General features: G+C 36.4%; 9 protein-coding genes and 6 pseudogenes across 9 annotated transcripts in view; 8 read left to right on the forward strand and 7 right to left on the reverse strand.

Moving 5' to 3' along the window:
* Positions 1-7,896, reverse strand: part of LOC129076412 (olfactory receptor 52R1-like) — a 15,899-nt gene extending 8,003 nt beyond the window's left edge. Inside the window, exon 1 of the mRNA XM_054580596.1 lies at positions 7,812-7,896. Coding sequence (XP_054436571.1) covers positions 7,812-7,896 — 85 coding nt within the window. The remainder of the gene's footprint in view (positions 1-7,811) is intronic.
* A 2,202-nt stretch (positions 7,897-10,098) lies between these two features.
* LOC129076413 (maspardin-like) lies at positions 10,099-11,055 on the forward strand (annotated as a pseudogene).
* A 1,483-nt stretch (positions 11,056-12,538) lies between these two features.
* LOC129076461 (olfactory receptor 51A7-like) lies at positions 12,539-13,477 on the forward strand (annotated as a pseudogene).
* A 9,083-nt stretch (positions 13,478-22,560) lies between these two features.
* LOC129076462 (olfactory receptor 51G2) lies at positions 22,561-23,499 on the reverse strand. Its single transcript, XM_054580623.1, has one exon. It carries the CDS (start codon positions 23,497-23,499, stop codon positions 22,561-22,563), a length of 939 nt encoding a protein of 312 aa, XP_054436598.1.
* A 5,062-nt stretch (positions 23,500-28,561) lies between these two features.
* On the reverse strand, positions 28,562-29,521 carry LOC129076463 (olfactory receptor 51G1). Its single transcript, XM_054580624.1, has one exon. It carries the CDS (start codon positions 29,519-29,521, stop codon positions 28,562-28,564), a length of 960 nt encoding a protein of 319 aa, XP_054436599.1.
* Positions 29,522-39,256: 9,735 nt separating this feature from the next.
* Positions 39,257-40,198, reverse strand: LOC129076464 (olfactory receptor 51A4-like). The gene has a single exon (XM_054580626.1). It carries the CDS (start codon positions 40,196-40,198, stop codon positions 39,257-39,259), a length of 942 nt encoding a protein of 313 aa, XP_054436601.1.
* A 10,433-nt stretch (positions 40,199-50,631) lies between these two features.
* Positions 50,632-52,547, reverse strand: LOC129076465 (olfactory receptor 51A4-like; annotated as a pseudogene).
* A 10,133-nt stretch (positions 52,548-62,680) lies between these two features.
* On the reverse strand, positions 62,681-63,619 carry LOC129076414 (olfactory receptor 51A7-like; annotated as a pseudogene).
* Positions 63,620-72,226: 8,607 nt separating this feature from the next.
* Positions 72,227-73,168, reverse strand: LOC129076415 (olfactory receptor 51A7-like). Its single transcript, XM_054580597.1, has one exon. It carries the CDS (start codon positions 73,166-73,168, stop codon positions 72,227-72,229), a length of 942 nt encoding a protein of 313 aa, XP_054436572.1.
* A 14,682-nt stretch (positions 73,169-87,850) lies between these two features.
* On the forward strand, positions 87,851-92,340 carry MMP26 (matrix metallopeptidase 26). The gene is given in 6 exon segments (XM_054580598.1): positions 87,851-87,946; positions 89,292-89,473; positions 90,720-90,864; positions 91,500-91,621; positions 92,061-92,233; positions 92,312-92,340. Coding segments are annotated over 6 exon segments (747 nt in total).
* Positions 92,341-96,447: 4,107 nt separating this feature from the next.
* LOC129076466 (olfactory receptor 51L1) lies at positions 96,448-97,407 on the forward strand. Its single transcript, XM_054580627.1, has one exon. It carries the CDS (start codon positions 96,460-96,462, stop codon positions 97,405-97,407), a length of 948 nt encoding a protein of 315 aa, XP_054436602.1. The 5' UTR covers positions 96,448-96,459.
* Positions 97,408-108,221: 10,814 nt separating this feature from the next.
* LOC129076467 (olfactory receptor 51G2-like) lies at positions 108,222-109,169 on the forward strand. The gene has a single exon (XM_054580628.1). The coding sequence runs from the start codon at positions 108,231-108,233 to the stop codon at positions 109,167-109,169; it is 939 nt and encodes a 312-aa protein (XP_054436603.1). The 5' UTR covers positions 108,222-108,230.
* A 1,836-nt stretch (positions 109,170-111,005) lies between these two features.
* On the forward strand, positions 111,006-112,512 carry LOC129076418 (olfactory receptor 51A7-like; annotated as a pseudogene).
* An 18,762-nt stretch (positions 112,513-131,274) lies between these two features.
* Positions 131,275-132,225, forward strand: LOC129076419 (olfactory receptor 51A7-like). Its single transcript, XM_054580599.1, has one exon. The coding sequence runs from the start codon at positions 131,275-131,277 to the stop codon at positions 132,223-132,225; it is 951 nt and encodes a 316-aa protein (XP_054436574.1).
* An 8,278-nt stretch (positions 132,226-140,503) lies between these two features.
* LOC129076420 (olfactory receptor 51A7-like) lies at positions 140,504-141,443 on the forward strand (annotated as a pseudogene).
* The last annotated feature ends 2,736 nt before the right edge of the window (positions 141,444-144,179 follow it).

Consider the following 144,179-nt stretch of genomic DNA (forward strand, 5'->3'; position numbering starts at 1 on the left):
TAAAAGCAGCAAGGGAGAAACAAGAACTAACATACAAGAGAGCTCCAATAAGGCTAGCAGCTGATTTCTCAACAGAAACACTACAAGCCAGAAGGGAATGGTAAGAAATATTGCAAGTAACTAAAAGCAAAGGCCTGCAACCAAGACTGCTCGGCCCAGCAAGGATCTCAGTTAAAATGGAAGGTGAAATAAATAGTTTCCCAGACAAAAGAAGGCTAAAAGAACACACGTCCACCAAACCAACATTGCAACACATGCTGAAGGGTCTGCTTTAAGAAGATGGAGAAAAGAGTGAGAGAGAGAGAGAGAGAGAGAGGAAAACACAGGTACAAAGAGGAAAAATGGCAATGAAGAAGTACCTATTAATAATAACCTTCAGTGTTAATGGATTAAATGATACCATCAAAAGACACAGGTTAGCTTAATGGATAAGAAAACATGACCTGCACATATGCTTCATTGAAGTGACTCACCTGAGAACAAAAGACCTACACAGACTGAAAGTGAATGGTTGGAAGAAAATATTCCAAGCAAACGGAAAGGAAAAAAAGCTGGGGTAGCAATACTTATATCATACAAAACAGATTTCAATACAATGGCCATAAAAAGAGGCAGAGAAGGACACTTCATAATACTCAAGGATAGAATCCATCAAGACATAAACATTGTAAACATATATGCATCCAACATAGGAGCACCCAAATATATAAGGAAAATATTGGAGGACTCTGAGGAAGATATAAACAGCAACATAAACATACTTATAGTAGCAGATTTTAACACCTCACTGTCAACAATGGATAGACCTTTGTGAGAATTACAAAGAACTACAGGGAAACTACAAGGATATTGTGGCACTGAATGATGTACTGGATTGAAAGGCCTTAACTGATATATACAGAACTCTTCACCAAAGAAGCAAAACAAATATTCTTTTCAAATGAACATAGGGCATTTTCAAAGATAAAACACAAAACAAGCCTCAACAAATTCAAGAAAATGGAAATCATGTCAAGCATTTTCTTGGACCACAAGGACTTGAAACTAGAAACCAACCTCAAGGGAAAAAACTCAAAAACAGTCAAAATCACAGAGGCTGAATAACATGTCATTAAACAATGAAAGGGTTAACAATGAGATCAAAGAAAAATAGAAAATTTTCTGGAAACAAATGAAAATGAACACACAACAGTCCAAAATTTATAGGACACAGCAAAGGGAGTCTTGAGATGGAAGTTCATAACAACATAGGCCTATCTAAAAAAGAAAAAAATTTTCAAATAAAAAACCTAACCCTATATTTACAAAAACTGGAGGAACAACAGCAAATACCTAGGGCAAATAGAAATAAGAAAATAATCAAGACAGACCAAAATTAAATGACATAGAGACTAAAAGGACAATTCAAAGCATCAAAAAATCCAGGAGCTAGTTCTTTTAAGAGATAAACAAAATTGACAAGCCTTTAACAAGACTTATCAAGAAAAAAAGAGGACCCAAATATTTAACATTAGAAAAAAAAGAGGAAAAATTACAATGATACCACAGAAATACAAAGGATTAGAAGAAATTACTATGAACAACTATATGTCAAGAAATTTGAAAACCTGGGTGAAATGGACAAATTTCTAGAACATATAATTTTCCAAACTGAATCAAGAAGAAGTAGAAAGCCTGAACAGACCCATAACAGCTGGTGAAATTGAAGCAGTAATCAAAACACTCCTGACATACAAAAGCCCTGGACTGGATGGTTACACAGGAGAATTTTACAGACATTTAAGGAAGACCTAACCTCTATTCCAAACTATTCCAAAAAATCCAACAAGAGGGAAAACTTCCCATCTCTTTTTATGAGGCCAGCATCATCCTGATCCCAAAACCAGATAAAGACACAACAAAGAAAACTACAGGCCAATATCAGTGATGAACATACATGCTAAGATCTTCAAAAAAACATTGGCAAGCTGCATCCAGCCATACATTAAAAAGATCATGCACCATGATCAAGTGGGATTCATCACAGGGATGCAAGGATGGTACAATATTAGCAAATCAATAAATGTAACATCACATAATTAAAAGGAAAAGACAAAAAACACATAATCATACCAATAGATATGGAAAAAGCATTTGATCAAGTACAGCACCCATTTATGATAAAAAACACTCAGCAAAGTGGGAGTAGAGGGAGCATACCTCAACATAATAAAGGCCATATATGAGAAACCTACAGCAAAAATCATATTCAGCAGTCAAAAACTAAAAGTTTTCCCACTAAGACCAGGAATATGACAAGGGTGTCTGCTTTCACCACTTCCATTCAACATAGTTTGGTAGTTCTAGCCACAGGAATCAGACAAGAAAAAAAATAGGCATCCAGATTGGAAAGGACGAAGTAAAACTGTCATTGTTTGCAGATGACATGATAGTGTACATAGAAAACCCTATAGACTCCACCAAAAAACTTAACATAGTAAGTGAATTTAGCAAAACAGTGGAATACAAAATTAATGTTTAGAAATTGAAGGCACATTCATATATCAACAATGAAATATCAGAAACAGAAATTAGGAGAAAGATCCCATTTAATATAGCAACAAGAAAAATAAAGTACTTAGGAATAAACTTAACCAAGGAGGTAGAAGACCTGTGCTCAGAAGACCACACAACAGAGAAGAAAGAAGTTAAGGAAGACACAAGTAAATGGAAGCATATACCATGTTCATGGGTTGAAAAAATTAACATCATCAAAATGTCCATACTACCCAAAGCAATCTATGGATTCAACACAATCCCTATTAAAATACCAATCAAATATTTCACGGATATAAAACACACATTTCAAAAATCCATACAGAATGATAAATGGTCCAGAATACCCTCAGCAATTTTGAGAAAGAAGAACAAAGAAGGATGGATCATAATACTTGATATCAAACTATATTACCAGGCCACTGTAATCAAAACAGTCTGATACTGGCATACAAGCAGACACATAGATCAATGGCAGAATAGATAGCTCAGAAATAAACCCATGTCTCTATGGTCAACTGATATTTGACAATGGGGCAAGAGCATGAAATGAAATAAAAATAGCCTCTTCAACAAGTTCTGTTAGGAGGTCTGGACAGGTATTTGCAAAAAAATGAAACTAGAACACCAACTTATGCCATACACAAAAATAAACTCAAGATGGATAAAAGACTTAAATATAAGTCATGAGAACATAAAATTACTAAGGGAGAACATAGGCAGGAAAATTTCAGGTATCCCACGCAGCAATATTTTCACCAATATGTCCCCTAGAGCAAGGGATATAAACAAAAGACAAAGCAAATGGACTACATCAAGTTAAAAAGCACTGCACAGCCAAAGAAAACATCAGCAAAACGTAAAGGCAACCAATTGTATGGAAAAACATATTGGCCAATGATACCTCGGACAAGATTTGATCTCCAAGATACATAAACAACTCATGTCTTCACACCAGGAAGATAATCCAATTAACAAATGGGCAAAGACCTGAACAGACTCTACAGGGCAAAGGGCAGAGGACCCATAAACATAATGAAAGGATGTTTAATATCACTAGCCATCAGAGAGGTGCAAATTAAAATCACAATGAGATACCACTTCACACTGGTTAGAATGGCTGTCATAAACTAATCAACAAACAACAATTCTGGTGAGGCTGTGGAGAAAAGGGAACCCTAGTACACTTTTGGTGGGAATGAAGACTGGTGCAGCCACTGTGGAAAACAGTATAGAATTTCCTCAAAAAGCTAAAAATGAAACTGCTTTATGACCCAGCAATTCCACTGCTGGAATTATACCCTAAGAATCGCCAAACACCGATTCAAAAGAGTCTAGGCATCCCAATATTCACAGCAGCGTTGTTTATAATAGCTTAGTGCTGGAAATAGCGTAAGTGCCCATCAGTAAGAGAGTATATGAAAAAACTGTGGTACATTTACACCATGGTATACTATGCAACAGAAAGAAAGAAGGTACTCCTACCCTTCAAGACAGCATTGATGGAACTGCAGAACTAGAGAGTGTTATGCTAAGTGAAATAAGCCAGGATGTTAAAGACAAGTACCATACAATCTCACCTATAAATGGAACTTAATCAAGAAAACAAACAAGCAAGCAGAATAGAACCAGAGACATGGAAATAAAGAACATACTATTAGTGACTAGAGTGGAAGGGGAGGGAGATAATGGGGGAAGAAAGGGGTAGGGTCAAGTCAAGGAACGTATATAAAGGACCAATGGACAAGCATAATGGGCAGGGCATAGAATGTGGGAAAGGATAGGGTGGGCACAGCAGGGGAGAGCAATGGGGCAGTAATGGGTACAACTGTAACTGAACAATAATAAAAGAAATTTAAAAAATTAAAATTGCTTCTTTAAGATAGGAAAAAAATTAACTTTGATATCATCAGACCCAATTCTAGTTACTTGAACCCTTGTGACTATTTATTTCCAGTATTTCATATATTGAACATAGCTGGTGCTTTCATATCATACCGATATTTTTCAGAAAATGGATCAACTACTTTCTTCTTGGTTCAGTTTTGATGCCTCTTTAAGTGTACTTATTCTTGTCCATTACCATGGCACTTCTCAGAGAACCTCCCACATTTTTTTATATTTGCCTATCAATTGCCTTGAGTTATTTCATGTTTTTAGTTACTATGCATAAATTTGTTATAAATGTTCATGTTGAAGTAATTGTGTACACAATAATTGTATTCTTCTGAGTCAACACCTAGGAGTCTAAATGCTGTGTGACATGATAAGTTGATATTTAACTTGAATTTGGTTTACATAACAATGAAAATAGATTATTTTTGAGATTATTTCTCTATTTTTACTTTTACTGCTATCTATTGTCATTATTTGTCAGTTATTGTGTACCTTGTGTTAAATTTTCTTTGTATGATATTAAGATGATTGGTTTCTTCTTTACTTTTATATTTGTGCCATAATCATTATTTTCCTTTCTTTTTAGATACTTCTAATGTGCTTTTGAAAACTGCATATTATATATTTTTATTTTGTTTTTAGTTCAGTGCCTATCTCTCTGTTTTAAGGGGAAAGTTTAGTGCATTTAAATTTCCTATGGTTATTTCTTTATTTAGAATCCTTTCTGCCATTTTATTTCATAGCCTTTCTTTTATATATCATGTTTTAAAAAATTTCCCCTCTTTTCTTGCTTTCACTTGAGTACATCAAATCCTACTCAAAATTGTTTATTTTTACTTTTAAGGACCCTTTCTTAAATTCAGATCCAAATTTGTTTATTTTTCCTATTGATTTATTATTAGTATTGAAATTTTCCATAAAAAGTGGTATAAGTTGCCAATTCAGAATTAGGTTTTGTCATTTTGGTTCAGCGTTACTTCTTGGTGCTCTTGTTGAGTTTATTGTCACAAAGCTACACAATAGCCATCTTGGGCTTTGTTCAAAGCAGGAAAATAATCTGTTTATTTCATTCACCAGTTAAGATCGATGGCTTCTGTAAGCAATATTGATCACTCACTTTTCAGCCACCTTTTATGAAGTGAGTGCATATAATTGTGAATCCTCTGGAAAAAAGAGACTCTGAAAAGAATATGAGAACAAGTTGAATTGTTAGCCTTTAATCTCGAGAAATCAGGGCATGGTAGAGAGTTATAAAGCAAAAGAAAAGTAGCCAATAACTGATAGGTTATGAAGCAAGTTAACTGCTGAGTCTTACTCCTGGGTAACTTCCAGAGCAATTTCAGAACATGTGCTTCAAAGTCATCTTGCCTAAGGGATAAAAAAAGCTGGGATATTTATAAATTTACATGTATGTGTTAGTGGTTTAGAACTGTTGCAGATGGACTTCTGCTCTCAAGCACTTTGCAAAGCTTTATATAAGATAGAGTCTACTCATAAAGGCTGTAACGTAAAGAGAAGCAGATATTGGCAGCTGGAAGTCCAGCTGCCCTGTAATAAAATGTTAAGTCATAAGAGGAGAGGATGGTCAAAAAAAAATCCTCTAGAATGGCCATTCTGATTTTTAGCAAGACAGTTTGGTTCAGATGTCATCGTCTCACATGGAGAATGCTTAATTTCATTTGTCAGATGATAGTTCATTGTCCAGAAACGAAATCAAGCAAAGAGTAGGCTTATCCTTCCTCATTATTTTTGAATATGCCTTATTGACACAGATGCCTACCTTGTATGTAAGCCTTGTTATGTCTTTTTAAATTATACTTTTGATGTTTATCAAATACCATTCACATTGTTATTAAAGTATAACCTGACTGCATTGTTCAGACAAAACTTTTTCTTAAGTAAGGAATATATACATTTTATATACCTAAAACAAATATAAATCTGTGTGATGATAATTTTACCTAAATTATCATCAAAATTTCATACTTCATAATATTCAGAAAATATTATTTAATTTAGGTATTGAACCACTATATGACTTGTATAAAAATTATAAATTTGTAAATGAAGCAGAAAAGATCACCTTTAAGTAGCTTCTAGTGAATGAAATACATAATGTAAAATGCATGTAATTTGGGATACCTGGTTGGAAATCCAACAGCAAATGGCAGGACATGTCGATTTCAATGCTTATCTAATGAGATTTGCCAAACATGGATCAAAGGAATAAGTATGTTAAATAGTAAGTCATTTTGTAGTTTGTCAAGTGCTTGCATAAATATTTGGTATTTGTGGATTACGTTCTCTGTTTTGTAGGTAATTTAACTGAGGTGAAATAAAGTGTGTGACTCCAAGTTAAAACTAAAGTATTTTGATTACTAATAACCTGGTCTTTTAACTGTGTTGCCTAATCTCTATGAATGCTACATGTCCTGCTTCATCTATCAATGTGATTTCTAGCATTTACCTCAAAATTGAACAGTTTTCCAATTGTTTTGCCTTACAACTATCTTAAGCTCTAGCTGGGGATCCCAGGTACCAAATACTTATCATTTTAGGCCCAACCTTTTCCCTATAAATTCCCTGTGATATCCTAGGAAGTAGGCTGTTTTTCTGTTCCTCCCAAGGGTCTACACCCTCGAGAGAAATAGGAGTATGTACATCTATATAAAGTCAAAATATAAAGGTCTTGCTCCTATTTTTCAGGGATATATTGAACATCAGTTTTGGTAAGTTCAAGTAGCTGAAAATCCCTTTGAAAAACAAAACCTTGGGCTTTGTTAGACAATTTAAATCCAAATAAATTGACTATTGAGGGAAGAAGAAATGCTGTGTGTTGGGTGTGTGTGTGTGTGTGTGTGTATGTTTGTGTGTGTGTGTGTATGTATGAGTGGAGGTGGGATTGCATAACCTAAAATTTAAAATAGAGTTTATTAACCCTGATATCAACAGGGTCCCATTTACTTGATAGTATTACAATAAAAGTGACTCTCACTGTTATTTTAAAAAAGAAAAATCCCTCTGCACCCAATCTAGGACTTCTCATGGCAAAGGAATGTTCAGAGAGTTTTTGTTGAAGTAATAATTAACACAGGTATTCACTAATTATCTTCATTATGCTAAAGACTATATCATAGCTTCTAAAATAACTATTTTAGATAGATCCTTTTTTTAAATAACATTTAACAGAAGAGCAAACATCTGCTGGAAGGCCTAAGCAGCTTACCCGAACTCAGTTTCCAAGCTGAGATTTTTACCCAGATGTTTTTGCATCAGACTTGAGGGCTGATTTTTTTACCTTGAGGAATGGAAATTCTAAGTGGTCAGGGCAATGCTTGATCTGATGAGTATCCTCCTTGAAGCACTCTCTTCTTTATTACCTGCTCCATCCTCTCTCCTAGGTCTACTCCCAGATTGCTGGATCTTCTTGTGCAAGATGCTCTCAACAATCTTGCTGCTCCTCATGGTTCTATATGAAACTTAAATTTTGTACTTTGTACATTTTTCCTGAGTGATCTGATCTTCTTTCATGACCTCGGGTACCAACTATCATGCCAACATTTCTGAATTGTCAGCTCTGTTGGGTTATTTCTCCTGAAGTTCAGAGTTCATGTCCAAAAGCATACTCAGTAATAGATGAAGTTTACCATTGAAAATGTTGATGAGTGGAGTGACTATAAATATCTCTTGGTTAATATTACAGAAGAAAGGGAGAAGGCACTGAGAAATGATTCAATGTCTTACAGTTTTTACCATTGACATTCATTCTTTGAACATTTGCTGAGAGTTTTTCATGTTCCAGAAACTATGTGGATGACAGAGATATGATCATAAATAAAACCCGTCTATGCTTTTCAGTATTTAGCACTCAGTGTATATAGAGGTGCTGGGGTTGTATTGGGTAGGGATGCAATACATCATAAAAGAGTGTAGAAACTACCATAATAAAAGATGCACAACAGCAATGTTTCCTGAAAAATCTAAATCAGTACCCATCTGCCAAAGAGGAAAACAAAAGGGAGTAAGTGTTAACTTTTTGAAAATGAGAAATTTCATTATGACTCTTGGGAAGAAAGGGTTAGAATGAAATTTGCTACGTAGTCATTTTGACACATTACATACAGAATGATTTTCATGGCACTTGAAATCCCGGTTCTATCCAAAATGTATTTTCCCTGGGCTTGGCATTTGGGTTGCTGACTTGGTGGGAGATAAGAAAGGCATGAAATACTGCATAGGAGCTGCTAGGCTAGTAGATATAGCTCCATTTACCAGCAAACAAAACAGATCCGTATGGATAGTACTCTCAAGATATCAAATATATTGGTCCAGTTCTACTTGTTTAATGTTTTTCTTGGTTATTTTCTAAAAAAAATTACAAAATACCATATAATTTCACAATCAAGCTTTAATTAGTTTAGAGGATGCTGATAATTTTTATTGTGCATATACTTTCCATTGAAGACTGATGATTTTTCTTCTATTACAATTTAAACATTAAACTATTCTGGAATGAGATTACTATCTAGTATGAGCTCTTTGCTTCCTTTCTCCCTTTATTTTTTGCATCTTTGTCTCTTATATTTTCAATTTAAATTATTAATTTAATAACTTTTATTTATTCATGTATATATTCCTTGGGCTCACTAGATAAAAGGGGATGTATGATGGTCAACTTAGGTATGTGTTTTTACAGTGAATTACAGTGAGTATTTAACCTTGGTTATCCTGAGCTGCAAAAATTGATAAGTTGCAAGATTGTACATTTTTCCTTTGATAATATAATATTAACTCCTTAGTAGAGACCTTGAGGATAAAATCAGGGTTTAATTTAATATATAGATAGATTTAAAAATTTTACTTTACAAAAAAATGGATTGATTTGGAATTTTTTCACCTAGAATTTCCTTTACTAATTTTCTCAGATAAAATATAGTTTGATGAAGAGAGATAAGATTAACAAGCCCATGAAGTTACCGTATGACTTCAACACTTTACTTTGAGAGAATAAAATGATAGCCTGAAGTGTGGCCCACAGGTGCTTGAGCTAGGAACTATTCATTTCATGCAGGAGTACAAACATGAGACAATAAGGATACATAACTCCCTACAGTTTGTTTATGCTCCATTTCTCCCACTTCTTTTGGAAATCATTGCATATCAATATTAATATTTTTATATTCTTGTGATTTATTGAGCTTAGATTGGTGTTTATACTCATACAAAGGTGGGTAATAAGTATTGGGTTGGCCAAAAAGTTCGTTTGGTTTTTTTCCTGTTAGGTGGCTTTTGTGCTTAGTTGCCTTTAACTTCATTCAAAATAACTTTGTTAGATTGCATTGTGACAGCTGTCATATCAATGTGCATTAAAAAATCAACAACAAAAAACCCTTATCAAGTTGCTTCCATGAGCTGATGTCCTGGGAGGAGGATGCAGGCTGGCCCAGGTTCGCTAGGCCCTGCACCCAGCCTCTCCAAAGACGACCCACCAGTGTGCCACTACTGTTTGCTTCGTCTTTGGATCCTGACCCATCCAGCTGCTGGCTCCTATAAAGTCCCAGCACCTCCCTGGCTCACCCCCAGATGAGAGAGGAACTGCCTTGAGAAGGAGGGTAAGGGATATGGGGGCAGCCACAGCTGGGTTAACCTTTACCATGTCAGCTAATCATGGGAGAGATTAAAGTCTCTCCTGATTATATATATAACTGGTTTGGAAGTGCAATTCCTCTTGAAAAGTTTATCGTGGATGATGACAACAGTAAGATATGATCACTCAATAATGCAGGTCCCAGAAATATCAGGTGTCCTCTCATATTTATTCCCTAGTTAACAGTACTGCACATGTATTTTTCCAGCAGATTTTGGCTTTGACTGGTTGGGGTTACTGGGTAATAGTTTTGCAATATCCAGTTTATTGGGAACATCTTAAATTCTGTGATGGATTCAGAAAACTTTTAGACCATTTATAATTAGATAAAGTTCATCTTTTTGGAGCTTCTTTGAGAGGCTTTTTGGCCCAGAAATTTGCTGAATATACTCACAAATCTCCCAGAGTCCATTCCCTCATCCTCTGCAAGTCCTTCAGTGACACCTCCATCTTTAATCAAACTTGGACTGCAGTTTTTGACTGATATCATTTATGCTCAAAAAAAAAAAGTTCTTGGAAACTTTACATCTGGCCCAGTGGACCCTGTGATGGCTGATGCCATTGATTTCATGGTGGGCAGGCTGCAAAGTTTAGGTCAGAGTGAACTGGCTTTGAGACATCCTGAATTGTGAAATTTCTCACGTGGAACCCCATAATATTCAGGACATCTCTATAATCATTACTGATATATTTGACCAGACTCACTTTCAAGTGAGGGTAAAAAAGAAAGGTACATACTGTAACCTAGTGCCTGGAAGGCTCACCTTAAAACAGGAGGCAATTCTCCATATTTGTGCAGAAGTGCAGGAGTGAATCTGTATGTACAGATACATTTGCTGCAATTCCATGGAACCAAATACGCAGCCATTAACCTGCCCATGGTCAGTGCCAAGGAACTTGAGGTGCAGAAAGGCAACCTTGGCATCAGTGAGGAGGAGAAATACCTGGCGCTTTGGCTGATGGTGACGAGTGATTAACATATTATTGTACAATCAATGACATTGGTGCCTACCAGTCAGATTCTGTCAGGCTCACCAGTATCACTGTTTGGAAGTAGGACTGATTGTTATGTTGGTGATAGACAGCAGCTCTTCTAAGCCAGAGTAACTGTTCCCTCTTCAGTGTTTTTAGCTTTTGAACTTGAAGAAGTACTTTTGAAGACCCCCTTTTTAATAATTGTGAAAATTTTGCTACCCAAAGTCTTCACCCTCATGTTCTTATGTGAATGTTAATTTCTGAGGTTTGGGGTTTTTTTCTTCATCATTTTTCTTTCCTTTCCTTCCTTACTTTCCTTCTTTTTATGTTATTTTCTGTGAATACTGCACATCCAGATTGTGTATCAGAAGAATATTGGTTATTTTTATGGATTTTTGGTTATAACCATTACGAGAGTGCCAAGGCTGCCATCACACCATTTGTTCTCTTGCAAATCAAGTATTTCTGATTTCCAGTTATGCAAATTGTTCTGAGTTTTAACTGTATTTCTAGCCATTACAATCACTTGAAAGAAAAATTCAATTTCAGTGAAAAAAAATCTTATCAAAATTTGTGAATACTTGTTTAACCATTTTAATATTGAAGATGGAAGAAAATGTGCAACATTTTTGGGATATTATGCTTTACTATTTCAAGAAGGGTAAAAACACAACTGAAACACACACAAAAAAGATTTTTGCAACGTATGGAGAAGGAGCTGTGGCTGACAGAATGTGTCAAAAGTGGTTTGCGAAGTTTCATGCTGCAGATTCCTTGCGGGATGATGCTTCACTGCCGAGTAGACCAGTTGAAGTTGAGAGCAATCAAATTGAGAACAATCAATTTGTACCCTGTGCAAGATAGCTAACATACTCAAAATATCCAAACCAATAAAGTTATTGGTGAAAATGAAAAATGTGTCTTTTATTTTAAGGAAAAAACTAAGCAGACTTTTTGGCCAACCCAATACCAACCTCATAATTTTATGAATTAAATTATTCTATAAATTTACTTACTGGCATTTAATATTTATTTACCATAGTATAGATATTTTCAAGGATCTCTGATTATTTTCTTAGATGATTATTTTTAAACTTTCTTCCAAGAAGTCAGGAGTTTTCTGATGAAACCAAAAAGAGGATTACTGGAGATCATGTATAGAAACAGAGAGATTCTGAATGCCTGCCACTGACTCAAAGCAGTCTTATTTTGGTATGATTTTCATATTTAGACAAAAATATGGGAAAACTACTACCTTAGAATAAATTGTTATAAGTGAGATTACCATGCTGGAGAACATAAACAAGTTTAAAAATTTTTAATAAATGTTGAAAATTGCATTTTATTAATAGTATGCCAAATATGCTTCTGAGTACAGTATATAAAGGAACTGCTTATACCTACCACACTGAATTTTATCCAAAGGTGTGACTTCTTTTTGCTTATGTGATTTCAGATCTGGAAAAAGAGCTCATATTTCCCTGCATGTCTATTTTCAATAACTCTGAGGTCCAACTTTTTCTTCGGATTGGAATCCCAGGAATGGAACATGTCCACATCTGGTTCTCCATCCCCATTTGCCTCATGTACCTGGCTGCCATCATGGGCAACAGCACCATTCTCTTTATCATAAAGACAGAGCCCTCACTTCATGAGCCCATGTATTATTTCCTTCTCTGACCTGGCCATCTCTGACCTGGGCCTCTCCTTTTCCTCCCTTCCTACCATGCTGAGAGTCTGCTTGCTTAATGCCATGGCAATTGCACCCAATGCCTGCTTTGCCCAAGAATTCTTCATCAGTGGATTCACTGTCATGGAATCCTCAGTACTTCTAGTCATGTCTTTGGATCACTTTCTTGCCATTCACAATCCGCTGAGATATAGTTCTTTCCTCACTATCAACAGAGTTGCTAAAGTGGGACTGATCTCAGCCATCAGGAGCATTTTCTTAGTGCTTCCATTCCCCTTCACTCTAAGGAGACTAAAATACTGTTGAAAGACTCTCTAGTCTCACTCATACTGCTTGCATCAGGATATCATGAAGCTGGCCTGCTCTGACAACAAAATCAATGTTATCTATGGCTTCTGTGTTGCTCTCAGTACTATGCTGGACTTGGCATTAATTGTTGTGTCCTACATGCTGATCTTGAAACTGTGCTCAGCATTGCATCTGTGGCAGAGAGACTGAAGGCCCTGAATACCTGTGTTTCCCATATCTGTACTGTGCTTATTTTCTATGTACCCATCATCACCCTGGCTGCCATGCACCGCTTTGCAAAGCACAAAAGTCCCCTCATTGTAGTTCTTATTGTGGATATATTCTTGCTGTTGCCACCCCTGATGAACCCCATTGTGTATTGTGTCAAGACACGACCGATCTGGAAGAAGGTCTTGGAGAAGTTGCTGACCATAAGCAGGAGATAAGAACTTGAATATTGAGGTAATAAATTATTAAACAGTAACTATTTATTGTCATCTACTGTGTGTTCAGTACCATGACGATCACTATTTCATGGAAAACTAAAGTGAAATGTGCAAAGTTGTGCTGCATAGAATTTAAAATAAAGTCCAGAATATGATTTTAAACAGAAAAGATGAAATAATCAGCTGATATATGATATTGTAATGGGGCACAGCCAGGGCCCTGAAAGGATATTTGTAATGGGGTCCAGAGATTGGAGTGTCCATGAAAAATATATTCTCACCCCAAGATAGGCCTCCATGGGGGATGGAAGACCTGGAGTAGGGCCATTGAGAATTACTTTGCATGTCAATAATATCTGGATAGCTTCATTCCTCATACACAAAGATGGTTATTTTGCATCTCAAGTCTAACCCAGAAGGTTTGAAAGACTTAATACAGAATGTAACTGAGAAAGGAAGGAGGAGAGACAAGGCCTGGGGAGAGACAGGGCCTGGAGAGAGACAAAGGGACACAGACTCTGGGGAACAATGTGAAGACCATGCAGGAAAAGAAGGGGAAAAAGGACTCTTGCTAGTGGGCCATGAGAAGGTGTCACATGGTTTTGGATTAAGAACTGGAGATTGTGGCGATGCAGTGGATGGTGCTGGGAACCGCGAGAGGCCTTTCTAGTTGAGCCCCGGACTTCTGTTTTTTTTTTTGTTTGTTTGTTTGTTTTTCTGAAGGACAGTACCCCTGACTGGTCTGACTGGCCTAACTGGGCAAAGTGGGGAAGGCAGGACTGTGTGTGTTGGTGGGTGTTTTAAATGGTGGGTGTTTTGAAGGGATTTTGAGATTTAAGAGAGACATCAATCAAACCTGTATAATTTTTGAATAAATAGTACCTTTCCTTTTCACCAAACTCTGTCATTGAGAGCCATAATTCCAAGGGTGGAGGGCAAAGGACCCACAACTGAGGGACCACAGGGTAGGGGGCAGGGGGTGTTGTTTTGGTATTGGCATCTGGGCACCCGTCCCCCACCACAGGTCCATTGTTTGGTAACAATATGATTCACAGAGGTTTAATTTTAAGAGTAGTTGAAACATAACACTATGTAGTAGAGCAGGTGGGTTTGAGTCAGCCCTTAAAGAAGGGATAAAATTTGGACAGATTGAGATTATTTTTTAAGTAACATCTATTAAATTTATATGTATGTAATGCACAGTCACTATACTATGGAAGAGAAGCAGACTAGCTGGAACACAGCAGTTATGAAGGATGTTAGTCTGGCTGGAATAGAGAGTATAATTTGGCAAATAATGGGAAATAATTTTGCATGATATGGATGAAGCAGACTTTGGTGAACCTACCCAGAAAAGCCTTGAAGTGTCTAAATTTAGGGGGTCCAGAAGAGACCTTTTCATCTCTACAACAAACAACCAAGATGAAAAATCAAATAAAAAAATGGCATGTCTGCAAGCATGAGTAGTATGGATTGATTTGAGAGAGATGAAGAAGGCAGATCAACAGGAGACTGTTGTAATAGTTCTGCTAAAGTTGTGATTCTGGGAATAGGCAGAGAGAGAGAGAATAAAATCATTTAGGGTTTTTGTTGCTGTTGTTTTGCTTCCATAGTCAGGTGTCTCTCTGACCACAGTAAGGAAACATTCTCTGCTCTTAAGAATTCATGTAATCATGTTGGATCACCTGGATAATCCAGGATAATCTCCCTATCTCAAAAATCTTTAATCTTAAATGCATATGCAAAAAGTATCCTTTGTCATGTAAGGTAATATATTCACAAATTTTAGTGATTAAGACATTGAAATCTTTTGGTGGGAGGTATAAGGGAGAATTTAATAGGTCTTAGAGAAAAGCATTTCCTAAATTGCTCTTTCTCCCATTTAGCTATTTAGCAGGATCTGGTTTAAATATACTATTATTACTTTGTTAACATCTGCCTGCTTCAAATATAATAATTTTATATCTCAATTTTATTTCCTTTCACTATGTACTGATTTCTACAACATAATTTAAACAATTGTTAACCTTTAATTGTTTAAACATTGTTTGCCTTTGCCATAAATCATAAATCCCATGACATGAATGTCTTACTTTTTGTATTGCTTAACACATACTTGGGCAAAGAAGGATTCTATTAATATCTGTTAGCCATTTTGTGAATTCACAAGTGACCATCATTGAATAAAAGTACTGCTCATTTTCTAAGCTCAAAATTTTGGGCATCCGTGTGGACTGAGGCCTGAAATTATACTGTCAATCATCTCAGATTAGAGCACATGATCACTCCCTTAGGCAGCTCCTTTCTTGCTGCTAAAATCATGCCAAAACTAAAGCAAAAGCTGTATTGTCTGCCAAATTTTGCTGTTTGTTTTGCTAAAGGCCAGGAAATGTACCTCTCTTACTACTCCTCTCAACCCAAATTTATTCTTACATTTGTGTTTACTATCTGACCTTATTTTCCATATCCAAACTGACACAATTCGTATACAAGTTTTTCTCTCAAGAATTTATCATTTTTCCTGTTCTTTTTATCCATTCTATAAGAATCCTCATCTCCAATCATCATCCTCCCATGCAAGACCTTTTTATGACCTTCTAATTTGACCCCTTGCATCAATTCACCCTCCAATTTGTTCTCCACCTTGCAGCCAGTTATCTTTAGTAAAACTAAAACAGGTTATATCATTCACTCACTTAACGCACTCTTATTCTCTCCTACTACAATTGGGGGAAAAAACAAAGACCATGCATGGACTCACCCCAAAATACTCATAATCTGGCAACTGCTGCCTTATCTCAAGTCAAGAGTCTGAAAACACCTTGACTTCTTTCATTGCAGGCATTATAAAAACTCGGGCTGCAACAGACAATAGCCAGAGAATAAAGACTCTTACAAGAAGGGAGGAGCCATAGAATTCATAGATGACAAGCCCATGATTCTCAAACTAAGAAACCAGATCACAGAGAAAAGCAGTCACTTGCTTAAGCCCGTACAACAAATAGTAACAAAGAATGGAGCTCAGAAAGTTTCCATACATTCATATATTTGACTCTTAACATCAATGTATGAAAGAAGATACTATTATAAGCCCTGATAGAGTCTGAGACAAAAATACAATATGTAAAAGACAGGGAGAAATTGGATGAAAGGGAAAGAACTTTTTCTGTTTCAGAGAAAGTGTCAGACATACACTTCATTTCTAGGACTTTCCAAGTGTAGGGACCTGTAGGTTTGGCCCTAGGTATAGTAGCTGGAAGAACTGAAATTATGAACAATGAGATAAGAGACATGTAGGGATTTTATCCTCTGTGTGTGTGTGTGTGTGTGTGTGAAGACTGGTAGGAGGAAGAATAATCTTGGATGGATAAACTTATTGCTCTGGAGAGAAAAGGCCATGGAACTGAAACACAAATTTACTGCACACAGTTAATTAATATTGTAATATTTATTTCATACTTTACCAAATATGGTATGTATAGTATTTCATTTAATACTTACAAAAGTGATCTGAAGTAAATAATACTCTCATCTAAAATTTACAGCTCAGAGAAATTGAGCAATTACTAAAATTGCAGACCTGATGGCTAGACTCAGGTCCTTTTGGGGCCACAGCATTTATTCTAAAGTCTTATGCCTCATTGTCTTTTATGATATAAAGAGGGGAAAAAAATCAATGATAGAAACTGATTGGGTGATACTGATAGGCCAGAAGTGCAAACTAATGATCCACGGGACAAAGCTTGCTGGATAACTCTTTATTTGATCAATATAACTGTGAAGTGTTTAAATAATTACATTTTCCACCTACTGTAACAACTATTCTTGGTGTCAGATGGCTACTAGACTTAGTGATATGGGAACTAGAGTTAAAGATTTTAGCTTCAAGCATAGTTTTTAGGCTTAAGTGATTAATGCTTGTGGAAAGCTATTACTCCAGAAACTGGAAAGCATGACCATGTGACTCTAGGAGGTTGACAAACAATTCAACCTTTGTGCCTCAGGGTGTCTACATGGAGATGGTATCTGAGCCATTGTGTTCCAGGGATGGACCTCCCATGATGCAAATAAAGAATTGTTGATCAACAGATAAAAGAAGTACTAAGAAAATCTCTGGGACTACAACTATTATCCAATTAACTTCTCTTCCCAAACTCCTTACTTACTCTTCCTTTTCATAAAAGGGTTGACTTGAGATGTTAAGATGGTTTTTTTTAGGGTACATAACCTGCCATCCTCTCAGATTGCAGGCATCTGAATAAAATACCTGTAAAGATTCAATTCCATCTTTGTCTTTACTTATTGGTTCTGGTAGTGTCAACTCAAATTGAAAAATTTTAAAAAATGAAAAAAAATCAGTGCATTTAGTAATATCAATCCCACAATCTGGAGCTGAGTAGCCATGTCCCTTATGTTAGAATTTGCCACAGATCACAGCCCAGCTCTTGTTATTTGTCTCCCACCATTTTACTTCACTCATTGACCCGACTGCATAGCCTCTGAAGGATTTGTTTTTATCACTCTAGTTTTAGGCTTTCAGTGAGACAGAGAAAGTCTCAGTGGTCTTGCCTTCCTATTGATTTAATATCACAGGTCATGAATGCATTCTTAAACCATCGCCTTCTCTTTCAAGCTGTAGGTTCATAGAATACAAATGTCTTATTGACTCCACTTTTTAATAAGAATAGTAATAATCATTTCTCATAGTTACTGTCCATTTATTAAGTACTGCATTTTGCACCAAAGTCTTTATACAATATGTGGTGCATTACCACATTTATTCCTCTATTAACCTATTAGGAAAGTACTATTATCTATCCCCATTTGACAGATGAAGAAATGGAAGTTTACAGAGGTAAAAAAATGTTTTCCAGGACACATAGCTAGTAAGTGATGGAATCTGGATCCTAGGAGATCCTGTTAGTTGATCCTATTGCAGAGCCTGAGTTCCTAACCACTCTACATTCTCCATGGTACACAGCCATCTGGTGCTCAATATCTTCAAAATGCAATTAATTCCTTCCCTGAAACCTGTTCCTTATAAAGTATTCTTTAACTTACTAAGTAGTACTCTCATACACTTAATTCTTCAAAACTGAAACCAGGAAATAATCTTCACTTATTCCTTCCTCTTATTCAGTCCACACATCCAAGAAACAGCCAAGTCATGAAAAAAATTTTTTCTCCTAAATATCTAATGATACTGTTCACTTTCCCCCCCCAGTCATTCTACCACAGTGTTTGTTATAACAATTTCTTGCTTGGATGGCTGTCACATTTTCCCATTCTCTTCCTTATCAGTTCTTCTTACCTCTAATCAACTCTCTATATTATAAAGTGAATATTGCTCTGGGGAGACACACATGGGGCACTCCTGGATCTGAGGGTTACTGTCCAGAGCCAGCTGAGGAGGGAGCAGGGCTCTGAATCCTGCAGAGTCCATCCCAGGGTTGTCATGGATGGGGGGAATAAACATGAGTTGTCGCAAACACTTCTCTCTTCTCTCTAGTGGAGAAGGCCCTGAACTCATGTCCAAAGGCTTTTATTGAGAACCATATGCACAGGGATATGGAGGCAAGGCTCATTAATCAATGTCAAAAGGCTATGTTTACAGAAAACAAATAGAGATCATAGATAACAATTGGAGGAATACAAGAGATCTGCCTCAGGTCAGGGTCTATGAATAATGTAAATCTCCTTCCCAATATGAGCCAGTTATTACAGCTTTTGAGGGAAGAACAAAGCATACTTAGAGGAACTTACTTGTAGGCCTGATTGTCCCCGGGAACCATCTGATCCAGTTTAGGGCTGTACCTGCCTTTAGTATTGTTTCAAACCTGAGCCAGGTGGGCGGGGCAGAGCCACCAAAGGATAAGGAGAATGAGAACTCTGGCCATGTCCAAGCCAAACCGAGGGGTGCAGGGCTTTTTTCCCTTTCTCCGTGTCCCCCAAGTCTTTGTCCTACTGCCCATACTGGCGATGCCTATCTTACGTCATCTCTCCTCACAAGAGAACTTACCTATCATCAACAACCAACCATCATAGGGCCAAGCAGGGTGATGTGAGGGAGGCAGGGGCTGTGCCCTTGCCAGGGGGACAGGTTTTGTCTCCTCAGTGGCCTCTTTTCCCAAGGCCTCCTTGATTATTTCCAGCCATGGGCCCCTCTTGCCTGTAGGTGAGGCTACAGTCCCTGAAACCAGGCAGGGTATTTCCCAACAGAATACCTTAAAATGTAAATGTGACTATTTTACTTTCCTAGCTAAATACTTCATTGGCTTCCCATTACCATGAAGGTATAGTTCCTATTCTTTGATTTAGCTCATACATCTTATCAACATTTTGCCTCACTCGTGGTCTAGTCTTCTGCCGCACTCTTTATCCTTTCCACTATTACTATCTAGGATGTATCTCAATTGTCTAAATTTGTACATTCTTTATCCTTCTATTCATTCCAGCCATTCTTCCATTTCTTCTTTGGAGTAGAAAGGGAGGGAAATGTAATGATGCAAGAACATCTGGTAAATAAGAAAAGGCAAAGTCTATTGGCTCTGTAAAACACCTTTAATTTTTAAAAATAACAACAGAAGGCTATTGAGTTTATAAGTAGAATGACAAAGTACATTTGTATTTTCTAATGTATTGGGAAGCCCTGGCCAAGTAGCTTAGTTGGTTAGAGTGTCATCTTGTTATGCCAAGGTTGTGGGTTCCATCTCCAGTCAGGGCACATAGAAGAATCAACCAGTACCTGCATAACTAAGTGGAAAAACAAATCTCTCTCTCTCTTCTCTCTCTCTCTCTCACTGTCTCTCAAATTAAAAAAAGAAATTAAAAACATGGTGAGAAGAGCAAGAGAGAACCAAAAGAAAGAGGCAAAAAGCTATTGCATTGATTTTGGTGAATATGGCAGGTAATGGAGAGAGTCAGAAATTAACAACTAGGTGGATAACAGTGCCATGCACTTGAGGTAGAAAATAATAATTCACCTTTAATTCTATTGGATTGAAATGTCTAATTGCTTTGTTTGAAGGTCTCTGAATTTGTTTTTCTCTCTGTCTAGAAGTTCTTGCCACTAAATCTGTACTATCTACACAGGAGAAAATGAACAGGGCCTATTCCTTGTATAGAACAATACCTAGGACAGAAAGTATGCATTCAGTATGTGCTATAAGAAGAAATAAATAAATGAAATAATGTATGTGGTTACTGTTGGTGTCTGGAAAAGTATCTATGGGTCTCCTTAACCTCAGGCCTGTGTCAGGGCTTCTTCTTTTACTAATCACACATTCTTGATGATATGTTTTACTCTGTGTAATTAGATTTTATTTTAGGAATAAAAGTAATTAAATTTATTGTGAGATGAAAAACATGCTAAGATTTTTCTTTGCAATGTTCATATATATCATATATTATTTTTTTAAATATGTGTATTGATTTTAGAGAGAGAAGAAGGGAGAGAGAGGGAAACATTAATGTAAGAAACATCAATTGATTGACTCCCATTTGCACCCTGATGGAAGACTGAACCCCCAACCTCTGACCAGGAATCAAAACCCTAACCTTTTGGTGTATGGCATGATGCCCCAACCAAGCAAGCCACCTGGCCAGGGCAATATATCATATACTTAACTTGTGTACAGAGTCTTGTAGGATAGACATTGATAGGTTTCTTTTAAAAGAAAATAGAGCTTATATAAGGAAAATAATTTTCCTAAGCCACAGAATTAGAAAGTAGAACTTTCTAAACCTGACACCAAGTATAGTATACTTTTAGTGTATCACAATAATTCATTAATTCATTATAAGATATAAGAACATGACTTCCATATGGGGACAAAAATTGCAAGTACACAGTCTAGATATAGATTCCAGCTGTAAAGTTTTATGCACAACTATGTGGTTGCTTTATGGTTTTTCTGATGTTTTGTGTGTCCACAGACACACAAGACATAAAGCACCCATGGCATTCACATATATATTCCATTTTATTCTGTTTTCTCTGTACAAGTAATCTAGGATCTTCTACATAATGACACCCAAGGGTTACATGTACCCATCAGTGTAGAAACAGATAGGATGAAGCACTGGGGAGGGGGTGAGCTGTGTATATGACCTGTCAAGAGTTAAATATCAACTGTGCTAGATAGCATGGGAAGATACCAATTTCTTGTGAGGCCTGGCTCCACATAAACCTCATAGAGGAAGATTCTGTCTTTGGCCCTCTATAACTCACTTTCTTGATCCTGCACTAAAACTGTAGATTTTTTCAAGCTTTTCTTATTTACTTATTTAGTTTTATTCATTGATTTTAGAAAGACGAGAAGGAGGGAGAGAGAGAGAGACAGGCAGACAGAGACAGAGAGATCAATTTGTGTTCCACTTACACATTCATTAGTTGATTTTTGTATGTTCCCTGACTGGGAATTGAAACTGCAACCTTGGCCTGTAGGGACTATGTTTCAACAAACTGAGCTACCTGGCCAGGGCCTGAAGCTTTTCTTGACAGCATCTTACCTAGGTCTGCTTTCCTCACAGATACCTTTTTATCTGGGGCAATGTGGAGGTACAATTTAAAACAAAGTTAAATGGGTATAAGAAAGTATCTCTTCTTGGTTCATTGATGCATGACCTTTCTAATATGGGTAGTGTCTCATCCTATTCCCACTTTGTCCCCCACCCTCAACCCATGTTCTCTGTTCTTTCCTGCAAGAGATCAACAATGACAACAAAAAACAACTTCAGATATTTATCTGAATGTATTTCCTCTCTCACACTTCTGCCTCAGCTTTGTACATGCTGTGCCTTTAGGCTGTACCATAATTCCTTTGACTTCCTAACTCTTATATGTCCCTTAAGGCTGTCAAGTCAGGGAAACCTTTCTTGACACTCTCTTCCCCCTTTTAGAGGACAGTATCTCTCGTTTAGCTCCTACAGCAACTATTTACTATGACCAATACAAATTCCTGTATATATTTGTTGAATACATAAGTAGCAACCTCCTTAATTTTATGCACATTTGATATTATAAAAATAGAGGAGTAAAGGTACATTTAAGGAGGTAGTGCCTCCAAGGCTAGACCCAGCTATTAACAAAGGACATGGATCACACGATCTCGGATCTGTTTGGTCTTCACACTATAGATGATGGGGTTCATTAGGGGAGGGACTAGAAGATACACAAAGCCCATGATCACTTGGACCAGATGAGGTGCTTGCTTTCCAAAGCGGTGGATAATGGACAAACCAATCATGGGAGAGTAGAAAAGGAGCACGGCACAGATGTGGGAAACACAGGTGTTAAGAGCTTTGAATCTCTCCACCCTGGATGCAATGGACAGCACGGTACGCAGAATCAGGGCATACGAGAAGAGAATGAGCAGTGAATCTATACCCACTGTGGAAACAATGACAAACATGCCATAGATGCTGTTGGCTTTGATATCTGCACAGGCCAATTTCATCACCTCTTGATGGAGACAATAGGGATGTGAGAGGACTGGGGAGCCACAATAAGGGAATCTCCTGAGCATAAAAGGCAATGGGAAAATGAGTGCTACACTGCGCCCCAGAGAAGCCAGGCCAATTCTGCCAATGACTGTATTGGTGAGAATGGAAGCATAGTGCAAGGGGTGACAGATAGCCACAAAGCGGTCAAAGGCCATAGACAGCAGTACAGAGGACTCCAGGAAGGACAAACAATGAATGAAAAAGAGTTGGGCAAAACAAGCATTGTGACCAATATCTCGTGCCCCAATCCAAAAGATGCCCAGCACTGTAGGAAGTGTGCAAAGAGACAGACCCAGGTCAGTCAGAGCCAGCATGGACAGAAAGAGGTACATGGGCTCATGGAGTGAGGGCTCCGTTTTAATGATAAAAACAATTGTGCAGTTGCCCAGGATGGAAACCAGGTATATGAAACTTAATGGGATGGAGATCCAGATGTGCATGTGCTCCAGCTGGGGAATGCCACTCAGCAAGAAGGTAGAGACAATGCTACTGCTGTTTTCCAGGGATCCCAAAGTCATTATGTATGAAGGAAAGGATGTGTGGAATCTCCTCCAAATTCTTGAAGTAAATGAATTGTAAAAGCTAGTGATTGCCCCTGGAAAGAAAGTTTTTAAAAAATGATTAGAACTGTATAGCTCCTCTAAAGATCATTTCCTTTTGAATCCTGGTTCCCTCTTATCATTTTTTTTTTAAGAAAAATTACTTTAATTTTTTTCTCCTTGCTCCTTCAGACTAAGAGCCTTGAGCATCTTTACTATTCCTGTTGGTTATACTTAACTTTGCCTACCCCTTATGAGAAGACCTTTAATTAATTTCTCCTCACATGTATCTTTTCGGCAAGGACTCTCACTAGTATTTCGAACTTTCTTTTACCTTCTCTTCCTTTCTCTTCTCTTACCTTACTTCCTTTGCTATTCTTCTTTCCTTTTTTTCCTTTTTTTTCTTTTTCTTTCTTCTTTCTCAACCACATATAATTGTTAACCTGAAACACTGACAAATTCTTCACCCACCTTTTTTCCAGTCTCCTTGCTATCGAAGTCTAGCTTAATCCAGATAGAGCACAAATGCTACTCAGCTCACAGAATTCCAAAGAGAACTGGAGACCATGTGAATGGCTGTCTCTAAATTTATTCTTGATGGCTCGAGTAAGAAGTCAAAGCTCTGATTTTTACATCAATCAGTAACTGTCATTCCCTAGAAGTTTAGGAATCAACTGATGTGAATGTGTGGGAAGAAAGACTGAAGTCCCATCAAAAATGGGTGCAATGCTAATCATAAAGCATAGTCCATGAGAGTCCACAGAACAAAAGGCAATGATGCTGGTAAGGCTCATTCTTCTTCAGATGAAGAAAAAAGGCTCAGGAGGGGACAGTCACAAGGTGGAGGCCACATGTTGATTTAAACCTCCTGACTTCTAGAGCAGTGATCATCCAACTACCAACTAATATTCCCACTAGAGTATGAGCTCAAAGTGAGCAGGGGATTTGCTTTGTTTACTTCTATAAAGACAGTGTTTTAGAATGTGTGCTGGTATACAGTATGTGCTCAGCAATATTTTAAAATGCATGAATAAGAGTTAAGTTTTATTTAGTTAGCTGTTGCTAACTTGGTCCATCTTTTACTTAAAATAATTCTTTGAATAAAGTTCTATTAATACTATGATATTTTAGATAAGGAAACAGAGGCTTAGAGAAAATTAACATTTCTTAGATGACAGGCAGATCAAATGGGATTTGAACTCAGATCTAATTTTTCTTTAGATTCCAGATGCTAAAAAACAATTACACTTTCTTTTCATCTTGATGACAATTCACTGTCAACTAGCAGTAGCGAGCATAAAATCAAGGGCTTAGTAGGGGTAGCCAAACTACCCAGTGGTTAATAATAGAACTCATAAATACTAAGGCAGAAAATATTTTTGACCTGAAAATGAAGTAGGGTAGTGAGAACTATAATATCTAATGAACATTCACTATTTATCATGCACGATACCTGGAACATTGCAAAAGAAATAGCATGAGACCTTAGAAAAGCTTTGCAAGTTAATATTCTTACCCTACTTTGCAAATGAGGAGAGGCTTAGAAAATTTGATGGCATGCCTAATGTCATGCAGCCATCAGGGACAGAGTTGGAATTCAAAGGCACATTCTGAAAATTTGAGAACATTTAGGTTAACACATCTAAGCAGTGAACAGATATGAGAAAGCTGTTGTCTCCTTTCTCAGCCAGTGTGAAAACCAGACCTGGACTCCCATGAAGTCAGCTCTTTCTGACCACAGCAGTCTCCACTTTGGGCAGGCAACCCCTACAGGCTTTCTTGTGCTTCAAACTTCTTTTGCTTTTCTCTCTCTCTCCAGATCTCTGGCTGAACCTTCTGAGATCTCTTCTTAGTTCCACAGCTCAGCACCAAATACTTGCCAACTATACTGACTCTTCAAACACCATGACAGGGTCCGGAGGCTGCAGGTCTTACATGGGGAAGAAGGAAGGCTAAAACTAGATACTTTGGCCTTGGGGTTATAAAGAAAACAGAGGCTGAATGCTTAATTCCCTGATTTTTATGCAGCTGCCTGAGGTCCCTATTGAGAACCTGTTAAGGATCTTTAATCAATTCCCCACTCTGACCATCTCCCTTAACTTCATTATCTCAGACCTTGGGAACAGGGGAAAGGAGAAGAGAGTGATCTAGTGAAATGTTTAGAAGGGGAACACAGAGGATGTTACACACTTGTAGCTACAGCTGAAAGAGCCGGAAAAAGTTTTTAACAACCTTCACCACTTCAGAAAAGCAGAGTGGATGATGTTAATAGTAGTTTATGTGTAGTTTATCATAACTGTATAGTTTATGCACATTGGATATGACAGTATACATGTATATATAATCATATGCAACATTTAAAAGGGCTTTTTAATTAATGGCTTTCCTATCACCAAAGAGGAAGCAAGAAGTCAGGCCAAGTTCTTGGAAATATTGTGATAGTGTGGATGCTTATTCTTGGTACCCTGTGTAACACTATGTGCTCTTGACCCCTGCCTATATTTAGGGGCTCCATCTCCTCTTCCTGTCTCTTATCTACTCAGAACTTAACCCTCTCTTTCTAGAATCAAGGGGCAAATTAGAGAAACTAATCCATTCTCTTAACTTGGGAGCAACATAAGCCCCAGCAAAGCGCAGTTAAATCCAAAACGGAGTTTTATATGTTAATACAGAGATATGAAGAGTTAATAATCTATTTTTGGACTCTGAAACCTGATGGAGAAGAAATGTTAGAGAGACATAAGGACCATTTCAGTGTTCTCATTACCCAGGTAATGAGTATCTAGTTTATTGGATTCCTTTTAGAAATATAAAGGTATAAGTAGTAAGGAATGCCCTAGAACAGGGATCCCCAACCTCTTGGCCACAAACCAGTACCAGCCTGGGCCTGTTAGGAACTGGTCCCCACAGCAGGTGAACTTGAATGTAATGTGCTTGACTCATCCTCAAACCATATCCCCCGACTCCATCTGTAGAAAAATTGTCTTCCATGAAACTGGTCCCTGGTGCCAAAAAGGTTGGGAACTACTGCCCTAGAATCCGCACTCCAATCATAAGAGATTATTCCAATTCATTGGCTTGACTAGACCCTTTGGAATATGGTGGGCATCCTCTTGTGACCACATTTCATTAATCTCTGGTTGAGCATGTATGCACATTTGAGTATTTGAAGCAGTATTTTTCAAATCGTAGTCTCCAGATAATTAGGATCAGAATCACCTGGGATGCTTATTAACATGCAGATCTGTGGGCCTCATCCTTACAGAATCAAAACTGGCATTTGTAATAAGCACAAAGGTTTAGGAATTTTCATATATCCATTTTTTACGATTTATTTTCAACTCTGATTTCAGAATTTTCTATTTTCTCTATGATTAAAAAAGCATCTTCACATTTAGCCAAGAATTTATTACAAAATATAAAATTTCTTGTATGACATTTCTAGAGCTGCGGTAACAAAATACCACAGGCTGGGTGGCTTTAACAATAGAAATTTATTTTCTCACAATTCTATAGCTGGAAGTCCAAGATCAATATGTCCGCAGGTTTGGTTTCTTCTGAGTCCTTTATCCTTTGCTTGAAGGTGGCCACCTATTCACTGTGTCCTTATATGGCCTTTCTTCTGTGTATCAGTATCATCATTGTCCCTTTTTTAAATAAGGACATCCACTGTATTGGATTTGGGTCCACCCTGACAGCCTCATTCTAACCTCATTCATTTTAACTTAATCATCCTTTTAAAGACCTTACCTCCAAATACATTTTGTGTACTGAGGGTTGGAACTTCAACCCTTTGGGGGGGGGGGGCATAATTGAACTCATAATATGTTTATCTATACTGTCTATAATTTTTTCTTCAATTTAACAAATATTTTATAATATAAATAATCTCCTTCTACTCACGAGTAATATTTATTTACAACCTCTGAGTCCAAGCACTGAAAAGAGACAGGTAATGTTAGATATATTTTGGCAGAAAACAGGTTTGAATCTCAGATGTTATGGAGAGAAAGAAAGAGAGGTAGAGATGAAACAGAGAGGGAGAGAGACTGGATTAATCTTTTAACAGCTTTGATTAGAAGGGCCATAGAGTTTGATCCTTTTACAGGGAAGACCATACCATCTGCTTTAAATTTTAGTTATGAAGCTTCTTAAGGGAACAGTGGTGTATGATGTGTGGAGAGATTAAAACAAAAGCCCATGTCTTCTAGTTAAGTAAAGAGTGGAGAAAAGAAGTAAGGTTGAGAGAGAAAAGTCAGAGAGAGAGAGAGAGAGAGAGAGATGTAAGGGAATATCTCATAAAAAGATGATTCCTTGAGGAGACAAAGAACTAGGGAAGAATGAAAATGATCTGTAGGGAATATTATTGGATTGGACTGAGAGAACTGAAGCTCAAATGAATGTTTTTTAAAATTTCAGTATTATTTTTATTAGTTACTGCATTTTTTCATGATCATTAATTGGGAGAAGATTATGAAGAAGATGATTTAGATAGAAAATAATTAACATTCCCCCCTGCCCCCGCACATACTAGTTGTAGTGTGAATAAAGTTCTTCCCATCTATATTTTCCTGGTACCTATATTTGCCTGTATAGTTCTCACAAACATTCCATGTTATTTTTCACATCTCTTTGCTCTTTATTTCTATTACTGCAATAAACATGCCTCAGTAATCCCAAATATTAGTATATGGGGTAAATTAAACTAGAGTTCAGAAATACTAAACAGCAGAAAGTCTAAATATTTGTTGAGAATTGATATGTGTTAGGCATTGTTAAAGATTTGCATGAATTATCTCATTTAACCTTCATAACATCCTTGCATGAAAGGTATTGTAATTTCCATACTCATTCTTCATTTGAGGAAACCAAAGAACACAGAGATAGGCAATTTTCTTAAAATCATACATGCAATATGTTGTATTGTTAATTTACTTTATTATTGATAATTTGAGTTTGTAATTTTTCCACAGCATAGTTGAAACAAAAAATACCTATGAGCTTTATACCACAAACTTCCTCCCTCTATCCTAACCTAACCCTATTGAAAACACCCAAATGATTTAATAAACTCAAACTTCTTAGTGATGCATTGGCGGATTTGCTTGGTCTTGATGCTGTAGACAATGGGGTTCATGAGAGGTGGTACCAGCAGATACACATAAGACATGAGGAGGTGAACAATGTGGGGCAGATGTTCACCGAAGCGGTGCACAAGAGACAAACCAATCATGGGGATGTAGAAGAGTAGAACTGCACACATATGAGAAACACAGGTATTGAGGGCCCGAAGTCTCTCCTGGCGGGAGGCAATGCTTAGTACTGTACGGAGGATAAGGGCATAGGAGAGGAAGATAAGCAGCGAGTCCATACCCACGGTGCAGGCTACAACAAAGAGCCCATAAATGTGATTGACAATGATGCTAGAACAGGCCAGCTTCATGATCTCCAGGTGCAGACAATAGGCATGGGCCAGCACATGGGAGCGGCAGTACTGGAAGCGCTTCAGGAGGAATGGCAGGGGGAGAATGAGCAGGGCACTTCTAAGCACTGAGCTTAGCCCCATCTTGACAATAAGTGCAGGTGTCAAGACTGTGGAGTAACGCAAGGGGTTGCAGATTGCTACATAGCGATCAATAGACATAGACAATAGAACTGAAGATTCCACTAGAGACAAGGTATGGATGAAGAAGAGCTGAGTAAAGCAGGCAGGAATACCAATCTCTCTGGCGTCAAACCATAAAATGCCCAGCACAGTGGGCAGTGTAGAAAGACAAAGCCCTAAATCTGTGAGGGCCAGCATGGCCAAAAAATAGTACATGGGTTCATGGAGGGTAGCATCAGTACGGATGACATGGAGAATAGTAAGGTTTCCTATAATAATTGTCAAGTAGATGGAGCAGAAGGGAATAGAAATCCAGCCATGGAAATCCTCAAGGCCTTGGAAGCCAGTCAAGAAGAAAGTGGCTTTTTGGAGGCTGCTATTATAAAGAATTGTCATGGCTTCACAGTCTTGGATTCATAAACTTTCAATATAGAATGAGATTCCTGAAGAGTGACAGATCACTCACCTAAGTATCCTGGGCCCAGAGAGTCAGGATGGGTCTGCAAATGAAATGGGAAAGAATTGGGGAACCTGATATATTAGCTTTTTCTAGGTAGGGGACTTTAAAGGGAATTTTTATTTATTTATTTGTTTGTTTGTTTATTTTTAAATATGTATTTATTAGAACTGTTTTATGTCCACAAAAAAAAAAATTGAGAAATAATACAGTGAGTTCCCTGAACCCAGTCTCTTTATTTATTAATATCTACACTTGTATGGTATATTTGTTACAATCATTGAACCAATATTGTTATTAACTAAAGTCCCTACTTTATTCAGATTTCCAGAGGTGATTTCTATAGCTCATGGATGCCATATGATTTACCCTTATGGTAGTATGTCCACCGGTGTTGGACTCAGTGGTTCAGTGAGGTCATCTCAGATGGAGCCTTTTCCATGGTTCCTCCCTGAAAAAAAAATCTAATTCAATGAGTGAAGCATACAGAATCTGTATCACGTATATTGGGAATTGGTACTACACTTTATTTTTCATAATTGTCTACTAGGATCAGGTGCATATCATGTGCCTTCAGATGTATTTATAATTTAGCTGGGGATGGTGTTTCATTCCACAATGCCTAGCCTGCAGGGGAATGCAAAAAAAGCACTCAGTAAATATTTGTTGAACCCCTTGAACTTGTAACTTGTAATTTGTGACCAGAGTAGTGCCTTTCCTGAATCTACATAAAATCTTTTGGTGGCTGAGGAGGCAAATGGTGGTATGCAAATCTGAAGTCTGGAACTGAGAAATGCCTGAGAAGAAGCAGGATCTCTGGAAAACAAATAATTATAGGAAAAGGAAGCTTTGAGGCTTAGTTTTGGTAGATATCAGGAGATACATATGTAGTGTATCCAATACGAAAATTGTTAAACTGGGACTAGACGTAGACATGGGGATGGTATGCACCAGATCTGAAACACAAATAACAAAAAGAAACCTGAAATGGCCAGGAAAGACTCTAATCTTTAGTTTATAATGAAGAAATGAAATCTTGAGGTTCTGAGTGAACTATGCCTCTGAGGCTTGGATCAATATGACACACAAGTATTGGTCGGTCTCTATAATAACTGATCTGCAATTTCTTTTACTTCTGCCCTTGGAACTTTTATTCAACTACAGTTCTTGCCAAGTCACACTATAATAAGTCTATGTATATTAATATGGTGAAACAAGTATATTTTTATCACATGCATAAAGAGCTTAAAATAGTTAATAGTTATTTAATATGTTTCTCTTTACCAAATGCCTAATGTGTATTATGTCTTTCTACTCTCACAACACTCTGAGATGAGTTCTATTCTAAGGAGTACAGTACAGGTGATAAAATGGCACAAAAACGGTGAAGTAGCCTGGGTGTAGTTACAGAGCAAGTAAGTGTTGAGGGTGAAATTCAACCCTATATACTGCTAAGTTTGTACTATTGTCCTACATCACATTTACTCATCTAACTAAAAGTCAAATGATTCATAAATTAATTTTGAAAAAGCCAAACTGTAATTTTTATATGTTGGTGTATCTCGATAGGCATCTCCATTCTATCCATAACATTACATGGACCAAAATGGATAACAGTAGAGAGGAAACATATTTTTGGGACTGAGTTTAGTTTGGAATGTTCTGAATGTAAGCTTAGAAAGGAATTCTTAGAAAGAGTATCTAGAGGATAATATATGTAATGATCTTTGGTTTAAGTGAGGGTTTAGATACAGGGCATCTCCCATGAATCTGGAGACAATTGCTAGTGGATGCGGTGTAGAAAGGAAAGACAAGGGCTTGGTTCATAACACTGGAAGCTATTGTAAATGTTTTATTGTAAATAAAACTTGAACTAGAAAACAGAGAATGGAGAATCAGAGAAATAGGATGAGAAAGTTGGCTATAGTATCACTAAAGTCAAGTCACCACTTCTGATTACAGAAAAGAGGTGATGTAGATAGAGGTTTTTAAGAAGACATTCCACTTAAATGATTATGAGGTCATTGTTGATTTTTCAGAAGATATTTTAATATATTGCAGAAAGATTCTAAAGGCTCAAATTACCAGTGGGTAGGGAGGAGTAAGCAAAAGTTGTATATGACTTGTAATTTTCCTCTAAGAGAAAACCTATAAGATAGGTGAAGACGTCAGGATATTTTAAGAAAAGAGATAGGAAGTTGAAAGTACTCCTTCAAAAGACTTCCTTTTTTTTTTTTTTTTTTTTTATCATTAAAGTAGAGCAGCATTGAAGGGCTGAGGATTAAGAAAAAGAGGAAAAGTCCATACCAGCTTTTGCCATTCACACTTCAAATCAATACAAATAAAAATAATGTAATAATATAGTAATAAAACCCTTCTTGCTTTATGATTCCAAAGGAGAAACAAGAAACAAATATACAGAAAGACATCTAGGAAAGAGAACAAATGAAGGAGAGAAGTGGAGACTTGGAAAGAGTCCACTTGGCTGTGGAGGAAAAGGAAATCTTTAAGGATTTGGAGAGCATGCTGATAGTGGTATAGACAACAATGCAATCTTGCTCTAATATTGAAAGAAAATATGGCAAACCTTTTTGAAAAGAATGATAATAAAGAAGGAAAAAATTTCCACCAATTAAGGGGAGATGCAAAAAAGAGTTCAAATATATATGTGGCTTTTCAGCCATCAAGCTTATAGTAAAGCTGGTTTCCGCCCATCACACACTAAGCCATTTCAGAGAGTTTGTGAAGTAGGAGAAACATGTAGCAGTCATTTATTTCATTCAGACAGGAAAGGATGATGCCTGTTTAGTTAAGAATTTCATCCATAGTGTACTATGTCAGTTATTATCTTTCTTCCAAATATATTCCTTACATATTATATTTTGGGTCTGAGTAAGAGCCCAAGTATGCCAGGTAGGGGGTTGAAGAAAAAGATCAAAGGAAGTCAACTAGCACTGGAGAGATGGAATTACTGTATTATTCGATTCTTGCAACTCACACACAGATTTGAAACCTAATGCAGTTTGCTGAGTAAATGCATGAATGAATGGGTAAAAAAAGAGATGAGATGTAGTAAGGATTAAATAGAACAACTTTTAGTGCAGTGGCTCTACATTTTCTTTTCTAAGGCACTCACCTCCAGATTAATGGATCAGAATAAGTGTCATCTGATTTCACCACTAGAAGATATCATACACCCTTGATTCTCCCTGGAGCTCCAATTTATTAAGGTAAAGGGATGTCACCCTAGGGTTTTTGGCAGAAACAGAGGAGCGATAGGCTGAGCAATGATGTTGATAACAATCTGACTCTCTCTGACTCATATAATTGCAAACAAAACTATTTAATGTCATCAGCATCTGTGTTGATGATGGTTTGCAAAATTACTCTCAAATACAATCATAGCCTTATATGAGTATAAAGTTTGATTGTTAAATAACACTGCCTAATCCATTTTAATATTTAATTATCTTAATACAGTTTAAGGTAAGGAAGATAGACATTGCAATTTCAGTTTTAAAGATAAAGGAACTATTGCTCCAAATCATGAGAAAAAGGATGAGAGGCAGCAAAGATTAAACTAAATAATTAAAAAGACTTTTTAAAAATTGAATTTATTGGGGTGACATTGGTTAACAAAAAATTATATAGGTTTAAGGGGTACAATTCTATAATACATCATCTGTATATTGTATTGTGTATCCACTACCTCAAGTCAAGCCTTCTTACAACATCACATATAGGGACAAAGTAGGACTAAACCAGCAGGTCTCCTATCTCCAGTTTATTTGCCACTCAAAACTCTCTTTAATAATTTGCTGTGGGGATTTAGCCAAGTACCTAAACTGAGAGCTCAGTGTATGATTCTGGCTGTATGTATCCCACTCGTCTCTGTGTTCCTGGCTATTCTCTGTGATTCTTCCTATACATACCTGAGCACCAGCAGCTGGAGAGAAAGGGGGTGGAGTGCATACTTCCCCTCGGTCAGAACTCAGGATGGGTGGTAAATCAGCTACACAAATATTCCCTAGTTAAAACACAGGATCTTTTTGAAGAGCCCAGCAGTTTCTCCTCAGGGGCCTTTGTTTTGGCTGAATTCCCTGAAAAGATCTCAAGACTCTTAGCTGAGGATAGAAGTCATGAGGGGCTGAGAAATCCCGTATGTTACCTTCAAGATGTTGGAATGTTTCTACTTACAGATTTCAGTTTCTGAAACTGGATAAGAAAGATTTAGCTAACTAAGCCTAGAGAGCAGTGTTATGAGGGAAGGGGGAGACAGGGGAGAGAGGTTTTCAATTCAGATAAAAGATAAAGCTGATTCCAGCCTTATCTCTGATACTTTCTAATCATGTGACAATGTAATCTAGGACATGTTAGTTTAATCTTTTACAGTATTTCCTTATATCTTAAAAAGGGAGCATCTTCCCTCTTTTTTCCACACAGACCTTGGTACTATCAGGCACTCTCATATGTTTTAGAGTCACCTGTTAATGTAATTTCGTTTGCATTTAGGGAGAATGATGGCTTTTAGTCTTAAGTACAGATTTCTTAATTACTACTGACCATTCATTCTTTGTGTTTTCTCCCTAGTATACATGTGGTCGGGGTCATAATTCAGAAACAATCCAAAATGCCAGTTTAATATCTTCAAATGGTTCATCAACCCATTTTAACTACCAGCATCTATACCAAGAGTTCTTCCAGAATTAATTTAAATAATTGGAGGAAATGCCTGAACAGGATAGCTGATAATGGGTTCTCAGTAAACACCATTATTAAAATAATTAGGAGAGTGTTCATGATTCTAGTTTGCTAAGAATGGGCCTAATTCACACTTACTGTGTTGATTCCCCAACAGTTTGGAACCTGTCCTATATTTTTCATTTTACCACGTGCTATATATAACTATATTAAAACCGGCCAGGATGGGCTGCTAGATTTTCCCATTGTGCTTTAAGTTTCTGTTGCAGTTTCATTTAATGGTCTGTAAGATATATGTGCAGTGAGCATGGTTCCTACTTTAACATGTTTCTAAATATCATAAATGACTGGTGTTTTCTCATCTCTCTTTCCTTGACCATTTCCAATAAAATATTAGTAAGGCTGCAAAAGCAGCAAGCAGAGTCATTGATGATAAAATAAAATTCAATGGTATATAAGCAGGTAGATACAGCTAACTCCTCCCACATTCTGTTGGTGGTGGGAGATGTATTTGACAATGCTACCCCTTCCAGATACTGTTTCTTAAACCAACTACTCATGATACTTCTTATGACAAAGCATGTAGAATGAATGAAGCCAGTAGTCTTGGGTTAATAGAAAATAATTTTATTGTATGAACAAAAAAATGCTCAGAGAAAATACTCTCTTCAAAAAATTAAAGTATATAATACATTACTGTTAACTACTGTATAATCACAACATTGTGTATTAGATCCCCAGAAATGATTGCTCTTCTAACTGGAAGTTTCTACCTTTTGGCCAACAACCCCTGGTAACTACCATTCTACATTCTACTCTTTTTTCACAAGTTGAGCTTTTTTTTTTTTTTGACTCCACATATAAGTGATGTCTTTCTGTATCTGACTTACTTCACTTAGCATAATACCCTCAGCGTCCATTCATGTTGTCACAAGTGGCCGGACTTCCTTCTGTATCATGGCTGAATAATATTCTATTGTTCACATATATATCACATTCTTTATCCATTTATCTATTAAGAGACATTTAGGTTTTTTTTTCATATCTTAGCTATTGTGAATAATACTGCAATAAATACTGAAGTACAGATGTCTCTTTGATATCTTGTTTTTAATTCTTTTAGATATACACCCAGAAGTGGAATCACTGGGACATATGGTAGTTCTATTTTTAATTTTTTGAGAAACCTCTATGCTGGTTTCCATAGTGGTTCCATCAATTTATATTCCCACCAACAATAGTGCACAAGGGTTCCCTTTTCCCCAAATCTTGTTGCACCTATTTTATCTTCCTGATGACAGTCATTCTCATTGTTTTTGATCTGTATGTCCTTCATGATTGGTGATATTGAACATCTTTTCAGGTACCCTAATGGCCTTTTGTATACCTTCTTGGAAAAATGTTATTCAATTCCTCTGCCTATTTTTAAAATCAGGTCCTTTGGTTTTTGTTAGAGTTGTACGCATTTTAGATATTAGCCTTTTATCAGTTATATAGTTTGCAAATATTTTCACCCATTAGGTAGGTTGCCTTTTCATTATGTTACTTGTTTCTTTTGTTGTGCAGGAGACTTTTGGCTTGATGTAGTCTCAATTCTTGATTTTTTGTTGTTGTTGTTGTCAGTTGAGGAATTTGCATGTGATGTTTTCCTGTTGACTCATGGGAGGACTTCCTGATGAAATTCACAGTGCAGTCACACAATGTCCTTTAATGATTTCTGAAAATTTAATCTTCTCTTTCCTGGTCTCTTCCTTCTCTGCAGTCAGGGAGATTCTGACTCAGTACTCTGGATGCAATAAGAAAAATGAGTCTATTTGGCAGCATCCTCCACAGCTACAGAAGCTTAGTACTAAGTACTCAAGTACTGCAGAAGAACTCAAGGGCTAAGATGGTCTTGCTTAGCCCTAGACATTGCTGCTTTGGGAAGGACGGGGACAGACAAAGTCAATCTGTTTCTCTTACACCCATTCATCTGAATTTTTTTTTTTTGGTCTAGTGGAGTGGAGTGCTGGAACTTCTCTGGAAATTTAAACATATCTTGTCTGTGGGTGGTTGTCCCAGTCAGTGTTTTCCAGGAAGTAGCAGACCAAAATCAAGAGGGGTTGGAGTTGGTTCACAGCCTCCTGTGGAGTTGGTACTGAGGTCTATCCATTTATTATCCAAATCACAGGTGGATGAGACCCTTTCAGCCTCCTTTGGCATATGGTGTGGGATCCCACAATTCCTACAGAGGCATGTTTGTTCATTGGTTCTGATAAGAGACATCATCAGTTACTGTGATGCTGATGTCACTCCATAAATCAGTTAATTATTTGTTTAATTATTTATGTAAGTATATGACTCAAAGTCAAGTTTTTACACATTTATTCCATTCAGATTTTATTCTGTAAAGCATCTGGCCTTATTGTGAATGCTCTTTTGAGTTCAGCTAAGAAACTCAACCGTAGAAATACATTTTTAAAAAATGTAAAGATGTTATTAATGCATATTTTATTATAGTACAGCAGTGTTGTAAAACAATGGTCTTCTGAAATTAAGAAACTTTTTCTACTTGGAATGGTTGTGGTTCAAACATAATTTATGATAATAGTCTGAAAATTCTTTTTCTAGTCTATTTTCTTCATAAATATTTATATGTAAATATTTACATATTTAGAGTAACTCAATTAGGAAATTTTTGAGACAAAGCTGATATTTAATTTAAAAATATAAAAACTTTGACATTAGAGTGCATGGTTTCTCTTCTGCTGATCATCTTCAATCAGATTTTAAAGACAGGTAAGCTAGCGAAGGAATCTTTGGTAACCAGACTAATTTGGTGTGACAGATGTGAACATAAACTTTTCTTCTCCCACTTGAAGAAATAATGTTTTGGAGTAACTTGGTAATCAGTGAGCAATTAGGGGTATAAGTAAGTGCCCCTTTCTGATCAATGGAGAACTTCTTCATAGAGCAGTCTTTGCCTTGAGCCCCCATTCAGCTTGGCAGAGACTTCATTATCTGTGAAGCATCGTCTAATGTCTCCCTTTACTCAGTCCTGATTCTGTCCCTTCTCTTTCACACAGTTAAATTCTTTGCATACTGATTCTGCCTTGACATCTGCTTCCCAGAGAACCCAATTTCTAATTTTTTACATTTATTCTATTCAAAGTAGTTTAGACATCTTTAATCAAAATATTGGAACATTGGAATACAAAAAAATCTTATTTTTATGTTTTTAGCAAATGGATATTATTTGCTCATTCAAAGCTTATAAACAGAGCTGTACATGGACTACTGATTGTTTTATTTTTAGAGAAACTTTTATATTTGAAAAACCTTCTGTTTAAAACTGTTTCATTAACCAACTGGTAGACTAAAATAATTTTTCAATTACTATACCAATATATTTTTATATATGAAGTACATACACATAGTTATTAAATATATATGAGTAATTATGAAATATATATACAATTTTGAAAATTAGTATATATTATATCATTGTATTTATTTTTGTAGCCCTGTTAATCCTCAAAAGTGTCTCATTATTACTTTTAAATGTTTTAATTGAAATAAAAGTTAGTGTGTTTTAAGAAATTAGAAAACTAACACAAACTATGTTTAGGCAAAATTAGAGATTGTTAATAAAGTTGAAGTTGATTACTGTTATTGAAAAAACATGTAGTAGAAAGATAAATATATACATACTTGTCAAAAAAGAGATTATTGCATGTCTACGTTATTAGAGAAATCAAATATTATTTAATAGCATAAATTCCATCAACATATATGCCATTCTATGATTATATAAGTATAAACACAATATGGGATAAGGTTTGAAAAGGGTTCCCACCATTGACAGGAGTCTGGGTGAACTACTGGGATTTTGTTTGTGAATTGTCAAACATCCTGCAATAAGCAGAACTTCCCAATCTGGTGTTTTCCTGACTCAGGTGCAGTTAGTACATCTTTTCAGAAACATTGTTAGCTGTTAATACTAGTTGCATGAAGGGCTAGTGTGATTTGTTCTGAGATCTTACTATAGACTGAGAAAAAGTAGCTATTAGGGAGACTGAAAAAAATGGAAAAAATACAGAAGGTGCAGCAAGGTCTCTGAAAAGTCGGGAAGATACAGAATTTACCTTTTAGGAGCTATGATTAAATTTTGATAGGCAGGAGTTAATTTTTTTGTGTTTAGAAAGGAAATGGAATAAGTTGGTAGAATATATACAGAATACTTTAGGGCAGATGGTAAAAAATGAGAGTCAGTCATGATTCATTGCCTTTTATTTGAATAATAAAAATGCATTAATATTGATAAAGAAAACATGCAGATAAGAAATAAAGTAGAAATACCATATTTTTTCATGTGTAATGTGCAGTTTTTGCCCAAATTTTTGAGGGAAAATAAGTATGTGCATTATACATGGGTAGTACTAACCATATCTATATAAATGTTTTTAATTATTTTATTTATGTTTATGAGTTAAAAGTGTAATCTAGAAAGCAATAATAATATCTGAATGCAAAATAATACCTGGGAATATGATAAGCAGTTTTATATATAAATAAAATTGAATTAAAAATTAAAACAAAAGGTTTTTTTCCTGAAAGTTTGGGCCAAAAGTATAGGTGTGCATTATGCATAGCAAAACATGGTCCTAAAGAACCTAACAAATACTCTGTGTGATCTTTGTGAGAAATGGATGTGGGAGCTGAACAGAAGAGTAAAATAACAGTATTCCAAGTGATATTTGATCATCAGCTGAGATAGGAGATGTTGTGGCACCAATCTGAACAACTGCAAGATTGTCTCCATCAGTGCTCAGCAAGGTACTAAGGGTACTGAGTATCAAAAGCAATTCAGTCTATGAGCTCTATCTGATTATGAAACCCAAGGCTATTCCACTATATCATACTTTATTCCACCCACACATTCAAAGTTTATTTAGTCATCACTTACAAATGTATTCCCTTTCTCGTTCCTTTGATCAACTTATTTGTGGACAAAGTTTCCCCACAACTTTTTCTCGGATTTGACGGGTCTTCACACAGTACACAATGGGGTTCATCAGAGGTGGCACTAGTAGGAAAATATCAGCCATGAGGATGTGGATCAGAGGAGACACATCCCTGGCAAAACGGTGGAGCATTGCTGCACTCAGCATGGGTACATAGAAGATAAGCACAGCACAGACATGAGAAATGCAAGTGTTGAGGGCTTTCAGCTGCTCACTGGGAGTTGCAATACCCAGCACTGTCTTCAAGATTATTATGTAGGAAAAAGTAATAAACAACAAATCCAAAATGGTAGAGAGAGCAGCAAAGAGACCATAGACAACATTGACTCTGTCGTCAGAGCAGGCCAGCTTCATGACATCCTGGTGGAGACAGTAGGAGTGTGAGAGTAGGTTTCGATGACAGTATGTTAGCCATTGCAAAAGAAAAGGCAGTGGAAGGATCAAAAGAACATTTTTAGAAGTCAATAAGACCCCTGTTTTGATGACTCGAGAGCTGGTTAAGATTGTGCTGTATCTTAGAGGGTTGTGGATGGCCACATATCGGTCAAATGCCATTACAGATAGCACAGAAGCTTCAGTGACTGTGAATAAATGGATAAAGAACTCTTGGGCAAAGCAGGCAACTGCATGAATTTCATGGACACTGAATAAGAATACCCCCAAAGTAGTGGGTAAGGATGAAAGGGACAATCCTAGGTCAGAGATGGAAAGCATGGAAAGGAAATAGTACATGGGTTCATGGAGGCTTGGCTCTGTCTTGATAAGAAAGAGAATGGTAAAGTTTCCCAGGAGAGAAAGAAGATACACAGATGAGAAAGGAATGGATATCCAGATGTGACTCTTCTCCAGTCCAGGGATCCCAGTAAGGAGGAATCTAAGAACTTCAATGTTTGTGTCATTAAGAGCAGACATGACACATGAAAAGATACCTCAACTGGGTTCTTACCTCAGTGCAGTGGGAAATTTCCTAAATGAAGGCTGGCAGATGTCACTTTCCAGTATGATGTAAATCATAGATACTAAGATGACAATCAGAGATTTCTTAAGGTAGTCTGTGTTTCTATTGTCAGTTCAGGCTCTCAGAAAAGTTAAACACAGAAACAAATGAGAAGAATCTGATTTGCTTCTTCATGAATTTGTTTTAATTTTGTAAAAAAGTGTCAATCATTTTGGACTGCACATTTAACAACCCCCCAAAATCCTTTGACCACATGTAACTACCCATGACCAGATCTGATAAAACCAGGTTACCAATTTTATGGTTCTTTTATTTCAGTTTTATTAAAACCAAAATTTTAAGAGGGAAAGCAATGTTCCATCAATTGAGGGAGGTAGACTTCATAAATTATTTCAAACCTGTCTGTCACTAACAGGAAAACACTTGAAGTAATGACAGAACTAAAAGTTCATAATTATACAGTCTTAGAGTTATAAGGGACCTTAAAAACACATAGTCTAACTCTCTTGCTTGTACAGAATCATTCTTAATCAATAGGCCACCATCAGCTAACATATCATACCTTATTCCTAGTATTGGTATATGAACTACTACTCAAAGCTTTCTACTTCATGGTTGAACACACAGATTGTTTTTCTCCCTTGAACTGAGTTGCTAAGTCTTTCTAAAATTTTCCATCTTCTTTTCTCTGCACGTACAGAATCTAGTTTCATTTACACAAAATCACTTATTTTTTACATATTTTCTTTATTATTAATTAATGTCTGCCTTCTCTCATTGCTAGACTATAAGGGTAGGGAATTGTGGTTATACTGTTCACAACTGCATTTCCAGTGCCTAGTATAGTAACTGGAATATAGCTGTAGCTTCATAACTGTTTATTTAATTGAATAAACTATCTCTAAGTTGAAGACTGTAATACTTCCCTCCATTAGCTATCTCTTTTTAAGACTAAACTTCCATATTCTGTGAAACATATGTGTATATTTTTTGTTGTTTGTTTTGCTTTAAATTCTTCATTTGGTGCTCCTCAAACAACAACAAAAAATTGGTGCCTGTTAACATATGAACACAATGCCTTATTGGTTCTAGAGAATGTCTATCCTTTCCTAAGTCATCATGTTATAGGTTCTTTTTACCATTTTCTTCAGGATCTAGAAATTATTGAATCACTATTCAATCATCCACATAACCTCCCTCATTTTTAATTACCTGTCAGGGTTGACCCTTAGACTTTTCCAAGAATATTCAGAGTATGGAAAAATTTTGGCTTTTAGGAAAGTATAATCTCTTAGTGTTTCTATATCAACTGTCTGCTGTTATGTTGGATTTTGCTCTTCTTCCTAACCTCTAAATGAGTGAGTATCCAAAATACTGTCCAAGGATCTGGTTTCCTTGGGAACCTATAACTTATTAAGTATAAGTGTTTGGAACTTAAGTGAAAAGCCAAAGCTACAAATAAGGACATGATATCTATTATATTATGAATTTGCCTATCTTCTGAAACTCTTTATCTGAGCCATAGAACTTGCTATATATGGCCAAAATTATCTCATGTCAATAGACTGCAGCTGTTTGTGTTCTGGCTTTTGTCTCACCATTGAATTGAGAACTGCTTTGTTTTTTAGAAGTAGTCATTGTTGTGATTTAATTTAAATGTAGAGGATAAGTACCATTCATTTAATTATTTTATTATATAATTATTATTAGTTTAACTTGTTATAATAATATGATACCCTCTAAGTAATTTATATAAACTTTCTCATTTATGATCTTATGCTATAATTTTATACATTTTATGATAAAAAATAAGTCTTAGAGAAGTATAATAACTTGTCCAAGGTCATGTTTCTAGGAGATATAAAGAAGAACAACCATGTAATATTTGATATATATATCCTTCTCATGTATATCATCCAGGCTGAGAATTTTAAAACTTCCCTGGACACGCATTCCCACCAACATATACATTCCATCTATCCTTGGTAGTTTTGTAAAGTTCTCAGTCTCCATGGGGATCTTCTGAATTGCTTTTGTTTCAACATTGAGACCATCTCTTCAAGATCCAAAAAGATAGAAAATGCAATGCAAATTTTGTCAGATATTATGAAAGAGTAGAATTATATCTTACCTCCCTTGTGATTTTTTACCAACATGACATTTCACCTTAAAGTCAATGAATGATAGGAAAAATATTAGAAGCAGGGAAGAGTTCCTTAGACTCCCCATTTCTGCTTTGTATGCACTGTTTTATAAAGCCCAGAGAACCCTTGGGGATGACAACAAGCAAGAGTTGTTTGGAGAATAACACTAAACTTTGTGGAAAATCTTCCATGGGTTTGACACAAGGGACATTGATCTAGCACTGAGCTCATAATGCAGTCTCAGACTGAGGAAATTGAGTTTCATAAGATCTTAGAGGCCATATTCAAATTCAACAGCTCTTCATCAATGTTTGCTTTTGGCTCATTTGCCAACACACCCTGGGACAAATTTGCTAGGCTTTTTACAATACAAAGTTCTGAAAGAGAACAAGTCATCAGTATTGTGTATTTATTTTCTTCTAACTTGAAATTGTGTACCTCTATATGTTTATAATGGCCATTTGTGCTCCTCTTTTTGAAGCCTCTGTTCAAATCTTGTCCATTTTCTATTGAGTTATCTGTCCTCCCAAATTGATTTGCAAATTTTTTTTGTTTTGTTTTTATAAATACAAGCTAAGCCATTTGTTGGTTATATACAGCATATGTGTTCTCCCACCTTATGCTTTTTTTTTAGTGTTTTATTCCTTTTTATTCAATCAATGAAGTCAACCATGTTAGCTTATAAAGATTTATACTATATTTACTCTGAAGGCAGGAGATTCCCTTTGGAACAAAGATGAGCAAACGATAGGCCAGCAACCACATGTAGCCAGTCTTTCTTTATAGTATATCATATCTAATTTACTTAATATAATAATCTTATAATCTAGTTAGAGAGAGACAAATTAACTATGAATTCTCACTTTTTATCTATAATTTTTGTAAGCTTTCTAACTACCATTAATACACAATCATACATAAATTTTCATACATTTGATAATAATGAAGTGTTTGAGTGAAATGTTTCTCAATGTAAAGAAAAATCACCTTAAGATTTTGTTAAAATACACCTGATTCAATATATATTGAGTGGATTACAAATTACTATATTGTTTGTCAAGTATCTGGGTGATGCCTATGTTGATGGTCCAAGGAGACATGCCAGTTAGCTATCAGTCTTCTACTACATGGTTTTGGTAGATGGAAAAAAACCCTGCCAGTCATGCTGGATTTATTTGAGAGTGATTAGTTTTGTCTAGAAAAAAGGAAAAGCATAAAGGTAATAATCAAGTCTTTTTTAAAACTTAAAAGTATAACCCTAATAAGACTGCTGCCAAGAAAAGAAAAATTACTGATACAAATTATCTATCTTCAATTGTGTTGACTAAAGAGCATTTCTGCTGTGTTAAAATGACAATGTAGTTTGTCTCACACGTTAAAATTTATTAATTATTTTTTCAATTATGCCACATTTATTTCTTCTATTATTTATTTACTTATTTATTTATCCTGGATTCTCTTCAGATATTCTGGTATGTCTGCCCTACCTCCCAAGTTATCATTTTCTCTCTTATCTCAGTGTTCTGACTGAAGAAGCATGAATTGAAACAGAAGTGATACCTCTGTTGGATGGATGCTGTCTCGAAAACTAAAAGGTCTCAGGTTTGGCTTCCGTCGGGGCATGTGCCTCTGTTGCAGGTTTGGCGATTTAAAAGACAACCAATTGATTTCTCTCATTGATGCTTTTCTCCCTTTCTTCCTCCTTTACCCTCTCTCTAAGCGGAAAAAAAATGTGACAATATAGGATATCTTGGTCTTTTCTTGAATTTTGAGGAGATGTTTTAATATTTTTTCAAGGACTTTTAGGTCTACTATTTGTTTTGAGGAAGTGGTTTAACTTTCACCTAATATTAAAGGGATTATTTTCTGTTCCTTGGTTTATAAGAATCTTTTGAAATCACGCAAAAGTATTACACTGTATTAAACTACTTTTTTATTTTTGTTGCAATCATGTATTTTTAGTTTATTCTTATTTTAAAGGATTTAAATGTGTATTTAAAAAAATTCTGATATATTTTAAGAATGGCAATGATCTTACACAGCAAAAGGAGAAATATTTCAGGTCTACATACTTCAGAAACACAAATTGAGAAAACTCATGCACAGGCACACACATGCACAAACATATTAGACATGCTTAATATGTGGCATGAATGAAAGTTCAAATTACTGAGAAATAACAATTCAACTTAACTGGGTTAATTGTATTCATTTGATTGAAATGTATTAAAAACTATTTTCTCATTGCATTAATTACGTTTTATAAACATGTAGTAATATGATTGTAAGAAAGTAGATATTTAACAAATTACTTTGAATAAACAAATGTCACAATTAAATACATATGCATTTTATAAACAGACATTTATAATGAGAATTTCTGCAGTTTCAGGGATCAACAATTTATCAAGCATCATGAGAAGACAAAAGGGAAGTAATAGGAAATCATCTCCAAACGAAAACTGAGAATCTCAGGAAGTAAATCTGATTAAGAAATGGTCATGCAGATGGATGGAACTGGAGAGCATTATGCTAAGTGAAATAAGCCAGGGGGCAAAAGACAAATACCATATGATCTCACCTATAAGTGGAACCTAACCAACAATACAAAGATGCAAGGAAAATAAGACCAGCAACACTGAAAGGAAAAGAAACCAACAGAGACAAGAGGGAAGGAGGGAGGGGGTGCAGGGAAAAGGAAGGGAAGGGGAGAGTCAAGGAACATATAGCAAGGACTCATGGACAAAACCAAAGGGGAAGAGCTGAGGGAGGGAGGGAGAGAGGGGGCAAGGGAAAGTGGTGGGGGGAAGGCAGAGACAAATGTATTTGAAAAAATAAATTAAAAAAAAAAAGAAATGGTCATGCAGAAATAAAAACAGTGTGTGTGTAAGTGGAGGAAACTGATAGAAAAAGAAGAAAGAGAAAACAGTGAAAAGAAACTATTTTCTAAATGTGTGCAAGAAATGGAGGCATTTATCTCTGAGTTTCTTGCCACTAATGACCTTAATATTTATAGTATCCTTGTATTTCTGAAAATGTTCTTAGTCAAAATGACCAGGAGCAACTGCTAAATATGAAAACTACTGTATTTTATATATTCTCAAATGTACATTCTTTACTTTTCTAACATCTCAGTATCTCTATATAAATAATGTTGTATTTTAGTTATTTTAAGATGCATATTCTTTGTTTTAACATCTCTGAAATTTGAATGCAGGGTACAATCTAAGGTATCTTTGATTTGATGCAATGTGGCACTTATTTCTTCTCGTTGGAATTGGATTGGTCTAGAAATGAGCAGGCTTCCAGCTTACTTGAAGTATTATGTTTATGAGGTAGTCTTTGTGGGAAACATGTTAAAGAAAGATCCTTAGTAAAACTAAGATGTTTACATTTTACAGGAAAATAGTGACCTATTTTGAAAATTATACTAATGTGCTCATGTATCTCTGATATCACAGGACATATTCTCTCTGCCTAAATGTAACACATCTACATCTAGGGCCCCTTTAGGCTCCTTTAATTTTATATAGTGTATGCAATGTTTTTCTATAAACCTCCCACAAATGTCCAATGTCTGATGGAAGAACCAAACAAAATAAAACAATAACAACAAAAACAAAACATAATTTAAAAAGAAATCTTTAAACTATTATCTCCTGGTAAGTTTTATATCCACCCACATATGTCTTTGCTGTTCTCTACTTGTAATACAAAAGTGTTTTTCCTATTTTACAAGTGGATTCATTTACTTTTCCAGAAGTTTTCTTTCTTAATTTTATGTCATTTTATGTTTTTAATTGTTACATTACAGTTGTCCCAATTATTCCTCCATGAGTTTCCCCTGCCTCGCCCACACCTCGCTCCTACAATCAATCCCTGCCCTGTTGTCTATGTCCATGGGTCCTTTATACATGTTCCTTGACTACACCCTTCCCCTTCTTTCACTCATTATAGTCCTTCCCCCTCCCCTATGGTGACTGCCACTTTGTTCCTTATTTCCATGTCTCTATTTCTATTTTTCTCATTTGTTTATTTTGTTCATTAGGTTCCACTTATAGGTGAGATCATATGGTATTTGTCTTTCACCACCTGGCTTATTTCTCTTAGCATAATGCTCTCTAGTTCCATCCATACTGTCTCAAGGAGTAGGAGTTCCTTCTTCCTTTCTGCTGTGTAATATTCCATTGTGTAAATGTAGCACAGTTTTTTTATTCACTCATTTACTGATGGGCACTTAGGCTGCTTCCAGCACTTGGCTGTTGTAAATTGCAGTGCTATGAATATTGGGGTGCACAGATTCTTTTGAATTGATAATTCAGGATTCTTAGGGTATACTCCCAGCTGTGGAATCTCCAGATCAAAAGGCAGGCAGTTCCATTTTAATTTTTTGAGGAAATTCCATGTTGTTTTCCACAGTAGCTGTACCAGTCTGTATTCCCCCCAACAGTGTACTAGGGTTCTCTTTTCTCCACAACCTTGCCAGCACTTGTTGTTTGTTGATTTGTTAATGATGGCCAGTCTGACCAGTATTAAGTGGTATCTCATTGTGGTTTTAATTTGCATCTCTCTCACATCTAGTGATGTTGAGACCTCTTCATGTCCTCCCTGGAGAAGTGCCTGTTCAGGTTCTTTGCCCATTTTTTAATTGGATTGTTTGTCTTCCTGGGGTTGAGTTACATGAGTTCTTTATTTATTTTGGAGATCAAACCCTTTTCTGAGGTAACATTGGCAAATATTTTTTCCCATATTGTTGGTTCCCTTTTCATTTTACTGATGTTTTCTTTAGCTGTGCAGGAGATTTTTGTTTTGATATAGTCCCATTTGTTTATTCTTTCCTTTATATCCTGTGCCCTAGGAGTAATATCAGCAAAAGTATTGCTGCATGAAGTATCTGAGATATGCCTATGTTTTCTTCTAGGATGTTTATGGTGTCACAACTTAATGCTTAAGTATTTTATCTACTTTGAGTTTATTTTGGTGTATGGCATAAGTTAATGGTCAAGGTTTTTTTTTCTTTTTCTTTTTGTCTTTTTTTTTTTTGCATATACTTTTCCAGATCTCCCAACACTATTTATTGAAGAAGCTATTTTTACTCTCTTTTATGCTCCTGTCTCCTCTGTCAAATATTAATTGACCATTGAGACATGGGTTTATTTCTGGGCTCTCTATTCTGTTCCATTGATCTCTGTGTCTGTTATGCTTATGCCAGGCTGTTTTGATTACAGTGGTCTTATAATATAGTTTATATCAAGTATTGTGATCACTTCTACTTTATTATTCTTTCTCAAAATTGCTGAGACTATCTGGGGTTGTTGATAGTTCCATATACATTTTTGAAATATTTGTTCTATATCTGTGAAATATGTCATTGGTATTTTAATAGGGATTACATTGAATCTATAGATTGCTTTGGATAGTATGGACATTTTAATGATGTTAATTCTTGCAATCTATGAACATGGTATATGCTTCCATTTATTTCTGTCTTCATTAATTTCTTTTTTCAATGTTCTATAGTTTTCTGAGTATAGGTCTTTTACTTCCTTGATTAAGTTTATTCCTAGGTACTTTATTTTTCTTGTTGCAAAAGTGATTTTTTCCCCTGATTTCTGATTCTGATATTTAACTTTTGGTGTACAAAAATGCCTTCAATTTCTGAATATTGACTTTGTATCCCATTGTTTTGCCAAATTCCCTTATTGAGTAGTTTTTTGGTGGAGTCTATAGTGTTTTCTATGTACACTATCATGTCATCTGCAAATAATGACATTTTTACTTCCTTCTTTCATTTATACTAAAGTTTCTAATCCTTGGCACTACTGATATTTTGGGCTATATAATTATTTTTGTATGGGGCTTTACTATGCATTGTGTAGTGTGCCCTGTAAGATGGTTAATGGCATCCCTAGTCTTTATGCCATGGATTTTGATAACACACATCATCTCCCAGGTTGCAATATCCAAAAGTGTTTCCAGATATTGCCAAATGCATCTTGGCAGCAAAATTGTTCCCAGTTGAGAGCCATTGTTTTAGGAGGCCCAGAGTCTGTCCTTTTCCTCCAAGTACTATGGTCCATATTTCAGCAACATGTGGAAATAATCACAGTGACCATAAAATCCCCCTACCCATAGGGGAATTTTTGTAGCATTAACTTTATTTTCATTCTATTTTATTTTGGAGGTATGAAACAGACTTAAAATACATATTTTTTTTTTTTTTGAGAGTGATGAACATGACATCTCTGTAAAATATCCTGGAAGAATTAAATACTCACCAAACCCATTTCGTTGTGCTTCCTCTTACTAACAGAGACAGGGGAGTGCTTTGCTTTGTATTGCCTATCCTTGAAGTGGGAAAATATGAGCTTCAATTTTCTTCACTGTGCTGCGGTCATCAATGTCCATGGCTGCATCTGTGAAGTTTTGGAAAATTATCCATCTCAGACTCAGAAACATTTAGTGTCCTGATTTAATGATAAAATTTTCTATACTAAGAAAACATTGTGGAAACAGATGCAATCCTTAATGTGAAAGCTAGAATATAGCCAAGATAGGGCAATCCTGGGATGTAAAAGATAAGTTTTAACTCACAGTTTCCTCTCCTTGTGGAATTCATTAAGCCAATCTCTCAGAACCTCAATCTCTTCAATTAAAAAAAAAAAAAAAGACACATCCTTTATAAAAAATGGGTTGTTTTGAAAATCAAGAGAAAATATGCCTAAAAATTCCTAGATCTTGCATATATTACAGGTTAAAAAACAATGCTTATACCTATAAAATTTTTTCATTAATTGTTAAGTACTATTTAGTTACAAGCTGATTATTACTCTTTAAGCATTTGACTCTGCTAGAAGCTGCCTCTTCATTTACCTGAGGGCAAAAGTGTAGGCTATTAGACTTAGTGTGGCATGTGAAGAGGACTTAGGTCAATGAGTGGACATAAAAAAAAATTATACTATGATATACAAGGTTTGTAGGTCATATTAGGAATGGAAGTTGGATTATTTGTCACATTTCAAACCCTACATAAATTCTTCCCTAAAACCACATGACTTCTTTCTATTTTCAAAATATTTGCATATCTGTGATATGTCTACCTTTGAAATATACAACTTAAGAAAGTTATATTCCATCTAGATGAAATATTAATGAACTCTTCAACATATAGTTTCCCATTCCCCAAATATAGCTTCATTTTCACCTACAAGTTTTAAGAATTATTTATTGGAGATCTACTCTGCATTAGGAACATCCTAGATTAGGCATAAGTAAAATAGGTATGGTCTTGCCCTTCATTGGTAGCACACTCTATTTAGGAAGTAGAAAGAAAAGAAACAAACAACTATATCTGTAATTGAATTTATAATGATAGGTAAAAGAAAAAATAAATGATAAAAAAGCAATTAAATTTTTTAAAAGGCAGGGTTATAATTTGAACTGAGGGATTAAGTAATATATAATGAAATGAAATTAAAGCTTAAAAGAAGTGATAGAAAGGAATTATATAAAATTGAAGAACATTCTAAGAAAATGGGTCAGGTGTGAAAAATATGTAGATGTAACAAACTTTCAGGAGGCCAATGTAGCTGAAATTGGATTATGTGATATTGTTGGAGAGGCATCTCCAACAGGGTCATCTATAGCCTTATAATATGTACTTTATTGTTATAATTTTAGTCCCAAAGAAATAAGATTTCATATTTAAGAGAGACATTACATCATTCACATTGTTTTTAAAAAGATCACTCTCAGCTTGCATAGATAATCACTTAGAAAGCAGCAGAAATAGACACTTAGAATCCAAAGAGGTTACTGCAGTATTTCACTAAAGAAATGCTGGTGACTATTAGGATGATTAAGACAGAGATAGAAAGAAGACAAAAACAAAGACATAATTTGTGTCTAGAATAAAAAAAACTTAGTATATATAGATTGAATAGGGGAATAAGGAATCCAATTTTGTCAGAAAGATAAATACTACCATTTGCATGTTTTGACTAGAATTTGTTGTTTTTAGAAGAGAGGATGTCATAAGGCATTTATTTTAATTTTTGTTAACTGGAATAGAGGCCCCAGGAAATATACTCGTTGTTTCTGGTTTTATGCCCATGCTCAGCAACCAGTTTAAATAGAATAAATCTGCTGATATTAACAAAGATATATTCACAATTATTTTCCTAAATTCACCTTTAATCTCTTACTGAAAACATTCCCCCAATGTGGTTTTTACTCTATGACTGTTATATCTGCTTCTGACATAATTTTGCTACAACTCTTACTCTAATCTGCCTAGTTTTCACACAATACACAATTGAGTTCATCAGTAGAGGCAAAAGTAAGAGAACATTTGCCATGAGAACACTGAAGAGAGGAGAGACATGCCGGCCAAAGCGGTGGGCAGTGGCAAGGCTGATGATGGGCAGATAGAAGATGATCCCTGCACAGATGTGTGAAACACAAGTATTGAGGGGCCTTGAGCTGCTCCTTCTGGGATGCAATTCCCAGCACGGTCTTGAGGATCAGGATGTAGGAGACGACAATGAGCATAAAGTGTACCATAAGGGAGAGTGCTCCAAAAAAGCCATAGATGACATCAATTTTGTTGTCAGAACAGGCCAGGTTCATAACATCTTGGTAAAGACAGCAAGGATAGGATAATTGGCTTTTCTGGCAATATCTCAACTTTCTTAAAGTGAAGGGGATGGGGAGAACCAGAAGGAAGCTCTTAAAAGTGAGTAATATTCCTATTTGGGCAACTCTGACAGTAGTAAGAATGGAGTTATATCTCAGAGGGTTGTGGATAGCTAGGAAGAGGTCAAATTACATGATCAGGAGCACTGAGGAGTCCAGTGCTGTGAATCCATGGATGAAGAACTCCTGAGCAAAGCAGGCATTGGCAGAAATTCCAGGAACATTGAATAAGAAGATCCTCAGTGCAGTGGGAAGAGAAGGACAAACCCAAGTGTGACAGGGACAACATGGACAGGAAATAGTACATGGGCTCATGCAAGGAGGGTTCTGTCTTGATGATAAAAAGAATGGTAAAGTTTCCCAGAAGAGCAACAATATGCATGTTTCAGATGGGGATAGAGATCCAGATATGTGCATATTCCAGCCCTAGAATCCCAACCAAAAAGAAGGTGATGATTTCAACATGTGATGTGTTGCTGATGGACATGATGCACTGAGGGCTCTGCAATGAAACAGAGATTCATGAATTAGTAAAATATGAGTATCTATAAATTTGGTAGAAAAAAGCAGTTATTGAAGCTTCTGGCTTATTTCTAGCTCTCTTTTGACAAAGCATTTATGTGACTATCAAATATTGAGAAGTGGATGCTATTTTGGACCAGAATCTACCTATATCACAGATTAGAGAAATTATTTTGGCATGTGTTTCCTATAGAGAAACTAGAAATATATTTTGCATTCAGATATAAATTTGATTTTATTTTTCCTGTAAAATATTATTAAACCCTAGTCAATAAGTCTAGAATCCTTTACTACTTGTTTTCACATCCAAAATAAGATGTTGGGTAGAATATATGCTTACTAGAATAGCACTACATGCAAACAAGGTATCTCACAACTCAATTTTTTCCCACTACTTGCAATGCCCATGGAAATGTGGTCTTTCAAAATCAAAACGCCCTTAGTTCTATACCCTCTTCTGAAAATTGTTGATTATTTAAATATTCTTTTTAAAATTCTCACTATTTTCAAACCATGTATTTATTTGCAAGAGCAGTCAGTACAGGGATCACTGAAAGGCTGTCTCATTTTCTCTCATCCAGGAATTTGTGATCAGTTGTGTTGTGTTGATAGGTGAATAATAACCTGAAATGATTAATGTCACAATTCAGAAGAATCTGAATGATGCTGAAGACTGATTACCTAAAAGTTAAATAGTCCATTTACATAGTCTCTGAAGGGAAAAATTTTCCTAAAGATGACTTTTGGAGGCATAAAATATTTTGTGGTAGATGCCAAAAAAGAGAAGTAAAGTAAAAGTCAAGTAGATAAGGATATCTGAGTACTTACCAGGTAATGTGTATTTTGTAGAGCACTTTTGAGACTGGCTGTAAGATTCCAGGATAACATCTCAGAAGTGAATGAATTTGTGTGCTGCCAAAGGTTCCTACTGGTATATGAGAGTTTGTATTATTTTTCCTCCTGCTGTCACCTGCTACAGGGACATTAAATTCTCTGGGGATAGCATCCAGGCTGGATCTGTTCTGAGAATAAAAATAAACATGTGGTGATATAGCAAATCCACAGAGACAGTTAATACTAAAGACATGAAATTAGTATCTAGACCTTGAATTAGGAACTGTTTTGGTTACAGAGAGGTCTTTCATAACCAGGTATGGGAGAGACATGGTAAATGTTATGCACAAGCTCTGACACTTCTGTTGAGTATTTGGCTCAGATATTACACCTCTACCCTGGACAGAATAAAAGCACAGATGCTATGAGTTGAATCTGTGCACTAAAGGAAGTGATACAGGATGGACACCTTGTGGCGTGCATTTTTAGCCTACACTTTACTCCTGAAGCCTAGATTCATTCTTCTAAATACTCCCGGACATCACTAACTAAATATCCTTTAAAATCTACTTGTCTAAATAAGGCTCCATTCTTCCTCTTTCCACATCTGTCCTTTTCTTATGGATCCATTGCCATAATAAATCTTTATACTTAATATTTCACAAGCCCAAATACTGAGCCCTTGAACCTCTTCTGTCCCACATTGTGTATATATTGATGGCAATCGTTTATTGAGAATTTAAATTGTTCCACTTATTGAGTTTGATGCATTACTGGATGATGAACTTGAATCCTTGAATATTATGAATAATGGTTAAGTACAAATATCTTTATTTTACTGGTGAAGAAAATGTTTTTCAAGTAATATGCCTAAGATCATACTGGAACTGTACTGTAGAAATAAGGTGGAGACTCAGCTCTGTGCCATTCCTGATCACTAAGCATATTGCATGAAATCAGGATGGACAGTCAATATTTGGGAAGTTACAGATTGAATGGATTACTGGAATGCTATGTTCTTTTCAGCATTCTAACAGCTTACTAGTTAATTCTGGGAAATAATATAGAGCATATACAGTATTCACCCCCATTAATATGTAAAAGTCTTCCAATGGGAGCTAATATTGAGTTAATCAAAGATAGGAAGCATAACATAATTTTATCATAACCCTCTGCAATGAACTCTTTCATTTATTTACAGCTGATGTTCAATATTATATTACTTTCAGTTGTACAGCATAGTGGTTAGACATTTATATAACTTACAAACTGATCCCCTCAATAAGTCTAGTACCCACAAATCCCAGTTAAAAACCACACAAACTTCTTCTCTTTCTCCTCCTCCTTCTTCTTGGTAGAATGAAAAGGTTTATTTTAAAATTTATATAGAATACAAATATATCCCAAACAACTTTGAAGAGCAAAATTAAAGGACTTACACTACCTGACTTCAAAGCTTATTGTAAAGCTACAGTGATCAAGGCAGCATAGTATTGGTATAAAAAGAAACCAACAGGTCAATGGAACAGAATAGGGCATCCAGAAATGTGTGCATTCATAAATATGTGGTCAGTTGATTTTTGACAAAGGGCAAAGATAATTCATTGGAGAAAAGATAGTCTTTTCAAGAAATAGTACTGAAACATTTGGATATTCATTTACTAAAAATAAATAAATAAATAAATAAAATAACCTTAACTTGAACCTTACACCATCTGCAATAAACTTTTTTTAAGCTTTATAATAATTATTTTACATCCCCTCCCTGCCCAAAATAAGTCCCCTTGGTTATGGTAAAAAATTTTCTACATCCACTCTTGCTTTATTTCTGAGGTTTCTCCAGGTCCTTCTCATGAAAGAGATGACAGGATATATCTAGGTCATTTATTTTTACTGTGTGTGTAAATACATGGTAATTGTGATGGTGATGTTTTGTGGTTATTGGCTTGTTATTTGACTTTGGAGAATGATTCCACTTGTTTCATTACAATAGAAATAAGCTACAACAGGGTAGTTAGCACATCTGTTATTTTTATTTTGATAATCTAGTCACTAGCTCATTGAATGGCATGTGGTGGGATTAATAAATATGCATTTAAGAAAGAAATAAGTTGTTACAGAATAGTCACAGAGATGTAATTATAGGGAATATAGTCAATAATATCATGACAACTATGTGTGGGGCCAGGTGAGTACTTGAAACAGTCTGGGGGGCCATTCTGTAAAGCACATAATTTTTTAATCCCTTTGCTATACATCTGAAAGTAATATAGAATAATATTGAATTGGAAAATAAATAAAAAAGAAACACCATGAATATTACAATATTCTTTCATAAAATAGAACACTTCCCAACTGGTTTTATGAGGGATATCGAAATCAGATATTACACTATTGAGAAAGAGTACATCATGATTAATATATCTTATAAACATAGATGCAAACATTTAAAAATTAGCTCATAGTGTATAGTGGTATGTAAAAAAGGATACTATGTCATGAAAGACTAAAGTTTATTCCAAGAATACTATTTCAAAAATCATGACTGCACTTCAAACTGACAGAAAAAAGGGATAAAACCACATAACAATCACAGTAGATAAAATTCAAAAAATTTTCCATGGCAAAATATTTGAAAATATTACTCAATTTGAGTAAATTGAAATAGAAAGATATGACCTTAATTTGAAAAAAATATATAAAAAGTACAATAGCTAACGTTATTTGAATGAAAAAATATTAAACATTTCATCATTGATGTCAGGAAAAGTCAAGAATATCTATTGGTATTCTGCTCAAATAGTATGAGATGTCCAAGGCAGAGTAATACAGAAAGAAAAACAAAACAAAAAAGGAAATGGAAGTGTAACAAAAAAGATAAAGTAAAAACAACTTTAATGTCAAGTGATAAAATTTTATATATAAAGTCTATAAACATTAAATACAAGTGAAATTTGAAAAGCTGGCTGATTACAAAAACAATATACAAAACTGAAATTCTGCATAATTTAAAAAACCTGCAATTAAATTTTAAAATAGGCTCAAAACATCATATATATATAAATAAATGTGATAAAAAACTTTTAAGATTCTAAACTAAAAACTCCAAAATATTGCAGAGAATTTCAAGACCTAAATAAATGAATAGATATGCCATGTTTATTTACTGAAAAAGACTATATTGTTAAGATGGCAATCTTCCCAAAATAATGTATTGGCTCAGCACATTTCTCGTGAAATTCTCGTAGATTTTATTGTGAAAATTTACACGTTGATTATAAAATCTATATTAAAATTCAAAGACCTAGAAAATGTAGAGTAAGAAAAAAGTTGGATGCATTACACCATTAGATTTCATGATTAATTCTAAAGCTACATTTATTAATCAGTGTGGTACTATTAACACAAGAATCGACAAATAGGTTAATGGAATAAAACAGAATTTAGATATTGACACATACATGTGGTGTCACTTGATTTATGACAGTGATATGAATCAGTAGGGGGAGGAAAGGATACTCAGAATGGAACAGTTTATATATAAATAAAGAAAAAATCATGAGATGCATAAAAAGAATAATTTAAGTTGGATAATAAATTTAAGGTATTACATGAAAAGTTTGCATAAGAAAAATTATAGTTCTATCTTCATGGCCTTGGAAAAATTACTCATAAAAAGGTGAATTCTGAAACAATAATAATTCATTACTGACCATTAATTTAAAGAAAGAAATTCTATTCATTAAAATACATTTCTTTTTTTTCTCTTTTATATGTCATTTAACAGGAATTTTATTTGTTAAAATTCATTTCTCAACATTGTTCAATTGAATACATATTGTACATTTTCATTATTTAATAATAGTAAGAAACTAATGGTTTTTACATCATATATTCATTACATTCTATGTCAGCTACAGCTAACTTCTATACTGCTCTTTCTTTGATAAGAATTCCTAGATCTGTCCTGTTACAACGTTGTTATTCTAATTACCTATGTAATTATACTGCATTAAACACTGCTATCTAAAGGCTCATTTACTTTCTTGATTATAGTCATAGTATTGATTTTCTTTATTATGCAAAAATTCAAAATGTATTTTATACTGCCACAATTAATAATAAAATGTTATTTTTATATTTGTTACAAATTGCTCTTTTTTAAAATATATAATCTTTACTATATTTTTTCATTACCATTTAGCCATGACTATTTTGCAGCTAACTATTTACAGATTATAGTTAAGATTACTTCTTTTTTTTTTTGCATTATTTTCACCTGTGAATGTCTCTCTTTTTTTATTTATTTATTTTTAAATACATTTGTCTCTGCCTACCCCCCACCACTTTCCCTTGCTCCCTCCCTCCTTCCATCCCTCAGCTTTTCCCCTTTGGTTTTGTCCATGAGTCCTTGCTATATGTTCCTTGACTTTCCCCTTCCCTTCCCTTTCCCTGCCCGCCCCTCCCTCCTTCCTTCTTGTCTCTGTTGATTTCTTTTCCTTTCAGTGTTGTTGGTCATATTTTCCTTGCATCTTTGTATTGTTGGTTAGGTTCTGCTTATAGGTGAGATCATATGGTATTTGTATTTTGCCCCCTGGCTTATTTCGCTTAGCATAATGCTCTCCAGTTCCATTCACGCTGTCGCGAAGTTTAGTAGTTCTTTTTTCCTTTCTGCTGCGTAGTATTCCATTGTGTATATGTACCATAATTTTTTGATCCAATCATCTACTGATGGGCATTTAGGTTGCTTCCAACACTTGGCTATTGTAAATTCTGCTGCTATGAAATTGGGGTGCATAGGTTCTTTTGTATTGGCGTTTTGGTGTTCTTAGGGTATAGTCCCAGCAGGGGAATCACTGGATCATAAGGCAGTTCCATTTTCAGCTTTTTGAGGAAACTCCAGACCGCCTTCCACAGTGGCTGCACCAGTCTGCATTCCCACCAACAGTGGACTAGGGTTTCCTTTTCTCCACAGCCTCGCCAGCACCTGTTGTTTGTGGATCTGTTTATGATGGCCATTCTGACCGGTGCGAAGTGGTACCTCATGGTGGTTTTGATCTGCATTTCTCTGATGGCTAGTGATGTTGAGCATCCTTTCAAATGCCTCTGGGCCCTCTGCATGCCTTTCATCCTTGGAAAAGCGTCTGCCCAGGTCCTTTGCCCATTTTTGGATTGGATCGTTTGTCTTCTTGGAGTGGAGTCGAGTGAGTTCTTTATATATCTTGGAGGTCAAACCTCTATCTGATGTATCATTAGCGAATATATTTTCCCATATAGTTGGCTCCCTTTTCAGTGTGCTGATGTTTTCTTTTGCTGTGCAGAAGCTTCTTATTTTGATGAGGTCCCACTTGTTTATTCTTTCCTTTATGTCCCTTGCTTTAGGAGACATATTGGTGAAAAAATTGCTGTGTGGGATATCTGAGAGTTTCCTGCCAATGTTCTCCTCTAGGACTTTGATGGTGTTGTGACTTATATTTAAGTCTTTTATCCATCTTGAGTTTATATTTGTATATGGTGTCAGCTAATGATCCAATTTCAATTTTTTGCATGTAGCCGTCCATCTCTCAACACCATTTGTTGAAGAGGCTAATATTGCTCCATATTATGCTCTGCCCTCTTTGTCAAATATTAGATGTCCATAGAGACCTGGGCTTATTTCTGGGCTTTCTATTCTGTTCCACTGGTCTATGGGTCTGTTCTTGTGCCAGTACCAGATTGTTTTGAGTATAGTGGCTTTGTAGTAGAGTTTGATGTCCGGTATTGTGATCCCTCCTACTTTGTGTTTTTTCTCAAAATTGCTGCGGCTATTCGGGGTCGTTTATGGTTCCATATAAATTTTTGAAATGTCTGTTCTATTTCTGTGAAATGTGTCATTGGTATCTTAATAAGATTGTGTTGAATCTATAAATTGCTTTGGGTAGTATGGACATTTTGAGGATATTAATTCTTCCAATCCATGAGCACGGTATATGCTTCCATTTATTTATGTCTTCCTTAATTTCTTTTTTCAATGTTATATATTTCTGCATACAGGTCTTTTATGTCTTTGGTTAAATTTATGCCTAGGTACTTTATTTTTCTTCTTGCTATATCGGATAGTATTTTTTCTCTGATTTCTTCTTCTTGTATTGCATTGCTGGTGTACAAAAATGCCTTTGATTTCTGAATGTTGACTTTGTATCCTGCTGTTTTGCCAAATTCACTTATTAGCTTGAGGAGTTCTTTGGTGGAGTCTACAGGGTTCTCTATGTACACTATCATGTCATCTGCAAACAATGATAGCTTTACTTCCTCCTTTCCTATTTGGATGCCTTTTATCTCTTTCTCTTGTCTGACCGCTGTGGCTAGGACTTCCAATACGATGTTGAAAAGAAGCGGTGAGAGCGGACATCCTTGTCGTGTTCCTGATCTTAGTGGGAAAGCTTTCAGTTTTTGCCCATTGAGTATGATATTGGCTGTAGGTTTTTCATATATGGCCTTTATTATGTTGAGGAATGCCCCATTTATTCCCATTTTGCTGAGAGTTTTGATCATAAATGGGTGCTGTTCCTTGTCAAATGCTTTTTCTGCATCTATCGAGATGATCATGTGGTTTTTGTCTTTTCTTTTATTTATGTGATGTATCACGTTTACTGATTTGCGTATATTGAACCATCCGTGCGTGCCTGGGATGAATCCTACTTGATTGTGGTGGATAATCTTTTTAATGTATTGCTGGATGCGGTTTGCCAATATTTTGTTGAGGATTTTAGCATCCATGTTCATCAGAGAAATTGGCCTGTCGTTTTCTTTCTTTGTAGGGTCTTTATCTGGTTTTGGGTTCAGGGTGATCCTGGCCTCATAGAAAGAGTCTGGGAGTCTTCCCTCCGCTTGGATTTTTTGGAATAGTCTGAGAAGGACAGGGGTTAGCTCTTCCTTAAATGTTTTGTAAAATTCTCCTGTGAAAGCGTCTGGCCCTGGGCTTTTGTGTGCCAGAGTTTCTTGATGACTACTTCAATTTCCCCAGCTGTTATCGGTCTGTTAAAGCTTTCTGTTTCTTCCTCCTTCAGTGTTGGAAGATTATACTTTTCTAAAAATTTGTCCATTTCATCAAGATTTTCAAATTTCTTGGCATATAGTTGTTCATAATAGTTTCTGATGATCATTTGTATTTCTGTGGTATGAGTTGTTATTTCTCCTCTTTCATTTCTGATATTACATTAAAAGACATTTCTAAGAGCCCTGGCTGGTGTGGCTCAGTGGATTGAGCTCTGGCCTGAGAACCAAAGCGTCTCCTGTTTGATTCCCAGTCAGCACATGTGCTTGGGCTGCAAGCCAGGTTCCCAGTAGGGCACACAGGAGAGACAACCCACGCATTGATGTTTCTCTCCCTCTTTTTCTCCCTCCCTCTAAAAATAAAGAAAATCTTTTTTAAAAAACAAGACACTTTTAAGTGGATGAAAATACAAACAACCCACAGAGAATAAATATTTTCATTATACACATCTGACAAAGGATATATAAAGAATTCCTACAAATTAGTAAATAAAATATCATAAAAATGCACAGTGTACTTGAACTGGCACTATCAATTTGAATTAAGAAAAAATTCAAATTAATATTATAAGTAGATATTATAGCATACATACTAGAAAGATTAATATTGGAAGGATCAACAAACCTAAATTCAAGTGAAAATGTGAAGAAACTGGAACTCTCATACTTGGCAAGTTATTCGCTAAAATACAGCTTGGCATTGCTTGTATCTACTATAGGTAAATAAATGCCTAACCTGTGATGTAAAAATCACTGTTTTAGAAAACTAAGGTTCTATTCAAGCAAACATCTCTAAGGCTGTTTGTTGGAATTTTACAGCCACAATTTGGAAACAACTTTAATATACATCCACAGAGGAACCGATTAAAAATAATTTTGCATTCTGATTAATTGGTCTGTGATGTTACTTTATGATTCAGACTTAAAAGCTCCCCAACGCTGTGGGGATTCCAATGCCTTGCCAAGACCAAGAGGAGGGTTTTTCATGGCTTTTATACAGTACAGGAATTATTAGTTAAAATTACATATACCTGGGTATCTGTCTCTTTCTTAAGAATAGCACCCTAAAGTTCACTTTATTGTCCAAATACATTGGTAATCACTAATGTAGTCCAATGATGTATGTACTGCATTCTCAAAGAACTACCAATAAAAGCCCTACAACTACTGTGTTGGTTGATTATTAAGATACCTAATCTTAATAATAATTTTTCTTAAGTGATATCTTTGCAGTGTCATTTCTCCCTAATGTTATTCTGCCATTTTTGGTAACTCTAATAGACAACTACTAGGTTTGTTTATTTTTATTTATTTACATTTTGGGGGTATAATCCTGTCCAAAGCCACTTCTTCAACCTTTCTGAAAGTCGAATGCTTCCTTTGTATACCATGGTCACAATGAGGAAGGTAGTGGCGTAGCGATTTACACAGGCCCATTTTTGTCAATCACATTAAATTTATATCTGAGTATAGCGATCAGTTCTGCTTTAGGATGCTAAGAAAGCTATATTCAATTTTTCCCTAGACCTTTAAGTGGAGCTGATTGTAACCGTTCTCTCCTCTCTGTTAGTTTAGATGTAAGAAGTGTCCCCACCGAGTATTTATCCAACCTGTGACCATTTACCACACCGCATGGGTTAGCTTCATTCAGAACACTGAGAGAAGCAGGGAGGAGAGGCAAAGGGAATGAGAGTTAGCGGTGCTAAGGATCTGTTTCCAGCACCTAAGCATGGTGGAGCTTGTCAGGTTCCTACACCTTTCCCTTCATAGCTGTGAGCCTTTATGACAACATCTTACCTAAAAATGGCTTGAGTTTTAAAGACAACATTGTGTGTTTTGTTGTTACTTGCAATGGAGTGTGTATTATACTAAAACTGACTTACTGGTTTTCAGAGTGAGTTTGAATTAAATTCATTCAGGGAACTTCATAGTGAAGGGCTGAGTATATTCTCTCTCTCTCTCTCCATACACGCGCACACACACACACTCACACACACACATGATTTTATTCCATTTTTAAGTGAATGCAAGAACTATTTTCATTTGTGTATATATTTTTTCTGTCCCAAGTAATTAATTTGTATAGTAAGTCACCTCTATATAAATGGGGTTTTCAAGATGCAGTTTAAATGCTTCTTTGGTTTTATTATCATACATTTTATTCATATCTTTAATATTGATTATAATCTTAAAGTTTTTAATAAACAACTAGTATGTTACAGGTAGTTCGCTGGATAATGACAAAAACAGAAGTTAATATCGGCTTCTAAAATCACTTGCACATTGAGGATGTAGACAATAAAAATAATACTGTTTCATATGTTAAAGGGAACTAAATGAGGAAAAGATCATTAGAGTAATATTTGCTTTTCCTAAATAAACATGTTATTTTACTTTTTAAAATTTTTCTTTAAAATAGTACATTTAAATCTCTTTAATCTTAAATAGGACTTTACTGCTATGGCTAAAGTTATTATATAACTGATTGCATAGAGAGAAAAATCAGAAAAAGGATGTACAACTTATTGAAAAAACAGAATTCAAACAAGTAAACTTGAAGATCTAATAGACTTTATTAAGCAATTCATGAATCTGGAAGCATCCTGCCTAGTTACCAGAAGGGCACTCCAAGGCTTTGTACAAAATGGAAGGTTTTCATAGACAAAAGGGTGGGCAAGGGACACAGTAGCAGAAGAAGATAAAGGATGATGTTTAGACCAGGACTTCTTTTTTTCTAGGGGTAGCGGGGAGCAAACAAGAAGGCTTCTATCATGCAGATTGTCTCTTCTTTCTATAGAGGGTGAGGGGATGAAGAGGGCCCACTTGCCAGGTTACCTTATTGGTGCTTGATCAGAAAATTCTAGAGGGGCTGATAAAATTATATTTCTAGGAAAGGTTTAAAGTACCATTAGATCAGGTATTAAATCTACCTTGGGTACCATAGCATGAGTGATGCCATTTTGGTTTTGTGGTTTTCTTTTTAACATTTAGTTACAAGGTAATAACTCTTACCCTCTGTCCTAAATCATCTAACCTAGATTGTTGTTGCTGTTTAATTAAACCAATAAATTGACGTTTTATGGGCCTACTGAGTATATGTTGTGTATGAATGTGAGCACTTTTTATTCTTTCATTACTATCTTTAGAGTCCCACATTGTTCAGAAATTTCCAACTTAGCTGGGCTTTTTTACAGCCGAATTTTTTCATCAACCTTGTTTGTCACGTAATTTCACCAGGATCCGATTCCTCATCGGCTGACTCTTCACAGAGTGTACAATGGGGTTCATTAGTGGGAGAACCAGAAGGAAGATATCCATTACGATGACCCCAATAACTGGTAATCATTTTTGGCAAAGGGAGTAAAGGCAGCCAAGGTGATAATAAGTATATAGAAAATGAGCACAGCACTAATGTGGGAGACACAGGCATTGAGAACCTTGAGGCGGCCTTTGTGTGAGGCTTCGCCTGATACAGTTTTCAAGGTGAGCACGTAAGACGCAGAAATGCACACCAACTCTACCATAGCTGTTAGAGCCACAAACAGGCCACAGATGAATCTGACCCTGTTGTCTGAACAGGCCAGCTTCCTGACGTCCTGATGGAGACAATAGGAGTGACATAGAAGGCTTTTCTTACAGAATCTCAATCATTTCAGAATAAAGGGGAAAAGGAGGACAAACAAAACTTCGTGAAGGAAGCATAAAGCCAATTTTAAAGATTCTGGCACTAGACAACATGGAGGCATATTTCAGAGGATGGTAGATGGCTATAAAGTGATCCATGGACATGATAGTAAGAACTGATGACTCCATAGCTGAGAATCAATGAATGAAAAACTCGCGTGCATAGCAGGCATCGGGGGAAATTCCAGTGGCATTGGACAGGATGGTTCTCAGAGTGGTTGGAAGCGAGGAAATGCATAGTTTGAGGTCAGAAAAGGTCAACCTGGAGAGGAGATAATACATAGGCTCATGCAGAGAGTTCTTTGTTTTTATGAAAACGAGGATGCTGCAGGTCCCCAGGATGGCAGTGAGGTATGTGAGGTAAATGGGGCTGGAGACCCAAATGTGAGCATGTTCCATTCCTGGGATCCCAATGAGGAAGAAGGTAGAGATCTCCACTTCAGAGATGTTCAAGACTGACATTGCAGGAGTGTGATAGAATCAGGATGCAGGTCTCAGAAGAGCCTTCCTGCAATGGCTTAAATAGATTGGCTCAAGTGCGTATGCTTTAATCATCTGGTCAGTACAAATCTTGAGATTGCAGCCATTTTCTTACAATAATTCTTCTAACGAAAACAATGTTTTGTAATATGTAAATAAGAGCAATACCAGGAGCCACATAAGTAAGATATTAAGAGAAAAAAACATGAAAATATATTAATCTGCACAAGTAATCACCAACAGGCAGATATAAATAGTTCAAATTCTTTTCCTGGACTTGACACGCAGAAAGAAAACAGTGAATTTCACAGCCTCTACTTCTTATAGCATTTTTAAAGATAGTAGTGCATTTAAATTTGAAACTTTTAAAGACATTACCTACTACAATTGCATTTGTAGTTATTGAATAATATAAACTTTTAAGAAACAGTATTCATTCAAAACATGGGGCTAGCACAGTTGAATATCCCCATCCATGAAAATAAAGTTAGATGCCTATATTACTCCTGGTACAAAAATGATCTCAGAATGTATCATAGGCATTAGCTCAAGAGCTAAAACAATAAATATCTTAGTGGGAGATATTGGTGGTAAATTTTTGTCACTTGGGGTTAGATTGGACAGCAAAAGCACAAACAGAAGAAATATGCAAATTGGACTTGATCAATCATTTTTGTGAGTCAGATGACATAATCCCAAGAGTGATGACAACTCACAGAATGAACATCTTTGTAAATCATATATCTGGACTTGTATGACGAGTATATGAAAGACTATTACACCTATGGAATGAGAGGTAAAGATCCTTAATATCATTTGCCATTAGAAAAATGCAAGTAAAAATTAAAGTGTGATGTAGCTTCAAACACATAGAATAGCTAAAATGAAAAAGAATGACAATTACAATTGTTGGCAAGAATGTGGAGAAATTTGAAATCTCCTACATTGCTTGTGATTATGAAATGGTTCACCAACTTTAGAACCCATTTTAGTAGATTTTAAAAATTGTACACACAGACACACACACACACACATGTATAATTTTTGGTTTTCAAAATTTTAACCATAGAGTTACAGTATGACTCAGTAATTTTGTATACTATATGCTCCTAGGTACATATACTGAAGAGTAATGAAAGCATATGTTTATAAAAACTTGTATAAAGCTCAATTTTCCATGAAATGAAGAAATAAACTGCTGTATACTGCAAAAATGGATTACAATTTGCTAATAAAAATGAGTATAACATGGACATATGCTACAACACAAATGTTGTATGAAAACATTAGGCTAGGTAAAAGAAACCATTCACAGATGACATATTGCATTATCCCATTTGTATGAAATTTCCAGAATAGTTGCAAATCTATAGAGACAGAGAGTAGATTAATAGTTTTCAGGGATTAGGGGAAGGGATACATGGGGAAAGACTGCTAATGGATATAAAATATCTTATTCGATTATTAAAATACTGTAATATAAGATACTAGTAACAGTTGGGTAACACTATGAATACAATAAAAAACATTGAATTATACACCTAAAAATATGAATTTTATGATATGCAATAATATCTCAAGCTGTTAGATAGTAAAATTAAACTGCGTTCTAAAATACCTACATATTTTCCTTCCATACTTCCAATAAGTCTTCCAACTTAGAGTGTGGAAATGGCTTTTTTATTAAGAAAACACTTGATATGTTCTCAGTGTAACTGAGATGCAGAATAAACTAGTCTGACTGGTCCCTATGAGAATTTGAAGGTAACTAAGATGGCTGAGCAGCCATGCAAGGTTAAAGGTACATAAGTTTAGGTATCAAATGGGGACTATAGCATAGGAATGTTAACCTGAGGTTATTTAAAAAGAGATCCTGTTAAGGCAACGAGGACATGGGTGGCAGAATAAAGATCAGCTGGTTAAAGGAGAGACACAGCACATCAACAGAGCAGCAGTGAGAGGATCCGGCACGGGAGTCTATAAAGGTTGCAAAGGTGCCCTGAGGAGAAAGAGGGAGCCTTAAACATCTACAAAACTTGGAAAGCCCGAAGCCATCTTATCACAAGACTAGTCAAGTAAAAAGTTTCTCTGCCTCCATTGTCTCTTGCTTTGCTCTCGCACTTCAGCTTCTAGGCGTTTTGTCAAATGGAAAACAGGGGAGGCAGTAAAGAATGGTTCAGGAGACAAACATACCCTCTTCCATACTGGGGACCATGGTGTCTGAAACTGATCTTAGCTTGGGAAGCGAAGATATATATCTTCAGATTGAATATGGAAGCAGTCAACAGGAACTTGTCTATTTTATTTTTTTTAAGTTAAAGTGACTTTAAGATTTCTGTTACCTAAAAATTATCTGAAATCTCACTTCACCTGCCCCAGTTTCCATCAAAGAGCCAGGAAAGAACATACATTAAAAAAATTAAGAAGTGACAAGAGGAAATAAAATAAGCTTGCCTTTTTTCCTTTGTTTTTAAATTTTTATCTTTTTTTTTCATTAAATGTGTTGGGGTGACATAAGTTAATAAAAGTATACAGGTTTCAAGTGTACAACTCTATGATACATCCTCTGTATATTGCATGGGGTGTTTACCACCTGAGGTCAAATCTTTTTCTTAAATATAATTTAAATTAAGCCCTTTGATTCTTGCTTATTGTGTTGTTATTTTGCTGTAGAATATCTGGACTAGAGCAGCGAGGAAACACCTATTTTTAGCTGCCTCAATCTAAGGTTTTATGAACTAGCTAGGTAAAAAGCATCTGAAAGTTATAGCAGGACCACAGTTAAAATTTATATTAAATTGATTGTATTTATTGTTTGGGGTGCTAACCATGATTTCCACAGTTACTCTCAATGGGACCTTAAAGTTCACACTCAAATTGTAGGATACCCCTCAGGATATGGTAAAGGAAAGGCTTCTGATACACTGCTCTCCAGAAAAGAGGAATTGTTGAATTTCATCAGGAAAAGTAATAACGTGGATATTTTCTCCATAGAGTGAACACAAAACAGAGCAAGTGTGGGACAGGTCACTTGTAATAGTGATCTCAGTGTAATCCCGGCCTCAAGTGGACATTTATTACCACCTTCCCTTGTCCATGCCCAACTGCCCCCTTTAGGTTCCAATCAGAGGAAGCATGGTTCACTTAGTGATATCTGTTCTTCCAATTTTAGAGACCTTGCTGTGGGCGGGGCATATTTTACGCTTTTTTGAATTGCTTTGAGGCTCTGGCTCATTTGGTTCTTAATTATTATTTGTTAAATAGACATCAACTATCTTTGTTGACTAGAACCTAAAAGAATGCAAAACTAAAGAAAAATAAATAAGTGGAGGCAGTGCACATGGGTGATTGTCTCGTTCTGGCACTAGTTCTGTGTCCTAATTGCTGGTTATGAGTGAGGGAATCATCAGTCCCAGAGGGTCAATGTTAGTTTACAGGTAGAAAGACAGAAGGGGTAAAAGGGAATATTTAAATTAAAATGCATACATCTCAGTATAAAAGTGCCTGCCTGCTGTTTTGTGTTGGCATAAAAGCAATTTTATTAAAGATAGTGTATTCATGTCTTTGAAAAATTATAAATATTCCAAAGTGTTCATGGATATATTGCAGATCAACACAAAGTCAGCAAACATGTTTTGCTTTCACACCAATTCTTGATCACTGGAAATCTGATAGTATTTTATAAAGTAGAATCCAGATTATTGCTCAATATACTACCTTGTTGTTTTCTTGATTTATTTTATACTCTCATATGTTGCAAGGGCCTTATTGATTTCTTCTCTATATAATCAGTTAGTTCAGATTTCTTCCAGGTCCTTCTGCCCTACTCTGCTATCCTACCTTCCAGTCAACCTTTTACATATCTTATATTTGCCATAAAGAATGTTCAGCTTACTTCATCTGTAACCCAGATACTACCTGGGTCCCACTTTAAAGTTTGGAGACCCTGACTTTGGTCTCATCGTGTTCACTACCTTGCAAGCCTAAAATATTGTCTGGAAATTATGCTTGGACCCAGACATTTACACTCAGGTTCATCTATGTCTTCAAATTCAACTTATACGAACCTGGGTACAGAACTTAAAGTTCTTTTAAACTTAATTTCGTGAACATTAATTATCAAATTTTAGTTTTTTCAGTAAGTCATAACTGAATAATAAAAGTTTAAGATATCATCCTGTACTCTCTTTAATTAGAATATAATTTGAAAAACTATTTATGCCACCAGGGATTTTCCTGAAAAGTCATACTTATGAAAGTTGCTCATTAAGTCAGGTATAACTGGTCACTTCTACAGAACTAAGGTTGACTTTTTCAGAGTCTGTGCTGACAAAGCCCTCCCAGATAATCTGGCATGGGGATTCAGAACAAATGTCTTCAGAATGTGCCATTATTTTGAGCTATAGATAATCAAGGCCCAAAAGACTCAGAAGGAGTTTATCACCTCCTCTTTAACTGCCTCAAATGATTTAGATAAAGAGCCTGGCCCAGGAACTATATTAATACCATAGATGATTACAAAGGATATAGGCTAGGTGTGGTGGGATAGGGGAAGCTAGGCAGGGACTAGAGATCACTGTGTCCCATTGTCTCTGCATGGCCTAGCAAATAGTTGTTTACCAAACATTTCCTCTTCCCTTACTCCTGCGAATTGTCTTCCTTGTCTTTGAAGCCTTAGACCTCTACTCTTCTTTCTCCTTTAGCTCCAAATAACATATAAGCCTTTTTATCCTCACTGCCTATGGTCCTTATAGACTTATGCTCCCCCCAAACCCCTGTACATTGTTTGTTTTTTTCCTATTAATCTGTTTTATGTTAATTTGTTTATGAGACCAGCCAAAGAACCTGCATGGGTAGAATAAAAATTTTTCCTCTCCAGCACCTGTTATTTGGTTTGTAGGGCCAGACCTTTCAGAGGTGGTAATGAGATGAGGTATGTGATGAAAGGCCTTAACCTATAAGGGCAACAGAGAGTGTCAAGAAGATAGTAAGACCAACTTCCAATGGATTTATGGCTTAGAACCAGCAGAAGACCAGCTCAATCCAACACAGCCACAAATGTCACCTAATGATGACTCCTAGCCTCATTATATGCTCATGGGGATACATCAGCATGATGGTGTACTCAAATGCTGGAAAATTTTTAGTTTCAGGTAATAACTAATAGGCTTATTAATCAATGGATGTAAAAAGCTGTTGTTTCAGGAACTGAAGGTATGACCCACTTTGGCTCCGGGAGACCATAAGCAGTTCCACCTGTGTGCCTCAGGAGGCCTGCAAGCAATCAAGATAGCATCTGAGCCTTTGTTACCCAGGACACAAATAAAGACCCCCTCCCAAAAGTACAGATAAAGACCAGTGCCCAGGGAACAGATAAAGACTGCTGTAGCTTTTTATCTGATTAAGTTTTTTCCCTAAATTCCAACCCCTTACCTACATTTTCCTTCTCCTTAGAAAAAAGGTCAGTTTAAAATGGAATTTAAGATGGTCCTGTAATGGGGCACAGCCAGGGCCCCCCGCAAAGGGTATTTTGTAATGGGGTCCAGAGATGGGGCTGTCCAAGAAAAATATATTCTCCCCACCCCAAGGCAGGCCGCCACAGGGGATGGGAGCCTTGAGGAGGGCCATTGAGAAGTCAATTTGCATGTCAATAACAGAATAGCTACATTCCTCATATGCAAAGGGTTCTTTTGCATATCACCAAAGCTAATCAGGAAGGATTAAAGGACTTAATACAGAATGTACCTGGGAGAGGGATGAGGAGAGACTGGGGCCTTCAAGAGAGACAAAGGGAACAGACTCTAGGGAACAGGGTGAAGACCACGCAGGAAGAAAGAGGGGAGAGAGGACTCTTGCTGGTGGGCCAGGAGAAGGTGCCACGTGCTTATGGATTAAGAGCTGGAGATCGCGGCGACGCAGTGGATGGTGCTGAGACCCGCGAGAGGCCTGCCTAGCCGAGCCCCCGACTTCTGTTCTTTGTCTTCTGAAGGACTGTACTCCTGACAGGCCTGACTGGGCAACGGGGTGAAGGCAGGACGGTGTGTGTGCTGTGATTGTTGTGAAGGGATTTTGAGGTTTAAGGGTGACATTTAGCCATTAATCAAACCTGTAAAACTTTGGAATAAATAGTTCCTTTCCTTTTCACCAAACTCTGCCATTCAGAGCCATAATTCCAAGGGCGGTGGGCAAAGGACCCACAGCCGAGGGGTCCCGGGGAAGGAGGGTGTCGTTGAGTCGGCAATAGCATCTGGGCACCCCCGCCCCATGGGTCCTTTTGTTCGGAAACAGTCCATTAGTGTACAAACCCACCATCTTTTGAGATTGCCGACCATCTGATCAAAGCGCCCATAAAGATTCAATCCCTGTCTCTGCTTATTGGGTCTGATGGGTGACAAACAACATGAACACCAGCTTTTCCGGTTTCGAGCATGCTGAATGGCACACACAGAGCCACCATGATTGGAAACAGAAAGTTCTAAAAGGTCAAAAATGCCTGAAGGAGTTCTGAAAAGTCTCCACTGCTTTTCCGGAAAAATTCTATTTCTTCCTCTTATCGAATGCTTTATCCTCGATTAAAGGAGTCTCAATAAAAGAAACAATCCCACTGAGCGGGCGCTGCTTTGCCTGTGCAGTAGTCTTTGTCCCGCTGCCCCACTAACAAACTCTCTTTCACTTTCTGCTGCCTCTATTTTGAATTCCTTCCTGTGCAAAGCCAAGAACCCACGGTACGTCACAGACCTTTGGGCTCCTGAATCCTGGAAGCATCTGCACCCGTAAGAGAGATCACTTCTGTGTCAGGCCAGGATATTTGGGGGAGTTTGAGAAAACGAAATATTGCCCAAATGTATAGTTACCTGAAGGAATAACTTGATGGAGATTATTTATTGGTTATAATTCCCTATACTACATACAGCATACAATAGCAGCTTTTAAACATCCAATCTGAAATTCTATATGGAAATCTTTAGCACTGCAAACTTAAGTTCTGTCTGGTAAATGAACATTCTTTCTGCATTTGTGCAAATAGTGAGGCCAGATCTAATGAGGGAAGCCTTTTTTTGTAATCAAGAATAAGCTTTCTTAGAAATTCTATTTTAGTGAAATGAGGGAGACTCTAGGGGAAAATGTGTGCTTCAATGGAAAACTTTACATGTTTAGAACACACCCTTCTGAATTATTTTATGTGATTCTGATTATGTGAAGACTGTTTTCATTACTTTTGAACTCTTTTCCAGCTCTGAGAGTTGTAGATACTAATAGCTGTTAAAAAGGAAAAATTCAAAACTGAGTAAATTTAAAGATCTAATTGGCTTTATTGAAAGATTCTTGAATCAGGCAGCATCCTATCTAATAGAGAGATGCTCTAAGAAGTTGTATAAAATGAAGAATTTTGTAGGCAGATGGAGGGTGCGGCACGGAAGTCCAAGGAAAGGAAACAACGTTTCAGGCCAGATCATCTTTTGAGGGGAAACACAGAGATTTTATCAGGCAGTTAACTCCACTAGTGCTAATTAGGAAACTTCAGATTGACTGATAAAGTTCACATTTCTGGTAAGGATTAAAGTTGCAGTTGTTTGCTGTCCTGGGGGCAAATGACTCCATTTTGGTGTTGTTAATTTTTTTAATACAATAATCAAAGTAATTCATAATAGTAGACATGCACATAATTCTCCCTGGTGGAAAGTCAGTGGGCATGTGTCCTTCAAGGTGGAAGAAGTCATATTTATACTCATCTCCAAATTAATGTTAACATTCCTATCTACAAATATATCTTCTATATGGGTTCTCCTTTGAACTGATTAAATCTTTTCCCCAGTTCTTTCATTAAAAATAAATTAAACAAGCTCTTTAATAACATTTTATGTCTTTGTGAGAACTATAATGTTATATTTTTTGAAGATTAGTCTTTATCAGGCTTTACATTCTTGTATGGGAGAGACAAAAATAAATTACATACAGTATAATGAGTTATGGCATTAATTAAAACTCCCATAGAAAACTGAAAGGCAGGAACTTTCTACCCTCCATAATTTAGAAAGTGATATTTTAATGCTCAGGAAGGAAATATTAACACTAAAATTAATGAATGAATTTGTTTTTATTTTTTGAAACTCTGCGTGAGTGCGTATTTGTTTCATAGGTTTCATGTGTGTGTATGTGTGTGACAGCCCAGCTTAATTTCCTTTCCTGCGGGCATGCACATATCTCATAAAAGTAAACATGATGTGTTGAAGGGGATATCTTAAAAAAAAGAAGCAATCCTCTGTCACTTCTAATCCCTCTCCAGTTGTCATATAAAAGTAAACTGTTAATTCTCAAATGGACACATAAAATATTACTCTAAGCATGATAAAAGTGGCAAGTGTATGTTGTGCTCGTAACACTGGTAAAGCAAACCGGTGAAAGTGGAACCTTAGAATACATTTTATGTTTACATAAGGGCCAGAATCCGAAATCCTAATCCAACAAATTTACAAGGTTGAGTCTTCATTTGAGAGATGGTATTTTAAAGTAATTAATCTATGTGTAATTCCTTATTGTTTTAACCTGTTTGTTCTAGATCATTAACTGATTAGGTTTTTAGTGTGGTTAAGCATTTCTGTGTTTCTGACACAGTTTCCCTAAAACCAGATTTCTGATCTGTTGGTTCTTCACACAGTATACAATAGGGTTCATCAATGGAGGTACCAGGAGGAAAACATCAGCCACGATAATCCTCACAACTGCGGAACTGTGTTTGGCAAACCGGTGGATGACAGCGAGGGAGATAATGGGAACATAGAAGATGAGAACAGCACAGATGTGGGAGACGCATGTATTGAGGACCTTGAACCTTTTTTTCTGTGATGTTATGCTCAATACTGCTTTCAGTATCAGCATATAGGACAAGAAAATAAATATTAAGTCTAACATGGCTGTGAAAGCCACAAATAAGCCATAGATGACATTAACCTTGTTGTCAGAGCAGGCAAGCTTCATGACATCCTGATGTAGGCAGTAGGAATGGGAAAGGACATTTTTCTTACAGTACCTAAGACGTTTTAATGTGAAAGGGAAAGGGAGGGTCAACAAAACACTTTTGAGAGAAAAAGCAAACCCAATTTTGGTGACTCTGGCACTGGTCAGAATGGAGGTATATCTCAGGGGATTATAAATGGCAATAAAACGATCGAAAGACATGATGAAAAGTATTGATGATTCCATAGCTGAGAATCCATGAATAAAAAACTCTTGGGCAATACAGGCATCTGGGGAAATTCCCGGAGCACTGAACAAGAATATCCTTAGCATGGTAGGCAGAGAAGAGAGAGACAACCCAAGGTCAGAGACAGCCAGCATGGAGAGAAAATAGTACATTGGTTCATGAAGAGAAGTCTCTGTTTTTATGAAAAATAGGATGGTACAGTTCCCCAGGATGGCAACAAGGTACATGAGGCAAATGGAGATGGAGATCCAAATGTTGGCAGGCTCCATCCCAGGGATCCCAATCAGGAAGAAGGTAGAAATTTCAGAGGTGTTGAAGATGTGCATACCAGGCATATAAGGGAAACAAGATGAGAGGCCCAGGAGAGGCTTCCTGCAGTGCTCAAATGCCCGACTTTATATTATTGTTATCACTGAGGGCCTAGGAATCCAAGTGATATCCACACAGTTCTTACATTTAAACCTAAATGAAAAACATAGAAAAGTAGACATCCATATCCAACTGAAAGCAAAAGCTGAGAGAAAAGGAAAACAAATTGTTATCGAAGTGGAACCTGGATGTGGATTACAGCAGATATGGATTGCAACAGATGTGATTAGAATAGATATGGGTTAGAACACATATGAGTTCTCTACAAGGACTGAACAGTCAAGTAAAATATATAGGTGTCTATTTTCCAACTCAAGAACCTCAGGCTTTTTATTTTACTATGTAAATATTACAATCTATGTACTGTTAAGAATTTCTTAAAAATTTTCATAAACTTACATAAAATTCAGAGACAAGTAATGTCTCCGATTATACAATGTCCTCTAATGTAAACATAAGTTTTATTTCCTTCAATTCATTTTTTTATGTCTCAAAAATATTTGGTTATTTTATTCATAGGGGTTTTTACATCTTTTATAAAGTTTTCGTTCTTAAAGTCCTTATGAATTTGTTGCGCTTATTAATAGGATCATTTATTCTGTATTATTTTCTTAAGATTACTCGTCATATTGTTGACAGGAGAGACATGGTCCTTCTTACTGACGCATGTAAAGAATTACATATCAGCAAATCTATTAGCATGCAGTCAGAGTTGATTAGTGATCTGTCCCCACGGAAGAGAACAGCCTAGCTAAGGGGAGGCTGAGGGGCTGTGAGAGGCAGAGGTTCAGGCAAAACCAGGTGGTGAAAGTAAGGACAGCTGAAGGCCATGGTATCAAGCCCCAAGGTGGCCTGAGGCCGGATGGCTAGAGAGCCAAGAGCGCTCAGAACATCCAGAGTATCCCGAGCGCCAAGAGCACCAAGAGGGCGAGTGCATTGTTCTGAGGACTTAGATAATTGGCGGGATAGGAGCAAAAGAGGTTACATATTGGTTAATGGGTAAATGTGGTGCCAGCTTTCCCGGGGGGATGTGACTGTCTAAACTTAAGTGTATGTGGGGGTCTGTTAGCTAGAATTCTTATCTTGCTCCACACTCCATTTGTTCATCTAGTTATAAAACAGATACATGACAGGAGGCAGTTAATTAAAGTTGGGGCAGGTTATCCAAAGTTATTTATGGACTGCTTCTTTGGGCACTGTCGACCCCCTCCCGCATTTCAGGACTTGAGAGGAAAGCACAGTTTCAAGGTTTTCTTTCCCAGACAGTGGAAACATTACATAGAATTTCAAGGACTTCCCTCCTTTCTTGCTAACCTAGTGTTTCTTGTGATGTTTGTACACCTGGCAACATTATCAGACCAGGCTCAGAACTACTGAGTTAGCGGGTGAGACCCGTGTCCCTCCTCCTCCCTGCCTTGGTTTACTATTCATTCTACCTAAGGGATAAAAGGCATTTCCTGGCATCCAGGATGCTAGATCCTGGCCAGTTGCAGCAGCGCAGTCTCAGAGTTTTTCGTACGCTGTCTCCTGTGTCAGTAAAGAACAATATAACGTAAGATTTTTGTTGCTAAAATGTTATCAGTCCGTCTGGTCATTATCTTTGTATCCTCCCTTCCTACCATGGACCCCTAAATGGATCTGCATATTTTAAACCCTGTATACACTTCCATAAAGAAACCCTTAAAAAAAAATACTCTCAGTTGACTTTTCATGTACACCTATCTCTTGCTGGTTGGCACATGTCTTTCATCCTTTGTAGTTAAGATTTCCAGCCCCCTCTTCTAGTATGTAGGATGTTCTCCCTATCATAGATGTTCTGCAGTTCAATATGTAGTGTAGAGATGGAGATTTATGACTAAATTATTTGGCTTGGAACTTAGCAATTTCAACCTGAAAAATCAATGTATTGAATATTTCTTTACTTTTGAATATCCTCTGACATTACAGCTTTTAACATTGTCTATTCAGCAATATATCTGTCTGGAAAATGCTGAATTTTCTCTTTTGAACTTTTTAGTTAAGATTGCTTCATGTTTTCAGATTCTTTGTTTATTTTTGTTGCATTTTGGAGCATTCTTTAGTACTACCTTCTTATTGAATAATTCTTCATTTATGTTTGACCTCAAATGTATTCTAACTATTGAGTTTTATTTCAATTACTCATGTTATAATGAAGGTTATTTTGATAATGTTCAATTTCAATTTATATTAACAATCCTTTGATAATTTTTTATTCATTTTATTGTTATTATGCTGCATTTATTTTTTGAAGATCTTAAGCATGCTTGCTTCAAAATTTATTTTAGGTTGCTTTACAATCTTCTTTTCTTATGTACATGTAGTCTTACTGAAATTGTAGTTTCTTTCTTGGTGTTAGCCTTCATATTTGTCTTAGAATTTTACTTATACTCTCATCTTGAGTAGAATTGTCCTTGATTGCTTGATGATTTTTGTTCATTGCCCAAGATGAGATATGGTAGTTGGCTTTTCCTCACTTCTGACGTTTGTCAATTACACTAGTGTTTTTATAATGCTTAGTGAGATCTTGTTTCAAAAGAAAATTGAGTGCAGTTTTGATCATTTCTGTTCCCCAGCTATCTCAAGACCAGCTTGTTACAGAGAGCAGACATGGCTTATGACAATAGCTATCTGCACCTCCATGTGGGTTGACAGCTTCGTGTCCCTAGCAGGGTACCTTAGACTAGTCCCTTATCAAATACAGGACACTATCATGCCAAATCCCACACAGGTGCTAAGCTGTCAATCACCAGTATGGCTCCGGACCAGGAGTCACATGGGTTTGTGGATACAACTTCAACACACAATTGTGTTTTTAGATACTGCAGCTCATAATATCTACTGTCTATCGATGACGTACTCTGTATCTATTTTTCTATCTAAAAAGCCTGGCAATGTCTTTTAAATCATTTTTATATGATTGTATCTCTTATTGCTACCCATTTGGTAGGAAGTGCAACTTGATATATCTGACTCTGTTCACTCTACTATATTGCCAAGATTTTCCAGCTGTGAGCGGCAGCAGGCACACGGGTGCCGCAAGAGTGTTTAAAATATGCAACACCTGACTATGAGTCACGTGCACTGACCTCTTTTCTCTTAGATTGTCAAATAAAAAAATGACAACAATCAACACAACAGTAGCTATCCGTTGTCAATGGATCCAAATTATACCTATTTTTTTGTCAGATCGGCAAAAAATATATTTTTTGGTGTGCCGCAGAATTTTGGTAATTGGTTTATGTGTGCCATGAAATGAAAAAGATTGAAGGTGACTGCTACATTGAATAAAATCCTCCATCAAAACTTAAATGCAGTTTTCAAATATAACCTGTTAGAGCTTATGTTCAGAAAATAATTGTTGAAAATTATTTGGTCTTGCTCTTTGTAAAGTAATGAATTTACTAGTTTATCCAATGTTACTGTACCCTAGAATTAATTGCAGGTTTCACCATCAATCCCTGGCATGAGGGATTTGATAATATTTCTCAGATCTGAAATGTTTAGGCACTTTTTTAGTACTATGGTTCTTATCTTAATTATGTCTTTGACTATTTTTATACTTTCATGCCAAATTCTTAAAAGCTCATCTCCTTTTTCTTCCTATTTCTTTTCTGTAATTTTTCTCTCATGCTCTCAGATTCTACTCATCACAATCCACCACACTCAATCGTTTCTGGTCTGTTGTGGTTGCTTCCTGAATGTTGCTGCCTTCTGAATGGATTTTCTGGGTTTAACCTTACCTCTGAATTGCTACACTTATTTTCCTCTGCCCAAATGCCTTCCATTTCCAGATTGTCTGTAAACAGTTTAGTGATATTAATTCCCCCTCAAAAGGGGATGCCAAGGAGATGGACAGGCAGAAAGGAATGTCGAGCAAGCTCTAGATCATGTAATAAATTATATGCATTAAAAAAACAGAAACAAAACAAAGAAAGAAACAGGAAAAACCTAACTGGTGTTCTGTCTTATTCACCTTATTTGGAAGACACTCATACAAATTCACAGAAAGCAATGAATAAACTATTGTTACTGTGACCAAAACCACTGTGGTATCTGTCTGCCTGTACACTAATCCAGTTGTGTCACATAATACAACCATCAACAGAGAGCTATCTGTTAGACCTAGTGTCTTCCAGTTCCTAAAATGAGCTTCTGACACTAATGGGAAAGGAGTGATATAAATGTTTAAGGAAAAACTCAGTTTTAATCCCACAGGGATTGTGCAAGAATTTTGTTTGTTTGGTCTGTGTAACTGTACTGTTAAGTAGAGTTATTGGAAGTTCTTTTTCTCCAGGACAGATGGCATTAAAATAGGCTTAGTGTGTTGAATTGAGCCAAGTGAGATGTTGGAGAAGAATGCTGGGTTTGCTGTCTGGGGTTCCTCTTCTACCACTACCTAGTTCAGGCTTTATTTCACCCTCCATAACAAATCTTATTAATCACGTTGTGTTTATATCAGTTTTCTTAATGGAATAAAACATACTTAAAAGAAAAATGGAGTAATACAAAAAATTTCAACCAACACTCTATTTACTGTTATTAACCTCTACTCCTCCTGAAATACAAAAAAAGTCTTTTTCTTAGAAAATGCTATGTCTTTCTGAAAAAGCTGTACATATGCTGCTTTAAAGTGTGACTTTTTTATTTTTTTAAAAAAAATTTATTGTTGTTCGATTACAGTTGTCCCCATTTTTTCCCCATTACCACCCTCTGCCCTACCCACACCATTTTTAAACCCCCACTGGTTTTAAAGAGCCTAGAGGAAAGCAGAACACTGCAAAGAAAATTTTCTAGATGCTGTTTTCATCTCAGAAGGACCTACTGAAACCCAAACCTCTAGTTTGCAAAACTATGTAAAAATGCAGTTGAAATAACAAATACAGAATGTCTTTAAAGAATGGAGTGAGAATAAAGTTTGCAAATTACATGGGAGTTGTTAAATGAAGTTGTTATCATGTTCTTCATATTAAAAGTAGAGTGATATTTACTGTCAGAATGATGTTATCAGGACTGTTTCTGATCTTGAGTATATCCTGAGATTGAAGTAAATATGAAACAGTAAAAATCATAACAAATTACCAGGGATAAGTTTTTGATTAATGAGGTCCGCAATTAGAACATGAAGGTTTCCCAATACTTACCAAAAACTTAGAGACTGTACTTACAATTCAGGTCAAAAAGAGATGAACCCAGGAAGAAGTGATCACCAACACCAGTTGTTAGGTGCAAGGGTTGACCATGACAGTCTGATTCTAGTCCTCTCGCTCTGATAACTCTTCGGTGTAACAGAAGACTCTGGGGATAACAACTCAAAGATATACCCAGGGAGACAAAAAGCCCATGGGCATGTCCTTAAATGAACTCAGCTGAATTCCCACTATGCATATGAATTAGCCATTTATGGTTAATACCATGAGAGGCCTCCCCTGTTCCAGCAAGCAATTAGTTAGTTGATCTCTCACGTGAAATTTCAAGCACCTGTATGTGCTCTTCTGGAGAAGTAGGCGTTTTATTTTTCTAGGTCGTAATGTTTGTGCCAGTATAATTAGGTTTTCAGATTCATTTTGTTACTTGTTGATACATGCAATTTATATCTTATAAAGTGAATGGTTTTTTCACATTCAAGAGCAGCTGGCTTCCTTTTAAGAGGCTAGTCTATATGTTCTTCTAAAAATGTTCTTCTACAAGAAAGAATATAGCCTTTTATTGTGATGTACTTTGCAAATCAGTTTTCCTTTTGTGTCAGTTGTATTTACCTTTGCTAATGAGGATGCCACAGGCTGGGTACCGTTTGAGTCAAGCACTGAAGTCGACATTTGTGTGCAGAAGTCTAATTTCAAGAGTGCACGTAGGTGAATACCTACAGAGAGAGAAGGAAATAGAACTGCGAAGGGAGAAGTGGAACTCCATGTGATTTTAGCAGAAGCTTATCAATCCTGCAGAGATCTCTGCAGCTGAGATGGCCCTTTAGAATTGCCCTGAAATGACAAAAAGCACTAGGCTTTTTTAACTACATAGTCAGTGCCTGGTCATTGGATAAAGGAGGGGACATGACCTTGGTAAAGGAGGGGACATGACCTTGGATGAGTGGGTTCCATTCAGAAGACAGCCATTCCCAAGAAGGACTAAAATGAGTTCTCTCAGCACTAATACTCCCCTACAGGAATGGATTCTTCAGGCCTGAGAGGACAAGGAGACCTGAGTGATGTACCACAGCATCAACTACACTCAGCCCTTGCATCCCTGGATCCACAAACTTCAATAATACATTTGGATGCAGCTTCTCCAGGATTTATATGGACTTTTTAAAATGGGGAACTGACAGGCTGATGATTAGTGAGGCCATCTATAGCCACTTACTACTGCAGCTGTCCTGAGACCACAACCGTTACACATTATTTCAGTCCTCAACTAGTCATTTTTTATTCCTGCCATCCTCAGCTAGCGCTTAGTCCTTGACTACCATAAATTTATCCAAGGGTGGCTTCTGCATTTGCCGCTTTACCATCTTTATTAGTCCATGCTGGCCGCTGTAACAGAAATACCATACGCTGGGTGGCTTCAACAACAAACATTTGTTTCTCACAGTTCTGGAGACAGGGGAGTTCAAGGTCAAGATGCTAGTAAATTGGGCGTTTGGTGAGAACTCACTTCTTGGTCCATAGACAGCAGTATTGTTTTGTGTGATTACTCATAAAAAGAAGGTTAGAGAACACTTGGGTCTCTTTTATAAGGCTGCTAATCCCATTCATGAGGGCTTTGCTCTCATGACCTAATTGTCTCCCAAAGCCCCCACAATCTGATACCATCACGTGGGAGTTAGAATTTCAAAATACAAATGTTGGGGGAGACACAAATATTCAGTCTATTGTGCATTCAAAACTAGGGAAGAAGTAAGTAGGGATGCCTAAGATCACCTAACACCAGACATATAGTTTTACTTGGTGTGATGGTCATGGTTCTTAAGAGAAACAGACCAATAATGTGTATGTCTGTGTGTGTGTTTGTATGTATATATATGTATATATGTATGTGTATATAATTACAAAATTATTATTATATATTATAAAAGGTTCATTTATGTATTTTGAAGGCTTAGAAATACTAAGAAATGCAGCTGGCCAACTGGAGACCCAAACTAGATGGTGTAGTTTCAGTTCAGGACCCAAGGTTTGAGAACCAGGAGAGCCAAATGGTATGAGTTCTAGTCCAGACGTGAGCAAGCTTGAGAACCAAGAAAAGCCAATGCTTCACTCTGAATCTTAAAGAAGGAAAAGACAATATCCCAGCTCAAGGCAGGCAGGCAAGAACATACCCCTTTTACACCGAGGAACATCACTTTTTTTGTACTACTCAGACCTTCAAATGACTGGATGAGGGTCATCCACATCTAGGAAGGCAACCTGCTTTACTCAATTTAATGATTCAAGTGTTAACCTCAAGCAGAAACACCCTTACAGACACTCTTAGAATAATATATATTTGATGAAATATCTGGCCACCTCATGGCCCAGTCAAGTCGACACATAAAATTAAACATCGTACTTGGACATATTGAATAACAGTGGTTTTAATTCATTCTAATTATTAAACTCAAATCATTCATTTTCCTGCATGCTGATATCTGGGAAGTGACAAAGAGGTATCTCCAAGTGAAAGTTTAGTAGGATCCGATTTCCTTGGGTGTATTCTTTCCACCTCTGGAACTGAGACATCTAAACAACAATGCCCAGCATTGGATGAAACACACAGATTTCCTGAGTGGGCAACTGATGCTGTTTAGTGAGATATGAAAGGACTGGGCAGAAAGAGAAGTAGAGTTCCAATATTAGTTTGAGAAAACTTTGACCAACCCAGAGAAGAGCTCTGCACTAAGTATCATCCATTAAAATGATCCCAGGTACAGTTCACTTACCAGGTTATCTTGCTTAGGTAACTGCAGCATTACCACTTTTTGAGTTTCAGGTTCAATGATCACTGACAAGATGGTAAGTTCTCTTCTTGCCTCTTATTTCCCGAATGCAGGGAACCCAAAGTTTCCAGATTGCAGCTTCAGTTTATAATTCTATGGAAATCTTGCCTTTCCCCTTGAAAGATTACATTGCCTTTGGAAACCAGTACCTCCAATGCTGCAGCGTCCACAGCTGCGAGGACTTAAGACACAGCATTCCCTGTGACCTGTGTGTTTCTTTTTGATCACAGTACCTGGAAAAGTCTTTGATTCAATAAGAAAATTTTCTCCATCAAAGAATAAAATATAAAAATGCAAAACAAAAAAGAAAATAAAAACATAAAAAAACACCCCTCAATCATCAGTGTAATGGGAAAGTCCTATAAAGATTCCCAGGATTAGGGATTTGAAACATCTATAGTAAACATTTTTGTAAACTTTATACATTTTTGTTATTATTTAAGGATTTTATTTATTTATTTTTAGACAGAGGGGAAAGGAGAGAGAGAAAGAGAAGGAGAGAAACATCAATGTGTGGTTGCCTTTCACATGCCCCCAAGTGGGGACCTGGTCAGCAACCCAGGCATGTGCCCTGACTGGGTATTGAACTGGAGACCTTTTGGTTCACAAGGCAGCACTTAGTCAGCATTGAGCCACACCAGCCAGGGCAAATTTATAGCATTTTTGATAAAGAGGTCATGGTAAATGTCATTAGAGAAAATGAATGAACATTTAAAAGTTACATAATCTTGACTGCAGAGCAAATAAAATAAGATTCAGAAAAGAAATTGCAATAGACATGATTTTAGAAGGCAGCGGAGTCACTGTCTCTTAATCTTGGCTAAATTTAATCTGCGAAGTTACTTGAGGATGGTTTCCAGAACGAAATAAATGAGCAGAAAGAGAATATATTGGCCTTGATAAGCAGTGTAAAACACTAAGATAATTAGAGTAGGTTCCAGGATGTCACTTTTGCAGCAAGCTAGAGAGTATCAAGTCTAGTTTAGAAAAAGACTAGACAGGGCTCTAATAGGGCAATTTTCTAGAGGAAAAGGTGGAAGACTGATGATTTGCATAATATTTGCATATTCAAAACACAGACGGTGAAGGTGAGTCAAGTCAAAGGGAAAATAACACTAATTGAAAACTGAAGAAAATTAAAAAAGCTGCGAGTTAAAGGGGTGTGCAATAATTATGTACTACATATATTCCTATAGTTATAAAATTATGAATATTATTTGTATATTTTCAACTTTTAAAGGAAATATGAGAAGTTTATCTGTTCAGATAACCATATAAACAATCAGGGTGTAAAAAATATAGTATCATGAAGGAAAATTTGTGGACACAAATATCCTCATTTTACTAAGTGAAGAGTAGAGATACAGTCCTTATATTTCTTTGAGGAATGCAACCAGAAGTATATTGTTTAACTATTTAGTATCATCAATAAAAAACTTAAAATAATGATATAAACATACTAAGAAGGATAGAGATTTCTAGTTTTCCAGTTCTAGAGGTAAGAAACTTGGAAGTCACTACCACATTCCTAACAAGTGAAAAATGAACCAACTAAAAAAATAACAACTCTTCTAAGATCACTAAAAGAGGAGAAGATACAGGACAAAGCCCTGCCCCTGAGGTTGGAGAGACCAAAGAGTCAATACAGGGAGTCACAGGTTACTGGAGCAGAGACTCACCAGCACAAACCACCTTGGTAAACAGTGCTTGGTAAGGAAAACCTGAAGTGTGATGGACAAAGTTTTAGAGGCTCTGATTGGACAAGCTGAGAGTTAAAAACACCAGATGACACAATCACAGGGAGCTCCAACTCTTTGGTAGATTTACCTCCAGAGGTTTATACAAATTCTCATAGTAAATGTTAAGTGAAAAATTTCCTTGTACTTCTATTTGTTTGACTATGCTACATTCCATATATAAATAAGATCATGTGGTATTTGCCTTTCTGTGTCTGGCTTATTTTATCTAGCATATTGTCCTCCAGGTCTATCCATCCTATCATAAGTGTTAGAATTTCTTTTGAGGCTGAATAATATTCCAGTGTGTGTGTGTGTGTGTGTGTGTGTGTGTGTGTGTGTGTGTGTACACCATATTTTTATCCTTTCATTCATCAATAGACATTTAGATTCTTTTTCTGTATCTTGATTTTTGTTAATAATGTTTTCTCAAACATGGGAGTGCATATATCTCTTCAGGATACAAATTTTAATTACTTTGATACATACCCAGAAGTGGGATTGCCAGATCAAATGACAATTTTTATTTTTTTGAAGAACATCTATATTGTTTTCCACAGTGGCTGTATTAATTTCCATTCTCATCACCAGTGTACAAGGGTTCCCTTTTCCCACATTTCACTTGTCTTTTTTGTTGTTGCTGTTTTTGATAGTAGCCATTCTAACAGGTATGTGTTGACAGTTCATTGTGGCTTTGATTTGCATTTCCTTGATGATTAGTGATGTTGAAAACCTTTTATATACTTGTTGGCCAGTTGGTTGTCTTTGGAGAATGTCTATTCAATTCCTTTATCCATATTTAAATGGGTTATTTGTTATTTTGCTTTTCAATTGAATGACTTTTCTTTATCTTTTAGATATTAACTAACCCCTCATCAAATACATAATCTGCAATCATTTTCTCTTTTTCCTAGGGTGTCTTTCAATTTGTCATTGTTTTGCTGTGCAGAAGCTTTTTAGTTTTCTGTAATTCCACTTGTTTATTTTTATTTTTCTTGCCTGTGCTGTTGGTGTCATATCAAAGAACTCATTGCCCAGTCCAATATCTAGAACCTTTTCTTCCTATATTATTCTAAGAGTATTATTGTTTCATGTTACATCTACTTAATCTATTGTGAGTTAATTTTTGTATATGTTGTGATGTAAAGAGTCAATTTCATTCTTTTTCATGTGTCTATTAAGTTTTTCTAATACCATGTGTTGAACAGCCTATCTCTCTTCCTCTCATCATGTGTTCTTGGCACCCTTATGGAAGAGCTATTGACCATATATGTGTGAGTTTATTTCTGGACTCTCTGTACTGTTCCATCAGTTTATATATCTGTCTTTCTGCTAGAACCATACTGTTTTGATTACTGTAACTTCATAATGTTTTAAAATCAGGGTCTGTGATACCTACAGCTTCATTCTTCTTGCTCAAAATTACTTTGGTTATTTCAGGTCTTTGGTGATTCCAAATACATTTTAGAATTAGTTTTTTAAATTTTTGTAAATAATGTTATTGGGAAACATGGGCATTTTTACAATATCAATCTTTCTAAGCCATGAATAGATGATGTACATTGATTTATTTGCTTCTTTAAAAATTGTTTAAATCAATGTTTTGTACTTTTCTGTGTACAAGTTGTTCACTACCTGCTTAAGCTTATCTCTAAGTATTTTATTCTTTACAATGTCATTTTGAATGGAATTCTTTTCTTTTTTTAAAATATTTTTTGGATAGGTCTTTGTTAATATATAAAACAAAAGTAATTTTGGTATGCTAATTTTGTTATCTTGTTACTTTACTGAATTTGCTTTTAAATTATAACATGTTTGTGTATGTATGTGAAGCCTTCAGAGTTTTCTATATATAAGGTTATTTCACCTGCAAACAAAAGTACTTTTACTTCTTTCTTTCTGATTTTGATGCTATTTATTCATTTTTGCCTCATGGTTCTGGTAAGTCTTCCAAGACTATGTTAAAAAGAAGAGGTGAGAGGGGACATTTTTACCTTTTTCTGGATCTTAAAGGGAATGCTTTTGGCTTTTCACCATTGAGAATGATGTCAGCTGTGGGATTTTCATAAATTACTTTTATTGTGTTGAAGTAACTTTCTTCTACATCTAATTTTTTGTAATTAGTAAAAACTAATTACATCTAGTTTTTATCATAAAAGGGTGTTAAATTTTTTTAAAATTTTTTTATATGTCTCAAGATGATCATGTGATCTTTATCCTTCATTTTGTTAATGTAGTGTGTAACATTTACTGATTTGAATATGTTGAACCATCCTTGAATTATGGTGATGAATCTTATTAGCTTATGGTGTATGATTTTTCTAATGTGTTATTGTATTCAATTTGCTTTTATTTGTATTTATTTTTATTTTCTTGGAGATTTTTGACTTCATATTCATCAAGGACATTGGCCTGTTGTTTCTCTTATTTTTATTTTTTTAATATATATTTTATTGATTATGCCGTTACAGTTATCCCATTTTTTTCTCCCCTTTATGCCCTTCTACCCTGCATAGCCCATCTCCCCAGCATTCAACCCTCCCTTAGTTCATGTCTATGCTTCTTACATATAAGTTCTTTGGCTTCTCCATTTCCTATACTATTCTTAACCTCCCTCAACCTATTTTGTACCTACTATTTATGCTGCTTATTCCCTATATATTTTCCCCCATTCTCCCCCCTCCCCTGATCTCCATTTCTGTGATTCTGTTCCTGTTCTAGTTGTTTGCTTAATTTCTTTTTGTTTTTTGTTCTTGTTCTTTAGGTTCAGTTGTTGATAGTTGTGAGTTTGTTGTCATTTTATTGTTCATAGTTTTTGATCTTCTTTTTCTTAGATAAGTCCCTTTAAAATTTCATATGATAAGGGCTTTGTGATGATGAACTCCTTTAACTTTACCTCATCTGGGAAGCCCTTTATCTGCCCTTCCATTCTAAATGGTAGCTTTGCTGGATAGAGTAATCTTGGATGTAGGTCCTTGTCTCTTGTGACTTTGAATACTTCTTGCCAGCCCCGGCTTGCGTGCAAGGTTTCTTTTGAGAAACCATCTGATAGTCTTATGGGAACTCCTTTGTAGGTAACTGTCTCCTTTTCTCTTGCTGCTTTTAAGATTCTCTCCTTATCTTTAATCTTGGGTGATGTAATTATGATGTACCTTGGTGTGTGCTTCCTTGGGTCCAACTTCTTTGGGACTCTCTGAGCTTCCTGGACTTCCTAGAAGTCTATTTCCTTGTTCAGATTGGAGAAGTTCTCCTTCATTATTTTTTCAAATAAGTTTTCAGTTTCTTGCTCTTCCTTTTCTCCTGGCAACCCTATAATTTGGATGCTGGAACATTTAAAGTTGTCCCAGAAGTTCCTAAGCTTCTCCTCATTTTTTTGAATTCTTGTTTCTTCATTCTGTTCTGGTTGAATGTTTACCTCTTCATCTTGCTCCCAATTGTTGATTTGAATCCTAGTTTTCTTCCCTTTATGGGTGGTTCCCTGTATATTTTTCTTTATTTCACTTTGCACAACCTTCACTTTTGTCCTTTATTTTGTGACCATGCTCAACTAACTCTGTGAGCATCCTGATTACCAGGGTTTTGAACTGTGCCTCTGATAGGTTGGCTATCTCTTCATCACTTAGTTCTATATTTGGAGTTTTGATCTGTTTTTTCATTTAAGTCATATTTCTTTGTCTCAGCACACCTGTTACATTGGAAGGGGCAGAGCCTTAGGTATTAGCCAGGGTGGAGCAACCCAGGTCTCTGTGTTGTGATGTTGTGTGTGGGGGAGGGGTTTGAGAGGGAACAATGCTGCTTGCTCGGCTCTCTGGGGGCTTTTAGTCACTTTCACCACTATCCACAAGCAAATTGGGCTCTTCTGGTGCTTATTCCCCAATAGGTGGGCTTGTGTACATTCTAGGATCCCTTGGGTCTCTCCAGTGGACTCCCCTGCGAGGCTAGGAGTTTTTCCCGCCACTGCAACCCCCACAAGGTTTTACCTTCAGAGGTTTTGAGGCTTTATCGTCCCACACTGGAACTCTGGATTGCATGGCCTGTCTCGCTCCCCTACTGTTTCTCATGGTTTATCTGCATGCAAATGTGGGACTACCTGGACCACCAGGTTGTATAAAAATTTTAACAATTTTTCTGTGTCTGTGTGGTTTACAGCATACAGGCCTAGTACTCAAGTGCCTTCTCCAGTGCTATCAAATTTTATGAATATAATCAGTTTTCATAAATTGCACATAAAAAGACACATTATAGTGTCAAATAACTTGCTTAAATCAGATATGCTTTTACATAGTAAATATTCATACTCATATGTACAAAATTTCAAAAGCTACAAGCTGAGACCTTATGCTGTGTATACATATCTCTTTATCTCTCTCAACTTATTATTAATGATTTATTTTCTAAAACATATTTTTAGCAATTTTCTCTTTCTGTGTGTCTCTCTCTGTATCTTTCCTATATGAGTCTCAGATTTTTTTATGTTCTGATCTGGATCTTCAACCTTTAACTTTTAGAACAAAGTAGTATTTGTTTGTGACCAGTAAAGAAATTATCATAGAGGCAAAACTGTAATAAACTGCTCCTATGTCACTTATTGTTTTATTTCTCTATTTTTTAATAATAAAATCCCCCATGACAAGATATACCAGTCATTTCTTCAGCCAAGGCTATGGCCAGGTATTCTAAGGGCTATTAGGTATGAGATGAACATGAAAATAAATCCCACAGTTGCTGTCACCGTCCTGGCAGGCTGACCACTCTGCCTCCAACTCAAAATGGGCAATGACGACATTATCGGTGCAAAGAAATGGCATACGAGCAACATGAGTTGTTAGACGTTACTGGCATAGCTATAAAGCCTCCATGGTCTGTGATAGGTACATGAATTCAAGCAGGGGAAGAAGTAAGCATTTGTCATGCAGCCTGTCATCTTAAAAGCTACTATTTTCCCGCCTTGGTGCACTCTCTCAGTGCCTCCTGCTACAGATCATAAGGGACTGGACCTTGCTAAGGTAGGTATGGTAATCGGGACCACATAATCATGTTATAATTATTGTGGTCTACTTTTCTGTATATGTGTTATATGTATGCACATTACTACATGGTATAAAGATAAATATATTAATATTACATAATACACCATTTTCTTCAGTCGCTGTTTATTTTTTAAATAAAAAAGGTAATAAAATTAATTACATCATTTTGGGCCCCCCCAAAAGTGATTTGTGCTTATATGCCTAATTAATAATTCATCCCCAGAGTTCATGTTTCACGATCTCTCCTTCTCTAGGATAGAAAGTAAACATACAGGTGTCTGAATTTCTGAGTCATTAGATAGTAAGGGATCAAGGAAAGGAATTCAAATGAACTAATAATATGGTATTTCTGTTGACAGAGAAATCTCTCAAACTGGCTGCTATACACTTTTCAATTCCCCAAGAAACTGAATTTGTTTCATAAATATTAAGCACCCCAAATACCTAAAATCCCTTATAACTCATCTTAGTCATGTATTTTATAACAGTTCAGAGAACAGGTAAAATATCCTGCTCATATTTAGCCCAGAAAAATATGGTAAATTAGGTAAATCTTAGTGCCCAGCCAAGATCACAATAAAAGCATGAAAATGTAATTTTATACAAAATGCAAAAATTTATCATAGGTTTATATCAAGTACTATCTAAAGAACTGTTGTGTAGGCCATGTTATATTAGACATGTAAATTGTTCTTAAAATACTTTCAGTTCAGGTTGAGTTCAAATACAGACAGAAAGCTTGACTATAATACAAGGTACTATTTCTTTTCTGGAAATTAAAATTCAGTACTCTAGGCTGGTTAAGAAAGTCAGTGAAGACAGGGAGTACATGATAAATGAGTTTTTAAAAAGTATTTTAATGGCATGCTATGTGTTAAATGCAAATGGACTGAGTATGCAGAATTAGGTAAATTATGTCTGAAGTGTTGCAGATCCTGTCCTAAGACTAATTAGAAAGCCCAGAGACCATCTGCCTCGGCAATTCTCGTCTAATACCTTCACAACCTTTATTCCTGGGCCTTTCTACCCTGAAATTTGGATGGTTTATTTTTAGAGATTTTTAACAGATTATCTAGGTTACTTTTATTTTATCTCCTGTGTTTAATATTATCTCTCCAGCCACAGAAGAATCAGGGATAGTGGTCATGATTTGAGAACAGGAGATTTATGAAGAATCCTGGATAGACAAAGCACCGTCCTTCCCAGGCCCTCAAACAAGACTCCTCCCTAGGGTGCTGATACTCTGAGTTTGCCGTGATTGTCTCTAAGTACTCATCCCCTCTTAGTCTCTCACCCAGTATGATTGGTGTTCCCTGACCAGGAAAGAGCGGGCGAGGGGGAAGAGATGCAGTTTCTGCAGCAGACCCATATGAACAAGACAGGCCCACAGGATGTGCAGAAGCTGGCTATGCTCCACCACCCTCACCGTGTAATAACTGATATGACTAACTACTCCATCTCTCTAAAAGGTTCCAAATGGAATAAACACAATCTGACCTATAGGTGCTTGTTGTTAAGACCTGGAGGGGATTAATGGGAAGATTACATCGAAGGACTTCCCGCAGTGTCCCTCCTGGAGGCACCTCTACTGTCTTCTGTTTTCCCAGTCTCTCCTCAGCCCAAACCCCCCTTAGAGAAGAAGGTGATTCTCCCAGTTCTCAATCTGGCCTCCTCAGATCGTCTCTTTAGGAAGTGAAGCCTAATCGCTATCCTTTCATCATGATCCAACTATTAGTCCCCTAGTTAAATCTATTTTTTTTTCTTTGTGTGTATGGGAGTTGTTTATTGTTGTATACTTTTGATATATTTTTGCTCCCTATTTAGGTTACTCTACTAAAAAAACAAAGTGAGGGAGACTCTATCCTGCCTGCTTTCCTGGTCGCTGTGGATGAAGAAGTAAATTGTACCAGACACGATTTGCCTGCCAGGAGAAGGGGGTGGTGATTCTCTCTAGTGGAGGATGCCGCGAACCCTTTCTGAAGTGGCTTTTATTGAGAACTAGACATTGCAGGGGTATACAGCATGAATGCAAAACTTATCAATCTATATCAGAAGGCTAGGGACAATAAATTGAAGAAACACAGAGACCTGTCTTAAATCGGGGGTCTGTCAGACATGCTGGCACCAGATGCTCATTAAGGTATGACTCTGGGGCTCAGGAATTATCCCCTTGCTATGAAGTAAAACACCTGGTTTTTTCCTTACTAGGGCATTGGGAAGCAGAGCAAGCTTCAATAATTATATTGCATTCTTTAGGCCAAATGTCCCAGGGTACCCTCAGTGTTAATATCAGTCCATGCACCTCCCAGCATTCCTGGCTTCCCAGTCAAGGCTTGCAGGCAGGGCCTAACTCAAGTGGGGTTACAATTCCCGATACCACACAAAGTGGTCCCCAACACCTAAGCCTATTGAAAATGTCCAAAGCAAAGCTAAATTATATAAAATGGTGTATATAATAATTGAGCTCACTGATTTTTTTTTATCACAATTACCCTGTAAGCGCTGTGGTTCTCAGACTTTTGTTTACGTAAGAATCATGTGAGAAATTTATTAAAATTTTTAGAAACCCATATTTTGTATGTTTAATTCCTTGAGATTCTTATTCAATGAGTCTAGGATTTACCTACTTTACAGATGAGCAAATGAGGTCTCAAAATATTCAGTGAATTGCCCCAGAGTCATTCCTTTTTTAGAGCAAGGATAATTCCCCTATGTTTGAGCTATTCCACTTACAGCTTTCTTATTTCAGTATTATCAATTGCCCAAAAGATATGAATCCATCTACAATGAATAACATTATATATGATATGGTTTCCATCTGGAGCAATGTGACCCCCTTGATCTTCTGGAAAGTGAAGGGTCAAGATGTAGACACTAAGTTTTCTGAGAGTTGGGTAAGAAACTGACATGGGAGGGAAGATTTGGTGTCCTGTGTAATGTGCTAGTGGTCTCAATCTATAAGCAAAAACCTATTCCACCTCCTCCAGCTTCTGAGAAAAATAACCAGACAAAATCCTAATAGAAATAAATAAGTCAATAACACAAGAAAAACATTTTAGTCTAATGAAGGAGTAGGTAAGTGAGGAGATTCACTGTGGTGTGAACAGAGCAAGGGAGGAGGAATTACACATTTTCCTTTTCAAAGAAAGTTGTATAGACTTCAAATCTGTTGAAACTTTCCCAAAGTTGATCCAGCCTATTTATAAAACCTGTAGAGTTTAAGTTTTCTCCTCCTATTTTCCTCCATTTTTAGAGGAGGTTTTTGTGTCTAACATAACTTTCAATCAGTCTATGCCATCTTACCCTGTTCTCTTTACTACAGAAAATAGGTAGCTAGGATTTTGGCCCCATCCTATTCCTCAGCATAGATGGTATCTTAGTTCTCTCACACTTCAGCAATACCCATTGCATAGTACCCTAAGGCACTGAGGCTTTTCTAAAGCCATTCTTGCTCTTGACATTCCCCTCCCCACCCCCACTGTGACAATAGCTTTTGTCGTTGTCCACAGACCATGGAGATCGTTGACCCTTTGATGGGCCAGGTCATATCTTAGCCCATGTCTTTTTACCAAATTATCAAACTCCAGGAATTATCCACTTTGACAAGGGAGGATGTTGGTTGACTTCATACAAAGCTAAAGACCTGATGTGGTGGGAGTGCTAAAACTGCACTGATGGCCTCCTTTTGAGTCTGGAATATATAATAAGGAGGTAGAGGAAAGGTTTCAGAGTGTCCAGGGTTAGGCAGAGAGATTTGGCTGAGGGAATGGGTCTCCTATTTGAATGGGAGAAGGGGGGATTATTTCTGAACAACGATGCTCCTATAATAAATACATTCATATTGTGTTTTTCTTTATTTCTTTTCTCCCAGTTATCAAATTTCTCCACGTTTCTGTTTACTTCCAATTTATCTATTTTGCCATTTTGTATCCCACTTAGATTATTTACCTCTCTGCCTACCTTTTTTATTTTTTTTTCGGACTATAACATTTGTTCTTTCCTACTTTTCTGTTCTCTCCTTTTTTCTCCCTTATTTTTCACACGTCATTTCTGTATTCTCTATGCATAGTTAATTTTTCTTTTTTGCTAGTGACTTTTCAGGGTTTAATCTGTTCCTGGTTGCCATTCATTAGCTGGATCATTCTCTGGGCCTGTGGCACTCCATGAGTCAGAACTTCATCAGGTACCCCAGGTATATTTATCAGAACCCTAGAACCTTCCATCTTGATGTTGATGATATCCAAAGAATCTATCAAGTATATGGTCTGTTTTCCCTGGAAGGGAGGAGAATCCGAGAAGAAAAATTCACTTGAAGTTTACTACCTTTTCTGCCACCATTAGGAGAAAGATGTTCATCTGAAATGCCCTGATGCTGACACAGAAGAATCATTTATGCCACTGACATTTCAGTGGTTTCATTGGAGGATCAAACAACTCAACACACTAAACCATCCTTGGAGACCACTTGAATTAACCCCTAAAGGATGGAACCTAGTCAGGGCCACTGAGTCAAAACTCAGAACACTTTAGGGTCAAAATAAAGATGGTTTTTAAGAGTAAGATTTTGGTCTTATGATTTGGTATGTCTCAGCATTTGGTATGTTCTACCACTGTGATAAAATGAGAAAGGAGAATATAGTAGAGTGGAGAACTCTAGCAGAGATAGGCATGGAACTCTTGAGTTAACTGAAAAAAATAAAATTAAGAGTAGGCCTTTTAAATACTACATGGGTAGAGTTTGAGGAATGTTATTTATGCTGCATTGAAGATTGCAGCTGTAGAAATCAACTGTCAGGATGGTGGCTTATTCACTCATTAGCTTTGAGTCCTTGGGCAAGTTATTTGACCTCTTTGTGACTCAGTTTAACATTTGTTATGTAATTGTAATAATTTTATCTACTGTCAGGGTACTAAATGATATAATGAAGGTAAAACTCTTTACTCAGTGCTTTGTAATTTTTAGCTATAATTAATATTGTAGTTGAGATATTAGATAAAAGTATATTCTATTAAGTCTATATTGTACTGCCTGGATTTAGAGAGTGAAATCATTGGTGGAGAGTGTGAGATGGGTAGGGCAGCAGTACGTAATCAGACACATATTAGAAGCCACCAGGAGGTGTACAATGTATTAGACCAAAGGCTTTTCCCACTCATCTGGCCATATATAAGCACTTATCTTTCTATTTTAGAATCAAGACAATGGGAAAAATTTTCTGACACAAAGGGTTGTTATGCTTAAGACAATATTCCCCTCGTAATAAAAAACCTAAAATGAGAAAACTGAGTTTTGGAGAGGTAGCTGAAGTAAAAGCATCTGCCTAGGGAAATGAAGTTATTACATGATATACATTAATTCAGAAGTGGGTCAGGAAAGATTTTACCAACAAAGGTATAAAGAAGGGACAAGAGCAAAACACGTAAAAAAATTTCATAAAGAGATTATTTTAATATTGGCATTTTCATTACAAAAACAAAAGAGCTAAAATATTTAGATAAACTGATAAACTTGTTTTTGAAAATACAAATAGTATTTGACAGTGATTTCTGAAAAACTCAAATTATTGTGCATAAAGTGATCATTTTGAGTTCATAGGAACAACGGGAAGAAAGTAGATGAGAGATAAGACAATAAAATTGGTAGGAATCCTTTGAGTTATGGGACGTGACATGACCAGGGTCTCTGTAAGTTGCATAAGTTTCAGAGAAAACCCTGCAGTCACACTCATCTTTACCCCCATCCCACGAGTGGGTGAAGCTAGGAAGCAAATGTCTCGCCATTTTTATATGACACAGGGAAATTCTTTAGAGGGAAACAGCAGAGTCTCTGCATGTTGGCCAAGACTTTGTCAGGCCTGTGCTGCAGTTCAGCTTCCTCTTTGCCCAGTGCTACTCTCTTCTTCATCCTCTCACAGGTGTTAATTTCTGATAAAGACTGAGGCCTTATAAGAACTTTAATGTCATAACTTATGGTCTAACATTTAGGTCTTGCAACTTGAGCTCTGAAGCTGCTTGCAAGGCATGACTTAGCCCATTTGGACTCTAAAACTGCCTGCAGTGTCAGCAGCCCCACTGGGCTGATTGAACTGATTGATAGACCTTATTCCTTGTATTGTTGATAAATAATATTTCCTGGACTATAACTGTGTGATTAAAAAACTAGCCTTTTTTGTTGTTTTTGTTTGTTCTACAGGTCTGTGCGCTGAAACTAGGACTTGATAAATGTTTTATCATATATTATCCATTGTTCTCACCTCACAACCCCACTCACTTGATCACTGAGTCAGCCCAACATTGTAAGACCAGTCAGAAAATGAATGATGTAAGTTTATGGTCTTGTTTCTCCTAGCAACCCATCACTTTGATCACTAGCTCCTTATAATTTTTGCCTTGAAAAAAGGTGCTTATCTCCTCCGTCTAGGAACATATTCTTGTTTCTTACTGAGGGCTATGTTTCCTGACTTACATATCCATTACCTGAATAAACTCTTTTAATTTCTTAAAAGGATCCTCTGGACTTTTGCATACAATAATTTGATATATTTTATTTTTTAAATTTTATTTACTTTTAATGGTTTATTTTTTATTATATTCTTCCATGATCTTATTTTTATATATCAGTACCAAGGACTTAGGAAAAGGTAATTTATATGTTCTATTCCCATTAGCATAAATTAATATCAAACACATACAAATAAATCTAATGTAAAATGTATAATATCTCTTAACAGAAACATATGAAACAGTATTGTGAAAAAATAAAGACCTTCAATAACTGAGGTTTTTGTTCTTAAATTGGAAAATCTGGTAATCTAAAATTTTAACTCTCCCAAAATTGATCTATAGATTCAATTTTATTCTCAATAAAAGTCTCAATATATATATTTTATAGTTTGAAAATAATGAATTCTTTCTAAAGTCTATAAATAAATTCCAAATGGTGGCTAGTTAAGATATAAGCTAAGATAAAGAATGTATTGGGAAGCCATGCTTTATCCTGAGTACTGTGGAAGTAGTGATGTTCCAAATAATAGTTTTTGCCTTTACAGGGCTCAGTATGGAGACTTGAATCTCATTGCTGCTTAATAAATTATTAGTAAACACATAGCTAATGAACAATCCTGTTCATGGAGAAGTGGTAAAGACCTTCTAATATTGTAGAAGGGTTTATTATCACACTTAAGTACCAAAGTCCTATATGAATGTCACTAATGAAGCTGAAATTTTGGTATTCTTCTGGGTTAGGGTAGGAACCATGAGTTCACTCTCATATGATCATTTGAGAAGGGAAAACTAATACATTTGAAAGAAAAGACTGGGTATAGTGGATAAACATAGGGACACATTTATACAATTTCCAAGATCATAATCATATGTTCTTGGCACAGCTGTGGTTAAAGGCTATTTATATTAATTACATCTCGGGAGATCCAGCAGATTGTGACACCAATCCCAAATCTTCTACCCCAGGAGTACTTATAGAGATAGTGAAAGCATTCAAGTCTCATTATTCATGGAATCAAAGGTTTCAGGGCTGAAGTCCATGGAGGATCAAAATTGTAGCATATATAATCAGTTGAAGTTTGATCTCCTAGAGATGGAACTCTCCTCTGGTGAGGAATAAACCAAAGAGAGCAAGAAGTAAAAGCAAAGAAATACAAATAAAAATTAGAAGAAAGAGACAATAGAAGCACTGGAAAAAATAGAGAATTACATGGTGAAAAGACATAAATTTAGGTAAAAAGAAAAGAGAAAGAAATGGCAACCTGAGCAGAATACAAGGATAAAGATGTTGAGAAAGCGAATTAATGAGAGAGAAAAAGAGAGAGACAGAGGGAAAGAGAAACAGAGAGAGAAAGAGAGGCAGAGAGAATATGACCTTACCTACCTACAATGGAGGAAAATTTAAGCATCTCAAGAAAAGTAAAACTGGATTATTTAGGAAATGGACTACCGGTAACATGATAAAGCATTCATATTAATGTAATTGGCTTATGTGTACATTTCAGGTGTTAATTTTTTAATTGCAAATAAATAGTAAGTGGATTTTGGCATAGTTTATGTTAACCTGCAAGGGCTAAAGAACGTAAAATCATCCAAAGAACAATGTAAACTTCTGCAGTAGAGCAAGTGGGTGTCATTCTCCTTAAAGGTAAACAATTTTGAAATGTATGAAATATAATATTCTACTCTAATCTTTTTTTAACAATTTTAAGATGGGTTAATCAGTGGAAGACTGTCAATATAAATTCATCAAAGTTCTTGTCAGAGATTACTAGGTTTGTGTAGTACACACTTTTGTTCCAGAATTTAGTTTTACTGGAAAATGTTTCTTACGTGAGAACCATAGGAAGTACCTCTTTCTTCCTCTGTGAGGTTAGAGGAAAGATGTATTGTATTCTGATTACACTGCTTGTGCTCACAAGGGATAACTCTGAGGGATAAAAAAGAATAACAGAAATTATTCGTCACTCTTTGCCAGGGTGACCATGGTGGTCTGGAATACCAATGATACTATGGAGCCCATATTTATTCTGAAGGGTTTTCCTGGACTGGAGTATGCTCATTCTTGGCTCTCAATTCTATTCTGCTGTGTATTCTTGGGATCATTTATTGGTAATATTACCATTCTGTCTGTCATTTGGATTGAGTCCTCACTCCACCAGCCCATGTATTATTTCCTTTCCATCTTGGCACTAAATGACTTAGGTATGTCCCTGTCTACATTTCCCACTATACTTTCTGTGTTATGGTTAAATACTCGAGAGATTCAGGCAAGTGCTTGCTATGCTCAGCTCTTCTTCATCCACACATTCACATTCCTGGAATCTTCAGTGCTGTTGGCCATGGCCTTCGACCGTTTTGTTGCTATCTGTCGTCCACTTCACTATACCACTATTCTCACGAACAGTGTAATAGGCAAGATTGGTTTGGCCTGCTTGCTAAGAAGCATGGGAGTTGTACTACCCACACCTTTGCTGCTGAGCCAGAACCACTACTGCCATGACAATGTCCTCTCCCATCCTTTCTGTTTGCATCAGGACGTTCTGAAATTATCCTGTTCAGATGTCAGGATCAACAGCATTTATGGACTATGTGTAGTTATTGCCACACTGGGAGTGGATTCAGTCTTTATACTTCTTTCTTACATCCTGATTCTGAATGCTGTGCTGAGCATTGCATCTGGTGAAGAGAGGCTAAAAGCACTCAACACATGTGTATCCCACATCTGTGTGGTGCTCATCTTTTTTGTGCCAGTTATTGGAGTGTCAATGACCCATCGCTTTGGGAAGCATCTGTCTCCTGTAGTCCACATCCTCATGGCCAACATCTACCTGCTCTTTCCCCCAGTGCTTAACCCTATTGTCTACAGTGTCAGGACAAAACAGATACGACTAGGAATTCTCCACAACTTTGGGCTAAGGAGGAGGCTTTAAGAAACTCTATCCTCCAGTTTTTCAATGGAAAAGTCTTGAGGCAGCTGCTGGAGTTGATGAGAAGTAAAATATTTGGGGCTTAAGCATCTGTTTAAATTCCTAATTCTTTCACTTCCTAGATATATGACCTCAGTTAACCATCAGTCTTTATGAGATGCAGGTTTTTCAGAACCAAATTGTGGTAAGCGTGGTCTTTTCTATCCCCAAAATAATTATGAAACTTATAATAGATACTGTACATAAAAGATATTGTTTTTGAAAACTGGAAAATTTGTTATTAAATTATTATAAATAATAGAAATAATTTTCTTTATGAAATATAATTATGTTTATATAGTTTCTCATGTTTATGATCTAAAACTCAGAAATCAATCTTTCTCTCTTTCTAATATGTTTGCTCATATTGTGTTTCTCCTGCCAAAATGTTGTAACTGTTTATGAAAATATTTCTGATTTCTTGGGGCAGGTTTGGAACTTGAGTTCCTGGCAGAACTTTGAACTGCCCCTTTTGCTACTGACTATGGACTAAATCTTCATCTCATCACTGAGCAATGATGTCCTGCCTCCCACTGCCACTATAGACCTATCCGTTCTTTTAAGTTACCAGTGAATACTGAGACAGAAACATGCAAGTGGCTCAAGAAAGCCTGGCATTGCAGTTCTGAACATCTGGGCAAATTGTAGATTCCCTGTTCACTACTACAGGACAGGATTTGACATCTTAATTTGTGAGTGGGTTGGGAGTTTGGCACAATAACCACCCTCATAATATTTCTAATAATATTTTCTCCTCTTGTTCTATATGCCTGTGTGGATCTTTAATATTGTGTCTTTCTCAGTTTCTTTATTGTAGATAGCACATTACTTTCTTCTTCTTCATTAAGATGACTCACATGTGTGCTTTTATTGTTGATATTTTATTATTTCATATTTATTCATGGGATTATGGGCTGCTGCACTAATACATCACTGTGAGGCTGGTCTCACCTAACTGTCATAAGTATTCATTAAACAGTTTTAAGTGTATATCCTGTTGCATATTTACTCACCCTGTAAAACTACACTGAGAAACATGAAATACTGGTTGTAACAATTATTGCTTTCAATAGTGTGGATATATACAGAACAGAAGGCATGGTCTTAATGTTTAAAATTAATGTTTAATAGTGTAAATACATACATATAAAGATTAGTAAAATTACTAGATGCTAGCATTGATATAGGTAAATAGCACAATATCCCTATTAAAGAGTGGTAAATTTTAATTGAAGATTTAGAAATCAGGAATTAAGGTAGTTGACATTTTAGCTGTACCTTGTGGCTCAAATTCATTGTTACCAAATAGACAAAGTGTGAAAGAAATCGGCGTGCTGAAGTTGACTTGTACTGGCTTATGAAAGCCAATTGTTTAATCCTGTTCCAACTCCACATTCTGTGATGTCACATTGATAGTTTGAAATTGGTCATGATAGTAGTATTTCCAAAACAGAAATTGATAAACAGTAAATTCCAGCCAAGGCTTTAACATTCTTTCCTTGAGAGTTGGTTTTTAAGCATTTATCAGCACACCACTGGACAAGGTATTCCAGGAAAAAAGAGATAGCTTGAAGAAAACAGTGTAGAAAGTACATGTGTTAGTAACACTCTCCAATCTCCAGGAGAAATTTAAGACTTGCCCAAACTGTCTCACACTATCTGAAAAGAGAAAGGACTCTGAAGTGGATTGTGATCGACATGCACTGCCCAGATCATACTCCAATGAAGATCTTGTGAAAAAGGTGAATGGGCTAAGTACAAATTGGTAGTTACAAAATAGTCATGGGGATGTAAAGCATAGCATAAGGAATATAGTCAATAATATTGTAATTGACTATGTATGGTGCCTGGTGGGTACTGGAAATATAATGGGGAACACTCTTAAATATTTCGTTGTCCAACCACTATGCTGTATACCTGAAACTAATACAAAATAATAAATGAATGTAAACCGTAATTTAAAAAAATTTAAAGTTCTTTTTAGAAAAAAAGAAAGAACTTGCAGCCTAAGCTCCTGTGACTTTATTATCTGTTATGGGATACAAGTAATGCTTTGCCTCATAAAAATCATTAAGAAGTGATTCCTTTCTTAATATAAATCCATATGTAGGGTTTCTGTTATTCTTTCAGAAATTAAATGTTTTAAATAATTCATTAAAGATGCTATCTGGGTCTGGGGTTTTCTTTCTGTAACTTTTTTTCCACTTTTAAAAAAAATATATTTTGTTGATTATGCTATCACACTTGTCCCATTTTTTTCTCCCCTTATTCCTCTCTACGCTGTACCACAGGAATCCGCCCCCCACCCTTAGTACATGTCCATGGGTCATGCATGCAAGGTCTTTGGCTTCTCCATTTCCTATACTATTCTTAACCTCCCCCAGCCTATTTTGTACCTACTATTTATGCTTCTTCTTCCCTGTACATTTTCCACCATTCTCCCCTACTCCCTCCCCTCTGATCTACATTTCTGTGATTCTGTTCCTGTTCTAGTTGTTTGCTTAATTTCTTTTTGTTCTTGTTTTTTAGGTTCAGTTGTTGATAGTTGTGAGTTTGTTGTCATTTTACTCTTCATAGCTTTTGATCTTCTTTTCTTGGATAAGTCCCTTTAAAATTTTGTATGATAAGGGCTTGGTGATGATGAACTCCTGGGAAGTACTTTATCTGTCCTTCCATTCTAAATGATAACTTTGCTGGATAGAGTAATCTTAGATATAGGTCCTTGCCTCTTGTGACTTTGAATACTTCTTGCCAGCCCCGGCTTGCGTGCAAGGTTTCTTTTGAGAAACCATCTGATAGTCTTATGGGAACTCCTTTGTAGGTAACTGTCTCCTTTTCTCTTGCTGCTTTTAAGATTCTCTCCTTATCTCTAATCTTGGGTGATGTAATTATGATGTGCCTTGGTGTGTGCTTCCTTGGGTCTCACTTCTTTGGGATTCTCTGAGTTTCCCAGATCTCCTGGAAGTCTATTTCCTTGGCCAGGTTGGGGAAGTTCTCTTATTTTTTCAAATAAGTTTTCAATTTCTTGCTCTTCCTCTTCTCCTTCTGGCTTCCCTATGTTTCAGATGTTGGAATGTTTATAGTTGTCCCAGAGGTTCCTAAGTCTCTCCTCATTTTTTTGAATTCTTGTTTCTTCATTCTGTTCTGGTTGAATGTTCATCTCTTCCTTCTGCTCTCAATTGTTGATTTGAATCCCAGTTTTCTTCCCTTTATGGTTGGTTTCCTGTATATTTTTCTTTATTCTACTTTGCATAGCCTTCACTTTTTCCTCCATTTGGTGACCATAATCAACCAATACTGTGAGCATCCTGATTACCAGTGTTTTGAACTGGTAACCTGATAGGTTGGCTATCTCTTCATCACTTAGTTCTATTTTTGGAACTTTGATCTGTTCTTTCATTTGAGGCATATTTCTTTGTTTCAGCATGCCTGTTATGTTGGGAGGAGTGGAGCCTTAAGTATTCACCAGGGTGGGGCAATGCAGGAGGCTGTGTTGTGATGCTATAGATGGTGGAGGGGTCTGAGAAGGAACAGTGCCACTTGCTCAGCTCTTGGCCTGCTTTCAGGCCAAGACTACTTTCTTTGCTCCCTATAAGTGAATTGGGCCCTTCTGATGCTGATTCCTGGGTGGATGGGCTTGTGTATATTCTAGGACCCCATGGGCCTCTCCAACAAACTCTCCTTAGAGGCTGGGAGTTTATCTTGCTGCCATATCCCCCACAAGATTTTTTTTTTATGTTCTTTTTTTTCTTTAAATCATGTTTATTTTATTACAGTTGTCTCAATTTTTCCCCCTTTGCCCTCCTCCACCCACCCCACCTCGTCCCCCTCTCCCACAGTCAATTCCCACTCTGTTGTCCATGCCCATGGGTCATTCATACATGTTCTTTATTTAGTTCCTTCTCCTTCTTTCTACCATTGTTCCCCCTCCCCATCCCCTCTGGTCACTTTCAGTCTACTCCATATTTCCTTCCCTGTGGTTTATTTTATTCATTAGCTTATTTTGTTGAATAGATTCCACTTATAGGTGAGACTCTGTGGCATTTATCTTTCACTGAGTGGCTTATTTCACTTAGCATAATGTTCTCTAGTTCCCCTCATGTTGTCCTAAAAGGTAGGAGTTTTTTCCTTTCTTTTTCTTTTTTATTAAATGCAGATTGATTTTATTTATGTATTTTTTTAAATGTCAAGATCCATTATAAAATATTAAAAAATATAAATCCATTATAAAGTCTCAGCAATTAAAACTATGTGACACCAGCACAGAAATAATCAAGTAAATCAATTAAATATAATGAACATTCTAGAAACAAATGTATATATCTTTCTAACAATGTAATATGTGATTAAGTTGATATTTCAGATCAATGGGGAAAATAAGGCTTATTCAACAAATAAGGTCCATGGGACACTATTACTTGAAATAAAACAAATATAGAGCCTTATTTCATGCATTACACAAGACAGATTCAGGTGAGTTAAAAATGAATATGTAAAATCTAAGGAGTTTTTGGAGAAAATATAAAATATTATTTTTCTTACCCTAAAGTAACATATTCAAACCCAGAAGGTATAAAGTAAAATATTGAAAATATGACTATTAAACATTTAAGACTGTACAGTAATATACATATTAAAAAAGTTAAAGGACAAGTAATAGAATAGGAAAGTATTTGCAAAACATCTAAAAAATGGTTAATAGTTTTTGGGGGGTTTTATAGGGAAAAAAATCTACAAACATTTATTCAAAAGCTGGGTAAAGAATACCAAAAAATCATTTAAAACTTTTTAAAAAAATAATAGAAATAGGCAAGAAATCTACAAAAACAAATTTAGTTTCAACAAGTAATAAAGGAACAATTAAAATAACATATCCTTGTCACAATCAGATTAATAAGTATTAAAAATATTGGTAATATCAAGTATTGGTGACTGTGAAAGGAACTGGGTATTAATAGATTTTTTTTTCTTCATCTTCTTAAAGCAGTCCCTTTAGCATATTTTGCAATGCTGATTTAATAGAGGTGTATTCTTTTAGCCTTCTTTTGTCTGAGAAGCTCCTTATTTCACCTTGCATTTTAACTGAGAGCCTTGCTGGTTAGAGTAGTCTTGGTTGCTGGCCTTTGCTCTTCATGACTTGAAATATTTCTTGCCACTCCTTTCTGGTTTGCAGTGTTTCTGTTGAGAAGTCAGCTGCTAGCCATTTCAGGGCTCCCTTGCATATTAGTACTTCTTTCTCCCTTGCTTCCTTTAGGATTCTCAGTTTGTCTTTGATATTTGCCATTTTAATTATAATGTGTCTTGCAGCAGGCCTCACTGGGTTCCTCTTGAATGGAACCCTCTGTGCTTCCTGGACTTGTGTGACTTTTTCTCTCCTCCAATTAGGGAAGTTTTCCATCATTACTTTTTCAAACAGGTTCTCTATCCCTTGCTCCTCTTCTCCTTCTGGTATCCCTATTAGACTGAAATTACTATGTTTCAGGTGTTTCTACATTTCCCTAAACACCTCTTCATTCTTTTTAGTGTTTTTTCATTTTCTTGTTCTTTCTCACAGCTTTTTTCTACCTTATCATCCAGCTCACTGATTCATTCTTCTGCTTCATCTAGCCTGCTTTTGATTCCTTCTACTGTGTTCTTCAATTCAGAAATTGTATTCTTCATTTCCTCTTGTCTCTTACTGATAGTTTCTATGTCCTCTTTCATACTGATAGAGTTTGCTTTAAGTTCCTCACAGTTTCCCTGTAGTTTCTGGTAATTCTCCCTGAGTTCATTGAGCTCATTGAGCTTCCTTAGAACTGTTGTTTGGAACTCAATATCTGATAGTTGCCTCTCTTTCATTTTTTCTCTTTCTGGGGATTCCTCCTTTCCCTTCTAGTGGGATATATTTCTTTGTCTTCCCATTATTTGTGAGACTCTCCTCTTTTGCTTCTGCTTCTTAAATTGATCTGTCTTGATTTCCTGACTTTGGAGTGTGAACTTCTGTGGTAGGAGACCACTGTTTTGTTTTGATTTTTTCTTTCTGGATCTGTCTCTGATGATGTCAGATGTTGACCCTGTCTGACCTTAGGCAGTCTATTGGAGACTTCCAGGAATCTACTGTCTGTGGCTGTCTCCTTCCGCTGTTAACCTAGTCGCTCTGCACTCAGCAGGCTGGCTTAGAGACACTACAGAGTGGGGTGGAGTCCCTCCTGAGGGTGGCGTTATTGGGTCCTCTCAAGCTACTGCTGCTCAGGGAAATGGTCTGCCTGAGCCAGATGGCTATTGCCCTATGGGGGAGGAGTCAGCACTGGGATCCTGCTGGCTACTCTCTTTATTCTCTCCCCTAAGCCTCCTTACCCAATCTTTCTTCAGGCATCTTCAGTCCACTCTGTCCCTGCCTTTGCTGGATTCCAGGGTAAGTGGCTGCAAATAAAAATTTATGTGTTGGCTTTTAAATGGTTCTTTGCGTCTCCAGCTGCCTGTCTCTGGCAGAGAGCAACCCTGCCACTTTTTGCAACTGGCTGTTATCTGTGTACTTTTGGGGCTCTGATGCTGTAGATTGGAGATCCCTGCTTATGGTTTAGACCCTGCTCTTCTCAGGGGGATCCAACTGGCCATTTTAATATCTTTCTGGTGCTGCTGCCCATGAGCTCCCCACCTGCTTTCTTGAGTCTCTACCGTACGCTTTACCAGTTAGGTTGTGCTACATCTTATTCTTCTGTCTGTCTGAGGTTATAAGACTCCTCTCTTTCCATTGTTCAGTTGTTTGTTCCAGGTAATTTCTCCACAATTTAGTTGTAATTCCAGGTTGGTCCTGGGAGGAGGTCAGTGTGACTTCCACTCACTCCTCTGCCATCTTGATTCCCTCCCCCACAAGTTGTTACAACCAGAGGTTTTGAGACTTTCTTTTCCCTGCACTGAAACCCTGGATTTCATAGTCTGTTTTGCTCCCCAGCTATTCCTCACAGTTTATGGGACCACCTGGTCCTCCAGCTGCTGCCTTGCCCCACGTCCGCTCAGCCTTGGCTGCCTGTCTCTGTCTTTCCTACTGGTCTGGATGAATGTTTCTTCTTTATCTACTTGGTTGTCACACTTCCATACAATTCATTGTTCATTGTAAGATGTTTAGGGGCATCCCTTATATCCACAAACCAGATCCCCTTAACATTTTCCCAGTTGTGACAACTGAAAATGCCCTCAGACATGGTCAAATATTTTGGGAAACATTTTCTTCTTCTTGAGAATTGCTGCTTTAAATCAAGGATTTCCTCAACTCCCATTGCCCAAAGGGATATCTTCTGAACACAAATTTCAGAAGTTAATAAATGCTCTCTGTATACATTATGTCTGGAAAAGTCTGAACAGCATGCAATATAAATGTTTATACACAATGGTATTGCAATGTGCGATTTGTCCCAAACATAATTGACCAAGGCTTACCTTGTATGTTTGGCCATTAATTCTATTTAACTAGTGGCCTATTGTACATTTTAGGAAAATCTGAGATAGGCAGTATAAAGAATTAACATTTTTGAGCAGCTAGAACTTGCTCTATGCTTCTAGTTATTCAGAGCACAGAATTTTTCTTGCACATTATTCTGACTGACTAAGCCAGCCCATTAGTTTTCTCCATCAGATGATTTCAGGGACACTTCTCAGTTGCTACAATATCTGGACTCCCAGCTTGAGAATTTGGCACAATCATCTCCTTCCCCTGAGCAAGAGACAAAGCTCCAATGGCAGTGACATCATCTTTGATCCCTGGAGGTTGCATTAAGAAAACAAATGTTCCTTCCTGAATGGACTAATCCTGGGAAGGGCATTGAGTTTAGAGTAGTTAAATACAGAGAACAGTGTTAATGAAGCACATTACTAGACAGAGTCAAGGATGCTGAACCCACAAATATCCCATTTTGGCTCTGGAGTTGCTGCAAAACAAATGGATGCTTTTCTCAGAAAATCTATGCTTCCTTGAAGGACTAACTGTTTTAGGATATTTTATGGCCATCATCAGTGACTCTTCCTCCCTCCAAGAAATCCCTACATGACCAACTTGTAGCACGGTGAATAACAGTCTACACCTGAGGGCTCAGGTATGCATGAAGGAAGTTTTCTGAGGTGAGAAGAATGGGTAAGAGATTAGTACCTATTTGAAAAATCCAGGAAGTAGAAGGCTGACCAAGTGAAATTACTCAAGTTTGGGGATCAGAGGTAGAGACTGCCATTCCCCCAAAGAATCCAGACTATCATCTTCAAGGCTGCTCAAAAGGGCTTCGCTACGGAATGGCATTAAAATTCACCTCCAGGTATAGATACCATAAATGATGGAACCATGCACTGAAATCTCTGGTCTTTCAAAACATCTGTTATTAACTAAAAATTATACTGTTAAAAGTTACAATGATGATGATGATTATAATGATGATATTCATGATGATTGAGTATCTCCTCTACCTCACTCTCATGCACATAATATACACTTGGTAATATTATGAGCCAAAAAAAGAATTTAGAAAAAATAATTCTCCAGAGAAGTCCTGAGGGGTAACATGTTTACAAGTGATAACTTGGGCACTCCAGTTCATGCCTGCCTTTGGATCACTGTTGTATACTGCTGGTATGTTTAAAATTGTGGCTACTTCCACGTATTCATTAAGATTTTGCCTTACTTAAGCCCAAAGTATCTCCTAGGTCTCAGACTCTGTGCCAAGTACTTTAGATTCATTTTCTTGAATATCTTAAATATTAAGTAAGGTAATGCAGGTCCCAATTTTTATGTTCAAAGTTTAGTAAATCTGTTCAAAGTGATAGAAGTAATGAATGACAGTTGTCATCAGGTTTTCTCTGACTCTAGAGGAGTAGTCACTGAGATCACGATGCTTGTGTCTGTATCCAACAGGCCCATTTAAGGGAGATGAATTATGAATATCCTAAGTCAGGGAATTTTCTACAAAGAAGTTGACAAAAGTGATCTAAGAGGGAACACTGGCATAGCTGAGCAGGATAGAGTGTCTGAAGATATTGAAAGATTTGAAGGAGAGTATCAAGGAAGAAGAATATAACTGCATGCAAGTGCCAAAGTGATGACAATTATTGTCAGTGATATTAAAGGAACAAGGAGAAGTTTGTGATATAAAATGCTAGGATAGTGAGGGAGATATATAAAGACCAATATTACCTAATAAGCTATAATTAATAGTATATAAATCACAGGATGAGAATATGTAGAGGACTTCCTGTCTTCATTGTATCTGTTACTAAAAAAGGAAGGAAATAGTGCCAGAATGAAAGGTTCCTTTGTATGGGGGGTAGTTAGTTATTTTAAGTCTGTCAGAAGAAATCACAAAATGTAAGTGTATTAGTGGAGCAGGATAGATTGGAGAACAGGTGAACTTTGAAAAAAAGACTCTGATATTAAATGAAAAAAAGTTTATTGGTATATTGTGCCTACAGTCGCTGGAACTGGGTGACCATTATGTTGCTGAGTACCTGGAGTCTCTAGGATTTCTACTTCAATAACTCATCTTCAGTCCTCAGTAACCTCTGCCTCTTATGTTCCCTGCAACGCATTTCATCTACTCGATGCCTGTTAGGTTCTTCTTATAACATGCCATGTGCTCTTTTTCACTGTTTTTGTTTTATTTTTTTTTTCCTAAGGATTTTTTTCTTTCTCTTCCTGCTCAATTAGACATCCCTCCAAATTCTCCTAGTAGGAGTAATTTCCCTTTTGAGAACTCTTTGTGGAACTCAAAATACCACTATCTCATCTCCTTGACACACACGCTTCAAATTTATTTTAACCAAATTGAATTAATCTTAACCTCTAGTCTTACCAACTTTTAAATTTTTGTTTGTTTCAACAAATGATACTGAAATTTACCAAATAACTTAACTTGTCCCAAGTTTCTTTCTTTCTCTTATTCTTAACATATGATCATCAAACAATATTTCACTTTTTCTACCTACAAACTTTTATATCTATTTATTTTTTATCATCCATACTGTTACATTTCACTTTTACCCACTTTTTTAATGACTAAAATAGTCTTCTGAAAAACTTCTCTACCTTCTCGTTTGTCAACATTTAAACCATATTTAACATTTGTTCTAGTATGACACTGATATATAATATACATTTGGTCAAATGGCTTTCCTAAAAAAATGTCATCTTGTATCTTCTAAGATTAAGTCCAAACTCTGTATAGTGATGCACAATTACCCTCAGAAATTCAATCTTAACTCCAATAACCATCTGAAAAGCCACCTTACCCTACAGCTTTGCTCAATTATGTTTATTTACACTTGTAATACTAACACCTTCCTGCATTTACATGGGTGCCAGTCAGCAGAGAATATCCAACACAGCCCTCTGTTCTCACATAGCTCATATTTGTCATTTGAGAAACTAATTCAGGACTTACCTTTAACAAATCTTCCCTAAACTCCCTTGGTCAGGATAGTTACCTCTTTCTGTATTTTAAACTAACACTTTGTCTTAATTTTAGCTCTCTCTATCCACTAAAGTGTACCTATTTATTTGAAGGCATGTTTTATATATTACTCTATAGTTTCACATTGCCCAATTTGCTTTTATAAAATATTTTCTCAATAAATATTTATTGAGGAAATAATTAATTAGTAAAATAATAAATGCAGGTAGTAATTTATGTATAATGAGCAGAATCGTGATTGAAATAGAAAACACAGAGCAGTGTGCATCAGAGCTTCTTTCAGCAGTATTGATTTTTACCCTAATTGTTCTCTTTTCTTTTCTCTCCACCTAGATTGAAGGCGTCTCCATTCACACAATGTCTGTCTTCAATAGCTCTTCTCTATACCCTCGCTTCCTTCTGACAGGCCTCTCAGGCCTTGAAAGCAAATATGGCTTGATTTCCCTTCCCATCTTCTTTGTTTATGCCACCTCAGTTGCAGGAAACATTACTATCCTCTTTATCATAAAAACTGAGGCTTCCCTCCACCAACCAATGTACTACTTTCTGTCAATGTTGGCACTTACTGACCTGGGCCTATCTGTTACAACTTTGCCTACCATGTTCAGTGTCTTCTGGTTCCATGCTCGGGAGATCTCCTTCAACGTTTGTCTGGTCCAGATGTACTTCATTCATGTTTTCTCAATTATTGAGTCAGCTGTGCTGTTAGCCATGGCTTTTGACCGCTTTGTTGCCATCCGAGAGCCCCTGCGCTATGCAGCCATTCTAACCAATGGTGTAATAATTGAAATTGGGTTGGCAATTGTTGGAAGGGCTTTGGCTCTGGTCTTTCCAGCTTCCTTCCTCCTAAAGAGGCTTCAGTATCGTCCTGTCAATATTCTCTCCTACCCCTTCTGCTTGCACCAGGACCTCATAAAGACAACTGTGTCCAACCGTCGAGTCAGCAGCATCTATGGCCTCATGGTGGTCATCTGCTCCATGGGACTTGATTCAGTGCTCCTCCTCTTCTCCTATATCCTCATCCTTGGCACAGTGTTGAGTATAGCCTCCAAAACAGAGAGGATGAAAGCCCTCAATACGTGCATCTCCCACACCTGTGCTGTCCTCACCTTCTATACACCAATGATTGGGCTATCTATGATCCGTCGCTATGGGCAGAATGCTTCCTCAATTGTCCATGTGCTAATGGCCAATGTTTACTTGCTGGTTCCACCTGTCATGAACCCCATTGTCTACAGTGTCAAAACCAAGCAGATTCGTGACAGAATCCTCAAGAAATTCAAACAGAAAGTTTAGGTAAAAGAGACTCTAAGATACAACTTTCTTCCCCCTACTCTATATTTATGAGAGTGCTTCATATTACTGTAGAATTTTGAATTTAAACATTACTGATAATATTTTGCCTTTAAGAAACTAGATACCTAAATAACAGTAAATTCTATCTTTTTGGTATGAGAATAAAGACATAGTTTTGTTTTATATTCATGTTAAGGTACTAAAGAATATGGTCATTAAACCCTGGTTAGGCTATTCTTAGAAGAACTCTGACTTTCCTTTTAATAATCAGCAATAAATGTTTGTGAAACTAAGAGTCATCAAATTATCAATCTAGTGAAGTTCTTTGTTATACCTTGCAAAAGCCCTCACTTTCTAAAGATTTAGGTTTTAAGGTGACTCTGGGTCTAATATTGACCCTGTACTTAAGAGCAACAATATTTCCTCACAAAATTGACCTTACTTATGAAAGTATTTTTAATGAATTTTTTAAATCTTCTGTTCAGCAGAGAAAAATGTTTCCAGGAGGAAAGACTTCTATACAGAGAAGTTCCATGACAAATTGATGAAGTTCAGCATACTTTCAAAAGCTTGAAAGGAAGACAACTTAGCCCAAATAATTCAACTGATTTGAGTGACTCTCAAATGACCCAGAAACCATGATGTTTCTGTGTTCAGAAATTTGTGGAAGCTTTTATATTCTGAATAGGTAGACACTTCTGAGACCCACATTTCATCCATTTTGATCTGATTTTAATCTGTTAGTTACTGAAAGAGATGTTAATGTCTCCAAATATCATAATAAATTTGTCTATTTTTCCTGTTATGCTACCAGCTTTACTGCAGGTATTTTGATATTATGCTGTTAGGATGGTAGATATTAAGATTTGTTATGTCTTCTTGGTAGTCCCTTCATCAAAATGTAATGTTTTTCTTTATCCTTGATAATTTCTTCATTTTAAAATATCTCTTTTCTGACATCAGTACAGATTGTCTAGCTTTCTTTTGATTAATGTTATTATGATATACGTTTTTCCTTTACTTAAAAAGACAATTATTTTTAGGGTATTAGTTTGCTAAGTACTGTTTATTTTTTAAAATTTTAACAGCTTTCTGGGATTTAATTTACATATCATATATCATCCTTTTAAAATACATCATTGTTTTTAAATATATTAACAGATGTGTGTAACTGTCAATCAATCAATTTTTATCATCTCAAAAAGAAATCTCATACTCTTTAGCTATCACCTCTTCCCCATATTTTTCACCTAGTCCTAAAGCTCCAATGATATAATTTCTGACTCAATAGATTTCCCTGTTTTGGATTTGCATATGAATGTAATATAAAATATGTGGTATGTTGATTTCTTTCACTTAGCATATTGATGTAGCATGTAACAGTACTTCAGTCCTTTTATGGCTAAGTGATATTTCATTTTATGGTGTTATATAAATGAGTTAAAGATAGTCCCTGTGCATTTACCTGTATATTTTCAGCCCAAGTAGGTCCTTCAGCTCAAGTCCACTGGCACCAAATTGAAATTCTTACACATTCAATTGGTTTAAATAAATACAATTCTAACCATACAGAGACTAACCATACAGAGACTAACCATACAAAGAGCGCCTGATTTATATACCTCACAAAACTGCACCTGACTTCTGCTAGCTATAGATAAGACAAATCTTAGGATTACAAAAACCTCCAAACCACTGCTGTCCTTCAGGGTTCTCTGGTCCAGAGATTACCTTTCATGCCAGATGATTAAAGCATACACACTTAAGCCAATCTATTTAAGCCATTGCAGAAAGGCTCTTCTGAGACCCACATCCTGATTCTATCACACTCTTGCAATGTCAGTCTTGAACATCTCTGAAGTGGAGATCTCTACCTTCTTCCTCATTGGGATCCCAGAGATGGAACATGTTCATATTTGGGTCTTCATCCCCATTTGTCTCACATACCGCACTGCCATCCTGGGGAACTGCAGCATCCTCTTTTTCATAAAAACAGACCTCTGTGCATGAGCCTATGTACTGTTTTCTCTCCATGTTGCCTTTTCTGACCTCAGACTGTGCGCTTCCTCACTTCCAACCATGCTGAGAATCTTCTTGTTCAATGCCACTGGAATTTCCCCAATATCTGCTTTGTACAAGAGTTTTTCATTCATGGATTCTCAACTATGGAGTCATCAATTCTTATCATATCTGTGGATTGCTTTATAGACATCAACAACCCTCTGAAATATAACTCCACCTTGACCAGTGTCAGTCATTAAAATTGGCCTTGTATTTGCTATATGAGGGGGCTGGGCCAAAAACTGGAATTAACTTATAAAATAATGTGTATTCTTAGATATTTAAATTTAAGTCACCTTCAAAGTACTCTCCATTTGCTGTAATACACCTATGGAGATATTCTTTCCACTGGTTTTGAACTCGTCAATTTTGATGCCGTTTAGTGCTTCTGATATTTTTTTGTTTTACCTTTTCTACATGGCAAAACATTTCCCTTTGAGGATTTTTTTCACCCAGGGAAACAAACAAACAAAAAATCATTCAGGGTGAGATCAGATGAATATGGAGGATGAGGCATGGGGGTCATGCCATTCTTGGTTAAAAACTGATGAACACTCAGTGCAACATGGGCAGGTGTGTTTGTAAATCACCATGATGAAATGGGCAAACTCATTGAAAGAGTCTTAAAAAAAATTAACTGAAGCCAGAAGCAGCCTCTCACAACAATGCCAGCTGGTACACTGATACAGATGGGTTCCTAGAACACTCACCTATCAGTGCTACAAAAGGCCTGCCCTCCAGAGGAAAATTCTCTCTACATAAAAGTATCTTATTGTTATTAGCTAATTCCTTTATTCTAAAGAGGCTGAAATTCTGTAAGAAAAGCTTTCTGTCTCACTCCTTTTGCCTCTTTCAGGAGGTCATGAGATTGGTGAGTTCTGACAACAGGGCCATTTTCATCTCTGGCCTGTTTGTGGCTCTCACAGGTATGTTAGACTTGATGTGCATTTCTGTGTCTTACATGCTGGTCTTGAAAACTGTATTGTACATAGCCTCACACACAGGCCACCTCAAGGTCCTCAACACTTTCATCTCCCACATTTGTACTGTGCTCATTTTCTATGCACCTATTGCCACCTTAGCTGTGATTCACTGCTTTGCCAAAAATATTTCACCAGTTATGAGGGCCATCATAGCTGATACTTTCCTTCTGGTTCCCCCACTAATAAATTCTGTTGTGTACTCTGTGAAGAATCAGTAGACTAGAAATCGGATCCTGAGAAATTACGTGAAAAACAAGTTTGATGGGAAACTTCTTACAACAAATGCCCAGTTCACTTGACAATTTTTCAACAAAAATAGGAATAAAGAATTGCAATGTAGTAATAGAAATTGACATGAATATGTACTATATGTACTCAGCAGCCTCATCAAATTTCAAAAGGAATGTTTTAGTCTAATGTTTTCCTTGTCTATTGTAGGCCTTTTGCATTTTCACTTAAAGTATACAATCAACCTGTCAATTTCCATAATAAAACCTACAAGGATTTGAGTAAAATTGTGCTGTTGATATGCTCTTTTGAGAAGAATTGTTAGCTTAATAATACATAGTTCTCTAATCAATGAACATCATCTATAGGTCTTTTGAAATTTTCTGCAATGTTTTGAAATTTCAGTTTAGATGTCTTAAAAGTATTTTATGTTTATTTTTACATTTTTGATGTCCCTGATTAAACATCTTGATTGTTTGATGTAAATGGTATCTGAATTTACATAAATTGTTTTTTCACATATATAGGGGTTCAGTTTTATTTTTTATCTTTTACAGCTAGCATATACATATATGTGTGTGTGTGTATATAATTTGTCAGTTCAAAGTAATAAACTCCATTTCTAGTTTACTCAGAGGTTTTGTGATGAAAATATATTTTATCTATTGAAGTGACCATGTAGTTTTTCCTCAATGCCACTGGGAAGTATATATATAATTTTTGAAAAATGTGTATCCTATAATAAACTCCACTTGGTCAAGATACTATATTTTTTATGCATCACTGTACTCTACTTGATATTTTAATATGTTCGTGTCTATAATCACATGGAATATTAGTTATTGTTTACTGTTTCTCACAATGTAATTGTCTGGTTAGGTATCAACACATGAATCTAATGAAGAAGTGTTTTATTCTTTAACAGAATATTATAATATTGGTGTTTTTTTCTTCTGATGTTGTTAAATGCTTAAGATAAATCACAAATTTGGCCTCCTGACTTGGAGTTTACTTTGAGGTTTTTTGGGTTTTTTTTTTAATTGTGTATTAAATTTTTGACAGATAAAGAACTATCCAGCTTTTCCCTTTCTTGTTATTTTATGGAGACTAGTGTCTTTCAAATAATTTTTCCATTTCATCTAAATTATCTATTTTATTGGAAAAAGAAAAAAAGTTGTTTATCATATGTACTTAATATCTTTTACATTTTTGGTAAGATCTTTAGTGATATTCCCTGTTTTCATTATTAATTTATATTTTGTGTTTTCTCTATTTGTTCTTGATAGGGCGGCTAAGTTTTTTTTTAATGAAATTCTCAAATTTTACATGACCAGATTTCTGCTTTGTTGATTTTCTATATTTATGTCAGATATATATTTTAGGGATTTCTGATCTTACCATTGTTATTCCTTTCTTTGTATTTTAGACTTAATTTTTTTCACTATCATCCTGAAATGGAAGTTATATCTTTAGATGTTCACCTATTCTTCTTTCTTAATAAATTAACCTAAAATTGCTTGTGGAGGCACTGCTTTTAGCTGTATCCCAACTATTTTATATGCCATATTTTCAGTATCATTTGGAGTATGGGAGTCAAAGGAAATCAATTGACTTTTTTTCTATTACAGAAAAAATACTTTAAATCTATTTGAGAAGATAATAATTATATTTTATGCATAATTCACTGTTTATATTTATATTATGCATTATAAATATGTTTTATATGTAAAAAACTTTTATACATTATCTGTATATAAAAATTTTTCAACATTTAATATATAAGTTAAACATATGTAAAATTTGATGCAATATTATATTAATATGTAAACATTCATGAACAGATGCTACAATTACTAAAATCTGTTATTTTATTCCATAGCAAACATAGTGAAATGGAAATAATAATTAAGTAAAAATAGTACATATCCTATGGTTCCAATTTAAGTAATGCAGTCAATTCATTTATTCAATAATATTTACTAAGCTGCCATATGCCTTCCACACTGCTAGTGACTGGACATATCACTACTAACAAAATAAATGTGCTACTTGCCCTGTTGTAGGTTGGAACAAAAAAACTGAGTCCCCAAAGTTGAGCATTGAGTCAAAGGACACATAACACCACCATAGCAATAAATAATTGAAATGAACCACGGTGACTAAACTATTTCTTTAAGGAGAAGAACCTGTATAAATCTGAGAGAGAAAATAAGAGTAAATGAGGAAAAATAATTCACTCTACAACCAAGGGGGATGCAAATGGTAAGCCATTAACAATATAAAAGTAATCATAATAAAGTTTAAAAGATTTTATGATGGATGTTTATGGTAAAACTTTGTTATGCTTCCTCTCCTTGGTCTGCTTAATACTAACTTTTTTACAACACTATTTATAAATGAGGACAAATACGTGTTTGTTTTCTCCTCAGGAAACTTTTCCTTAAAATCCCTGTTATTTGCATTATTTTCTTTGTCCCAAATGTTTTGAACTGTAAGATTAATAATATTATCTCCAAGAATAAAATATTAGACAGTTTAGAATGCTAAAAATAACAGAATTCCAGATAACCATTCAGTTTGTAACTTCCCAAGTGCTGATGTAACTCCAAGTTATGCCTGTAGTCTGAAAGTTACTCAAGAGTCTATTCTTTGAACTTTGAAGTATTGGTGCAGTCCTCTTCCATGGGCTCTGACAGCGCGTTTGCAGGGGGAAAAAAAAAAAAGCTGTGGCCTGTTGCTGATTGCAAAGGACTCCTGAATGCATCAGAGTCAAACCAAACCTGTTGTTTGAAGATAATTAGGCTAACTTAAGAAAGTTAAATTTATCTTTAAAATGGCCATTGTTAATTTGTTACTTATACCATCCAGTGTAAAAAGTCTGATGTGAGTTGATAACACAATGTTACAGAAAAATAAATTTGGTTGTTTCCATGGCATGCAAAACAAGATAGTGAAATTATTACAAAAAAAAAAGAGAGAAATAGAAAGCTTTAAACAAATGTCTATGAGGATAATGATATAACCTGTTTTCAGGGACAGTATATGTTACAGCAGATGCATAAAAAATAAATAAGCATAATTTTTACATAGGAAAAATATTAATATGTAACATAAAAATAATGAGAAATAATATGTATAATATATCAGGAAAATCCCAAGAAATACCAGAGATATCATTTAAAGAGATTCAATGAGTCTGGAGGACTAGAAACCTGTGTTTTTATAAAACTCAGTCTGATGCTCAAGTTTGATGAGCATCCCAGGCTAAAAACCACTGTCCTAGCATATGCTAGATGAAAATTAAATTATCAAAACGTTCTCAACTTGTATAAAAAATTCTGTGGTTAAGGGAGTAAAATCTAGTGAAGGATGCAGATGAATAAAGATGATGTTCTCATACCCTGTGAAACTGCTCTAAGATTATTCACATGGTGCTCTGGTGCGATGGATGGATGACAGGAGCATAACTCTGCCGAAGTGGCAGAGAAGATTCAAGGAACTCTAAGGATTAATTCTTCCCCTTTACAAGGGATTGGATGACTCTCGCGGCTCCAGTGCCCTTTGAGGGTTCACCAAAGAGATTTTCTTTTTCTCTTCATAGTGTGCTGAGCTGGAATCCCTGAAGTTTTCTGAACCAATAGGAGACCATAAGGAAGTCAGGACTCTATTTCTGAGGTCAGAATAAATTGTTGTGCCTACAGAGCAGTGAAATTTTGGTGATAACCTGCCACCTCCATTTCCTCTTCACTCTGACATGCAGGTCTAACAATTTTACCAACTTATTGGTAAGTTTCCTGATATTCAGAGCTACTATTTGCCTTTGAACCAGCTCAAGCAAAAAATTCACATAGTATCTGTCTCATTGTGGTTACCAAATGATGACAATAAATACCATTACCCTGATCCTCTAAAAAGTCCAAAAATTCTGTTAATGCATGATAGAAACCAAGAGTCCTGCCAAATAATGCCAATCAACCGGCTGCTAAGCCAGGATCACTGGTTAAGCACAGAGAGAAATTCAAAGCCAAATACCTGGACCTGTCTTTGAGTGACATATTTCCTGAAGATTGGAGTTATTGCCTTACATGTTAGTATAAGTTGTTTCAGGGTACAGATACACAAGACCATGGCATTTGCCGTTGGCATCAGTGAGAAGGCAACAGTAACCACTAGGAGTTTTTTCCTTCATAGTCTGTCCTAACTCAGCATATTTTATTAGGTTTATATTTTTGTTGTACATTTTTCCTCTCCAAATAAATAAGAATGCAACCTTATGATTCTCACAAAAAGCTGTCTATCTGTTCATATATTATAAGTAATGGTGTGGAGGTGGGGTTTTTATAAATTCTATTCAATTATTTAATTTAAATACAAAGGCCTCCAAAATGAGAGCATATTACTCATTCAGTGTATGTCAGAGTATGTCAAAATGATATGTACTTAAATGAAATACTATGAAGGTAGAGAGAGGATAAAAGCAGCAGTAATGTCAAGGAAAATACACTGTATGCTAAATTACTCTTAAATTCATTACTGAGTTAAGCCTTGACCAAGTATTTGAGGTTAATTTGTGTTTACTCTATAGACGGGGTAGAAACAAACAGTAATTACCAAAATAAACAGAAAACCCCACAGCATTCCAAGAAGCAGAAACAAGATACTGTTCAAGTTTTGTAGGACTATAAATGTCAAATCTGTTCTAGGTTCCTTTCTATTAAAGGAAGATAATTTATACTTTTAAAAATTTTATTGATTTTAGAGAGAGAGGGAGAAAGGGAGAGAGAAAGGGAGAGAGAGAGATTTTGTGCATTCATTGGTTGACTCCTGTGTGTGCCCTGACCTGAGATTGAACCCTCAATTAGGTCCATCAGCAGGACGCTCCAGTCAACTGAGCCACCTGGCCAGGGCAATATACTTTTTATTTAAAAAAATATATGTCCTTCAAGCAAATTACTGCTTTTCGCTAATCACTAAACACTTCATTTTAGATTGTCTTCTGGAGGAATACTGTTAAAGTGGGAAGCTTTATGCTGTATGTCTTTAGGGAATAATAGACCCATTCTTTAGGAACAGAGGACTTAAGTTGGGGAATAATGTCCCAGATGCTGGAACTGCAATGAGCCCTTAACAGAGGAGGAGGCGGGTATTTGCCTTTCCATCAAAGTATTTGACAATAGTGGATCTCTCTAAGATCTTTTAAGAGAAGACACAACAAACTAACATTAGAGGAAGACAAATCTTGCACCTGGCACAAAGGCATTTTGTAACAATTATGAACACTTAGGGCCTTCTTTGATAGTAGAAGTTGAGGAACTTGCAAATTGAATAAAGGTATTCAAGCAATTGCTTGTATCTTTTTATATTGTTCTGATTGTATTCAGAAATTCCTTTATAATCTCTACTGGTTTCCTATTATTTCTTGTTCATTTACTTCAAACTTTATTTTGTTGTGGATATGTTTATCATATTCTCATAAGGACCTTAGCGATAAACACATCACGAAACGAAGCAAGAAACTAAGTCTACAGAAATGTAGTTTAATTCATGGGAAACAATAAAACTCAATAAAAGAGGCCGCAGAAGCAGTAGTTCAGATACATGGCAGCAGGCATATGGTGCATTTATGGACTGTGAATTAGAGATAAAAGACATGGGAGGAAAAAAGATGCAAAATCTCTCTTTCTCTCTCTCTCCCCGCCCCTCTCTTCACTTTTTCTTTCTCCATATATATGCAGAATATAATATATATACAGGGGTTGGCAAAAGCAGATTTACAGTTGTTTGTATGGAAAAAATACATGTTCAGAGAAAACAAGCACCCCTCAATTTTACTACACAGTCATTTGATAACTGTTACAACAGTAGAAAGTAGCTTATTCTATTTTTTGTTATATAAATTTTTCCTGATATTTCTTGTGAAAAAGACTTATATTGATACTTACATTTTATTTTATTTTTTTACTTGTTAAGCTCAGTATTTATTTACTTTACTCATAAATTTTATTATTGAATTTATTGTGTGACATTGGTTAATAAAACCACATAGGTTTCAAGTGTACAACTCAATAAAACATCATCTGCACTCCACACTGTGTGCACATCATGCAAAGTCAAGTTTCTTTCCGTCCCCATTTATCTGTAAAAAAGAATGAAATCTCATCTTTGCCCAGCATTGATGGGCCTTGAGATTCTTGTGCTAAGTGAAATAAGCCAGTCAGAGAAAGACAAATACTATATGATCTCACTTATATGTGGAGTCTAATGAACAAAATAATTTAACAAACAAATTAGAAACAGAAACATAGATACATAGGACAGACTGACATCTGTCAGGGGGAGGGGAGTTAGGGGGCTAGGTAAAAGGAGGTAAAGGGATTAAACAAAAATATATTTAAATTTTAAATTAAAAATTAATCCTACTCCATTAACTGTTTGCTAATTTAGGTGATTTGAAAAAATTCATTTTGTTTCTTCAGTATATTTCTGCAGACTCACTCTGAAACCTATAGCATTCTTAAAAATATTTGTATTCCAAATATATTTGCTTCCCCAAACAAGGAAGTAATTGCTCTAAAAGAATGTGCATTGTAGCTGTATTTACTGAATTAAAATTTAGTATCAGATGCAATTATTTTTACTGAGGTCAAGTGTTTAACTTTATGAGTCAATAGCGTCAGCATCATGTATAATGAATGCACTACCTTATGGCACAAAATGTGGAAATGCTGTTAATATCTTTTAGGATATGCCACAAATAAAATTAATGCTTAATTGACCAGTTTCCAAATAGAAAAATCAAGTTAAAAATACAAATACTGTCATTTTTCCACCTCTTTCAAACATGGAGAGACAATTTGGAAAAATTAATTTTTGTTTTGTTTCTGTGTGTGTGTGTGCATGCACACATGTGAATATTCTTCACAGAAGGTTGGTGATACATTTGTAATATATCCTTCAGGTTTTGGCAAGATTCCAATTGAATTCAAAAGTAGTTTGATTTGGGGATATATACAGTCATTATTTATTGAGGGAAATACATTTTATTCTGCTAGATTTTTCACTGTAAATATTATAGAATAGGGGGTATGCTTATAATTACTTGCAAAATATGTGTTCTGATTGATGTGAAAATCAGCTATAATTTTTAAGTACAAAGAATTGTTAATGTAAAACATGTACACCTTGTTCTATCAGGAAAGAAAGTATAGGTGCTTTAGAAAGGTATCATTGAAAGAATTGTAATTACCTTGTCACAATGGAAGTAACAAAATTTCAATTTCAGAAATTCCAGTTATTTAAAATCACTTACCAATAATTCTTTAATAGAAAATCATCCCAACTCTAAGATTTGTTCATTTTTTATTCTTATTTAAATTTATTCAACTACCTATTTTTGGCAAAAATAAAATGTCATAGTTTATCATGATTCTTGAGTTACACTCATACACACATTTAAATTTCCTTATGGAAATATGTATTTTTATATAGGGATATGTGTGTATGTGTGTCCGTGTGTGTCTGTGAGTATATGTTTGTGTATGTTTGTGTATATATACATGTATATATGTGTATGTGTATATATTTATCTTTTGGTGAAGTATTTTGTAGAATGTCCCTCAATTGACACTTGGCTGTTTTCCCATGAGTGGCCGTGGGTTAGGGGATATTTGGAGGAAGATAACAGAGGTAAGCTACCATTCTCATGGCATAATACCCACTGTATAGGCTGTCAACGTGACTTCATTGTTAATGTTGTTAACCTTGGGCCCCTGGCTGAGGTAGTGTTTGCCGGGTTTCCTTATCTCCACTTGCAGATGAGAACTACTGAGATCCTCCTGAGCTTCTCATGAATGAAAAGTTTTCCTCAGGTACGGCCACACCCTATCCTCCTAGTAACTTTTCAGGACACTGTTCTTCTATCAGGTGTGTGGTTTTTGTTTGTTTTTTGAAAAGAAATCATTTTATCTCATGGATGGAAGTGGGAATGAGTGCTCGTACCCAGGGCTCCAGGGGATGCTCTTCTCCACCCCAGGGCTGCCTCGCACTGCCAGACCCCGTGGTCCCCTCACTGCAGGGATGGGAAAGGAGCCCAGGCAGTCAGACTTAAAGTCAACATCCCTGGTGGGGATGATATCTTAAACTTTTATTGTTCAATTATGACTTACTGAAAAAACTAAAATTTGATAATTAACATTCACAAAACTAAGTTTAAAAGAACTTTAAGTTCTGTACCTGGGTTCATATAATTTGAATTTGAAGACATATATGAACCTGAGTATAAATGCCTGGGTCCAAGCATAATTTCCAGACAATATTTTAGACTTGCAAGGTAGTAGACATGACGAGACCAAAGTCAGGGTCTCCAAACTTTAAAGTGGGACCCAGGTAGTATCAGGGTTACAGATGAAGGAAGCAGAACATTCCTTATGGCAAATATAAGATATGTAAAAGGTGGATTGGAAAGTAGGATAGCAGAGTAGGGCAGAAGGACTTGGAAGAAATCTGAACTAACTGATTATATAGAGAGGAAATCAGTAAAGCCCTTGTAACATATGAGAGAACAAAATAAATCAAGAACAAGGCAGTATGATGAATGATAACCTGGATTCTACTTTACAAAATACTATCAGATTTCCAGTGATCAAGAATTGGTATGAAAACAAAACACGTTTGCTAACTTTGTATTGATCTGCAATATATCCATGAACACTTTGGAATATTTATAATTTTTCAAAGACATGAACACACTATCTTTAATAAAATTGCTTTTATGCCAACACAAAACAGCAGGCAGGCACTTTTATACTGAGATGTATGCATTTTAATTTAAATATTCCCTTTTACCCCTTCTGTCTTTCTACTTGTAAACTAACATTGACCCTCTGGGACTGATGATTCCCTCACTCATAACCAGCAATTAGGACACAGAACTAGTGCCAGAACGAGACAATCACCCATGTGCACTGCCTCCACTTATTTATTTTTCTTTAGTTTTGCATTCTTTTAGGTTCTAGTCAACAAAGATAGTTGATGTTTATTTAACAAATAATAATTAAGAACCAAACGAGCCAGAGCCTCAAAGCAATTCAAAAAAGCGTAAAATATGCCCCGCCCACAGCAAGGTCTCTAAAATTGGAAGAACAGATATCACTAAGTGAACCATGCTTCCTCTGATTGGAACCTAAAGGGGGCAGTTGGGCATGGACAAGGGAAGGTGGTAATAAATGTCCACTTGAGGCCAGGATTACACTGAGATCACTATTACAAGTGACCTGTCCCACACTTGCTCTGTTTTGTGTTCACTCTATGGGAAAAATATCCACGTTATTACTTTTCCTGATGAAATTCCTGATGAAATTCAACAATTCCTCTTTTCTGGAGAGCAGTGTATCAGAAGCCTTTCCTTTACCATATCCTGAGGGGTATCCTACAATTTGAGTGTGAGCTTTAAGGTCCCATTGAGAGTAACTGTGGAAGTCATGGTTAGCACCCCAAACAATAAATACAATCAATTTAATATAAATTTTAACTGTGGTCCTGCTATAACTTTCAGATGCTTTTTACCTAGCTAGTTCATAAAACCTTAGATTGAGGCAGCTAAAAATAGGTGTTTCCTCACTGCTCTAGTCCAGATATTCTACAGCAAAATAACAACACAATAAGCAAGAATCAAAGGGCTTAATTTAAATTATATTTAAGAAAAAGATTTGACCTCAGGTGGTAAACACCCCATGCAATATACAGATGATGTATCATAGAGTTTTCAATTAGTGTTATTTTCCCTTTCACTTGACTCACCTTCACCGTCTGTGTTTTGAATATGCAAATATTATGCAAATCATCAGTCTTCCACCTTTTCCTCTAGAAAATTGCCCTATTAGAGCCCTGTCTAGTCTTTTTCTAAACTAGACTTGATACTCTCTAGCTTGCTGCAAAAGTGACATCCTGGAACCTACTCTAAGTATCTTAGTGTTTTACACTGCTTATCAAGGCCAATATATTCTCTTTCTGCTCATTCATTTCGTTCTGGAAACCATCCTCAAGTAACTTCACAGATTAAATTTAGCCAAGATTAAGAGACAGTGACTCCGCTGCCTTCTAAAATCATGTCTATTGCAATTTCTTTTCTGAATCTTATTTTATTTGCTCTGCAGTCAAGATTATGCAACTTTTAAATGTTCATTCATTTTTCTCTAATGACATTTACCATGACCTCTTTATCAAAAATGCTATAAATTTGCCCTGGCTGGTGTGGCTCAATGCCGACTAAGTGCTGCCTTGTGAACCAAAAGGTCTTCTGTTCAATACCCAGTCAGGGCACATGCCTGGGTTGCTGACCAGGTCCCCACTTGGGGGCATGTGAGAGGCAACCACACATTGATGTTTCTCTCCTTCTCTTTCTCTCTCTCCTTTCCCCTCTGTCTAAAAATAAATAAATAAAATCTTTAAATAATAACAAAAGTGTATAAAGTTTACAAAAATGTTTACTATAGATGTTTCAAATCCCTAATCCTGGGAATCTTTATAGGACTTTTCCATTACACCGATGATTGAGGGGTGTTTTTTTATGTTTTTATTTTCTTTTATGTTTTACATTTTTATATTTTATTCTTTGATGGAGAAAATTTTCTTATTGAATCAAAGACTTTTCCAGGTACTGTGATCAAAAAGAAACACACAGGTCACAGGGAATGCTGTGTCTTAAGTCCTCGCAGCTGTGGACGCTGCAGGATTCGAGGTACTGGTTTCCAAAGGCAATGTAATCTTTCAAGGGGAAAGGCAAGATTTCCATAGAATTATAAACTGAAGCTGCAATCTGGAAACTTTGGGTTCCTTGCATTCGGGAAATAAGAGGCAAGAAGAGAACTTACCATCTTGTCAGTGATTATTGAACCTGAAACTCAAAAAGTGGTAATGCTGCAGTTACCTAAGCAAGATAACCTGGTAAGTGAACTGTACCTGGGATCATTTTAATGGATGATACTTAGTGCAGAGCTCTTCTCTGGGTTGGTCAAAGTTTTCTCAAATTAATATTGGAACTCTACTTCTCTTTCTGCCCAGTCCTTTCTATCTCACTAAACAGCATCAGTTGCCCACTCAGGAAATCTGTGTGTTTCATCCAATGCTGGGCATTGTTGTTTAGATGTCTCAGTTCCAGAGGTGGAAAGAATACACCCAAGGAAATCGGATCCTACTAAACTTTCACTTGGAGATACCTCTTTGTCACTTCCCAGATATCAGCATGCAAGAAAATGAATGATTTGAGTTTAATAATTAGAATGAATTAAAACCACTGTTATTCAATATGTCCAAGTACGATGTTTAATTTTATGTGTCGACTTGACTGGGTCATGAGGTGGCCAGATATTTCATCAAATATATATTATTCTAAGTGTGTCTGTAAGGGTGTTTCTGCTTGAGGTTAACACTTGAATCATTAAATTGAGTAAAGCAGATTGCCTTCCTAGATGTGGATGACCCTCATCCAGTCATTTGAAGGTCTGAGTAGTACAAAAAAAGTGATGTAGTGATGTTCCTCGGTGTAAAAGGGGTATGTTCTTGCCTGCCTGCCTTGAGCTGGGATATTGTCTTTTCCTTCTTTAAGATTCAGAGCAAAGCAATGGCTTTTCTTGGTTCTCAAGCTTGCTCACTTCTGGACTAGAATTCATACCATTTGGCTCTCCTGGTTCTCAAGCCTTGGGTCCTGAACTGAAACTACACCATCTAGTTTGGGTCTCCAGTTGGCCAGCTGCATCTTTTAGTATTTCTAAGCCTTCAAAATACATAAATGAACCTTTTATAATATATAATAATAATTTTGTAATTATATACACATACATATATACATACAAACACAAACACAGACATACACGTTATTGGTCTGTTTCTCTTAAGAACCGTGACTATCACACCAAGTAAAACTATATGTCCGGTGTTAGGTGATCTTAGGCATCCCTACATACTTCTTCCCTAGTTTTGAAGGCACAATAGACTGAATATTTGTGTCTCCCCCAACATTTGTATTTTGAAATTCTAACTCCCACGTGATGGTATCAGATTGTGGGGCCTTTGGGAGACAATTAGGTCATGAGAGCAAAGCCCTCATGAATGGGATTAGCAGCCTTATAAAAGAGACCCAAGTGTTCTCTAACCTTCTTTTTATGAGTAATCACACAAAACAATACTGCTGTCTATGGACCAAGAAGTGAGCTCTCACTAAACGCCCAATTTACTAGCATCTTGATCTTGAACTCCCCTGTCTCCAGAACTGTGAGAAACAAATGTTTGTTGTTGAAGCCACCCAGCGTATGGTATTTCTGTTACAGCGGCCAGCATGGACTAATAAAGATGGTAAAGCGCAAATCAGAAGCCACCCTTGGATAAATTTATGGTAGTCAAGGACTAAGCGCTAGCTGAGGATGGCAGGAATAAAAAATGACTAGTTGAGGACTGAAATAATGTGTAACGGTTGTGGTCTCAGGACAGCTGCGGTTGTAAGTGGCTGTAGATGACCTCACTAATCATCACCCTGTCAGTTCCCCATTTTAAAAAGTCCATAAAAATCCTGGAGAAGCTGCATCCAAATGTATTATTGAAGTATGTGGATCCAGGGATGCAAGGGCTGAGTGTAGTTGATGCTGTGGTACATCACTCTGGTCTCCTTGTCCTCTCAGGCCTGAAGAATCCATTCCTGTAGGGGAGTATTAGTGCTGAGAGAACTCATTTTAGTCCTTCTTGGGAATGGCTGTCTTCTGAATGGAACCCACTCATCCAAGGTCATGTCCCCTCCTTTACCATATCCAATGACCAGGCACTGGCTGTGTAGTTAAAAAAGCCTAGTGCTTTTTGTCATTTCAGGGCAATTCTAAAGGGCCATCTCAGCTCCAGAGATCTCTGCAGGATTGATAAGCTTCTGCTAAAATCACATGGAGTTCCACTTCTCCCTTCGCAGTTCTATTTCCTTCTCTCTCTGTAGGTATTCACCTACGTGCACTCTTGAAATTAGACTTCTGCACACAAATGTCGACTTCAGTGCTTGACTCAAACGGTACCCAGCCTGTGGCATCCTCATTAGCAAAGGTAAATACAACTGACACAAAAGGAAAACTGATTTGCAAAGTACATCACAATAAAAGGCTATATTCTTTCTTGTAGAAGAACATTTTTTAAAACCATTCACTTTATAAGATATAAATTGCATGTATCAACAAGTAACAAAATGAATCTGAAAACCTAATTATACTGGCACAAACATCACGACCTAGAAAAATAAAACGGCTACTTCTCCAGAAGAGCACATACAGGTGCTTGAAATTTCACGTGAGAGATCAACTAACTAATTGCTTGCTGGAACAGGGGAGGCCTCTCATGGTATTAACCATAAATGGCTAATTCATATGCATAGTGGGAATTCAGCTGAGTTCATTTAAGGACATGCCCATGGGCTTTTTGTCTCCCTGGGTATATCTTTGAGTTGTTATCCCCAGAGTCTTCCCTTACACGGAAGAGTTATCAGAGCGAGAGGACTAGAATCAGACTGTCATGGTCAACCCTTGCACCTAACAACTGGTGTTGGTGATCACTTCTTCCTGGGTTCATCTCTTTTTGACCTGAATTGTAAGTACAGTCTCTAAGATTTTGGTAAGTATTGGGAAACCTTCATGTTCTAATTGCAGACCTCATTAATCAAAAACTTATCCCTGGTAATTTGTTATGATTTTTACTGTTTCATATTTACTTCAATCTCAGGATATACTCAAGATCAGAAACAGTCCTGACAACATCATTCTGACAGTAAATATCACTCTACTTTTAATATGAAGAACATGATAACAACTTCATTTAACAACTCCCATGTAATTTGCAAACTTTATTCTCACTCCATTCTTTAAAGACATTCTGTATTTGTTATTTCAACTGCATTTTTACATAGTTTTGCAAACTAGAGGATTGGGTTTCAGTAGGTCCTTCTGAGATGAAAACAGCATCTAGAAAATTTTCTTTGCAGTGTTCTGCTTTCCTCTAGGCTCTTTAAAACCAGTGGGGGTTTAAAAATGGTGTGGGTAGGGCAGAGGGTGGTAATGGGGAAAAAATGGGGACAACTGTAATCGAACAACAATAAATTTTTAAAAAAAAATAAAGTCACACTTTAAAGCAGCATATGTACAGCTTTTTCAGAAAGACAGCATTTTCTAAGAAAAAGACTTTTTTTGTATTTCAGGAGGAGTAGAGGTTAATAACAGTAAATAGAGTGTTGGTTAAAATTTTTTGTATTACTCCATTTTTCTTTTAAGTATGTTTTATTCCATTAAGAAAACTGATATAAACACAAAGTGATTAGTAAGATTTGTTATGGAGGGGTGAAATAAAGCCTGAACTAGGTAGTGGTAGAAGAGGAACCCCAGACAGCAAACCCAGCATTCTTCTCCAACATCTCACTTGGCTCAATTCAACACACTAAGCCTATTTTAATGCCATCTGTCCTGGAGAAAAAGAACTTCCAATAACTCTACTTAACAGTACAGTTACACAGACCAAACAAACAAAATTCTTGCACAATCCCTGTGGGATTAAAACTGAGTTTTTCCTTAAACATTTATGTCACTTCTTTCCCATTAGTGTCAGAAGCTCATTTTAGGAACTGGAAGACACTAGGTCTAACAGATAGCTCTCTGTTGATGGTTGTATTATGTGACACAACTGGATTAGTGTACAGGCAGACAGATACCACAGTGGTTTTGGTCACAGTAACAATAGTTTATTCATTGCTTTCTGTGAATTTGTATGAGTGTCTTCCAAATAAGGTGAAAAAGACTGAACACCAGTTAGGTTTTTCCTGTTTCTTTCTTTGTTTTGTTTCTGTTTTTTTAATGCATATAATTTATTACATGATCTAGAGCTTGCTCGACATTCCTTTCTGCCTGTCTATCTCCTTGGCATCCCCTTTTGAGGGGGAATTAATATCACTAAACTGTTTACAGACAATCTGGAAATGGAAGGCATTTGGGCAGAGGAAAATAAGTGTAGCAATTCAAAGGTTAAACCCAGAAAATCCATTCAGAAGGCAGCAACATTCAGGAAGCAACCACAACAGACCAGAAACGATTGAGTGTGGTGGATTGTGATGAGTAGAATCTGAGAGCATGAGAGAAAAATTACAGAAAAGAAATAGGAAGAAAAAGAAGATGAGCTTTTAAGAATTTGGCATGAAAGTATAAAAATAGTCAAAGACATAATTAAGATAAGAACCATAGTACTAAAAAAGTGCCTAAACATTTCAGATCTGAGAAATATTATCAAATCCCTCATGCCAGGGATTGATGATGAAACCTGCAATTAATTCTAGGGTACAGTAACATTGGATAAACTAGTAAATTCATTACTTTACAAAGAGCAAGACCAAATAGTTTTCAACAATTATTTTCTGAACATAGCTCTAACAGGTTATATTTGAAAACTGCATTTAAGTTTTGATGGAGGATTTTATTCAATGTAGCAGTGACTTTCACTCTTTTTCATTTCATGGCACACATAAACCAATTACCACAATACTGCGGCACACCAAAAAATATATTTTTTGCCGATCTGACAAAAAAATAGGTATAATTTGGATCCATTGACAACGGATAGCTACTGTTGTGTTGATTGTTGTCATTTTTTTATTTGACAATCTAAGAGAAAATAGGTCAGTGCATGTGACTCATAGTCAGGTGTTGCATATTTTAAACACTCTTGCAGCACCCGTGTACCTGCTGCCGCTCACAGCTGGAAAATCTTGGCAATATAGTAGAGTGAACAGAGTCAGATATATCAAGTTCCACTTTCTACTAAATGGGTAGCAATAAGAGATACAATCATATAAAAATGATTTAAAAGACATTGCCAGGCTTTTTAGATAGAAAAATAGATACAGAGTACGTCATCGATAGACAGTAGATATTATGAGCTGCAGTATCTAAAAACACAATTGTGTGTTGAAGTTGTATCCACAAACCCATGTGACTCCTGGTCCGGAGCCATACTGGTGATTGACAGCTTAGCACCTGTGTGGGATTTGGCATGATAGTGTCCTGTATTTGATAAGGGACTAGTCTAAGGTACCCTGCTAGGGACACGAAGCTGTCAACCCACATGGAGGTGCAGATAGCTATTGTCATAAGCCATGTCTGCTCTCTGTAACAAGCTGGTCTTGAGATAGCTGGGGAACAGAAATGATCAAAACTGCACTCAATTTTCTTTTGAAACAAGATCTCACTAAGCATTATAAAAACACTAGTGTAATTGACAAACGTCAGAAGTGAGGAAAAGCCAACTACCATATCTCATCTTGGGCAATGAACAAAAATCATCAAGCAATCAAGGACAATTCTACTCAAGATGAGAGTATAAGTAAAATTCTAAGACAAATATGAAGGCTAACACCAAGAAAGAAACTACAATTTCAGTAAGACTACATGTACATAAGAAAAGAAGATTGTAAAGCAACCTAAAATAAATTTTGAAGCAAGCATGCTTAAGATCTTCAAAAAATAAATGCAGCATAATAACAATAAAATGAATAAAAAATTATCAAAGGATTGTTAATATAAATTGAAATTGAACATTATCAAAATAACCTTCATTATAACATGAGTAATTGAAATAAAACTCAATAGTTAGAATACATTTGAGGTCAAACATAAATGAAGAATTATTCAATAAGAAGGTAGTACTAAAGAATGCTCCAAAATGCAACAAAAATAAACAAAGAATCTGAAAACATGAAGCAATCTTAACTAAAAAGTTCAAAAGAGAAAATTCAGCATTTTCCAGACAGATATATTGCTGAATAGACAATGTTAAAAGCTGTAATGTCAGAGGATATTCAAAAGTAAAGAAATATTCAATACATTGATTTTTCAGGTTGAAATTGCTAAGTTCCAAGCCAAATAATTTAGTTATAAATCTCCATCTCTACACTACATATTGAACTGCAGAACATCTATGATAGGGAGAAGATCCTACATACTAGAAGAGGGGGCTGGAAATCTTAACTACAAAGGATGAAAGACATGTGCCAACCAGCAAGAGATAGGTGTACATGAAAAGTCAACTGAGAGTATTTTTCTTTAAGAGTTTCTTTATGGAAGTGTATACAGGGTTTAAAATATGCAGATCCATTTAGGGGTCCATGGTAGGAAGGGAGGATATAAAGATAATGACCAGACGGACTGATAACATTTTAGCAACAAAAATCTTACGTTATATTGTTCTTTACTGAGACAGGAGACAGCATAGGAAGAACTCTGGGACTGCACTGCTGCAACTGGCCAGGATCTAGCATCCTGGATGCCAGGAAATGCCTTTTATCCCTTAGGTAGAATGAATAGTAAACCAAGGCAGGGAGGAGGAGGGACACGGGTCTCACCCACTAACTCAGTAGTTCTGAGCGTGGTCTGATAATGTTGCCAGGTGTACCAACATCACAAGAAACACTAGGTTAGTAAGAAAGGAGGGAAGTCCTTGAAATTCTATGTAATGTTTCCACTGTCTGGGAAAGAAAACCTTGAAACTGTGCTTTCCTCTCAAGTCCTGAAATGCGGGAGGGGGTCGACAGTGCCCAAAGAAGCAGTCCATAAATAACTTTGGATAACCTGCCCCAACTTAAATAACTGCCTCCTGTCATGTATCTGTTTTATAACTAGATGAACAAATGGAGTGTGGAGCAAGATAAGAATTCTGGCTAACAGACCCCGACATATACTTAAGTTTAGACAGTCACATCCCCCCGGGAAAGCTGGCACCACATTTACCCATTAACCAATATGTAACCTCTTTTGCTCCTATCCCGCCAATTATCTAAGTCCTCAGAACAATGCACTCGCCCTCTTGGTGCTCTTGGCGCTCGGGATACTCTGGATGTTCTGAGCGCTCTTGGCTCTCTAGCCATCCGGCCTCCGGCCACCTTGGGGCTTGATACCATGGCCTTCAGCTGTCCTTACTTTCACCACCTGGTTTTGCCTGAACCTCTGCCTCTCACAGCCCCTCAGCCTCCCCTTAGCTAGGCTGTTCTCTTCCGTGGGGACAGATCACTAATCAACTCTGACTGCATGCTAATAGATTTGCTGATATGTAATTCTTTACATGCGTCAGTAAGAAGGACCAGGTCTCTCCTGTCAACAATATGACGAGTAATCATTAAAAAAATAATAGAGAATAAATGATCCTATTAATAAGAGCAACAAATTCATAAGGACTTTAAGAACGAAAACTTTATAAAAGATGTAAAAACCCCTATGAATAAAATAACCAAATATTTTTGAGACATAAAAAAATGAATTGAAGGAAATAAAACTTATGTTTACATTAGAGGACATTGTATAATCGGAGACATTACTTGTCTCTGAATTTTATGTAAGTTTATGAAAATTTTTAAGAAATTCTTAACAGTACATAGATTGTAATATTTACATAGTAAAATAAAAAGCCTGAGGTTCTTGAGTTGAAAAATAGACACCTATATATTTTACTTGACTGTTCAATCCTTGTAGAGAACTCATATCTGTTCTAACCCATATCTATTCTAACCACATCTGTTGCAATCCATATCTGCTGTAATCCACATCCAGGTTCCACTTCGATAACAATTTGCTTTCCTTTTCTCTCAGCTTTTGCTTTCAGTTGGATATGGATGTCTACTTTTCTGTTTTTCATTTAGGTTTAAATGTAAGAACTGTGTGCATATCACTTGGATTCCTAGGCCCTCAGTGATAACAATAATATAAAGTTGGGCATTTGAGCACTGCAGGAAGCCTCTCCTGGGCCTCTCATCTTGCTTCCCTTATATGCCTGGTATGTACATCTTCAACACCTCTGAAATTTCTACCTTCTTCCTGATTGGGATCCCTGGGATGGAGCCTGCCAACATTTGGATCTCCATCTCCATTTGCCTCATGTACCTTGTTGCCATCCTGGGGAACTGTACCATCCTATTTTTCATAAAAACAGAGACTTCTCTTCATGAACCAATGTACTATTTTCTCTCCATGCTGGCTGTCTCTGACCTTGGGTTGTCTCTCTCTTCTCTGCCTACCATGCTAAGGATATTCTTGTTCAGTGCTCCGGGAATTTCCCCAGATGCCTGTATTGCCCAAGAGTTTTTTATTCATGGATTCTCAGTTATGGAATCATCAGTACTTTTCATCATGTCTTTCGATCGTTTTATTGCCATTTATAATCCCCTGAGATATACCTCCATTCTGACCAGTGCCAGAGTCACCAAAATTGGGTTTGCTTTTTCTCTCAAAAGTGTTTTGTTGACCCTCCCTTTCCCTTTCACATTAAAACGTCTTAGGTACTGTAAGAAAAATGTCCTTTCCCATTCCTACTGCCTACATCAGGATGTCATGAAGCTTGCCTGCTCTGACAACAAGTTTAATGTCATCTATGGCTTATTTGTAGCTTTCACAGTCTTCTTAGACTTAATATTTATTTTCTTGTCCTATATGCTGATACTGAAAGCAGTATTGAGCATAACATCACAGAAAAACAGGTTCAAGGTCCTCAATACATGCGTCTCCCACATCTGTGCTGTTCTCATCTTCTATGTTCCCATTATCTCCCTTGCTGTCATCCACCGGTTTGCCAAACACATTTCCGCAGTTGTGAGGATTATCGTGGCTGATGTTTTCCTCCTGGTACCTCCATTGATGAACCCTATTGTATACTGTGTGAAGAACCAACAGATCAGAAATCTGGTTTTAGGGAAACTGTGTCAGAAACACAGAAATGCTTATCCACACTAAAAACTTAATCTGTTAATGATCTAGAACAAACAGGTTAAATCAATAAGGAATTACACATAGATTAATTACTTTAAAATACCATCTCTCAAATGTTTACTAAGAATGAAGCCTCAACCTTGTAAATTTGTTGGATTAGGATTTCGGATTCTGGCGCTTATGTAAACATAAAATGTATTCTAAGGTTCCACTTTCACTGGTTTGCTTTACCAGTGTTACGAGCACAACATACACTTGCCACTTTTATCATGCTTAGAGTAATATTTTATGTGTCCATTTGAGAATTAACAGTTTACTTTTATATGACAACTGGCGAGTGATTAGAAGTGACAGAGGATTGCTTCTTTTTTTTAAGATATCCCCTTCAACACATCATGTTTACTTTTATGAGATATGTGCATGCCCGCAGGAAAGGAAATTAAGCTGGGCGGTCACACACATACACACACATGAAACCGATGAAACAAATACGCACACACGCAGAGTTTCAAAAAATAAAAACAAATTCATTCATTAATTTTAGTGTTAATATTTCCTTCCTGAGCCATTAAAATATCACTTTCTAAATTATGGAGGGTAGAAAGTTCCTGCCTTTCAGTTTTCTATGGGAGTTTTAACTAATGCCATAAGTCATTATACTGTATGTAATTTATTTTTGTTTCTCCCATACAAGAATGTAAAGCCTGATAAAGACTAATCTTCAAAAAATATAACATTATAGTTCTCACAAAGACATAAAATGTTATTAGAGCTTGTTTAATTTATTTTTAATGAAAGAACTGGGGAAAAGATTTAATCAGTTCAAAGGAGAACCCATATAGAAGATATATTTGTAGATAGGAATGTTAACATTAATTTGGAGATGAGTATAAATATGGGTCTTCCACCTTGAAGGACACATGCCCACTAACTTTCCACCAGGGAGAATTATGTGCATGTCTACTATTATGAATTACTTTGATTATTGTATTAAAAAAATTAACAAGACCAAAATGGAGTCATTTGCCCCCAGGACAGCAAACAACTGCAACTTTAACCCTTACCAGAAATGTGAACTTTATCAGTCAATCTGAAGTTTCCTAATTAGCACTAGTGAAGTTAACTGCCTGATAAAATCTCTGTGTTTCCCCTCAAAAGATGATCTGGCCTGAAACGTTGTTTCCTTTCCTTGGACTTCCTTGCCCCACCCTCCTTCTGCCTACAAAATTCTTCATTTTATACAACTTCTTAGAGCATCTCTCTATTAGATAGGATGCTGCCTGATTCAAGAATCTTTCAATAAAGCCAATTAGATCTTTAAATTTACTCAGTTTTGAATTTTTCCTTTTTAACAGCTATTAGTATCTACAACTCTCAGAGCTGGAAAAGAGTTCAAAAGTAATGAAAACAGTCTTCACATAATCAGAATCACATAAAATAATTCAGAAGGGTGTGTTCTAAACATGTAAAGTTTTCCATTGAAGCACACATTTTCCCCTAGAGTCTCCCTCATTTCACTAAAATAGAATTTCTAAGAAAGCTTATTCTTGATTACAAAAAAAGGCTTCCCTCATTAGATCTGGCCTCACTATTTGCACAAATGCAGAAAGAATGTTCATTTACCAGACAGAACTTCTTAAGTTTGCAGTGCTAAAGATTTCCATATAGAATCTCAGATTGGATGTTTAAAAGCTGCTATTGTATGCTGTATGTAGTATAGGGAATTATAACCAATAAATAATCTCCATCAAGTTATTCCTTCAGGTAACTATACATTTGGGCAATATTTCGTTTTCCCAAACTCCCCCAAATATCCTGGCCTGACACAGAAGTGGTCTCTCTTACGGGTGCAGATGCTTCCAGGATTCAGGAGCCCAAAGGTCTGTGACGTACCGTGGGTTCTTGGCTTTGCACAGGAAGGAATTCAAAATAGAGGCAGCAGAAAGTGAAAGAGAGTTTGTTAGTGGAGCAGCGGGACAAAGACTACTGCACAGGCAAAGCAGCGCCCGCTCAGTGGGATTGTTTCTTTTCTTGAGACTCCTTTAATCGAGGATAAAGCATTCAATAAGAGGAAGAAATAGAACTTGTCCGGAAAAGCAGTGGAGACTTTTCAGAACTCCTTCAGGCATTTTTTGACCTTTTAGAACTTTGTTTCCAATCATGGTGGCTCTGTGTGTGCCATTCAGCATGCTCGAAACCGGAAAAGCTGGTGTTCATGTTGTTTGTCACCCATCAGACCCAATAAGCAGAGACAGGGATTGAATCTTTATGGGCGCTTTGATCAGATGGTGGGCGATCTCAAAAGATGGTGGGTTTGTACACTAATGGACTGTTTCCAAACAAAAGGACCCATGGGGGCGGGGGTGCCCAGATGCTATTGCCGAAGGAGGGTGTCGTTTAAAATGGAATTTAAGATGGTCCTGTAATGGGGCACAGCCAGGGCCCCCCGCAAAGGGTATTTTGTAATGGGGTCCAGAGATGGGGGTGTGCAAGGAAAATATATTCTCCTCACCCCAAGGCAGGCCGCCACAGGGGATGGGAGACTTGAGCCCTCCTTCCCCGGGACCCCTCGGCTGTGGGTCCTTTGCCCACCGCCCTTGGAATTATGGCTCTGAATGGCAGAGTTTGGTGAAAAGGAAAGGAACTATTTATTCTAAAGTTTTACAGGTTTGATTAATGGCTAAATGTCACCCTTAAACCTCAAAATCCCTTCACAACAATCACAGCACACACACCGTCCTGCCTTCACCCCGTTGCCTAGTCAGGCCTGTCAGGAGTACAGTCCTTCAGAAAAAAAAACACAGAAGTCGGGGGCTCGGCTAGGCAGGCCTCTCGCGGGTCTCAGCACCATCCACTGCGTCGCCGCGATCTCCAGCTCTTAATCCATAAGCACGTGGCACCTTCTCCTGGCCCACCAGCAAGAGTCCTCTCTCCCCTCTTTCTTCTTGCGTGGTCTTCACCCTGTTCCCTAGAGTCTGTGTCCCTTTGTCTCTCTTGAAGGCCCCTGTCTCTCCTCATCCCTCTCCCAGGTACATTCTGTATTAAGTCCTTTAATCCTTCCTGATTAGCTTTGGTGATATGCAAAAGAACCCTTTGCATATGAGGAATGTAGCTATTCTGTTATTGACATGCAAATTGACTTCTCAATGGCCCTCCTCAAGGCTCCCATCCCCTGTGGCGGCCTGCCTTGGGGTGGGGAGAATATATTTTTCTTGGACAGCCCCATCTCTGGACCCCATTACAAAATACCCTTTGCGGGGGGCCCTGGCTGTGCCCCATTACAGGACCATCTTAAATTCCATTTTAAACTGACCTTTTTTCTAAGGAGAAGGAAAATGTAGGTAAGGGGTTGCAATTTAGGGAAAAAACTTAATCAGATAAAAAGCTACAGCAGTCTTTATCTGTGCCCTGGGCACTGGTCTTTATCTGTACTCTTGGGAGGGGGTCTTTATTTGTGTCCTGGGTAACTAAGGCTCAGATGCTATCTTGATTGCTTGCAGGCCTCCTGAGGCCCACAGGTGGAACTGCTCATGGTCTCCCGGAGCCAAAGTGGGTCATACCTTCAGTTCCTGAAACAACAGCTTTTTACATCCATTGATTAATAAGCCTATTAGTTATTACCTGAAACTAAAAATTTTCCAGCATTTGAGTACACCATCATGCTGATGTATCCCCATGAGCATATAATGAGGCTAGGAGTCATCATTAGGTGACATTTGTGGCTGTGTTGGATTGAGCTGGTCTTCTGCTGGTTCTAAGCCATAAATCCATTGGAAGTTGGTCTTACTATCTCCTTGACACTCTCTGTTGCCCTTATAGGTTAAGGCCTTTCATCACATACCTCATCTCATTACCACCTCTGAAAGGTCTGGCCCTACAAACCAAATAACAGGTGCTGGAGAGGAAAAATTTTTATTCTACCCATGCAGGTTCTTTGGCTGGTCTCATAAACAAATTAACATAAAACAGATTAATAGGAAAAAAACAAACTTAATGTACAGGGGTTTGGGGGGAGCATAAGTCTATAAGGACCATAGGCAGTGAGGATAAAAAGGCTTATATGTTATTTGGAGCTAAAGGAGAAAGAAGAGTAGAGGTCTAAGGCTTCAAAGACAAGGAAGACAATTCGCAGGAGTAAGGGAAGAGGAAATGTTTGGTAAACAACTATTTGCTAGGCCAAGCAGAGACAATAGGACACAGTGATCTCTAGTCCCTGCCTAGCTTCCCCTATCCCACCACACCTAGCCTATATCCTTTGTAATCATCTATGGTATTAATATAGTTCCTGGGCCAGGCTCTTTATCTAAATCATTTGAGGCAGTTAAAGAGGAGGTGATAAACTCCTTCTGAGTCTTTTGGGCCTCGATTATCTATAGCTCAAAATAATGGCACATTCTGAAGACATTTGTTCTGAATCCCCATGCCAGATTATCTGGGAGGGCTTTGTCAGCACAGACTCTGAAAAAGTCAACCTTAGTTCTGTAGAAGTGACCAGTTATACCTGACTTAATGAGCAACATTCATAAGTATGACCTTTCAGGAAAATCCCTGGTGGCATAAATAGTTTTTCAAATTATATTCTAATTAAAGAGAGTACAGGATGATATCTTAAACTTTTATTATTCAGTTATGACTTACTGAAAAAACTAAAATTTGATAATTAACATTCACAAAATTAAATTTAAAAGAACTTTAAGTTCTGTACCTGGGTTCATATAAGTTGAATTTGAAGACATAGATGAACCTGAGTGTAAATATCTGGGTCCAAGCATAATTTCCAGACAATATTTTAGACTTGCAAGGTAGTAGACATGACGAGACCAAAGTCAGGGTCTCCAAACTTTAAAGCGGGACCCAGGTAGTATCTGGGTTACAGATGAAGCAAGCAGAACATTCTTTATGGCAAATATAAGATATGTAAAAGGTTGACTGGAAGGTAGGATAGCAGAGTAGGGCAGAAGGACCTGGAAGAAATCTGAACTAACTGATTATATAGAGAAGAAATCAATAAGGCCCTTGCAACATATGAGAGAATAAAATAAATCAAGAAAACAACAAGGTAGTATAATGAGCAATAATCTGGATTCTACTTTATAAAATACTATCAGATTTCCAGTGATCAAGAATTGGTGTGAAAGCAAACATGTTTGCTGACTTTGTGTTGATCTGCAATATATCCATGAACACTTTGGAATATTTATAATTTTTCAAAGACATGAACACACTATCTTTAATAAAATTGCTTTTATGCCAACACAAAACAGCAGGCAGGCACTTTTATACTGAGATGTATGCATTTTAATTTAAATATTCCCTTTTACTCCTTCTGTCTTTCTACTTGTAAACTAACATTGACCCTCTGGGACTGATGATTCCCTCACTCATAACCAGCAATTAGGACACAGAACTAGTGCCAGAATGAGACAATCACCCATGTGCACTGCTTCCACTTATTTATTTTTCTTTAGTTTTGCATTCTTTCAGGTTCTAGTCAACAAAGATAGTTGATGTTTATTTAACAAATAATAATTAAGAACCAAACGAGCCAGAGCCTCAAAGCAATTCAAATAAGCGTAAAATATGCCCCGCCCACAGCAAGGTCTCTAAAATTGGAAGAACAGATATCACTAAGTGAACCATGCTTCCTCTGATTGGAACCTAAAGGGGGCAGTTGGGCATGGACAAGGGAAGGTGGTAATAAATGTCCACTTGAGGCCAGGATTACACTGAGATCACTATTACAAGTGACCTGTCCCACACTTGCTCTGTTTTGTGTTCACTCTATGGGAAAATATCCACGTTATTACTTTTCCTGATGAAATTCAACAATTCCTCTTTTCTGGAGAGCAGTGTATCAGAAGCCTTTCCTTTACCATATCCTGAGGGGTATCCTACAATTTGAGTGTGAACTTTAAGGTCCCATTGAGAGTAACTGTGGAAATCATGGTTAGCACCCCAAACAATAAATACAATCAATTTAATATAAATTTTAACTGTGGTCCTGCTATAACTTTCAGATGCTTTTTACCTAGCTAGTTCATAAAACCTTAGATTGAGGCCGCTAAAAATAGGTGTTTCCTTGCTGCTCTAGTCCAGATATTCTACAGCAAAATAACAACACAATAAGCAAGAATCAAAGAGCTTAATTTAAATTATATTTAAGAAAAAGTTTTGACCTCAGGTGGTAAACACCCCATGCAATATACAGAGGATGTATCATAGAGTTGTACACTTGAAACCTGTATACTTTTATTAACTTATGTCACCCCAACACATTTAATGAAAAAATAAAAGAAAAAAAAATTTTAAAAAAAGGAGAAAAGGCAAGCTTATTTTATTTCCTCTTGTGATGACCTGTGCCTCTCCTTTAACCAGCTGATCTTTATTCTGCCTACATGTCCTCGTTGCCTTAACAGGATCTCTTTTTAAATAACCCCAGGTTAACATTCCTATGCTATAGTCCCCATTTGATACCTAAACTCATGTACCTTTGACCTTGCATGGCTGCCCAGCCATCTTAGTTACCCTCCAATTTTCATAGGGAGCAGTCAAACTAGTTTATTCTGCATCTCAGTTACACTGAGGACATATCAAATATTTTCTTATTAAAAAAGCCATTTCCACACTCTAAGTTGGAAGACTTATTGGAAGCATGGAAGGAAAATATGTAGGTATTTTAGAACGCAGTTTAATTTTACTACCTAACAGCTTGAGATATTATTGCATATCATAAAATTCATATGTTTAGTGTATAATTCAATGTTTTTAATTGTATTCATAGTGTTACCCAATTGTTACTAGTATCTTATATTACAGTATCTTAATAATCGTATAAGATATTTTATATCCATTAGCAGTCTTTCCCCATGTATCCCTTCCCCTAATCCCTGAAAACTATTAATCTACTCTCTGTCTCTATAGATTTGCAACTATTCTGGAAATTTCATACAAGTGGGATAAAGCAATATGTCATCTGTGAATGGTTTCTTTTACCTAGCCTAATGTTTTCATACAACATTTGTGTTGTAGCATATGTCCATGTTATACTCATTTTTATTAGCAAATTGTAATCCATTTTTGCAGTATACAGCAGTTTATTTCTTCATGATTTCATGGAAAATTGGGCTTTATACAAGTTTTTATAAACATATGCTTTCTTTACTCTTCAGTATATGTACCTAGGCGCATATAGTATATAGAATTCCTGAGTCATACTGCAACTCTATTGTTAAAATTTTGAAAACCAAAAATTATACATGTGTGTGTGTGTGTGTCTGTGTGTAAAATTTTGAAAATCTACCAAAATGGGTTCTAAAGTTGGTGAACCATTTCATAATCACCAGCAATGTAGGAGAGTTCAAATTTCTCCACATTCTTGCCAACAATTGTAATTGTCATTCTTTTTCATTTTAGCTATTCTATGTGCTATATCACACTTTAATTTTTACTTGCATTTTTCTAATGGCAAATGATGTTAAGGATCTTTACCTCTCATTCTATAGGTGTAATAGTCCTTCATATACTCGTCATACAAGTCCAGATATATGATTTACAAAGATGTTCATTCTGTGAGTTGTCATCACTCTTGGGATTATGTCATCTAAATCACAAAAATGATTGATCCAGTCCAATTTGCATATTTTTTCTGTTTGTGCTTTTGCTGTCCAATCTAACCCCAAGTGACAAAAATTCACCACCAATATCTACCACTAAGATATTTATTGTTTTAGCTCTTGAGCTGATCTCTATGATACATTCTGAGATCATTTTTGTACCAGGAGTGACATAGGCATCTTACTTTATTTTTGTGGATGGGAATATTCAACTGTGCTAGCCCCATCTTTTGAATGAATACTGTTTCTTAAAAGTTTATATTATTCAATAACTACAAATGCAATTGTAGTAGGTAATGTCTTTAAAAGTTTCAAATTTAAATGCACTACTATCTTTAAAAATGCTATAGGAAGTAGAGGCTGTGAAATTCACTGTTTTCTTTCTGCGTGTCAAGTCCAGGAAAAGCATTTGAATTATTTATATCTGCCTGTTGGTGATTACTTGTGCAGATTAACATATTTTCATGTTTTTTTCTCTTAGTATCTTACTTATGTGGCTCCTGGTATTGCTCTTATTTACATATTACAAAACATTGTTTTCGTTAGAAGAATTATTGTAAGAAAATGGCTGCAATCTCAAGATTCATACCAACCAGATGATTAAAGCATACGCACTTGAGCCAATCTATTTAAGCCATTGCAGGAAGTCTCTTCTGAGACCCACATCCTGATTCTATCACACTCCTGCAATGTCAGTCTTGAACATCTCTGAAGTGGAGATCTCTACCTTCTTCCTCATTGGGATCCCAGGAATGGAACATGCTCACATTTGGGTCTCCAGCCCCATTTACCTCACATACCTCACTGCCATCCTGGGGACCTGCAGCATCCTCGTTTTCATAAAAACAAAGAACTCTCTGCATGAGCCTATGTATTATCTTCTCTCCAGGTTGGCCTTTTCTGACCTCAAACTGTGCATTTCCTCGCTTCCAACCACTCTGAGAACCATCCTGTCCAATGCCACTGGAATTTCCCCCGATGCCTGCTTTGCACGCGAGTTTTTCATTCATTGATTCTCAGCTATGGAGTCATCAGTTCTTACTATCATGTCCATGGATCACTTTATAGCCATCTACCATCCTCTGAAATATGCCTCCATCTTGACCAGTGCCAGAGTCATTAAAATTGGCTTTATACTTCCTTCATAAAGTTTTGTTTGTCCTCCTTTTCCCCTTTATTCTGAAATGATTGAGATTCTGTAAGAAAAGCCTTCTATGTCACTCCTATTGTCTCCACCAGGACGTCAGGAAGCTGGCCTGTTCTGACAACAGGGTCAGTTTCATCTGTGGCCTGTTTGTGGCTCTAACAGCTATGGTAGAGTTGGTGTGCATTTCTGTGTCTTAAGTGCTGATCTTGAAAATTGTATCAAGCGAAGCCTCACAAAAAGGCCACCTCAAAGTCCTCAATGCCTGTGTCTCCCACATTAGTGCTATGCTCATTTTCTATATACTTATTATCACCTTGGCTCTCCTTACTCCCTTTGCCAAAAATGATTCACCAGTTATTGGGGTCATCGTAATGGATATCTTCCTTCTGTTTCTCCCACTAATGAACCCCATTGTACACTCTGTGAAGAGTCAGCCGATGAGGAATCGGATCCTGGTGAAATTACGTGACAAACAAGGTTGATGAAAAAATTCGGCTGTAAAAAAGCCCAGCTAAGTTGGAAATTTCTGAACAATGTGGGACTCTAAAGATGGTAATGAAAGAATAAAAAGTGCTCACATTCATACACAACATATACTCAGTAGGCCCATAAAACATCAATTTATTGGTTTAATTAAACAGCAACAACAATCTAGGTTAGATGATTTAGGACAGAGGGTAAGAGTTATTACCTTGTAACCAGATGTTAAAAAGAAAACCACAAAACCAAAATGGCATCACTCATGCTATGGTACCCCAGGTAGATTCAATACCTAATCTAATGGTACTTTAAACCTTTCCTAGAAATATAATTTTATCAACCCCTCTAGAATTTTCTGATCAAACACCAATAAGGTAACCTGGCAAGGGGGCCCTCTTCATCCCCTCACCCTCTATAGAAAGAAGAGACAATCTGCATGATAGAAGCCTTCTTATTTGCTCCCCGCTACCCCTAGAAAAAAAGAAGTCCTGGTCTAAACATCATCCTTTATCTTCTTCTGCTACTGTGTCCCTTGCCCATCCTTTTGTCTATAAAAACCTTACATTTTGTAGAAAGCCTTGGAGTGCCCTTTTGGTAACTAGGCAGGATGCTTCCAGATTCATGAATTGCTTAATAAAGTCCATTAGATTCAAGTTTACTTGTTTGAATTCTGTTTTTTCAATAAGTTGTAAATCCTTTTTCTGATTTTCCTCTCTATGCAATCAGTTATATAATAACCTTAGCCATAGCAGTAAAGTCCTATTTAAGATTAAAGAGATTTAAATGTACTATTTTAAAGAAAAATTTTAAAAAGTAAAATAACATGTTTATTTAGGAAAAGCAAATATTACTCTAATGATCTTTTCCTCATTTAGTTCCCTTTAACATATGAAACAGTATTATTTTATTGTCTACATCCTCAATGTATAAATGATTTAAGAAGCTGATATTAACTTCTGTTTTTGTCATTATCCAGCGAACTACCTGTAACATACTAGTTGTTTTTTAAAAGCTTTAAGATTATAATCAATATTAAAGATATGAATAAAATGTATGATAATAAAACCAAAGAAGCATTTAAACTGCATCTCGAAAACCCCATTTATATAGAGGTGACTTACTATACAAATTAATTACTTGGGACAGAAAAAATATATACACATATGAAAATAGTTCTTGCATTCACTTAAAAATGGAATAAAGTCGTGTGTGTGTGTGTGTGTGTGTGTGTGTGTGTGTATGGAGAGAGAGAGAGAATATACTCAGCCCTTCACTAAAAAGTTTCCTGAATGAATTTAACTCAAACTCACTCTGAAAACCACTAAGTCAGTTTTAGTATAATACACACTCCATTGCAAGTAACAACAAAACACACACTGTTGTCTTTAAAACTCAAACCATTTTTAGGTAAGATGTTGTCATAAAGGCTCACAGCTATGAAGGGAAAGGTGTAGGAACCTGACAAGCTCCACCATGCTTAGGTGCTGGAAACAGATCCTTAGCACCGCTAACTCTCATTCCCTTTGCCTCTCCTCCCTGCTTCTCTCAGTGTTCTGAATGAAGCTAACCCATGCGGTGTGGTAAATGGTCACAGGTTGGATAAATACTCGGTGGGGACACTTTTTACATCTAAACTAACAGAGAGGAGAGAACGGTTACAATCAGCTCCACTTAAAGGTCTAGGGAAAAATTGAATATAGCTTTCTTAGCATCCTAAAGCAGAACTGATCGCTATACTCAGATATAAATTTAATGTGATTGACAAAAATGGGCCTGTGTAAATCGCTACGCCACTACCTTCCTCATTGTGACCATGGTATGCAAAGGAAGCATCCGACTTTCAGAAAGGTTGAAGAAGTGGCTTTGGACAGGATTATACCCCCAAAATGTAAATAAATAAAAATAAACAAACCTAGTAGTTGTCTATTAGAGTTACCAAAAATGGCAGAATAACATTAGGGAGAAATAACACTGCAAAGACATCACTTAAGAAAAATTATTATTAAGATTAGGTATCTTAATAATCAACCAACACAGTAGTTGTAGGGCTTTTATTGGTAGTTCTTTGAGAATGCAGTACATACATCATTGGACTACATTAGTGATTACCAATGTATTTGGACAATAAAGTGAACTTTAGGGTGCTATTCTTAAGAAAGAGACAGATACCCAGGTATATGTAATCTTAACTAATAATTCCTGTACTGTATAAAAGCCATGAAAAACCCTCTTCTTGGTCTTGGCAAGGCATTGGAATCCCCATGGCGTTGGGGAGCTTTTAAGTCTGAATCATAAAGTAACATCACAGACCAATTAATCAGAATGCAAAATTATTTTTAATCGGTTCCTCTGTGGATGTATATTAAAGTTGTTTCCAAATTGTGGCTGTGAAATTCCAACAAACAGCCTTAGAGATGTTTGCTTGAATAGAACCTTAGTTTTCTAAAACAGTGATTTTTATATCACAGGTTAGGCATTTATTTACCTATAGCAGATACAAGCAATGCCAAGCTGTATTTTAGCGAATAACTTGCCAAGTATGAGAGTTCCAGTTTCTTCACATTTTCACTTGAATTTAGGTTTGTTGATCCTTTCAATATTAATCTTTCTAGTATGTATGCTATAGTATCTACTTATAATATTAATTTTAATTTTTTCTTAATTCAAACTGACAGTGCCAGTTCAAGTACACTGTGCATTTTTATGGTATTTTATTAACTAATTTGTAGGAATTCTTT

Source organism: Pteronotus mesoamericanus, unplaced genomic scaffold, assembly GCF_021234165.1.
Source record: "Pteronotus mesoamericanus isolate MK-2021 breed Mesoamerican mustached bat unplaced genomic scaffold, CSHL_Meso_final contig_591, whole genome shotgun sequence".
Taxonomy (NCBI): domain Eukaryota; kingdom Metazoa; phylum Chordata; class Mammalia; order Chiroptera; family Mormoopidae; genus Pteronotus; species Pteronotus mesoamericanus.

Coding starts and splice junctions, on each gene's coding strand:
- LOC129076467 (XM_054580628.1), top strand. CDS start 108,231: ATGTCTGTCTTCAATAGCTCTTCTCTATACCCTCGCTTCCTTCTGACA.
- LOC129076464 (XM_054580626.1), bottom strand. CDS start 40,198: ATGTCTGCTCTTAATGACACAAACATTGAAGTTCTTAGATTCCTCCTT.
- LOC129076463 (XM_054580624.1), bottom strand. CDS start 29,521: ATGACAATTCTTTATAATAGCAGCCTCCAAAAAGCCACTTTCTTCTTG.
- LOC129076415 (XM_054580597.1), bottom strand. CDS start 73,168: ATGCACATCTTCAACACCTCTGAAATTTCTACCTTCTTCCTGATTGGG.
- LOC129076462 (XM_054580623.1), bottom strand. CDS start 23,499: ATGACTTTGGGATCCCTGGAAAACAGCAGTAGCATTGTCTCTACCTTC.
- LOC129076466 (XM_054580627.1), top strand. CDS start 96,460: ATGGTGGTCTGGAATACCAATGATACTATGGAGCCCATATTTATTCTG.
- LOC129076419 (XM_054580599.1), top strand. CDS start 131,275: ATGTACATCTTCAACACCTCTGAAATTTCTACCTTCTTCCTGATTGGG.